Source organism: Cibotium barometz, chromosome 15 (genome assembly GCF_041138505.1).
Source record: "Cibotium barometz isolate CiBa-2024 chromosome 15, ASM4113850v1, whole genome shotgun sequence".
In the NCBI taxonomy this organism is placed as follows: domain Eukaryota; kingdom Viridiplantae; phylum Streptophyta; class Polypodiopsida; order Cyatheales; family Cibotiaceae; genus Cibotium; species Cibotium barometz.
The window spans coordinates 24,727,043-24,871,221 of record NC_141060.1 but is presented as its reverse complement, the minus strand read 5'-3'; positions in this window follow the sequence as shown (position 1 = coordinate 24,871,221).

The window sequence follows — 144,179 nt, the reverse complement described above, 5'->3', positions numbered from 1 at the left end:
ATCATAAGACCTTTCGAACCTTAAAGGTTTTGTAAATCATGAATGTCTGGATACGAGGAGTTGTGATATTAAGGCACTGGATATCTGAATTGTTTCTACCCTAATGGAACCAGAGTGCAAGCTTCGAAATTTCTTAAAACCATGAGAACATGTTATAGATATGCCATATATTGTCTTGTACTTGTGAGTTGTTGAAATTTATAAACAGGTTTTCAGGTGATAAAGAACATTATGAGATGTTGGGAATGGTGACAGTGGATGTATGGAATGAAAAGGGACACATGTATGTTGGAAATACTTAAAGGTTATGTTATGCTTTCATGTGATTAGCTGGAAAGTTTTGGAAAAAGAAGGCAGTGAATCTATGCTTGGAAAGGGATAAACAATTGGAACACGAATTCAAGGATGGATTTGTCCAATGCTTTTTGGGAAATTTTGAATGTGAGTTTTCTTGTTAAGTTTGGCACCAACTCTCACAGCTAGAAGTCTCGTACTTTCCTGGCTATTCCGCACACGTCACGACAACGTGCGTCAAGGAAGATATTGGAACAAGGAGTAAGAGTTGTTTTCTGAAACCGGGCATGGATCTGGTTGATTGACCTTGCTGGTCTTCAATGGATGAGTCCATGGCTCTTTTTATGGATCTGTTGATTGATCTTGCTAATCTTCAACGAGAGTCCATCTTGATTTTTATAAGTGATTTTATTGCCGAGTATTATGCGCTAGGAACTATTGAAAAGGCCCCTGAGTGGACAGGTGGTGAGCGTTCTAGTTGCCAATGATGCCATAGATACTCTGATGAAGGAATGATGGGAAATTAAGAATCAACCGAATAATTTGGAAGATTGTGATCAGTGGTACTATGGTTTCATTTTAAAGTTAGCTGATGCTAAGAAAAAGGCAATTTCATATTGGGTGTGTAAGTGGTGTGGCTAGTTTTATGTTTGCATGAACTTCCCGCTAGGGAGCCTTGGAACTCTTTTCCTTGGTACCCGGGACAAAACCTAACCAAATTCCAAATTGGATCCCATCACTACAGTGGTTGGGCGGTTGGCTAACCCATGGGACTGGATGGGGTTAGGCTGGACTGATGGATCTGTAAATCGAGACTCAATTTCTGTTTACGATAGATAAAGTAAATCCCAGATAGTAATTGTTCTATGGATAGGAATCAACGGCTGTGCCTCTTAATGGGGAAAAAAGCGTTGATCCCAATGATCCAAGTGCAAGTTTCTTCCTTGATCTGATCGAGTATCTTTATAGGTGCACTCGGCGGATCAGCTTGATCAATAATGGTCTTGACTACGTTAGAGTAAAGAGTTATCCTGGTGGAATCGCTCGTGCTTTTCGGGTGAAGGAAGTTTTTTCGAGTTCGGTTTTGGAAAAACTGACGGATTAGTCTCTTGTCCGAATATCCGTGGGCGAGGCCCCGAGTGTGGGACCCCTATCCTGCACGCGAGAAGTGCTACTTCCACTGCTAGTACCCCGAATCCGTTACTCGATGGGAACAAGGATCTCACAGTTGGTATCAGAGCCTTTTTGGTTAATGAGGATCAACCGAGAAGCCAAATATATCAAAAATTTATCAAGAATCAAAAAGGTTATAATTGTGTGATATAATTCATACAAATTGATATTCAATCTCCAAAATACTTCTCAGGAGTCACGCCTATTTTAAGGATTCAGAACAATGAGTTCAGAAGTGAAAATCGGTGTTTTGGATACCAAGGTTTTGGTTTTCATTCGAGTACGACCCAAAAGAAGTTCTTTATCTCTTGGGGAGTATAAGTAGTTATCCCCCAGATATTGTGGACCAAAGAAAGTAGGTGACTTAGCCTACGAACTTCTTTTATCTCTTCATCTCAAAGTTCTTAATGCCTTCTATAGAAAAATGTGCCAAACCCAAATCATGGAAAGACGGTAAAACTTCAGTGGCAAGATACCGTTGGCTTCTAAGTTATGCTAGCCCCTTCCTTTATATAAGTCGTAACTTTTACTTGTCGCTCACAGTAATCTTACTTCCATCAATCTCCCTTCTTCTTAATCTCCTTCATGGCTTGGCAATAAGAATTAGTTTTATCCATGATGATTTTTCACCTTCAAGATGCAAGTGAGTCTGTGAAGAAGGATTTTATAGAACAGTATGAGCGCTCACTTTTTCCTCACTTGGGAACTTCTGTAGCTCAGACCAAATGGTGGACCTATCAAGACATAATTAGGGTAACACCCTGGGGTCAGCAGCACTTTCGTAACAATGTCTGCTTGGCCATGGTTATTGAAGCCTTGGGTTTGGGTCCCCGATACTACTGCATCATGAGATCAAGGCATCTTGGGTTATCTGAGCGGGTCTTCTTACTAGCGTATTTTCTTCCTCATCAGAAGATATGCCTTTACCCCGTTTTTGGCTTGCCTCTCAGAGGTCCTTTTGTTAGATCACCTCATACCACTGAGATAGGTGCGGCAATAACCAACAAAATTATTCCCATAGATAAGTTACCTTATACGTGCGCAGCTTGTGAGTGCTGCTTTTGTGATCATATAATGGACGGGCTTATGGAAGTGTAAAGAGTTCTTCTATCTTTACTGTATATGTTCCAAGAATGAATAAAGTTTAAATCTTGTTCTTGTCTTGACCCTTACTCTCTTTGAGACTTTTTTAATTGGTGGTTAATCTTAATTAAAAAACTTCTCTCAGTCTCATACTTGTGCATCTTGCGAAATTACCCCCAGTTTGCGAGATGAGGGCATCTCGCATTTTTCAAGTGGGAGAGAATGTAAGATTCCCCCAGCCTCTCAAAATGTCCAGCATCTTCCCCTGTAATCAATCCCTCTTCAGATATATAAAAGACTTGTTTCTAACTGTTTTAACTTAGAGAGAGAAAATATTCTAGAGAGAGAATATTCAGATTTTTAATATTTTTGGATAGAAAATTATCTCATCTTATTAAAATAAGTTCCCCTGAAACAGAAATTCAAAAAGAACTTTCCAATGTGCAATTGGAATTAATTGGAAATGGGTATGAAGGACCTTAGCCGAAGGGTCTAGATTTTCAAAAAAATTTGGATTATGGTCCAATTAAGGTTCCTATGGGCATCAATCCATGTGTAGGGAGGAGATAAATCCAATTTGTAAAAGAAGATACCCAAAAATGAGTAAATGCTCACATAAGATGAAGAGTTGAAAATGTACAAGGTTTATTAGTAAAAAACTATGAGCAATATTAAAAATATGAGATATTTTGGGTATCCAAAAATGAGTAAATGCTCACATAAGATGAAGAGTTGAAAATGTACAAGGTTTATTAGTAAAAAACTATGAGCAATATTAAAAATATAAGATATTTTGGGTATAATGATTCCATTTTGACACATATGTAAGGAAGGGGAGTTCTTTAAAGGAGGTGCATATTTCACATAAGATGAAGAATTGAAAGTGTACAAGGTTTATTAGTAAAAAACTATGAGCAATATTAAAAATACGAGTTATTTTGAGTATAATGATTCCATTTTGACACATATGTAAGGAAGGGGAGTTCTTTAAAGGAGGTGCATATTTCACATGCTTGAATGAGTTTTAAACTCATAAAAATTGAGATATTTCATCTCTCCTCTCTCCTCATTCAAGTCTAGTTCCAAAAAGTTAGCTTAACTAACCTAAAAATGGTCAAATATTGACTAAACTGATTTAGAAAATTCTAGAATCAATTTGTTTGGTTAGGAGCTCAATTTTTCCTATACATAGAAGCCTCCCCCTTGTTGAAAAATATATAGTGTTTATGCATCGTTACTCTACTCCACCTAAGCCAAGAACTGTGAATTCATTAATAATTCACTAGTTTTTGGAGCTTCCCTCTTTCTTCAATCCCCATTGGTGGCTCCATCAACATACTTAACCAATTGATTGGTTGGGGGCCTCTATCGTGAACAAAGAATCAAGCAATTTGTAAGATAATTAGTGAATTTTGATCATTATCTATAAATTCTCAATGTTTCTCTCTTCTCAACCCCTCTCAAGCTTGAGAAGCTTAATTGGAATGGTTTTTGAATGCTATTGAAGTTAATTAATGAATGGTAGTGAAGAGTTACATAATTTGATGAATGCTATTGAAGTTAATTGATTAATTATAGTTAAGAATTACATAAATTTTCATTTATGCTTAATTCAAATGGTTTTTATGTAAATTCTCTCTCTCACTCAAGAAATGGTCATACTCATGATCCATTCTCAATCCAAATGAAGCTTTTCATAAAGCTTTTCCTTAATCCAAGATTAATCTATGCTTGAGGCCAAATTAATGGCTTTTTTTTACGCTTTTAGTTTATGTATATTGATGATTCAATCCATTATGGATTAATGATCCAATTAGGGATCATTCTAATTATTTTCTTAATTATAAGCTTTATCCCTTTAAAAATTTGAGATTTATCAGTCATAGTAGCGGAGCTATGGCAAAATTTTTATAAAAATTACGCATAAAATAATTTCATTCAAAGCATAAAAAGAGGACTTCCTAACATATTCTAAGAATTATCATCCTAGATTAATTGAAGATATTCATTGTAATCATAGAGAATTTAATTTTTATATTATGCATAATTGATTTTCATGCATAGAGGTATGCATAAAAGATTATTATTTTAACATAAAAGTGTTACTTTTATCATAATTAGATTTCATGCATAGAGGTATGCATAAAAGATTATTATTTTAATGTAAAAGTGTTACTTTTATCATATTTGAAATTCATGCATAGAGGTATGCATAAAAGATGATTATTCTATTATAAAAGTGTTACTTTTATCATAATTGAATTTCATGCATAGAGGTATACATAAAAGATGATTATTTTATTACAAAAGTGTTACTTTTAGCATAATTGAATTTCATGCATAGAAGTATGCATAAGAGTTCATTATTTTATTATAAAAATGTTACTTTTATCATATTTGGATTTCATGCATAGAGGTATGCATAAAAGTTGATTATTTTATTATAAAAGTATTACTTTTATCACAATTGAATTTCATGCATAGAAGTATACATAAGAGTTGATTATTTTATTATAAAAGTGTTACTTTTATCATATTTGGATTTCATGCATAGAGGTATGCATAAAAGTTGATTATTTTATTATAAAAGTTTTACTTTTATCATATTTGGATTTCATGCAGAGGTATGCATAAAAGTTGATTATTTTATTATAAAAGTGTTACTTTTATCACAATTGAATTTCATGCATAGAAGTATGCATAAGAGTTAATTATTTTATTATAAAAGTGTTACTTTTATTATATTTGGATTTCATGCATAGAGGTATGCATCAAAGTTGATTATTTTATTATAAAAGTGTTACTTTTATCATATTTGGATTTCATGCATAGAGGTATGCATAAAAGTTAATTATTTTATTATAAAAGTGTTACTTTTATCACAATTGAATTTCATGCATAGAAGTATGCATAAGAGTTGATTATTTTAATTTTAAAAGTGTTACTTTTATCATAATTAGATTTCATGCATAGAGGTATGCATAAAAGATTATTATTTTAATATAAAAGTGTTACTTTTATCATAATTAGATTTCATGCATAGAGGTATGCATAAAAGATTATTATTTTAATATAAAAGTGTTACTTTTATCATAATTGAATTTCATGCATAGAGGTATGCATAAAAGTTGATTATTTTATTGTAAAAGTGTTACTTTTATCATATTGGATTTCATGCATAGAGGTATGCATAAAAGATATTCTTTTTATACTAAAAGTGTGATTTTTCATCATAAATGGATTTTATGCATAACTTAGATGCATAAGAGAAATTCTTTTATTCTAAAAATGTAATTCCTACCAAATTGAATTTATGCATAAGAAGATGCATAAAGATTGATTTTTAATTCAAAAGTGTCATTCTCATCTAAATTGAATTTATGCATAGGAAAATGCATAAAAGATTAAAATTTAATTCAAAAGTGTCATTTTCATTTAAAATGAAGTTATGCATAGGAAGATGCATAAAAGATTGATTTTAACTTCGAAAGTATTAATCTCCTTAAATAGAATTTATGTATAAATAATTGTGTAAAGAAATCTTATATCAAATATAAGAATTCTCTTGTATTCTATAAATAGATATGAGATGTGATAGGATGTGATAAGAGATGTATAAGATGTGATAAGAGGTGATAAGATGCTTATGAAATAAGTTAGGAGGTGATAAGATGAATTAAGATGTGATAAGATGTGTATGGGATGAGGTAAGAAGTGTATGTGATAGGATAAGATGTATATGGGTTGTGATAGGGCGAGAATGGATGTGATGTAAAAGATTAGATGTGAAGGCATATGGGGTTATATGAATGGGAATGTGGAAATGGATGTATGTATGTGGATGTGTGGATGTGGAGATGGGAGTGTGGATGTATGAATGTGAAAATGGATGTATGCATGAAGATGTATATGCATAGATGTGAATGTGGATGTAGATGTGGCTGTATAGATGTGAATGTGGAATGTGGATGTGGATGTATGTATGTATGTGGATGTAGATGTGGATGTATAGATGTGAATGGGAATGTGGATGTGAATGTATGTATGTGCATGTAGATGTGGATGTATGTATGTATGTGGATGTGAATGTATGTATGTGGATGTGAATATATGTATGTGGATGTAGATATGGATGTATAGATGTGAATGGGAATGTGGATGTGAATGTATGTGAATGTGGATGTAGATGTGGATGTATAGATGTGAATGTGGAATGTGGATGTGGATGTATGTATGTATGTGTGGATGTAGATGTGGATGTATAGATGTGAATGGGAATGTAGATGTGGATGTATGCATGTAGATGTAGATGTATAGATGTGGATGTGAATGGAGATGTGGATATATGCATGTAGATGTAGATGTATAGATGTGGATGTGAATGTGGAGGTGGATGTATGCATGTAGACGTAGATGTATGGATGTGAGTGTGAATGTGGATGTGGATGTATGCATGGAGATGTGGATGTATGCACGTAGATGTAGATGTATAGACATGGATGTGATTGGAGATGTGGATGTATGCATGTAGATGTAGATGTATAGATGTGGATGTGAATGGAGAAGTGGATGTATGCATGTAGATATAGATGTATAGATGTGGATGTGAATGTGGAGGTGGATGTATGCATGTAGACGTAGATGTATGGATGTGAATGTGAATGTGGAGGTGGATGTATGCATGGAGATGTGGATGTATGCATGTAGAAGTAGATGTATAGATGTGGATGTAAATGGAGATGTGGATGGATGCATGTAGATGTAGATGTATAGATGTGGATGTGAATGGAGATGTGGATGTATGCATGTAGATGTAGATGTATAGATGTTGATGTGAATGTGGAGGTGGATGTATGCATGTAGATGTAGATGTATAGATGTGGATGTGAATGTGGAGGTGGATGTATGTATGTAGATGTAGATGCATGGAGGTGAATGTGAATGTGGATGTGGATGTATGCATAGAGATGTGGATGTATGCATGTAGATGTGAATGTATGCATATAGATGTGGATGTATGGATGTGAATGTGCATGTAGATGTGGATGTATGGATGAGGATGCATGAATGTGCATGTAGATGTGGATGTGAAAATAGATGTATGGATGTAGATGTGGATGTATGGATGTGAATGTGTATGTGGATATATGGATGTGAATGTGCATGTGGATGTGGATATATGTATGGATGTGAATATATGATATGTGATGTGAAGGAATCTGAAGTGATGAGATGGAAAATGATGTGATGGGATGAGTACACATATAAATGGAATGTGGAATAAGTAATGTGGATTGATGAGGAAAAATGTGGAAAAATGAGAGTTAATATAGAAACTGTATTTGTAAACTGTTTGTAAATGATTGTTTTATGTCAAGAATGCTGGGAAAGCATTTTGACCGTCTTGTGATTAAGGTCGTGGAGACCTAACTGATGAAGTTGCAACTGCTGACGAAGAGTCAATGGAGGACGTCTTGCGTAGCAAGGTCGGCCGACGTCTTGACCAGCCTCGGTGCGATTAAAATGGTGAGCTTCCGGTACGGTGGATGAGGGGCCAAGGAAGCGGCCTATGAGTAAAGCGCTAGGTCAAGGATCCTAGAGGGTGCTGACCATACGGTGCTCGGGCTTTGGGTCGCCTAGGATACCCACACGTGCGTCGAGGAAGATATTGGAACAAGGAGTAAGAGTTGTTTTCTGAAACCGGGCATGGATCTGGTTGATTAACCTTGCTGGTCTTCAATGGATGAGTCCATGGCTCTTTTTATGGATCTGTTGGTTGATCTTGCTGATCTTCAACGAGAGTCCATCTTGATTTTTATAAGTGATTATATTGCCGAGTATTATGGGCTAGGAACTATAGAAAAGGCCCCTGAGTAGACAGGTGGTGAGCGTTCTAGTTGCCAATGATGCCATAGATACTCTGATGAAGGAATGATGGTGGGAAATTAAGAATCAACCGGATAATTTGGAAGATTGTGATCAGTGGTACTATGGTTTCATTAAAGGAATGTTTTAAAGTTAGCTGATGCTAAGAAAAAGGCAATTTCATATTGGGTGTGTAAGTGGTGTGGCTAGTTTTATGTTTGCATGAACTTCCGGCTAGGGGGCCTTGGAACTCTTTTCCTTGGTACCCGGGACAAAACCTAACCAAATTCCAAATTGAATCCCATCACTACAGTGGTTGGACGGTTGGCTAACCCATGGAACTGGATGGGGTTAGGCTGGACTGATGGATCCGTAAATCGAGACTCAATTTCTGTTTACGATAGATAAAGGAAATCCCGGATAGTAATTGTTCTATGGATAGGAATCAACGGCTGTGCCTCTTAATGGGGAAAAAAGCGTTGATCCCAATGATCCAAGTGCAAGTTTCTTCCTTGATCTGATCGAGTATCTTTATAGGTGCAGTCGGCGGATCAGCTTGATCAATAATGGTCTTGACTACGTTAGAGTAAAGAGTTATCCTGGTGGAATCGCTCGTGCTTTCCGGGTGAAGGAAGTTTTTCCGGGTTCGGTTTTGAAAAAACCGACAAATTTGTCTCTTGTCCGGATATCCGTGGGCGAGGCCCCGAGTGTGGGACCCCTGTCCCACACGCGAGAAGTGCTACTTCCGCTGCTAGTACCCCGAATCCGTTGCTCGGTGGGAACAGGGATCTCACATTGTGAGAAAATAGTACTAATCCAAAATTGAGGATTGGAGTAAAACAAGTAATTCCATTAAATACCTTTTCCAAGGGAAAGGAAATAGTAGCACAAACACAAGAACCAACTTTGAACAAAGGGATAGAACCATAAGAACATACTACAATGTCTATGGGCATACTTACATAGTTGAGGGACAAAGAACTATAGTGTTCACAAAGAATGAGTTAGAGAACCTCTGAGTACCTCTATCTTCGGACTCTCGGGGAACATGGAGGTATGGTAAGAATAAGATTCCAAAGGAGATAGATGTAGTCAGAGATCTTTAACCTCTAGGGCACATTGAGGTATGGTAAGTTTCAACCACCAAATATAATCATTACCTACGTCGTGAAAAATTTGAAGATTTTCACTCCAAAAAAGGAACACAAAAAACCAATGCTAAAGGCCTCCTTAACCTCTCCAATCTCAACTCTAATCAATCGAAACAATTGGGCATACAGAGAACACTCAATGTCAAGAAGAAAAATGAAAGCTAGGAACTCTTGCTGGTTAGAGTATCCCACTACGCATGCAAAAGTTTTAGTACACCTATAGTAGTTTGGGTTTCCCAAGTAATCTAAGAGGATATGATGGTTCACCCTTGGATTGTATGTTCTAGGAGTCACAAAGAACAGTAGTAGGAAGAAACCATGACATAATACACTTAAGCCACATTCATGCTTCTCTCAATCCCTTGTCCTTGTGGCTGTTATCCAACTACCTTATCATCCTCTCCCACTGACCATAGTTTAGGTATTTCAAGCTCTACAGTACTAAGAAACTATGTGATATACACGAGGGATTCCTGAACAAGCCAGCCCATTGCCATACTTCCCTCTGGGTGAGCTCTTTGGCAAACAAACCCTTTTAGCGTCTCCATGAACCTCTCGACAAACAACATCCAATGTGAATGGACGACCCCTGCCACAACCACCTCATCCCCACAACCACCTCATCCCCACAACATGAACTAGAAAATGCATTTGTATGGTTAAGATGTTGGTTGGGAGAAAATTCTCCACCAGTGTAATTGCTTCTATGGATTTAAACCGGCTACTTCCAAAGTGTCTTTTCTTACCTCCTTTAATGAAATCCAATAGACCACGGTGCCAATCTCGTACATTGTATCCCTTATGTTGTCGATTAGGGAACCTTTTATGGTTGCAACAAAGACGAATTGCAAGAACTTGTGCCAATCATGTTTTAAGCTGCACAGCTCCTTATCCTTTGTAAACGGCCCCTTTAGGCCGTGCATACATCCAGTCAGAGTACAAAACTCCAAAATGCACTTCTTATCTTGAGATTTATCTTCTTTCGTCAATACCCAAGGAGCTTTAGGTAGTAGCAACTTACCATCACCTCTGGTTCATGGCCATAAGTGTCGCATAAGATCACTTATTTGTAAATCCTCCCTTTGGCCCTTTCTCTCTATGAACCCTTTAATAGTCTTCCAAAGCACTACGGCTATATTTTTTAAAATATGCATATGATCAAGCAAATGGTTAGTTACAAGACCTTTCCAATATGGTAGTCGGTAAAATATGGATAGCCGCTTCATTCCAGCGGTTGGAGACCCTTCGTTGTCCTCACATGCTCTCTTCCAATCGCTTGCCTTTAGTGTAGGAGGAGGCCAACCCAAATAGCCATCACGTAGCTCATGGTCCTTTGGTAGATACTTCTTGTGACCCTCATACACCATCTTTCTCAAGCCTCTTGATTGAAAAGAATCTAGTCTAGGTCCACATAAATGGCATGCATTGTATCCAGAGATTGATAATCTTGTATTAAAATAAATAATATTACACAACCATCCACATATATATCAATAGCTGTTACATAATAACAAAATATATTACCATTGCATTCTCCATAACCTATTCTCCGTAACCTGGCCAATCATGTATAGTCCAGATTAGTAAGAACTCCCTTTGGCCAAACCTCTTTGACATGTCATGAACATCAATTCCTTTCCACAAACTTTGTAGCTCCTCTATTAACGAGGCTTAGTACACATCCATGTTGGCTACCTTGTACTTCTCAAGGACTATTAATGAGATAGAAAGATGTCCCTTCTTTATTGGTAAGCACGCTAGAAGATTGTAGTTCACAAGACGAACTGGACATCTGCTCCATGTTGAACTTTTACGACCAAATGGGTTCACACCATCCACAGCTAGCCCGAGGGAAATATTACATGGTTCCTCATTAAAGTTTGGCCATTAATAGTCAATCTCTCTCCATACAAGGCAATCAATGGCCACACGCATAACATCATCTATGGATCTAGTGGTTCGATGCCAAGACATCATAGACACCATGGATTTACACTTGAACATGGTATGAATCCATGAAATGATAGGGAAGTGCCTGAGTACTTCAATAGGAACCCTTTCTCCTTAACATCTTATATCTAGATTCTCCACACTGTGGACATTGTGCAATGCTTGCACGAGAACACAATCATTTGGACAAGCATGGTAAGGATCCATGAAATGATAGGGAAGTGCCTAAGTACTTCAATAGGAACCCTTTCTCCTTGACATCTTATATCTGGATTCTCCACACTGTGGACATTATTATGCAATGCTTGCATGAGAACACAAGCATGGTAAGAGTTGTAGTCCATACCAATGTATTGTAATATGGATTTTACACGCGTATGGTCCACAGGTATGTCGTTGCCTTCTGGCAATATTTGATCTCTCAATGACCTATCATATTGAAAACGATGATTTAAAAAAGGTAAAAGAAAGATATAAAAAATGGAAAGGTTGATAAGTACTTACGTAACAAGTTTTGATACGCTAGTATCAGACCATCCAAATATTGATTGTTGCAAGTTTAGCATTGTGAGGCATGTACACAAAAAAGATATACGTGCATCATGATACACAGGCGTGCAAGCTAGCCTACGCAACTCTTCCTCTTCCCTTCTCCATACTACTACACGATGCTTATGTTTCAACGCTGGTTTTTGATGCTGTCCATATTAGCGTCGGTATGAGCGTCAGAAATTCATCACAAAAAACATAAAAATAAAGCATGCCATCTAATGGTCATTAATCATGCCAAAAGAAGCATTAAAATTGGTGGGTCAATTTATCAATCCGAAGTATATGAATGTGGTCTTGTTCAAGTAAAACTCCAAAGTAAACAAGTGAAATATGTGTGTAACACTCATTAAAAAACCCCTAGATACAAGTGAACCTGATGAGTCCATATAAAACTTGGAAAACATCCAGTAAAATCCACTAAAACAAACCGATCAACTGGCCTATGATAGAATTTATCTTAGGCTTAAGAAATTAAGCATAGACCACACTTTTGTCAAGGGTGTATAGTTGTGTTGCCATCTTTCCCTACATTGATGGTGCAACAATGTGGGGTGTAGAGTTATGTTTCCATCACACTTTGAACGCAAATTATAGCCATCAATCAAAAGAAATCAAGGAACATGTCCAAAAGAATGGCTAAACAATGGTAAAAAATCATGAAAACATCGTTTAGAATTAATCTTAATAAAAATAACTACTAATGCAAGGTATAATCATATTAATAGTATGCGAATAACCCGGATCTATCTAATGTCAGCACAAGAAAACGTACTTCAACATTAAATAACACTCGAAAATATTAAATTCTCGAGAAAAAGAATTATCATGATGTTTTCCTAATTTTTCCTAACTTTAAAGAGCCTCAAAATACGATAATTTTGAATTCCACCAAATCTATCTTATGGCATTCCAAACCTATATTTTTCACAAAATTTTTAACAATTACATTTGCCAAAATACCATTGATATTTTAAAAAATACCAATTTCTAGGATTTTTAAAAATAATTTCTAGAATATTCCTAAGTTCTCTTAAGAATCTCATTGTTCACGAAATTTCCAATTCTGCTTGACAATTCTCAAATCCAATGAAAATTTACAATTTTAATGGATTTTCTAATTTTATGGGTCAAAAAATATATTTTTAAAGGAATTTGAATGGTCACATAGGCCCGAATGGACACACCACATGCCAAACACCAACCCCACATTTTTAGAAATTTAAAATAACCTTTGTCTAATTTTTTACTAATTTTCAGGAATTTTTTGAAATTTTTAATTTACCCCGAACGCATTTAGAATACGAATGGTCAAAAAATTCCAGAATCGCAATGGTCTTCCCGGAATACAGAAAGCCAACAGTTTTGAGAAAATGAAAAGACAAAAAAAATTCAGAATGTGAAAGTTCAAAAGTTTTCGGAGTCTGAAAGGTCAAAAGATTTTATGGAATTTGGAAAGCGAAAAGGTTTCAGGAAAGTGGAAAGCCAAGAGATTCTAGAAAAAAAAAATCAGTGAAGAAAAATTTTAGATAACCTCTCTTTTTTCCTTTTTTTCAAGCTTTTTTGGAAATCTTACAAAAGCTTTTTAATTTAAACAAACACTTTTTTTAATTTAAAAAAAGTTTAATAAAAACTTAATTAAGCTTTGTTAAAAGCTTATAAAAAATTTTTCAGGGGGGGCATTTTTTTGCCCAGTGGCTGCTACGCAGCCCCCCCTCCCTGCTTGCACGCAGAAATGAGAGAGTTAGAGAAATCATCTCTTCTCTCCATCTTCTCCACTCCATTCTCTCTCCACTCTCTCCTTCTCTGTTAGAGGAGGTAGGATGACTAAGATTTAGTTAAACTTTTATTAATCATAACTAAAGTTTAATTATGATTAATATTTAATCAAATCATACCTAGTAAAAGGCGTTCACACACATGAGAGAGAAATAGAAGAAAAAATTTAGATTTTCAGGAAGAGAAGAACTTTACGCGCACGGGAGAGAACCCAATGCATCAATTGAGTGCTCCACATAGCTTCTCAACAAAAAATCGACAGAAAATCGAAAACATAAAGCAAAATGCATTAAATTTCTTTTTCATGTTCCCCAAGAAGACTGCCAAGTCTCCAAGGCCAACCTCCAAAGAACCTTCTCCAAAACCAGATCCCACTGCCAAATCTCCCTCGCCAACACCTGAAGGTCTCAGAGAGGAGCCCAACTTACCACCATTTGAGGAATTCACTCTTAAGTCTTCCTCTCCAACACCTCAAGAGCTGAAAACTCCAGAACTTGAACCTCAATTAGCAAAATTTGATCGAAGCAAACAGAAGAGAGAAAGATTCTCTAAAGATGCAGGGTCATCTCATGCCAAAAGGAAAGTTGATTTTGTTGAGTGATTCCACAAATTGGCTTTTGTTTTGTTCATTTTGTCCATATGAACACACCCTTTTTGGGACAATATTCTGTACTTAAATTCAGTATCAATAATTTGATATTCAACTGTTAAACCTTGTTCTGTGTTGCGAACAATATGTTAACCATTTTTGTGAAGAAGTCAAGACGAAATCTAGTAGAATATATTGATTACATTATTCAACTATACAAACTTGCCCTTGTAAGTGGCTCAAATACAACTTTTTTTGGGAGGAGACATGTGATGCATGAGGTTACACTCTCCATCCTTGTACTGACAACAATATCATCTACTTTGAATCTATATTCAGGTGATATTTCGTCCAGAAACTCAAGCGACTCTCTTACATGTTGTATTCTCCAGTTTGATGTTACTATGAGTTTCTTGGGATCTATGAATGGATGGACTATGATGTTAAATTCAAACTCTGGACAATTCTCTTCAGAGTCCAAAGGGACCCATCTACCAAGCTTGCTTTTCCATCTCCTATAGTCATAGCCCAAAACTAGGGATTGGCGACACAGTTGGTATGAGATAGACAAAGAATTTGGGCTTACTCTACAACTGATATTGTCCCCCATATGAAAAGTTTCCTTGGAACTCCATCCTTCTCCAAGTACAGTGTCCAGATCAGTCAGAGATAGTCTTCTATTAAGCCACATCATTCTTGTCCTCTCCAATTCCATTGTTTTGAAACATGCCACAAAGACATGTATAGGCAAGAACCATTGAATTTTTATCCTTCTTGAAATCCTTCCAGGAGACATAGCTTTAAGAATATCATCTTTGATTTTGGATTTGAAGCTTGTTATGGTATTTGGATCAAGAACTTCCCATTCTAGTGACATTAATGTGGGAATAGGTATGTCATATAATTCTCCATGAACACCTTCTCTTGATGGAACCCTGTATTCTGCAAAATACACAAATAAATCCACTGATTTGTAAAATGAAGGTGGTTTGTCTGCGTACATGACATCTGCAATCCCCTTGTGAAAAAGAATTATCATGATTTTTTCCTAATTTTTCCTAACTTTAAAGAGCCTCAAAATACGATAATTTTGAATTCCACCAAATCTATCTTATGGCGTTCCAAATCTATATTTTTCACAAAATTTTTAACAATTACATTTGCCAAAATACCATTGATATTTTAAAAAATACCAATTTCTAGGAATTTTAAAAATAATTTCTAGAATATTCCTAAGTTCTCTTAAGAACCTCATTGTTCACGAAATTTCCAATTCTGCTTGACAATTCTCAAATCCAATGAAAATTTATAATTTTAATGGATTTTCTAATTTTATGGGTCAAAAAATATATTTTTAAAGGAATTTGAATGGTCACATAGGCCCGAATGGACACACCACATGCCAAACACCAACCCCACATTTTTTAGAAATTTAAAATAACCTTTGTCTAATTTTTTACTAATTTTCAGGAATTTTTTGAAATTTTTAATTTACCCCGAACGCATTTAGAATACGAATGGTCAAAAAATTCCAGAATCCCAATGGTCTTCTCGGAATACAGAAAGCCAACAGTTTTGAGAAAATGAAAAGACAAAAAAAAATCAGAATGTGAAAGGTCAAAAGTTTTCAGAGTCTGAAAGGTCAAAAGATTTTCTGGAATTTGGAAAGCGAAAAGGTTTCGAGAAAGTGGAAAGCCAAGAGATTCTAGAAAAAAAAATTAGTGAAGAAAAATTTTAGATAACCTCTCTTTTTTCCTTTTTTTCAAGCTTTTTTGGAAATCTTACAAAAGCTTTTTAATTTAAAAAAACACTTTTTTAATTTAAAAAAAGTTTAATAAAAACTTAATTAAGCTTTGTTAAAAGCTTATAAAAAAATTTTCAGGGGGGCATTTTTTTGCCCAGTGGGACTGCTACGCAGCCCCCCCTCCCTGCCTGCATGCAGAAATGAGAGAGTTAGAGAAATCATCTCTTCTCTCCATCTTCTCCACTCCATTCTCTCTCCACTCTCTCCTTCTCTGTTAGAGGAGGTAGGATGACTAAGATTTAGTTAAACTTTTATTAATCATAACTAAAGTTTAATTATGATTAATATTTAATCAAATCATACCTATTAAAAGGCGTTCACACACATGAGAGAGAAATAGAAGAAAAAATTTAGTTTTTCAGGAAGAGAAGAACTTTACGTGCACGGGAGAGAACCCAATGCATCAATTGAGTGCTCCACATAGCTTCTCAAGAAAAAATTGGCAGAAAATCGAAAACATAACCGTAGAAAATCCGCAAAATGCATTAAAAATACATTTTAAACCATACAAATGCTCAAAACTTTTCTAAGAAATTAGAAAAAAATTCCTAAAAATTCTATAAATTTAGGGAATCCACTCTACTAAAAATATCCACACTACAATATGTGGTATTTTTGAAAAAAATCTCATTAATGCTTATTTTAAACCACAAAAATAGAGAAAAATAACATTAAACTCACGAAATTCCCCCGCAACGTCAATTTGTCCATTGAATAGTAGTAACATGCATTCCAATCGCCATATCGACAATCCACGTGCAAATCATCAACCCAAATCAACAAAATAACATTTTTTATTTAGTAAATATTGAAAATTTACTTCAAAAAATGCCAAAAAATTACAATAAGAAAGAAGAATCAACAACAATTAAATAGAGATTGCTCTAATACCATTGTTAAAACCCTAAGATCTCTCTAGATAATTGTTATGCATAAACATGCATAAATCAGACATAAACTCATCTACCCAACCACCCCCGAAGCCTAAGGGATGCACACATGAAATATAATGAAATACATCACACCTTTACCTTGATGTCCCATACCATCAAGAGGTATGACTCCAATAAGAGAGAGGGTGAGGGGGTGACTATTTTAAAATCTCATATAGAACATGAATGGAAGGGTACTTTATAAAAATCCCCTTAGTTGTTGATTTTCCAATTTTACATACACTTCTTATATAACTATGTTTTTGATAACTAGCTACACTCATGATGTATCCATGTTTTTAATAACTAGATACACTCCTCATATATCCTTTACAACATCACCTTCCTGATGTTTCTATGTATTTAATAACTACATACGCTCCTCGTGTATCTATTACAACATTACACTCCTCATGTGTCTATGCTTTTTATTCTTATGTTCCAATGAAATCTTGTGCTTTCCTGGTTTTTTTTTGCTGATGCCCCAAGTGTACTCAATCTTCTAGACATGAAGCTTACAAAAAGGATTTGTTAATATTATTTACATGCACATGAAGAAGGTTGACATAAATTTGAAGAAGAAGTTGACTTATTCTTTGTCTTATTAAGAAGAAGACAAAAAATAATACCACTTCTTCTTTGTAATTTTCTTCTTATTGCAAAGTTTTAGGTGAATATGAAGAAAAAGAAACATAACATGAATCTTCTTTTTCTTAATCTCGGGGGGTCCACTATATGTAAACACTCTATAACACGTACGTTCAAGGCCTTATTAAAAAACCCCTTATCTGTAAATTTTTCATGAATAAAACACAACCTTTTTCTATTCAATGTGTAAATATGACCTTTAAATGGTACCCTTCTGTATGTAAAAAATGTGTAAAAAAGGGATTTTATAAACCCCTTCGGTTGAACCCACGTGCTATGCTTACATATTTATGAGTGAACCCCTGTGTTCTTAATGGTATGTACATGCATCTGAAATATACAATATAGGATTCGAGATGGTATTGAATAGGTTAAAACGATGCATCTATAATATACGATCTTTTTTAGCTTTTAAACACAAGTTGGGGAGGTGCAAGGGTTTGGATAAGGACAAAAAGACTCTTTCACCAAGGGATGCATGTCACCACACCTTTGTATCTTGTAGTTCCCAATGTAGCTTGGGTCGCTCTGTTAGATGATGCGTTGAGAATGTGGAGGCTCAAATGCACTAGAAGAGAGGCCAAGTCCCGGGTTGGAGACAAGACAAGAAACTTGGACTATAGTCGTCGAGATTGATCTTAGGGCAAGTTTTTTTGTAATTTGCCCTATACTATGTTCCATTTAATTAATCATAAATATTCACAATATATCTCAATTTTTAAAAAAAATCGCAACACACTTGAAGAGAAAGATGATATCTTCAATAAATATAATCAATTTTCAAGTTTGACAATCCAAAAACACATAATAATCGCCAACACAATTACTCAAAATCAGAGAGATAATCACCAACAGAAAATCTAGCTAATCTAGGGCTTTTCCTCGACGCCCACATGCCTAGCGGGTAGACAATATCGATCGGCCCGAAACTAGAAAACTCTCTCTCTCTCTCTCTCTCTCTCTCTCTCTTCTTGCACAGAATCACCTCGAGGCTTTGAAAGAATAGCATCCCACGAAAGTAAGTTAGATTACCATGTACGAACACAATAAAGATATCAATCTTTTTTTTAACACCGGAAACAAATTCCAAATGGTCCAAACATGGACTATGTTGCTCTTATGATGACCTATCTTTATTTAATTCTTATCTCTAAAAAATAAAGTTATCTACACTCTCATACGAAGCCGTTACCAAAAGTTAAGGGTCGATTTTATGTGTGGCTCCTGTTTTCGACACCTATTGCGGCTATACTTACTATGTCAACCCCTACACAAGTTTCCTTTAATCTAAACTACCCAATGTGACCCTATTATACATTATCTAACATGGGTAGGTATGCTATAGAAATCACCTACAAATGACAACACGAAAACCCCAAAATTGATTGAAATTTGACATCTCTAAAATCACTCAATTTGTGGTCAAAAATAATCTTTAATGTCCTCCAAGTATATCCCACTTTTAATTATTAAATATAGATGCTAAAAATCACCAAGTCAGCTAGACCTAAAAATATGTACATATGAGTATGTTACATTTTTTTGAGTGGAGGTGTGGAGGCTACAAGAGATAGGATGACGAGGTGATCTAATAAAGTGGAAGTGGATAAATGGGAGGAAAGGGATAACATGTCGTTTTTTCCTAGCAATATATTGAGAGAGATAGGAGTAGAGAAACATAGGGAGGAAATTGCACTTATACACATAGTTAGCAAAAATAGATAGTATTGTTTACTCTTGAGCTGAAATGCTACATATGTATATTAAAACCAAATGTAAAAGGAAAATTTTGCCACATACAAAATGTAAGGGATACCATATTTATACTATGTAAACAAGAGAAACTAGGAAAGAGCCAATGATTAAAAGACCACCACCTATTTGTTTGTTCCATTGACATGATCTCACTGGTGCGCCCTAGTGATAGAATATGTAATAACTTTATTGACAAAAGATTCAATAACTAAGTCCACTAAGGCAGACTTATGCTGCTTATGCTGTCCCGGAGTAAGTGAAGCCGGCTTCGCGGGAGCCGGAGACGGAGATCTCTCGATACTTGCTAATAACCGTGCTCCCAATGCTCAGCACTTGTCTGTTGGCCTCCAGTACCTCGAGCGTGGGAGAGAAATCCTTCACGACCACGCTCTCCTGCCCTCCCGGTGAGATGCTGCGCGAGTCATTGACGACGCCATGCGTCTTCGCCTTTACTTCAATGCTCGCGGAGCTGCTGTTGCGGATACTTATCTTCTGAGACATATCTCTGTGTGTGTGTGTGTGTGTTTTCGGGATGATTATGTAAAAGAAAACTCGAGCTTGGCTTCGCAGGATTCCGAAGAGGAAAGCAGATAGCAGAGGTCTTGCAGATCAGTCATACGATTCATCAATCATTATATAGAGAAAGAGAGCGGCAGCTTCATTAAACGATCATAAGGTGCGGGGGAGCTTGAGTGCTTCTCAAGCTTCTAGAGGAAACTACAGCAGAAGCTCGTCTCGTGTCCACTGCGATCGCTTGTGGTCTCGTTGAACCTACAGAGAACCTGCAATAAGGAAGGCTTTCTTGGTCTCGCTGAAGCCACAAGAAACGTCGCCTGTGAAGCGAGTAGCGTAGAGAGCCGGCAATCGCAACGCCGACCTCCACAGGAGGTCCTTCAAGAGGTCGCGTTTTCATGAGTGGAAGCCTGTCAAACCTGATCATGTCACGATGCTGTTCTGTGGAGTTTCATCAAGCTTTCCTACAAGCCTTGACTAACGCCACATATTTGTTTGAGTCTTAAAGTCCTAATGTGGTGTTTCATCAAAGTTTCTCGACAAACGCCATATTTTATTTTTTAGTCGTAAAATTAAACAGAAATACACGCAATCAAAAAAATACAGTGGAGTTACAAACATTTGTCAACAGAAAAATTATACATTTACATTAAATTGTCATACAAGGCAATGGATGGATCATTTTTACGGACCCAGATAAGTGTATGCTTTGACCTTTTTTGAATACGAAAGTTACATATAAGTGTCCTTTTTCATTTAACGCTATTTATATGTATATATACTATGCGCATTGTTGGGAATGCCCTAGTGTGTTCCATTTTCCAAGGTATGGTGGTATATCCAAGCTACCTTCACTCCTTATGGTGGCATTTATTATTATTTTTAAACCAAATATCTTGATGTGGGAACAGTAAGTGTTAAGACGAATAAGCACTACTGTCGGAATTTATGGGAACACAATGTACCACAATGTATATGTGTGTGTATATGTATGTATGTGTGTATGTGTATACATATATATACATAAGTCTATTTTGGGTTAACTAGACACTCTCTACCGATGAGAGTGAGGAATAACTTGTCATGAAAAGGCGCTATAAAAGTTATAGTCTTTATGAAAAAGTTGGCCACACAAAAACTCAAAGAGTTAACTTATGGTATTTGGGGTTAATTTACAAGAAAAGAAAATAAAACTATCCAGGTGTGTGGGACCATTCAGAGTTGTAGAGATTACTTCACAAGGCTCGGTGAGAATTGAGACCCTTAATGGTGTTGAATTGAAAGGATACATCAATGGGAGTAAGTGGAAAAGGTACTATGGACCCCTGACCCAAGATATACTAGTCGACATACATAGGAAATATAAAGATAGTAAAAAGGGACAATCCAAAAATAAGCCAAGATGAAGGTAAATCCTATAATGCCAAGATTAAACTATGGCTTCAAAATATAATGTTTTATATGAACTTGCATGTACTAACTATTATAGAAGACGAGGACTTGGGCATCAAACAATCAGGGTCAAGGTTCAAATCTCCAACTCTAGAAAACCAAGCTTCTAGCATTTCATAACTTGCTTTCATATGAGACATGGAAAACTTTGGATAAAGTACAAGCATAAAGTCATGTTTGGTGCACACTGAAGCGTTTTTAAAAGTTATTATTTCTATAAAAAATTATCCATTGAATAGAAAGATTTTTGTGATGTCTACATGAACGACGATGGAAGAACATGTACTATTAGGATGAATCTAGATTAGTACAACTAATTGCGACATCCAATGGGACGATAATACTATAATCAACTCAAGAGGTATGATCACACAATCACAATGCCAATCTAGAGCCCCATAAAAACCATGGACCAAGTCATCTCAAACATTGCAAGGTAACTATTTCTTCTCAATCCTCCCCCCCCCCACGATGCTCAAGAAATACAAGGGGAACCACTCCCAAGCTTCCTCTGATAAACCAACACACTCTAGATCCAAATCTTGAAACATCTGAAAGTAATGGGTTAGTGTAAGATCCCTGTTCCCACCGAGCAACGGATTCGGGTACTGGCAGCGGAAGTAGCGCTTCTCGCGCGGGACAGGGGTCCCACACTCGGGGCCTCGCCCACGGATATGCGGATAAGAGACTAATCCGTCTCTTGTTCCAAAACCGAACACGGAAAAACTTCCTTTACCGGAAAGCACGGGCGATTCCACCAGGATAACTTTTTACTCTAACGTAGTCAAGATCATTTCTGATCGAGATGATCGAATTACATCTATAAGATACTTGGTCAGTTCAAGGAAGAAACTTGCACTTGGATCATTGGGATCAACGCTTTTTTCCCCATTCAAGAGGCACAGCCGTTGATTCCTATCCATAGAACAGTTACTGTCCGGGATTTATTTTTTTCTATCGTAAAGACAAAAGTTTGAGTCTCGATTTACGGATCCATCAGTCCAGCCTAACCCCATCCAATCCCATGGGTTAGCCAACCGCCCAACCACTGTAGTGATGGGATCCAATTAAGAATTTGGTTAGGTTTTGTCCCGGGTACCAAGGAAAAAAGTTCCAAGGTCCCCTAGCCGGATGTTCATGCAAAATAAAACTAGTCACACCACTCACACACCCAATATGAAATTGCCTTTTCACAGATTCAACCAGTTTAAAACAATCCTTTAATAAAACCATAGTATCACTGATCACCATCTTCCAATTTATCCAGTTGATTCTCAATTTTTCCATCATTCCTTCATCAGAGTATCTATGGCATCATTGGTAACTAGGACACTCACCACCTGTCCACTCAGGGGCCGTTTCCTAATCCCTAGCCCATAATACTCGGCAATATAATCACTTATCAAGATGGACTCTCGTTGAAGATCAGCAAGATCAACCAACAGATCCATATAAAGAGCCATGGACTCATCCATTGAAGACCAGCAAGGTCAATCAACCAGATCCATGCCCGATTTCAGAAAACAACTCCAACTCTGTTCCAATATCTTCCTCGACGCACGCGTGGGTATCCTAGGCGACCCAGAGCCCGAGCACCGTATGGTCAGCACCCTCTAGGATCCTTCGCAGGTAACTTAGCGCTTCACGCATAGGCCGCTTCCTTGGCCCCTCATCCACCGTACCGGAAGCTCACCATTTTAATCGTACCGAGGCTGGTCAAGACCTCGGCCGACCTTGCTACGCGAGACGTCCTTCATTGACTCCCCGTCAGCAGTTGTAACTTTATCATCACGACCTTAATCACAAGATGGTCAAAATGCTCCCCCCAGCATTCTTGACATAAAACAATCATTTACAAACAGCATTTACAAACAGTTTACAATACAATTTCTATTTTAACTTTCATTTTTCCACATTATCCCTCATCAATCTACATTACTTATTCCATATTCCATTTATATGTATACTCATCCCATCACATCATTTTCCATCTCAATACTTCATATTCCTTCACATCACATATCGTATATTCACATCCATACATATATCCACATCCACATCCACATCCACATCCACATTCACATCCACACATCCACATCTACATCTACATCTACATTCACATCCACATCCACATCTACATCCATACATCTAATTTCACATCCACATCTACATGCACATTCATGCATCCACATCCATACATCCACATCTACATGCACATTCACATCCATACATCCACATCTATATGCGTACATTCTCATCTACATGCATACATCCACATCTCTATGCATACATCCACATCCACATCCACATTCACATTCTCCTCATACATCTACATCTACATGCATACATCCACCTCCACATTCACATCCACATCTATACATCTACATCTACATGCATACATCCACCTCCACATCCACATCCACATCTACATCTACATGCATACATCCACATCCACATCTATACATCTACATCTACATGCATACATCCACATCTCTATTTACATCCTCATCTATACATCTACTTCTACATGCATACATCCACATCTCCATGCATACATCCACCTCCACATTCACACTCACATCCATACATCTACATCTACATGCAACATCCACATCTCCATGCATAAAAAAATTCTTTTAATTAATCTAGGATGATAGTTCTTAGAATATGGTAGGAAGTCCTCTTTTTATGCTTTGAATAAATTTATTTTATGCGTAATTTCTATAAAAATTTTGCCATAGCTCTGCTACTATGACTGATAAATCTCAATTTTTTTTCTAAGGGATAAAGCTTATCATTAAGGATATAATTAGAATGGTCTCTAATTGGGTCATCAATCCATAAGGGATTGAATCATCAATGTGCATAAACTAAAAGTATAGGAAAAAGCCATTAATTTGGCCTCAAGCATAGCTTAATCTTGGATTAAGGAAAAGCTTTATAAAAAGCTTCATTTGGATTGAAAAGGGTCATGAGTATGACCATTTCTTAAGTGAGAGAGAGAAAAACTATTAGAATTAAATATAAATAGAATCTTATGTAATTCTTTACTATCATTAATTAATTAACTTCAATAGCATTTCAAAAACCATATCAATTAAGCTTCTCAAGCTTGAGAGGGGTTGAGAAGAGAGAATCATTGAGAAATTATAGAAAAGATCAAAATTCACTATACTTATCTTATAATTTGCTTGATTCTTTGATCACGGTAGAGGCCCCCAACCAATCAATTGGTTTAGTATGTTGATGGAGCCACCAATGGGGATTTAAGAAAGAGAGAAGTGTCAAAAACTAGTGAATTATTAAAGAATTCATAGTTCTTGGCTTAGGTGGAGTAGAGTAACAATGCATAAGACACTATATTTTTTTAAAAAAAATGAAGGCTTCTATTTATAGGAAAAATTGAGCTCCTAACCAAACAAACTGATTCTAGAATTTTCCAAGTCAGTTTGGTTGAATTTGGACTAGATTTGGACCTAGTTTGGTTACTTTTTGATTCGATTTGGTTTCATTTTGATTTGGTTTGGTTCAAGAGAGATGAGAGATAAAAATATCACATTATTTTTGAGTTTAAAACTCATTCAAGCATGTGAAATATGCACCTCCTTTAAAGAACTCCCCTTCCTTACATAGGTGTCAAAATTTTATTGCTCATAGTTTTTTTACTAATAAACCATGTACATTTTCAACTCTTCATCTTATGTGAAATATGCACCTTCTTTAAAGAACTCTCCTTCCTTACATATGTGTCAAAATTTTATTGCTCATAGTTTTTTTTCTAATAAACCTTGTACATTTTCAACTCTTCATCTTATGTGAAATATGCACCTTCTTTAAAGAACTCTCCTTCCTTACATATGTGTCAAAATTTTATTGTTCATAGTTTTTTACTAATAAACCTTGTACATTTTCAACTCTTCATCTTATGTGAGCATTTACTCATTTTTGGGTATCTTCTTTTACAATTTGGATTTATCTCCTCCCTACACATGGATTGATGCTATTGGCCCATAGGAACCTTAATTGGACCATAATCCAAAAATTTCTGAAAATCTAGACCCTTAGACTAAGGTTCTTTATACCTATTTCCAATTAATTCCAATTGCACATTGAAAAATCCTTTTTGAATTTCTGTTTCAGGGGAACTTATCTTAATTATATGAGATATTTTTCTATCCAAAAATATTCAAAATCTGAATATTCTCTCTCTAGAATAATTTTCTCTCTCTAGGTTAAAACAGTTAGAAACAAGGTCTTTATATTTCTGAAGAGGGATTGATTACAGGGGAAGATACTAGACATCAAAAGGGGTTGGGGGAGGAATCTTACATTCTACCCCACTTAAAAAACGCGAGATGTCCTCATCTCGCAACTTGGGATAATTTCGCAAGATGCACGAATATGAGACTTAGAGAAAAATTTTAATCACCATTAACCACCAAGAAAAGTCTTAAAGAGAGCAAGATTCAAAATAAGAACAAGATTTAAACTTTATTCATTCACGGAACTTATACAGTAAAGATAGAAGAACTCTTTACACTTCCATAAGCCCGTCCATCATATGGTCACAAAAGCAGCACTCACAAGCTGCACAAGTATAGGGTAACTCATCTATGGGAATGATTCTGCTGGTTATTGCCGCACCTATCTCAGTGGTATGAGGTGATCTAACAAAAGGACCTCTGAGAGGCAAGCCAAAAACGGGATAAAGGCATATCTTCTCATGAGGAAGAAAACACGCCAGTAAGAAGACCCGCTCAGAAAACCCAAGATGCCTTGATCTCATGATGCAGTAGTATCGGGGACCCAAACCCAAAGCTTCAATAACCATGGCCAAGCGGACATTGTTACGAAAGTGCTGCTGACCCCAGGGTGTTACCCTAGTTATGTTTTGATAGGTCCGCCGTTTGGTCTGCGCTACAGAAGTTCCTAGGTGAGGAAAAAGTGAGCGCTCATACTGTTCTATAAAGTCTTTCTTCACAGACTCTCTTGCGTCTTGAAGGTGAGAAATCATCATGGATAAAACTAGTTCTTGTTGCCAAGCCATGAAGGAGATTAAGAAAGAAAGGAGATTGATGTGGGAGTAAGATTACTGTGAGCGACAAGTAAAAGTTACGACTTATATAAAGGAAGGAGCTAGCGTAACCTAGAAGCCAACGGTAACTTGCCACTGAAGTTTTACCGTCTTTCCATGATTTGCGTTTGACATATTTTTCTATAGAAGGCATTAAGAATTTTGAGATGACGAGATAAAAGAAGCTTGTAGGCTAAGTCACCTACTTTCATTGAATTCAGATATAAGGGTCACAATATCTGGGGGATAACTTCTTATACTCCCCAAGAGATAAAGAACTTCTTTTGGGCCGTACTCGAATGAAAACCAAAACCTTGGTATCCAAAACACCGATTCTCACTTCTGAACTCATTGTTCTAAATCTTTAAAACAGGTGGGACTCCTGAGAAGTATTCTAGGGAAAGGGTCTTCCTTTTTTAAACAAAAACTTTCTTTTATTTTAGAGAGGAAATAATTATAAGATCAGAAAGGAAGATTCTTACTCCTGTATACCTCGAAGGTTGGGGAGGAATTTTACAGTTAGAGAAAATGTTCTTCAATCTAAAGGGGACTAGAATGAGGAAAGAAGATGTGGATACAAAAACAAGAAGTCATCTCAAACTAGAGAAAAAATAGTGTTGAATATAGGAAGCCACAATATCGAGGACCAAACCTACAAAACCAGCCATAAACATTAACCGCACCCCTTAAGAAGAATAACTCAAGGTGTATTAAGTACTGTTGAGTGCCAATAAAAGGGTACTACCATCTCCAGGCTACTATGAGGGCGTTTTTCACATGTACATACCTAAATAGTATACCTAAATAAAAAGAAAATCAGATAAGTAGTTGTTCTTGATTCGCCTATATAAAATGTATAACTAAGGAAGGGGGATCAAAAACCAACCCGAATGAAAAAAAAAAGTGATGGAAAGAAGCCTAAAGAACATAAAAAAATATGAAATACAAAACACAAAAATCTTATTGTATAAATAGCACTAATCTAGAATTGAGGATTGTACTAAAACAAGTAATACCTTTAATTGCTTGCTCTGAGGAAAAAAACAAAAGGTAGCAGAACCATAAGAAACTATTCTCAACAAATGGATGGAACCATAAGAATGTGCTACAATCTCTTTGGACATACTTGAACACTATAGGGTATAAGAACTATATTGTTTATAGAATGAGTGGAAAAATTGTGTATGCTCTCAAAGTTGAAAGGAAGTGTTATCCTACACACCTCAATAACAATATCTAAACACATAACGAGCAAATTTTAAATAAAATAGCACACCTCACAAATAAGTATCCACCCTCTCCATGGTAACCCTCCTCCACAAATAAATACCCACCCCTCTCCATGGTAACCCTCCTTCACAAATAACTACCCACCCCTCTCCATGGTAACCCTCCTCCACAAATAAGTACCCACCCCTCTCCATGGTAACTTAGCACTTTTCTCTATACCATAGCCAAGATGGACATTATGGGCATTGTGGAGCATGTGAGAGTAGATGTTCAAGGCACTCACTTCTTTCTAGATTTTGTGATGATCAAGCTACCATGTATTTGGGTTTCTTACTCCCTTTTGATTGGAAATCTATGGTTGAGGCAAGATGGAGTGTTGTGTATGATTAAAAAGTAATGTGGGGGAGAGGAAGAGCTTGAGTTCCTTGCAAGCGAAGCACACATACACAAATGGGAACAAGACACAAGAGAGATGGATGGCTAAGTTTTCTTTTATCTTCTTCTCTTCTTTACAACCATTAACACAAAAGAGGTAACAATACATACTATAAGGGAAAGTTCTCTCCTACTGCTATTGCATATAATGGCTTGTCCATAGTGTAAACCCGACTACATGAGCTAGGGTTATAGCATATAAAGGTCGGTCCATAGTGTGAACCCAACTATATGAGCCGACACTATAACTATGCCATAACTATATGAGCAGAAAGATATAAGAGAGAGATGGATGGATGAATTGTCTTCTATCTTCTTCTCTTATCTTCTTGCAAGCAAAACACACATACACAGAAGAGATCAAGACATAGAGAGTGATGGATGGCAGAATTTTCTTCTATCTTTTTCTCTTCTCTATAACTATTAACATAAAGGAGATAAGAGTCTAGTACTCCAAAGTGGCTATCACACAACCTGTTATACCACCACTGGCATCATATCAACCATAATCTCACCAAACAACTATGTCAGTGGTATAAGTGTGAATGCTATCATGCAAGTGAGTCATCAATGTCCACAACACTAGTTGGTCTTGATATTGCAACACTCTGGCGAGCTCAAGTCCACATGTGATACTCCAAGTAACCTCCAAAACCTATGGAGGTTCTCTATGCCCAATGCCGTCATGAAGATGTCAACCACTTGATCCTCTATGCTGACATATATCAAATCTATATCACATGCTAGAACTTTCTCTCTCATAAAGTGATAATGCACATAGATGTCCTTCCTTCTAGCATGGTATACCAGGTCATTAGCTAGCTATATTCTACTCATATTGTCACACTAAATGATAACAACGCGATCCATAAGTTCATGCATGTAAGCAAGAATATTCTAAAAATAAGTTACCTTACAAGTTACCATGGCATCACTCTTGTACTCTACCTCTATACTCGATAAGGCAACTGTTGACTCCAACTCTAACAGGGGCACTAAAAAATAAACATAAAGCCACTAGTAGATCTCTTGTTCTCTTGTTTGTGATACTAGCTAAGCCCAATTAGCATGCATGTACCCATGTGGATTTATCTCTATACCAACCTCAGAGAAACATCCATAATCAATTCGGGACTATATGTACTTTAGAATCCTTTAAGCCACATACAAGTGTAGCTACCTAGGGGCTTTTATAAATTTATCACAAGCCCAATAGCATAGCTCAATTCTAGTAATGGTCATGTAGATTAAGCTATCCAGTATGCACCTAGACATGGTGGGATCCTCCAAAATCTCACCTAGATCTATGAAAAGATTTGTGTTATGCTCCAACGGCATTGTAATATGCTTAGAGCCTATCATAACATACTTGGATAACATATCCAAGACATATTTGCTCTCTAATAAAAGGCTATGTGGTGATCACGTTGAGAAGTGATGATTTGTAAGACCACAATATGTACATGTCATAGGTGGTCTTGTGGTTGGTCTCTTATTAGATTGAGAGAAACCATATTCTTCATCATGTAATCTAGTAAAACAATCAGATTCATAATGTCCATTTTTTTTGACAATAATTACAATACATGCTATACCCATATTGTTGATTAGAGCGTCCTCCACGAGAAAAGCGGTTTTCACCACGAGGGAACCGTGAAAAGGGATGCTTTTTGTAGGTAAGAAGAGCAATCTCAGAAGAATCTGAGTGGTGTGTAAGAAGAGCATCTGTAGAGGGCTCTATACTTCATTCGTGATGATGTGAATATTCAATAAGAGATATGGAAGCACTATCAAAATCAATACTATCTTTGTTAGAAAGAATCGTGACAGTATTATCATATTTATAATCTTTGATAGTGTGAAGAAGCTGGGCAATAAGTTGAGGTCGTGCAATAGGAGCACCAGCAAGTTGATTAACAATTTCTCTTAATTCATAGAGGTAGAAACTTTGTAATCCAACCCATCCAACATATTACACAGATGAAGAATTTCAGTGATAGCTTTCTTCTCAAAAGTAGAAATAAGATGTTTCCAAATATCATTGGAAGTAGGAAGATTAAATACATTTGACCTAAGAGAATCGTGAAGGGTAAAAAAATTATATCATCGAGCAACCTTATCTTTCTTTATCTATTTGGATGAAATAAATAATTTCCCATTAGTAATAAGTGAAGCAGCAACATCACTAGGTTGGCTGAGGACATAGAGAATTTCCATATACAACTTTAGAAAGATCATCACCTTGAAGAATCAAAGTAATCTTTACCTTCTAGCCAGGAAAACCATCGCCTTAAAAAATAGGAATATAGTGCTGAACTAGAAGCATAATCATTAATAAGAAAAATATTCGCCATGCACAAAGCATGATGAATATTTTAAAAAAATGTTAAATAATAAAAGGTATGTTTGAGAAAAATTACCTTGATAATAAAAATGAACGTCACCAAGATAGCAGTGTTAGTGCTTTTCGGAATGTAAAGACTATATGAGGCAAAAGGCCTTGATAACAAAAATGCATGTCACCAAAATGAACGCCTTGATTTTTGAGACATAAAGAATATATAAGGCAACATTCTCTCATACCATGTTGACAGATGATATGAGAAAGAGCAAGAGAGGTACACAAGACATCTCTCCCAAAGTAGTATGTATGAGAAAGAGCAAGAGAGGTACACAAGACATCTCTCCCAAAGTAGTATGTATTATTGATAGTGCATAGGTAAATATAGGTGAGATATAGGTCAAGCTAGGTTGAGCTATATATAGTCCAACAGGTCGAAGGAGAGAGAGAGAGATAAGCTACTAAGAGTGGGGTTCATCTATATCTAGTTGAGAAAACAGAATGGATACCACCCACAATCATTGTCCCAAACAAGGAATGGGAAGCTCATAGTCTATATAGACTACCACAAACTGAATGCCTCCACCATATTGACTCCATTCCAGCTACCATTCACAGATTCTCTACTAGATGCAATTGCAAGACATAAGACATACTCATTTCTGTATGGGTTCAGTGGGTACGACCAGGTGCAGATGTCTCTAGAGGATAAGAAGAAAACAACCTTCATGATAGAATGAGGGGCCTTCACTTCCAATGTGATGACTTTTGGACCACGTTCCAAAGGATGGTTCAAGAAATATTCTATGAATATTTAACCACCTTCATGAGGGTCTCTGTGTATGATTTTAGTGTGTTTGGCAAGAAAGAGAACCACATAAAGCACCTTAGGTTGTGTTTGGAGAAGTGCAAAACTGCCAAATTGAGCCCATTAGGCAAATTTTAGACTCAACTTTGGCCTTTTTCCTCTAGAGAGAGAAAGGCTTTCGACCAATAGGAAGTGAGCCATCGTAACAGAACTTTTGATAATTAGAAGTTTTTCATATATTCTTTATATGAATATATTGTTATTAAAGAAATATGAAATGCATTTGACCACACTTTATAATGTCTTTTCTTTAATATATATGAAAATTAGAGTGTTGTCAGCTCATTTAATAAATCTTAGCTCATTTAATGAACGGTTTTCAATCTAAAAATTTCCCTCATTCAGCTCATTTAATAAAAGTGATTTTTCCTCTAAAAATTTGAAATGTTCTCTTTGAAGTTCCTAGCTCATTTAATGAATGGATTTCCCTCTAAAAATTTTGCACGTTTTAGAGGTTATCTCTTCTGCCATCTCATCTTCTTCCATCTTCTTTTATTTTCTATTTTCTTCCATGGAAACCACACATCCTAGGCATCCCTGCTCCTCTACTCTAGAGCTAGTATAGTATACAATAGTTTTGATATGGATAATCAAAGGTAGATTCCTACCATAATCTCTATTGGTAGTTGGATTATGTTGCAAGCAAGGAAGTGAAAAAAAACAAAGAATGAGTTCATCGACACTTACAAAGGGAGAGTTCAAGATTTCAGACTCTCTGACACACAAAGGAGCATTAAGGAAGTCCTTATACAACATGCCTACATGTGCTTAGAATTGCGTTTGCCTAATGGAATCCCACTCCATAGACCAAACTCTAAGTAAATGTTTTTACCTTATGTTTATGTAATGTGTTTCATTTCTATACTTATGCTTCTCTTGTATTCGTATGTATAGATATATATCCTTCAAACTTGGTTGACTGGTAGCCTATAGATAGTATTGTGGGAATCTTCAATGTTTTTCATGCATCTATTGGTGAGCAGCTATACAAAGAAACATCAAGCAGGTCTTTGGCAGAGAGAGGAGATTTCTTTCATAATGAATTTTACACAGCACCTCATAGTGTTACAGGTTATGGTTCTTTGAAAGCATTACCACTGCCTTCATTCAATAGTCCAGAATGGCCAATACCAACAACAAAAACAAGTGAGTGCTTTAGATGAAAGATATACCAAGACATGCAGAGGTGTATAAGACCAAATGTAGCATTACCACTGCCTTCATTCAATAGTCCAGAATGGCCAATACCAACAACAAAAACAAGTGAGTGCTTTAGATGAAAGATATACCAAGACATGCAGAGGTGTATAAGACCAAATGTAGCAAATCATCAGGTGAAAATCGTTGTCTTTATGCCATCGCATGTTTTTGTGGAGTTCTTTTATGACGAGGAGGTCAAGAAAACATCGTCAATGTTTATCTATAAATCATAGAAATGTTTGGATTTCTTAGGTCATGGGGTTACCTACAAAATCCATAGGAAATCTATTTTCTGTAAATATATGATTCGCTCCCAGAATTTTATTTTGGCCTTTCATTATATGAGATGGCATTATGTCAATGGAAAACTTGTAGAAATTGATCAAGACTTGGAGGCAGGACTTGGAGGATGACATTGAAAATCCATTGATGTTATTAGAGGTATGGTTTGAACATGAGCTCTTGACACAGTACTTAATATAAGGTCAAACATCTCACTACGTCAAGTGAGAACAGACTTGGCAAATGAGGATGACCTACAAGTGTCTGATGATTATGTGTTCAAGTGCAATGACCATAAGGTATGTTATTCAATCTAACCTCGAAAAAGTATTCATTTCAAAAGTATGCCATAATCATTTTTATATGGCGAGGAACAAAACAAAGAAATGGAAAGATTTAGATACCCATAGATCCATGATTAACATTTCAAATTCAGAAATGATCATATGCAAAACTATCATGACATTACACATGACATTACACGATAGAGAATATTATTACAAGAGATAGGAATATATTACTACTCCTTAACTTGCTCACTAACATCCTTGGGTGCATGAAGCCTTGCCATTTTTTGAAGATGGTTTTACAACATCCTGTAAACTGGCAAGCTGGAGAAACCCTTGATTTTACGAATTTGAGAAGCTCCCTTTTGCCATAATCACTTAGCATATTGGGATCCTTAATCCCACATGCCAATCCATAAGCAGTATAGGCTAAGTAATATTATTTACTCCTTAGTGTATAGACTCCAGGGCCCTACTCGAGGATTCGCAATGCGCTAATTGCTTCTCCAAAAGCATGATTTTGTCTGCATTCCACATGACGGGATATGCCCCAAGGTATCTGGATAATTTGTTGATTGCAAACAAAGGAAATTTTGCATTGGCTTTTAAAATTTTTGTGGAATATGATGAATTGTGGAAATTTCAATAAGTTTATGTAGTTCTGAGTTTATTCAGAGTCCTCCCATGCTTTGCCTGCTGTGCACCTGAGAAACTCATCCTCAAACAACACAACCAACTGCAAAACAATATTGTCGATGAGCCAACACAACAAATAAAATAAGCTACTCAGCACGATAAGAAGTAATTAACAAAAAAAACACACCTTCTTATTTTCATCATTAACAAGTAAATGATATGTACATATATTGATTGTTGAGTTGGTGTCTTGGACCACCGATGAGGACTCCCTTCCCTTCCCGTGTGAAATATTAAGTCTTTGCTGAATAGCCTGAAATTCCCCTTCAGTGGGAAGGTTGGATTTATAGATTTTTGCATCCTTGTACATCAAGATAATGTGTCGGCAGTAGAATGGAACTCATTGTCCTTGACATTTGAAACCAATAAGAGATACTTATCCAAATGTGGATCGATAAAATCTTCACCTTCCTCAAGATTCTATGCAATGATGGCCAGACGGTAGTCTTGCCTTATGTCAAACACAACTTGAATATCTGTAGAGTTAACAAATATTCTGTCACGAAAATAGGAAATGTGGAGAGTAGTGGGGTTGGAATGTCCCCTACTTCCTCTATCATAGAGGGCTAAGGTGTCTTCACTTCTGAGCACGTCAATATCCAACTGCTCACTTAAGTCCAGGGATTTCATTAACCTAAACGAGAACATGTGAACATGTTAATAACACAAAAAATCTTGTGATCACATGTTATATTCACAAAGCTTTCACAAGGGCCTAAAAAATTTATCTTTGTCGGGCATAAAAAATCTTCTTAAGTGGCCACTGACCTGCTATTATGTGAAGATGGTAATATGAGAACATGTGAATAGCTTATTTCTATGTGTAGCCAAGCTTTTAAGGGGTTCCCAAATGACAAGTGACCTGTTATTTTGTGAACGGTAACATGAGAACATGTGAATAACTTGTTCACATGTGTTATTATCACAAAAAGTCTTGTGATGATCACGTGAATATTAAATCCCTGCTTAAGTCCCTTTCCGTAAGAGCAGCCAAGTTTATCTCCTCCGCAATCTCTTGAACTTCATCTTATTCTCTTGGAGGTTCCTCTGCTTTCTTCTCAATTTCTTCATTTGTAACTTTTTCATCCTCAAGCAGCACATGCAGGTAGCAGATAAATCCATAGTGGTAAGCAACAACGATAGTTACGATTGTGAATAGGGCACTTATTGTGTGTCTTCTTCTTATCATCTAGCACCTTTAAAACATCCTTGTTTAACTTTTGTCTCAGAATTGTAGAAGGCTCAATATCATTCACGTGCACGTACTGGATGCCGTCAAACATGATTGTACCACTCAAAGTGATCGGCTAAAGTTGCCGCTCTTTCTCCTCAAGATACGAACGAGTAGAAACGATCATGTTTTCGATGGAGAAATTGAAATTAAACATGCATGAGATTTTAGGATGGCAATGATGCTGTCAAACTTTATAAAGGAAGTCAAACAACTTTTCATCTGGGGTTTCTTGAAGGCCAGCATCAGACTCAACCTCAATTCAAAAGGTTCCATCTACAAGCCAGGAAATATTATATAAGGACGACGAAAGTTCTGTGTAATATAATAAAGGATTAGGCAAGATCAGTATAATGCGATAAGCGTTGGAGAACTTTCACCGACATCTCTAGTCACGTTATAGTGAGAAAATGGAATTGCAAAGAAAAATGTGCCAAAATCATTGCAATGCGATGTGTGGGAGAATTCCAACAGAGACCTCTCTTCACATTATAGTGATTTGATGAAATATTAGTGAGAAAATGGAATTGCAAAGAAAAATGTTGTAGGAAGTCGAACAACTTTTCATCTCGGGTTTCTTGAAGGCCAGCATCAGACTCAACCTCAATTCGAAAGGTTCCATCTACAAGCCACAAAATATATCAGGACGACAAAAGTTCTGTGTAATATAATAAAGGATTAGGCAAGATCAGTATAACGCGATAAGCGTTGGAGAACTTTCACCGACATCTCTAGTCACATTGTAGTAATTTGATGAAATATTAGTGAGAAAATGGAATTACAAAGAAAAATGTGCCAAAATCACTACAATGCGATTTGTGTGGGAGAATTCCAACAGAGATCTCTCTTCACATTATAGTGATTTGATGCAATATTTCAAATACAATGTTTCAAAGGCAATGAGTATTGTAAGAAAAATCACTACAAGAATAATAGTAGAACAAATCACTATAACACGCGATATGGGTGGGAGAGTTCTCACCGAGTCCCCTCTTCACGCTCTGGTAATTCGATCAAATATTTGTAAGAAACAAATCAATTTCTTAAAAATCTAAATGCCGAAATCTTTGAAAAAGCAAAAAATAGAATGGCAATAGGATAAATCACTATAACACGATATGCTTGAGAGAGTTTGCACCGCTTCCTTTAGCGCCCCCCTGTGCCTCCCCTTCCTTCGCATCCCAAACCCCCACCGCCTTCCTCCTGCCCTCGCTCCCCTGCCCCCTTTTTGTTGCCTGCCTCATGCCCCTCCCCGTTTCCCCTTTTCGCCGCCTCTACCGCCTCATGCCTTGCCCCCCCTTTTTTCACGTTTCCTTCCTCCCCCCCTCTGTTTTCAACCCCCTTCCCCCTCTGTTTTCATCCCCCTTCCCCCTCTATCTTCCACCTTCCCCCTCAGCTCCTCCTGGCTCTGCCTTTTGTGCGGCTTGGTTCTTGAAAGTCACTCCGCTTTCGCTCCGCCTTCGACTAAGCTTCAGACACTGATGGAGGCTCCTCCCGCCCCACCTCAGAGGGACTCTCCCGTAGCCCCCTCGCCCGCCCCTGAGGATACCCCCATCAAGCTTTCTCTTTCGCCAGAAGAGGAAGCCAGCCTCGCCGCCGCAGAGGTTGAACGCCTCCAGGCACATTCCACCATGTGCCGTATAGTCGGCACTCGCCCCAACATACAGAAAATCGGGATCTTCTCCAGGCCTGCCGTCTTATAGATGTGGACAAGATCCTGGCGTCATTCTTCAAGCTGTGGGCAGCATGGCTTCGACCTAGCAGCAGTCGGTCGAGCAGGGCCTTTTTCATGTCACAGTTTGCTTCCCTGGACTCCGACGCTAGTACCTTCCACTCCTTTCTAGGATAGGAGCATTGGTGGGCTCGGTGCTTGAGACTGGCCCCATAGCAGCTTCAGTGGTTGGTGGCTGTCTGCCTTCGATCAGAGTTTTGGTTTCTGACATCTCCTCCCTTTCGAAGGTCATTCAGCTACCTAGGATAGGGGGGATGGATCGATCAGAGAGTGGAGTTTTCGGGGCTCCCGAATCAGTGTTTTATATGCAGGCAGGTAGGCCACATGGCCAAGGCCTGCTGCCCTCGTAGGAGACCCCGACCTTCACCGTAGTAGCAGGCCCGCGATGGCCCGCCCACAGATGCGGCTCAATAGGTAGCCTCCGGGACACCTGCTCAGCCCACAGAGACCTCGGAGTGGCAGCCTAGACAAGGGCGCCGTAGAGGGAGACAGCCCCACAAGAGGCCGATGCAGCAGCAGCCACAGTCTCAGCATCACTGGGTTCCAGTGAGGAACAGCTTTGCTCCCCTCCAGGAGGAGACCCCAACGCAGACTGAGGATCAGGAGATGCCAGCACCCCCTCCTTCGCCCCCGTCCCCTGTCCCCTGTCCCCCGTCCCCCCCTCCCACCTCACTTCCACCTTCGCCTCCTCCTGTTTTCGCTCCTTCTCCACCCCACTCTCCCCCCTCCTCCCCCTCCGCTCACCTCAGCTCCCCGGGAGGCCATGGCAGCACCATGGCGCTCACCTGCAGTAGTCCAACCAGCGGGCACTGACCACCGACCTTGCTCGAGCACTGCAGAGGATTCGGGCTTCACGGATATCTACTATCCACAGTCGGCTGACTAGTCTTGACACTAGAGAGCACTCGGAGGCTTTTGACTACTCCTTCACATGGCTTTTTGGAGCGGAGGGCCCCCATGAGCCAGCACCCATCAGAGTTCATGTGGTGATACCTCCGACCCGAGGGGAGGAGGCACTCTTCCAATCGCTTGCCTTTAGTGTAGGAGGAGGCCAACCCAAATAGCCATCACGTAGCTCATGGTCCTTTGGTAGATACTTCTTGTGACCCTCATACACCATCTTTCTCAAGCCTCTTGATTGAAAAGAATCTAGTCTAGGTCCACATAAATGGCATGCATTGTATCCAGAGATTGATAATCTTGTATTAAAATAAATAATATTACACAACCATCCACATATATATCAATAGCTGTTACATAATAACAAAATATCTTACCATTGCATTCTCCATAACCTATTCTCCGTAACCTCGCCAATCATGTATAGTCCAGATTAGTAAGAACTCCCTTTGGCCAAACCTCTTTGACATGTCATGAACATCAATTCCTTTCCACAAACTTTCTAGCTCCTCTATTAATGGGGCTTAGTACACATCCATGTTGGCTACCTTGTACTTCTCAAGGACTATTAATGAGATAGAAAGATGTCCCTTCTTTATTGGTAACCACGCTAGAAGATTGTAGTTCACAAGACGAACTGGACATCTGCTCCATGTTGAACTTTTACGACCAAATGGGTTCACACCATCCACAGCTAGGCCGAGGGAAATATTACATGGTTCCTCATTAAAGTTTGGCCATTAATAGTCAATCTCTCTCCATACAAGGCAATCAATGGCCACACGCATAACATCATCTATGGATCTAGTGGTTCGATGCCAAGACATCATAGACACCATGGATTTACACTTGAACATGGTATGAATCCATGAAATGATAGGGAAGTGCCTGAGTACTTCAATAGGAACCCTTTCTCCTTGACATCTTATATCTAGATTCTCCACACTGTGGACATTGTGCAATGCTTGCACGAGAACACAATCATTTGGACAAGCATGGTAAGGATCCATGAAATGATAGGGAAGTGCCTAAGTACTTCAATAGGAACCCTTTCTCCTTGACATCTTATATCTGGATTCTCCACACTGTGGACATTATTGTGCAATGCTTGCATGAGAACACAAGCATGGTAAGAGTTATAGTCCATAGCAATGTATTGTAATATGGATTTTGCATGCGTATGGTCCACAGGTATATCATTGCCTTCTGGCAATATTTGATCTCTCAATGACCTATCATATTGAAAACGATGATTTAAAAAAGGTAAAAGAAAGATATAAAAAATGGAAAGGTTGATAAGTACTTACGTAACAAGTTTTGATACGCTAGTATTAGACCATCCAAATATTGATTGTTGCAAGTTTAGCATTGTGAGGCATGTACACAAAAAAGATATACGTGCATCATGATACACAGGCGTGCAAGCTAGCCTATGCAACTCTTCCTCTTCCCTTCTCCATACTACTACACGATGCTTATGTTTCAACGCTGGTTTTTGATGCTGTCGTCAGAAATTCATCACAAAAAACATAAAAATAAAGCATGCCATCTAATGGTCATTAATCATGCCAAAAGAAGCATTAAAATTGGTGGGCCAATTTATCAATCCGAAGTATATGAATGTGGTCTTGTTCAAGTAAAACTCCAAAGTAAACAAGTGAAATATGTGTGTAACACTCATTAAAAAACCCCTAGATACAAGTGAACCTGATGAGTCCATATAAAACTTGGAAAACATCCAATAAAATCCACTAAAACAAATCGATCAACTGGCCTATGATAGAATTTATCTTAGGCTTAAGAAATTAAGCATAGACCACACTTAAATAAGTGCAAAATAAATTATCATGGAAAAGTGTCAAGGGTGAAATCTACTTTGAACGCAAATTATAGCCATCAATCAAAAGAAATTAAGGAACATGTCCAAAAGAATGGCTAAACAATGGTAAAAAATCATGAAAACATCGTTTAGAATTAATCTTAATAAAAATAACTACTAATGCAAGGTATAATCGTATTACTAATATGCGAATAACCCGCATCTATCTAATGTCAGCACAAGAAAACGTACTTCAACATTAAATAACACTCGAAAATATTAAATTCTCGAGAAAAAGAATTATCATGATTTTTTCCTAATATTCCCTAACTTTAAAGAGCTTCAAAATACGATAATTTTGAATTCCACCAAATCTATCTTATGGCATTCCAAACCTATATTTTTCACAAAATTTTTAACAATTAAATTTGCCAAAATACCATTGATATTTTAAAAAATACCAATTTTTAGGATTTTTAAAAATAATTTCTAGAATATTCCTAATTTCTCTTAAGAATCTCATTGTTCACGAAATTTCCAATTATGCTAGACAATTCTCAAATCCAATGAAAATTTATAATTTTAATGGATTTTCTAATTTTATGGGTCAAAAAATATATTTTTAAAGGAATTTGAATGGTCACACAGGCCCGAATGGACACACCACATGCCAAACACCAACCCCACATTTTTTAGAAATTTAAAATAACCTTTGACTAATTTTTTACTAAATTTCAAGAATTTTTTGAAAATTTTAATTTACCCCGAACGCATTTAGAATACGAATGGTCAAAAAATTCCAGAATCCCAATGGTCTTCCCGGAATACAGAAAGCCAACAGTTTTGAGAAAATGAAAAGACAACAAAAAATCAGAATGTGAAAGGTCAAAAGTTTTCGGAGTCTGAAAGGTCAAAAGATTTTCTGGAATTTGGAAAGCGAAAAGGTTTCGGGAAAGTGGAAAGCCAAGAGATTCTAGAAAAAAAAAATCAGTGAAGAAAAATTTTAGATAACCTCTCTTTTTTCCTTTTTTTCAAGCTTTTTTGGAAATCTTACAAAAGCTTTTTAATTTAAAAAAACACTTTTTTTAATTTAAAAAAAGTTTAATAAAAACTTAATTAAGCTTTGTTAAAAGCTTATACAAAAATTTTCAGGGGGGGCATTTTTTTGCCCAGTGGCTGCTACGCAGCCCCCCCTCCCTGCCTGCACGCAGAAATGAGAGAGTTAGAGAAATCATCTCTTCTCTCCATCTTCTCCACTCCATTCTCTCTCCACTCTCTCCTTCTCTGTTAGAGGAGGTAGGATGACTAAGATTTAGTTAAACTTTTATTAATCATAACTAAAGTTTAATTATGATTAATATTTAATCAAATCATACCTAGTAAAAGGCGTTCACACACATGAGAGAAATAGAAGAAAAAATTTAGATTTTCAGGAAGAGAAGAACTTTACGTGCACGGGAGAGAACCCAATGCATCAATTGAGTGCTCCAGGTCTTTGGCAGAGAGAGGAGTTTTCTTTCATAATGAATTTTACACAGCACCTCATAGTGTTACAGGTTATGGTTCTTTGAAAGCATTACCACTGCCTTCATTCAATAGTCCAGAATGGCCAATACCAACAACAAAAACAAGTGAGTGCTTTAGATGAAAGATATACCAAGACATGCAGAGGTGTATAAGACCAAATGTAGCATTACCACTGCCTTCATTCAATAGTCCAGAATGGCCAATACCAACAACAAAAACAAGTGAGTGCTTTAGATGAAAGATATACCAAGACATGCAGAGGTGTATAAGACCAAATGTAGCAAATCATCAGGTGAAAATCGTTGTCTTTATGCCATCGCATGTTTTTGTGGAGTTCTTTTATGACGAGGAGGTCAAGAAAACATCGTCAATGTTTATCTATAAATCATAGAAATGTTTGGATTTCTTAGGTCAAAATTGGAATGTGAAAGAATTAAATGGGGTTACCTACAAAATCCATAGGAAATCTATTTTCTGTAAATATATGATTCGCTCCCAGAATTTTATTTTGGCCTTTCATTATATGAGATGGCATTATGTCAATGGAAAACTTGTAGAAATTGATCAAGACTTGGAGGCAGGACTTGGAGGATGACATTGAAAATCCATTGATGTTATTAGAGGTATGGTTTGAACATGAGCTCTTGACACAGTACTTAATATAAGGTCAAACATCTCACTACGTCAAGTGAGAACAGACTTGGCAAATGAGGATGACCTACAAGTGTCTGATGATTATGTGTTCAAGTGCAATGACCATAAGGTATGTTATTCAATCTAACCTCGAAAAAGTATTCATTTCAAAACTATGCCATAATCATTATTATATGGCGAGGAACAAAACAAAGAAATGGAAAGATTTGGATACCCATAGATCCATGATTAACATTTCAAATTCAGAAATGATCATATGCAAAACTATCATGACATTACACATGACATTACACGATAGAGAATATTATTACAAGAGATAGGAATATATTACTACTCCTTAACTTGCTCACTAACATCCTTGGGTGCATGAAGCCTTGCCATTTTTTGAAGATGGTTTTGCAACATCCTGTAAACTGGCAAGCTGGAGAAACCCTTGATTTTACGAATTTGAGAAGCTCCCTTTTGCCATAATCACTTAGCATATTGGGATCCTTAATCCCACATGCCAATCCATAAGCAGTATAGGCTAAGTAATATTATTTACTCGTTAGTGTATAGACTCCAGGGCCCTACTCGAAGATTCGCAATGCGCTGATTGCTTCTCCAAAAGCATGATTTTGTCTGCATTCCACATGACGGGATATGCCCCAAGGTATCTGGATAATTTGTTGACTGCAAACAAAGGAAATTTTGCATTGGCTTTTAAAAATTTTGTGGAATATGATGAATTGTGGAAATTTCAATAAGTTTATGTAGTTTTGAGTTTATTCAGAGTCCTCCCATGCTTTGCCTGCTGTGCACCTGAGAAACTCATCCTCAAATAACACAACCAACTGCAAAACAATATTGTCAATGAGCCAACACAATAAATAAAATAAGCTACTCAGCACGATAAGAAGTAATTAACAAAAAAAACACACCTTCTTATTTTCATCATTAACAAGTAAATGATATGTACATATATTGATTGTTGAGTTGGTGTCTTGGACCACCGATGAGGACTCCCTTCCCTTCCCGTGTGAAATATTAAGTCTTTGCTGAATAGCCTGAAATTCCCCTTCAGTGGGAAGGTTGGATTTATAGATTTTTGCATCCTTGTACATCAAGATAATGTGTCGGCAGTAGAATGGAACTCATTGTCCTTGACATTTGAAACCAATAAGAGATACTTATCCAAATGTGGATCGATAAAATCTTCACCTTCCTCAAGATTCTATGCAATGATGGCCAGATGGTAGTCTTGCCTTATGTCAAACACAACTTGAATATCTGTAGTGACATGTTAATAACACAAAAAATCTTGTGATCACATGTTATATTCACAAAGCTTTCACAAGGGCCTTAAAAAATTATCTTTGTCGGGCATAAAAAATCTTCTTAAGTGGCCACTGACCTGCTATTATGTGAAGATGGTAATATGAGAACATGTGAATAGCTTATTTCCATGTATAGCCAAGCTTTTAAGGGGTTCCCAAATGACAAGTGACCTATTATTTTGTGAACGGTAACATGAGAACATGTGAATAACTTGTTCACATGTGTTATTATCACAAAAAGTCTTGTGATGATCACGTGAATATTAAATCCCTGCTTAAGTCCCTTTCCGTAGCAGCCAAGTTTATCTCCTCCGCAATCTCTTGAACTTCATCTTATTCTCTTGGAGGTTCCTCTGGTTTCTTCTCAATTTCTTCATTTGTAACTTTTTCATCCTCAAGCAGCACATGCAGGTAGCAGATAAATCCATAGTGGTAAGCAACAACGATAGTTACGACTGTGAATAGGGCACTTATTGTGTGTCTTCTTCTTATCATCTAGCACCTTTAAAACATCCTTGTTTAACTTTTGTCTCAGAATTGTAGAAGGCTCAATATCATTCACGTGCACGTACTGGATGCTGTCAAACATGATTGTACCACTCAAAGTGATCGGCTAAAGTTGCTGCTCTTTCTCCTCAAGATACGAACGAGTAGAAACGATCATGTTTTCGATGGAGAAATTGAAATTAAACATGCATGAGATTTTAGGATGGCAATGATGGTGTCAAACTTTATAAAGGAAGTCGAACAACTTTTCATCTGGGGTTTCTTGAAGGCCAGCATCAGACTCAACCTCAATTCAAAAGGTTCCATCTACAAGCCAGGAAATATTATATGAGGACGATGAAAGTTCTGTGTAATATAATAAAGGATTAGGCAAGATCAGTATAACGCGATAAGCATTGGAGAACTTTCACCGACATCTCTAGTCACGTTATAGTGAGAAAATGGAATTGCAAAGAAAAATGTGCCAAAATCATTGCAATGCGATGTGTGGGAGAATTCCAACAGAGACCTCTCTTCACATTATAGTGATTTGATGAAATATTAGTGAGAAAATGGAATTGCAAAGAAAAATGTTGTAGGAAGTCAAACAACTTTTCATCTTGGGTTTCTTGAAGGCCAGCATCAGACTCAACCTCAATTCGAAAGGTTCCATCTACAAGCCACAAAATATATCAGGACGACAAAAGTTCTGTGTAATATAATAAAGGATTAAGCAAGATCAGTATAACGCGATAAGCGTTGGAGAACTTTCACCGACATCTCTAGTCACGTTGTAGTAATTTGATGAAATATTAGTGAGAAAATGGAATTACAAAGAAAAATGTGCCAAAATCACTACAATGCGATTTGTGTGGGAGAATTCCAACAGAGATCTCTCTTCACATTATAGTGATTTGATGCAATATTTCAAATGCAATGTTTCAAAGGCAATGAGTATTGTAAGAAAAATCACTACAAGAATAACAGTAGAACAAATCACTATAACACGCGATATGGGTGGGAGAGTTCTCACCGAGTCCCCTCTTCACGCTCTGGTAATTCGATCAAATATTTGTAAGAAACAAATCAATTTCTTAAAAATCTAAATGCCGAAATCTTTGAAAAAGCAAAAAATAGAATGGCAATAGGATAAATCACTATAACACGATATGCTTGAGAGAGTTTGCACCGCTTCCTTTAGCGCCCCCCTGTGCCTCCCCTTCCTTCGCATCCCAAACCCCCACCGCCTTCCTCCTGCCCTCGCCCCCCTGCCCCCTTTTTGTTGCCTGCCTCACGCTCCTCCCCCTTTCCCCTTTTCGCCGCCTCTACCGCCTCATGCCTTGCCCCCCCTTTTTTCACGTTTCCTTCCTCCCCCCCTCTGTTTTCAACCCCCTTCCCCCTCTGTTTTCATCCCCCTTCCCCCTCTATCTTCCACCTTCCCCCTCAGCTCCTCCTGGCTCTGCCTTTTGTGCAGCTTGGTTCGTGAAAGTCACTCCGCTTTCGCTCCGCCTTCAACTAAGCTTCAGACACTGATGGAGGCTCCTCCCGCCCCACCTCAGAGGACTCTCCCGTAGCCCCCTCGCCCCCATCAAGCTTTCTCTTTCGCCAGAAGAGGAAGCCAGCCTCGCCGTGGCAGAGGTTGAACGCCTCCAGGCACATTCCACCATGTGCCGTGTAGTCGGCACTTGCCCCAACATAGGGAAAATCGGGATCTTCTCCAGGCCTGCCGTCTTATAGATGTGGACAAGATCCTGGACGTTCAGTTACTGGGCCGCGGACACTACCAAATTGAGTTCGAGACATCCCAGAGCATGGCCCACGTCCTAGCCATGAGTCCCCTTGACATCAGGGGCACTCGGGCATTCTTCAAGCTGTGGTGGCAGCATGGCTTCAACCTAGCAGCAGCGGTCGAGTAGGGCCTTTTTCATGTCACAATTTTCTTCCCTGGACTCCGACGCGAGTACCTTCCACTCCTTTCTAGGATAGGAGCATTGGTGGGCTCGGTGCTTGAGACTGGCCCCATAGCAGCTTCAGTGCTGGCTGTCTGCCTTCGATCAGAGTTTTGGTTTCTGACATCTCCTCCCTTGGAAATCTTACAAAAGCTAAAAAAAAGAAGAACATAAAGAATGCAAAAACAAAAAGGAAGTGGGGCCCTTGTTTTACTTCTTCACATTGATGTAAAGAATCTTGACCTAAATTTAGAAAATAAGAAGAAGGAGAAGGAGAAGGATAAGAATTTGAGCTCTTCTTCTTTTTCTTTACAGTAACGTAAACTTGACGTGATTATGAAGAAGAAGAACAAGAATCTCTTCCCATTCTTCTTCTTTCTCTTATTTGATTCTCTTTAATTGCCACTTTGTTAACATTCATGCTAATTCATAGAGAGAGAGAGGGTGAGGGGGTGACTATTTTAAAATCTCATATAGAACATGAATGGAAGGGTACTTTATAAAAATCCCCTTAGTTGTTGATTTTCCAATTTTACATACACTTCTTATATAACTATGTTTTTGATAACTAGCTTTTTGTAAGAAATCTCTCTCTCTCTCTCTTCTTGCACAGAATCACCTCGAGGCTTTGAAAGAATAGCATCCCACGAAAGTAAGTTAGATTACCATGTACGAACACAATAAAGATATCAATCTTTTTTTTAACACTGGAAACAAATTCCAAATGGTCCAAACATGGACTATGTTGCTCTTATGATGACCTATCTTTATTTAATTCTTCTCTCTAAAAAATAAAGTTATCTACACTCTCATACGAAGCCGTTACCAAAAGTTAAGGGTCGATTTGGTGTGTGGCTCCTGTTTTCGACACCTATTGCGGCTATACTTACTATGTCAACCCCTATACAAGTTTCCTTTAATCTAAACTACCCAATGTGACCCTATTATACATTATCTAACATGGGTAGGTATGCTATAGAAATCACCTACAAATGACAACACGAAAACCCCAAAATTGATCAAAAATTGACATCTCTAAAATCACTCAATTTGTGGCCAAAAATAATCTTTAATGTCCTCCAAGTATATCCCACTTTTAATTATTAAATATAGATGCTAAAAATCACCAAGTCAGCTAGACCTAAAAATATGTACATATGAGTATGTTACATTTTTTTGAGTGGAGGTGTGGAGGCTACAAGAGATAGGATGACGAGGTGATCTAATAAAGTGGAAGTGGATAAATGGGAGGAAAGGGATAACATGTCGTTTTTTCCTAGCAATATATTGAGAGAGATAGGAGTAGAGAAACATAGGGAGGAAATTGCACTTATACACATAGTTAGCAAAAATAGATAGTATTGTTTACTCTTGAGGTGAAATGCTACATATGTATATTAAAACCAAATGTAAAAGGAAAATTTTGCCACATACAAAATGTAAGGGATACCATATTTATACTATGTAAACAAGAGAAACTAGGAAAGAGCCAATGATTAAAAGGCCACCACCTATTTGTTTGTTCCATTGACATGATCTCACTGGTGCGCCCTAGTGATAGAATATGTAATAACTTTATTGACAAAAGATTCAATAACTAAGTCCACTGAGGCAGACTTATGCTGCTTAGCGTCGGAGGGTTGTCCCGGAGTAAGTGAAGCCGGCTTCGCGGGAGCCGGAGACGGAGATCTCTCGATACTTGCTAATAACCGTGCTCCCAATGCTCAGCACTTGTCTGTTGGCCTCCAGTACCTCGAGCGTGGGAGAGAAATCCTTCACGACCACGCTCTCCTGCCCTCCCGGTGAGATGCTGCGCGAGTCATTGACGACGCCATGCGTCTTCGCCTTTACTTCAATGCTCGCGGAGCTGCTGTTGCGGATACTTATCTTCTGAGACATATCCCTGTGTGTGTGTGTGTGTGTGTTTTCGGGATGATTATGTAAAAGAAAACTCGAGCTTGGCTTCGCAGGATTCCGAAGAGGAAAGCAGATAGCAGAGGTCTTGCAGATCAGTCATACGATTCATCAATCATTATATAGAGAAAGAGAGCGGCAGCTTCATTAAACGATCATAAGGTGCGGGGGAGCTTGAGTGCTTCTCAAGCTTCTAGAGGAAACTACAGCAGAAGCTCGTCTCGTGTCCACTGCGATCGCTTGTGGTCTCGTTGAACCTACAGAGAACCTGCAATAAGGAAGGCTTCCTTGGTCTCGCTGAAGCCACAAGAAACGTCGCGTATGAAGCGAGTAGCGTAGAGAGCCGGCAATCGCAACGCCGACCTCCATATATATGAAAATTAGAGTGTTGTCAGCTCATTTAATAAATCTTAGCTCATTTAATGAACGGTTTTCAATCTAAAAATTTCCCTCATTCAGCTCATTTAATAAAAGTGATTTTTCCTCTAAAAATTTGAAATGTTCTCTTTGAAGTTCCTAGCTCATTTAATGAATGGATTTCCCTCTAAAAATTTTGCACGTTTTAGAGGTTATCTCTTCTGCCATCTCATCTTCTTCCATCTTCTTTTATTTTCTATTTTCTTCCATGGAAACCACACATCCTAGGCATCCCTGCTCCTCTACTCTAGAGCTAGTATAGTATACAATAGTTTTGATATGGATAATCAAAGGTAGATTCCTACCATAATCTCTATTGGTAGTTGGATTATGTTGCAAGCAAGGAAGTGAAAAAAAACAAAGAATGAGTTCATTGACACTTACAAAGGCAGAGTTCAAGATTTCAAACTCTCTGACACACAAAGGAGCATTAAGGAAGTCCTTATACAACATGCCTACATGTACTTAGAATTGCGTTTGCCTAATGGAATCCCACTCCATAGACCAAACTCTAAGTAAATGTTTTTACCTTATGTTTATGTAATGTGTTTCATTTCTATACTTATGCTTCTCTTGTATTCATATGTATAGATATATATCCTTCAAACTTGGTTGACTGGTAGCCTATAGATAGTATTGTGGGAATCTTCAATGTTTTTCATGCATCTATTGGTAAGAAACATCAAGCAGGTCTTTGGAAGAGAGAGGAGTTTTCTTTCATAATGAATTTTACACAGCACCTCATAGTGTTACAGGTTATGGCTCTTTGAAAGCATTACCACTGCCTTCATTCAATAGTCCAGAATGGCCAATACCAACAACAAAAACAAGTGAGTGCTTTAGATGAAAGATATACCAAGACATGCAGAGGTGTATAAGACCAAATGTAGCAAATCATCAGGTGAAAATCGTTGTCTTTATGCCATCGCATGTTTTTGTGGAGTTCTTTTATGACGAGGAGGTCAAGAAAACATCGTCAATGTTTATCTATAAATCATAGAAATGTTTGGATTTCTTAGGTCAAAATTGGGATGTGAAAGAATTAAATGGGGTTACCTACAAAATCCATAGGAAATCTATTTTCTGTAAATATATGATTCGCTCCCAATATTTTATTTTGGCCTTTCATTATATGAGATGGCATTATGTCAATGGAAAACTTGTAGAAATTGATCAAGACTTGGAGGCAGGACCTGGAGGATGACATTGAAAATCCATTGATGTTATTAGAGGTATGGTTTGAACATGAGCTCTTGACACAGTACTTAATATAAGGTCAAACATCTCACTGCGTCAAGTGAGAACAGACTTGGCAAATGAGGATGACCTACAAGCGTCTGATGATTATGTGTTCAAGTGCAATGACCATAAGGTATGTTATTCAATCTAACCTCGAAAAAGTATTCATTTCAAAACTATGCCATAATCATTATTATATGGCGAGGAACAAAACAAAGAAATGGAAAGATTTGGATACCCATAGATCCATGATTAACATTTCAAATTCAGAAATGATCATATGCAAAACTATCATGACATTACACGATAGAGAATATTATTACAAGAGATAGGAATATCATATGCAAAACTATCATGACATTACACATGACATTACACGATAGAGAATATTATTACAAGAGATAGGAATATATTACTACTCCGTAACTTGCTGACTAACATCCTTGGGTGCATGAAGCCTTTCCATTTTTTGAAGATGGTTTTGCAACATCCTATAAACTGGCAAGTTGGAGAAACCCTTGATTTTACGAATTTGAGAAGCTCCCTTTTGCCATAATCACTTAGCATATTGGGATCCTTAATCCCACATGCCAATCCATAAGCAGTATAGGCTAAGTAATATTATTTACTCCTTAGTGTATAGACTCCAGGGCCCTACTCAAAGATTCGCAATGCACTAATTGCTTCTCCAAAAGCATGATTTTTCTGCATTCCACATGACGGGATATGCCCCAAGGTATCTGGATAATTTGTTGATTGCAAACAAAGGAAATTTTGCATTGGCTTTTAAAAATTTTGTGGAATATGATGAATTGTGGAAATTTCAATCAGTTTATGTAGTTCTGAGTTTATTCAGAGTTCTCCCAAGCTTTGCCTGCTGTGCACTTGACAAACTCATCCTCAAACAATACAACCAACTGCAAAACAATATTGTCGATGAGCCAACACAACAAATAAAATAAGCTACTCAGCACGATAAGAAGTAATTAACAAAAAAAACACACCTTATTTTCATCATTAACAAGTAAATGATATGTACATATATTGATTGTTGAGTTGGTGTCTTGGACCACCGATGAGGACTCCCTTCCCTTCCCGTGTGAAATATTAAGTCTTTGCTGAATAGCCTGAAATTCCCCTTCAGTGGGAAGGTTGGATTTATAGATTTTTGCATCCTTGTACATCAAGATAATGTGTCAGCAGTAGAATGGAACTCATTGTCCTTGACATTTGAAACCAATAAGAGATAATTATCCAAATCTGGATCAATAAAATCTTCACCTTCCTCAAGATTCTATGCAATGATGGCCAGACGGTAGTCTTGCCTTATGTCAAACACAACTTGAATATCTGTAGAGTTAACAAATATTCTGTCACCAAAATAGGAAATGTGGAGAGTAGTGGGGTTGGAATGTCCCCTACTTCCTCTATCATAGAGGGCTAAGGTGTCTTCTCTTCTGAGCACGTCAATATCCAACTGCTCACTTAAGTCTAGGGATTTCATTAACCTAAACGAGAACATGTGAACATGTTAATAACACAAAAAATCTTGTGATCACATGTTATATTCACAAAGCTTTCACAAGGGCCTAAAAAATTTATCTTTGTCGGGCATAAAAAATCTTCTTAAGTGGCCACTGACCTGCTATTATGTGAAGATGGTAATATGAGAACATGTGAATAGCTTATTTCCATGTGTAGCCAAGCTTTTAAGGGGTTCCCAAATGACAAGTGACCTGTTATTTTGTGAACGGTAACATGAGAACATGTGAATAACTTGTTCACATGTGTTATTATCACAAAAAGTCTTGTGATGATCACGTGAATATTAAATCCCTGCTTAAGTCCCTTTCCTAGCAGCCAAGTTTATCTCCTCTGCAATCTCTTGAAATTCATCTTATTCTCTTGGAGGTTCCTCTGCTTTCTTCTCAATTTCTTCATTTGTAACTTTTTCATCCTCAAGCAGCACATGCACGTAGCAGATAAATCCATAGTGGTAAGCAACAACGATAGTTACGATTGTGAATAGGGCACTTATTGTGTGTCTTCTTCTTATCATCTAGCACCTTTAAAACATCCTTGTTTAACTTTTGTCTCAAAATTGTAGAAGGCTCAATATCATTCACGTGCACGTACTGGATGCCGTCAAACATGATTGTACCACTCAAAGTGATCGGCTAAAGTTGCTGCTCTTTCTCCTCAAGATACGAACGATTAGAAACGATCATGTTTTTGATGGAGACATTGAAATTAAACATGCATGAGATTTTAGGATGGCAATGATGCTGTCAAACTTTATAAAGGAAGTCGAACAACTTTTCATCTGGGGTTTCTTGAAGGCCAGCATCAGACTCAACCTCAATTCAAAAGGTTCCATCTACAAGCCAGGAAATATTATATGAGGACGACGAAAGTTCTGTGTAATATAATAAAGGATTAGGCAAGATCAGTATAACGCGATAAGTGTTGGAGAACTTTCACCGACATCTCTAGTCACGTTATAGTGAGAAAATGGAATTGCAAAGAAAAATGTGCCAAAATCATTGCAATGCGATGTGTGGGAGAATTCCAACAGAGACCTCTCTTCACATTATAGTGATTTGATGAAATATTAGTGAGAAAATGGAATTGCAAAGAAAAATGTTGTAGGAAGTCGAATAACTTTTCATCTCGGGTTTCTTGAAGGCCAGCATCAGACTCAACCTCAATTCGAAAGGTTCCATCTACAAGCCACAAAATATATCAGGACGACAAAAGTTCTGTGTAATATAATAAAGGATTAGGTAAGATCAGTATAACGCGATAAGCGTTGGAGAACTTTCACCGACATCTCTAGTCACGTTGTAGTAATTTGATGAAATATTAGTGAGAAAATGGAATTACAAAGAAAAATGTGCCAAAATCACTACAATGCGATTTGTGTGGGAGAATTCCAACAAAGATCTCTCTTCACATTATAGTGATTTGATGCAATATTTCAAATGCAATGTTTCTAAGGCAATGAGTATTGTAAGAAAAATCACTACAAGAATAATAGCAGAACAAATCACTATAACACGCGATATGGGTGGGAGAGTTCTCACCGAGTCCCCTCTTCACGCTCTGGTAATTCGATCAAATATTTGTAAGAAACAAATCAATTTCTTAAAAATCTAAATGCCAAAATCTTTGAAAAAGCAAAAAATAGAATGGCAATAGGATAAATCACTATAACACGATATGCTTGAGAGAGTTTGCACCGCTTCCTTTAGCGCCCCCCTGTGCCTCCCCTTCCTTCGCATCCCAAACCCCCACCACCTTCCTCCTGCCCTCGCCCCCCTGCCCCCTTTTTGTTGCCTGCCTCACGCCCCTCCCCCTTCCCCCTTTTCGCCGCCTCTACCGCCTCACGCCTTGCCCCCCCTTTTTTCGCGTTTCCTTCCTCCCCCCCTCTGTTTTCAACCCCCTTCCCCCTCTGTTTTCATCCCCCTTCCCCCTCTATCTTCCACCTTCCCCCTAGCTCCTCCTCGCTCTGCCTTTTGTGTAGCTTGGTTCTTGAAAGTCACTCTGCTTTCGCTCCGCCTTCGACTAAGCTTCAGACACTGATGGAGGCTCCTCTCGCCCCACCTCAGAGGGACTCTCCCGTAGCCCCCTCACCCGCCCCTGAGGATACCCCCATCAAGCTTTCTCTTTCGCCAGAAGAGGAAGCTAGCCTCGCCGCCGCAGAGGTTGAACGCCTCCAGGCACATTCCACCATGTGCCGTATAGTCGGCACTCGCCCCAACATAGGGAAAATCGGGATCTTCTCCAGGCCTGCCGTCTTATAGATGTGGACAAGATCCTGGACGTTCAGTTACTGGGCCGCGGACACTACCAAATTGAGTTCGAGACATCCCAGAGCATGGCCCACATCCTAGCCATGAGTCCCCTTGACATCAGCAGGGGCACTCGGGCATTCTTCAAGCTGTGGCAGCATGGCTTCCACCTAGCAGCAGCGGTCGAGCAGGGCCTTTTTCATGTCACAGTTTGCTTCCGTGGACTCCGACGCGAGTACCTTCCACTCCTTTCTAGGATAGGAGCATTGGTGGGCTCGGTGCTTGAGACTGGCCCCATAGCAGCTTCAGTGGTGGCTGTCTGCCTTCGATCAGAGTTTTGGTTTCTGACATCTCCTCCCTTCCGAAGGTCATTCACCTACCTAGGATAGGGGGGATGGATCGATCAGAGAGTGGAGTTTTCGGGGCTCCCGAATCAGTGTTTTATATGCAGGCAGGTAGGCCACATTGCCAAGGCCTGCCCTCGTAGGAGACCCCGACCTTCACCGTAGTAGCAGGCCCCCGATGGCCCGCCCACAGCGGCTCAATAGGTAGCCTCCGGACACCTGCTTAGCGCACAGAGACCTCGGAGTGGCAGCCTAGACAAGGGCACCGTAGAAAGAGACAGCCCCACAACAGCAGGCCAAGAGGCCGATGCAGCAGCAGCCACAGTCTCAACATCACTGGGTTCCAGTGAGGAACAGCTTTGCTCCCCTCCAGGAGGAGACCCCAACGCAGACTGAGGATCAGGAGATGCCAGCACCCCCTCCTTCGCCCCCGTCCCCCGTCCCCCGTCCCCTGTCCCCCCTCCCACCTCACTTCCACCTTCGCCTCCTCCTGTTTTCGCTCCTTCTCCACCCCACTCTCCCCCCTCCTCCCCCTCCGCTCACCTCAGCTCCCCGGGAGGCCATGGCAGCACCCTAGCGCTCACCTGCAGTAGTCGAGTAGTAGCAGGCACTGAGCACCGACCTTGCTCGAGCACTGCAGAGAATTCGGGCTTCACGGATATCTACTATCCACAGTCGACTGAGTAGTCTCGACACTAGAGAGCACTCGGAGGCTTTTGACTACTCCTTCACACGGCTTTTTGGAGCGGAGGGCCCCCATGAGCGAGCACCCATCAGAGTTCATGTGGTGATACCTCCGACCCGAGGGGAGGAGGCACTCTTCCAATCGCTTGCCTTTAGTGTAGGAGGAGGCCAACCCAAATAGCCATCACGTAGCTCATGGTCCTTTGGTAGATACTTCTTGTGACCCTCATACACCATCTTTCTCAAGCCTCTTGATTGAAAAGAATCTAGTCTAGGTCCACATAAATGGCATGCATGGTATCCAGAGATTGATAATCTTGTATTAAAATAAATAATATTACACAACCATCCACATATATATCAATAGCTGTTACATAATAACAAAATATCTTACCATTGCATTCTCCATGACCTATTCTCTGTAACCTGGCCAATCATGTATAGTCCAGATTAGTAAGAACTCCCTTTGGCCAAACCTCTTTGACGTGTCATGAACATCAATTCCTTTCCACAAACTTTCTAGCTCCTCTATTAACGGGGCTTAGTACACATCCATGTTGGCTACCTTGTACTTCTCAAGGAACATTAATGAGATAGAAAGATGTCCCTTCTTTATTGGTAACCACGCTAGAAGATTGTAGTTCACAAGACGAACTGGACATTTGCTCCATGTTGAACTTTTACGACCAAATGGGTTCACACCATCCACAGCTAGGCCGAGGGAAATATTACATGGTTCCTCATTAAAGTTTGGCCATTAATAGTCAATCTCTCTCCATACAAGGCAATGAATGGCCACACGCATAACATCATCTATGGATCTAGTGGTTCCATGCCAAGACATCATAGACACCATGGATTTACACTTGAACATGGTATGAATCCATGAAATGATAGGGAAGTGCCTGAGTACTTCAATAGGAACCCTTTCTCCTTGACATCTTATATCTAGATTCTCCACACTGTGGACATTGTGCAATGCTTGCACGAGAACACAATCATTTGGACAAGCATGGTAAGGATCCATGAAATGATAGGGAAGTGCCTAAGTACTTCAATAGGAACCCTTTCTCCTTGACATCTTATATCTGGATTCTCCACACTGTGGACATTATTGTGCAATGCTTGCATGAGAACACAAGCATGGTAAGAGTTATAGTCCATACCAATGTATTGTAATATGGATTTTGCACGCGTATGGTCCACAGGTATGTCGTTGCCTTCTGGCAATATTTGATCTCTCAATGACCTATCATATTGAATTAAAAAAGATAAAAGAAAGATATAAAAAATGGAAAGGTTGATAAGTACTTACGTAACAAGTTTTGATACGCTAGTATCAGACCATCCAAATATTGATTGTTGCAAGTTTAGCATTGTGAGGCATGTACACAAAAAAGATATACGTGCATCATGATACACAGGCGTGCAAGCTAGCCTACGCAACTCTTCCTCTTCCCTTCTCCATACTACTACACGATGCTTATGTTTCAACGCTGGTTTTTGATACTGTCCATATTAGCGTCGGTATGAGCGTCAGAAATTCATCACAAAAAACATAAAAATAAAGCATGCCATCTAATGGTCATTAATCATGCCAAAAGAAGCATTAAAATTGGTGGGCCAATTTATCAATCCGAAGTATATGAATGTGGTCTTGTTCAAGTAAAACTCCAAAGTAAACAAGTGAAATAGGTGTGTAACACTCATTAAAAAACCCCTAGATACAAGTGAACCTGATGAGTCCATATAAAACTTGGAAAACATCCAATAAAATCCACTAAAACAAATCGATCAACTGGCCTATGATAGAATTTATCTTAGGCTTAAGAAATTAAGCATAGACCACACTTAAATAAGTGTAAAATAAATTATCATGGAAAAGTGTCAAGGGTGAAACACACTTTGAACGCAAATTATAGCCATCAATCAAAATAAATTAAGGAACATGTCCAAAAGAATGGCTAAACAATGGTAAAAAATCATGAAAACATCGTTTAGAATTAATCTTAATAAAAATAACTACTAATGCAAGGTAGAATCGTATTAATAATCTGCGAATAACCCGCATCTATCTAATGTCAGCACAAGAAAACGTACTTCAACATTAAATAACACTCGAAAATATTAAATTCTCGAGAAAAATAAGGAACCCTTTCTCCTTGGAAACCTTTCCTATATCTGGATTCTCCACACTGTGGACATTGTGCAATGCCTACACGCTCATGCCGATCGAGAACACAATCATTTGGACAAGCATGGTAAGAATTGTACAGTCCGCAAGTATCTCGTTGCCTTCTAGCAATATTTGATCTCTCAATGACAAGTCAATGACCTATCATATTGAAAACAATGATTTAAAAAAGGTAAAAGAAAGATATTAAAAATGGAAAGGGTGATAAGTACTTATATAACAAGTTTTGATATGCTAGTATCGGACCATCCAAATATTGATTGCAAGTTTAGCATTGTGAGGCATGTACGCAAAAAAGATATACATGCATCGTGATACATAGGCGTACGATCCAGCCTATGCAACTCTTGCTCTTCTCTTGAGGCCTTCTCCATACATCGATGGACATCGCCCATCTCCTGTGTTATTTCTCGCTCAATATCCCATGAGGCATGTAGGGAATCTATATTGTCATCCATGTCGCTCCAAATTTGTAAGAGTCTCCACCATAGTTTCTTCTTCAACATGAGACTGATTAGTACTTGCTTGTTCGTTATTCGTCTAGTACTCCGCTTGGGTTAAAGGCCTATGACATTGATCTGTTGCTCATTTTTGAGGACACACATTTGCAACACCAAGTAATGCATTTAGATGCTCAGCTAGAAATATATTGTTTTTCATTACCTGGTCATTGTTGCAAATTCTTCATTGTCCGGAGATTTGGTACATGCATCGATTGCAAGGGCAACCAACATTTGTCCTCTATGTTCTGGCATTCAGACATGTTTGTAGTGTTCACACCATCCATGACTATAAATTTATGTTTTTTGGGAGGGGAGGAATGGCCCTTTATATATTATACCATAGTCTAGTCGGTCAAAGTTTAAATGCTAATGGGAAAGGTATCATGGTAGGAAATTTCAAAGGTTGTATACATTTTTACTATATAATATCTTTCGTTGTCAAAAATATTATCGGTATAGTCATCGAAAACAATGTTGCAAAAAGTCTCAAAAACATAGGTTTTGGACACACTATTCGACTATCATAGCCACATTTTTATAGACAGTTATAGTCATCGAAAACAATGTTGCAAAAAGTCTCAGAAACATAAGTTTTGGACACACTATTCGACTATCATAGCCACATTTTTATAGACAATTATACCGATGCTTTTACCGATGTTTTTTCGAACGACTATTTTGACATTGGGAAAAATTACAAAGCTGAAACATGGACTCTGTTTTTCTCATTTTAGATTGTCTCCTTTGTGCGCTGGTAAGTTCATCTCCCACCGCCCCCTTTTGCATGTCCTGTCTCTCTCCTACATCCCTACCCTCTCCTACACTACCTTCTTGGTTCCTTTCATGATTTGTTACAAATTCAATGTTCTAATCTCTTTTTTTGGGGTCTCTCTCTCTCTCTCTCTCTCTCTCTCTCTACAAAGCTGAAACATGGACTCTGTTTTTCTCATTTTAGATTGTCTCCTTTGTGCGCTGGTAAGTTCATCTCCCACCGCCCCCTTTTGCATGTCCTGTCTCTCTCCTACATCCCTACCCTCTCCTACACTACCTTCTTGGTTCCTTTCATGATTTGTTACAAATTCAATGTTCTAATCTCTTTTTTTGGGGTCTCTCTCTCTCTCTCTCTCTCTCTCTCTCTCTCTCTCATCTCTACACTCTCCTACACCACCATCTTTCTTGCTTTCATGTTTTCTTACACATGCATAGTGTTCTAATCTTTTTTTTAAGGTTTTTTTATTTCACCTAATTTAATGATTTAATTGCTTTTTAAAGATTTCATATACCACTAAATATTTGGAATCAAGCTTCTTCCACAAAAGGCTACTTTTCTTGGTTTTCTAGATATTACTTCATTCAAAAAAATGGAAAGTTAAAATCAAGCTTAAAAATGACATTCTTCATTTTCTCTATTGGTTATTTATATTATTTTTCTAAAAAACCTTCTTCGTGAGATATTATTAGGAATCCCTAAGGAGAAATGATTGCAATGATCCCTTTGATTTCCAATAGTGCTTATGTATCAACTAATTCTAACTAGGTTTATGAAGAAGATTCTCCCTCCAAACAACTTGATGCTAGAAACATAGGCTGAACTGACAAAAACAACTTCCATGAATGTTGTGGATTCTAGTTATATATATGTGTAATTTTCTTCTTATTGCAAAGTTTTAGGTGAATATGAAGAAAAAGAAACATAACATGAATCTTCTTCTTCTTAATCTCAGGGGGTTCACTATATGTAAACACTCTATAACACGTACGTTCAAGGCCTTATTAAAAAACCCCTTATCTGTAAATTTTTCATGAATAAAACACACCCTTTTTCTATTCAATGTGTAAATATGACCTTTAAATGGTACCCTTCTGTATGTAAAAAATGTGTAAAAAAGGGATTTTATAAACCCCTTCGGTTGAACCCACGTGCTACACTTACATATTTATGAGTGAACCCCTGTGTTCTTAATGGTATGTACATGTATCTAAAATATACAATATAGGATTCGAGATGGTATTGAATAGGTTAAAACGATGCATCTATAATATATTATCTTTTTTAGCTTTTAAACACAAGTTGGGGAGGTGCAAGGGTTTGGATAAGGACAAAAAGACTCTTTCACCAAGGGATGCATGTCACCACACCTTTGTATCTTGTAGTTTCCAATGTAGCTTGGGTCGCTCTGTTAGATGATGCGTTGAAAATGTGGAGGCTCAAATGCACTAGAAGAGAGGCCAAGTCCCCGGTTGGAGACAAGACAAGAAACTTGGACTATAGTCGAGATTGATCTTAGGGCAAGTTTTTTTGTAATGTGCCCTATATTATGTTCCATTTAATTAATCATAAATATTCTCAATATTTCTCAATTTTTTTAAAAATCACAACACACTTAAAGAGAAAGATGATATCTTCAATAAATATAATCAATTTTCAATTTTGACAATCCAAAAACACATAATAATCGCCAACACAATTACTCAAAATCAGAGAGATAATCACCAATAGAAAATCTAGCCAATCCAGGGCTTTTCCTCGACGCCCACATGCCTGGTGGGTAGACAATATCAAAAATAAGTGTTTTAGAGACATTTTTCATTCCTAATTTGATCTATTTGTTAATTCTATCCACTTTTATGGATTTCCACACTCCCATTAGGCTTAGCAACATATTCACGGGCTCCCATCAATTTAAAAAATATAAAACATTATGTACTAAAAATAAACTAGTTTTTTACATAAATGGATAATAAACTTTAAAATTTGGCATAAATATTAAAATAAAAGCTAAATTTGGAAAACGTTAAATTGTGTAGATAAGATTTATAGGATTTACATGTGTAATAGAGTGATTCGTAATATGATTTTACCTAATTTATTGATTTAGTTTGTTTTTAAAGTTGTAATATACCACCAAATATTTGGAATCAAGCTTCTTCCACAAAAGGCTACTTTTCTTGGTTTTCTAGATATTACTTCATTCAAAAAAAATGGAAAGTTAAAATCAAGCTTAAACATGACATTCTTCATTTTCTCTATTGGTTATTTATATTGTTTTTCTAAAATACCTCCTTTGTGGGATATTATTAGGAATCTCTAAGGAGAAATGATTGCAATGATCCCTTTGATTTCCAATAGTGCTTATGTATCAACTAATTCCATCCAAACAACTTGATGCTAGAAACATAGGCTGAAGTGACAAAAAACAACTTCCATGAATGTTGTGGATTCTAGTTGTATATATGCATATCGTAATAGTTGCGTACTATTTTGGGGTGTCCATATGCGAAGCTTGTAAAATGTTTGGATTTTCAGGATGCTTATTTTTACAAGCTAAAAAAAAGAAGAACATAAAGAATGCAAAAACAAAAAGGAAGTGGGGCCCTTGTTTTACTTCTTCACATTGATGTAAAGAATCTTGACCTAAATTTAGAAAATAAGAAGAAGGAGAAGGAGAAGGATAAGAATTTGAGCTCTTCTTCTTTTTCTTTACAGTAACGTAAACTTGACGTGATTATGAAGAAGAAGAACAAGAATCTCTTTCCATTCTTCTTCTTTCTCTTATTTGATTCTCTTTAATTGCCACTTTGTTAACATTCATGCTAATTCATAGAGAGAGAGAGGGTGAGGGGGTGACTATTTTAAAATCTCATATAGAACATGAATGGAAGGGTACTTTATAAAAATCCCCTTAGTTGTTGATTTTCCAATTTTACATACACTTCTTATATAACTATGTTTTTGATAACTAGCTACACTCATGATGTATCCATGTTTTTAATAACTAGATACACTCCTCATATATCCTTTACAACATCACCTTCCTGATGTTTCTATGTATTTAATAACTACATACGCTCCTCGTGTATCTATTACAACATTACACTCCTCATGTGTCTATGCTTTTTATTCTTATGTTCCAATGAAATCTTGTGCTTTCTTGGTTTTTTTTTGCTGATGCCCCAAGTGTACTCAATCTTCTAGACATGAAGCTTACAAAAAGGATTTGTTAATATTATTTACATGCACATGAAGAAGGTTGACATAAATTTGAAGAAGAAGTTGACTTATTCTTTGTCTTATTAAGAAGAAGACAAAAAATAATACCACTTCTTCTTTGTAATTTTCTTCTTATTGCAAAGTTTTAGGTGAATATGAAGAAAAAGAAACATAACATGAATCTTCTTTTTCTTAATCTCGGGGGGTCCACTATATGTAAACACTCTATAACACGTACGTTCAAGGCCTTATTAAAAAACCCCTTATCTGTAAATTTTTCATGAATAAAACACAACCTTTTTCTATTCAATGTGTAAATATGACCTTTAAATGGTACCCTTCTGTATGTAAAAAATGTGTAAAAAAGGGATTTTATAAACCCCTTCGGTTGAACCCACGTGCTACGCTTACATATTTATGAGTGAACCCCTGTGTTCTTAATGGTATGTACATGCATCTGAAATATACAATATAGGATTCGAGATGGTATTGAATAGGTTAAAACGATGCATCTATAATATACGATCTTTTTTAGCTTTTAAACACAAGTTGGGGAGGTGCAAGGGTTTGGATAAGGACAAAAAGACTCTTTCACCAAGGGATGCATGTCACCACACCTTTGTATCTTGTAGTTCCCAATGTAGCTTGGGTCGCTCTGTTAGATGATGCGTTGGGAATGTGGAGGCTCAAATGCACTAGAAGAGAGGCCAAGTCCCCGGTTGGAGACAAGACAAGAAACTTGGACTATAGTCGTCGAGATTGATCTTAGGGCAAGTTTTTTTGTAATTTTCCCTATATTATGTTCCATTTAATTAATCATAAATATTCACAATATATCTCAATTTTTAAAAAAATCGCAACACACTTGAAGATAAAGATGATATCTTCAATAAATATAATCAATTTTCAAGTTTGACAATCCAAAAACACATAATAATCGCCAACACAATTACTCAAAATCAGAGAGATAATCACCAACAGAAAATCTAGCTAATCTAGGGCTTTTCCTCGACGCCCACATGCCTAGCGGGTAGACAATATCGATCGGCCCGAAACTAGAAAACTCTCTCTCTCTCTCTCTTTCTCTCTCTCTCTCTCTCTCTCTCTCTCTCTTCTTGCACAGAATCACCTCGAGGCTTTGAAAGAATAGCATCCCACGAAAGTAAGTTAGATTACCATGTACGAACACAATAAAGATATCAATCTTTTTTTTAAACACCGGAAACAAATTCCAAATGGTCCAAACATGGACTATGTTGCTCTTATGATGACCTATCTTTATTTAATTCTTCTCTCTAAAAAATAAAGTTATCTACACTCTCATACGAAGCCGTTACCAAAAGTTAAGGGTCGATTTGGTGTGTGGCTCCTGTTTTCGACACCTATTGTGGCTATACTTACTATGTCAACCCCTATACAAGTTTCCTTTAATCTAAACTACCCAATGTGACCCTATTATACATTATCTAACATGGGTAGGTATGCTATAGAAATCACCTACAAATGACAACACGAAAACCCCAAAATTGATCGAAAATTGACATCTTTAAAATCACTCAATTTGTGGTCAAAAATAATCTTTAATGTCCTCCAAGTATATCCCACTTTTAATTATTAAATATAGATGCTAAAAATCACCAAGTCAGCTAGACCTAAAAATATGTACATATGAGTATGTTACATTTTTTTGAGTGGAGGTGTGGAGGCTACAAGAGATAGGATGACGAGGTGATCTAATAAAGTGGAAGTGGATAAATGGGAGGAAAGGGATAACATGTCGTTTTTTCCTAGCAATATATTGAGAGAGATAGGAGTAGAGAAACATAGGGAGGAAATTGCACTTATACACATAGTTAGCAAAAATAGATAGTATTGTTTACTCTTGAGGTGAAATGCTACATATGTATATTAAAACCAAATGTAAAAGGAAAATTTTGCCACATACAAAATGTAAGGGATACCATATTTATACTATGTAAACAAGAGAAACTAGGAAAGAGCCAATGATTAAAAGGCCACCACCTATTTGTTTGTTCCATTGACATGATCTCACTGGTGCGCCCTAGTGATAGAATATGTAATAACTTTATTGACAAAAGATTCAATAACTAAGTCCACTGAGGCAGACTTATGCTGCTTAGCGTCGGAGGGTTGTCCCGGAGTAAGTGAAGCCGGCTTCGCGGGAGCCGGAGACGGAGATCTCTCGATACTTGCTAATAACCGTGCTCCCAATGCTCAGCACTTGTCTGTTGGCCTCCAGTACCTCGAGCGTGGGAGAGAAATCCTTCACGACCACGCTCTCCTGCCCTCCCGGTGAGATGCTGCGCGAGTCATTGACGACGCCATGCGTCTTCGCCTTTACTTCAATGCTCGCGGAGCTGCTGTTGCGGATACTTATCTTCTGAGACATATCCCTGTGTGTGTGTGTGTGTGTGTTTTCGGGATGATTATGTAAAAGAAAACTCGAGCTTGGCTTCGCAGGATTCCGAAGAGGAAAGCAGATAGCAGAGGTCTTGCAGATCAGTCATACGATTCATCAATCATTATATAGAGAAAGAGAGCGGCAGCTTCATTAAACGATCATAAGGTGCGGGGGAGCTTGAGTGCTTCTCAAGCTTCTAGAGGAAACTACAGCAGAAGCTCGTCTCGTGTCCACTGCGATCGCTTGTGGTCTCGTTGAACCTACAGAGAACCTGCAATAAGGAAGGCTTCCTTGGTCTCGCTGAAGCCACAAGAAACGTCGCCTGTGAAGCGAGACGTAGCGTAGAGAGCCGGCAATCGCAACGCCGACCTCCACAAGAGGTCCTTCAAGAGGTCGCGTTTTCATGAGTGGAAGCCTGTCAAACCTGATCATGTCACGATGCTGTTCTGTGGAGTTTCATCAAGCTTTCCTACAAGCCTTGACTAACGCCACATATTTGTTTGAGTCTTAAAGTCCTAATGTCGTGTTTCATCAAAGTTTCTCGACAAACGCCATATTTTATTTTTTAGTCGTAAAATTAAACAGAAATACACGCAATCAAAAAAATACAGTGGAGTTACAAACATTTGTCAACAGAAAAATTATACATTTACATTAAATTGTCATACAAGGCAATGGATGGATCGTTTTTACGGACCCAGATAAGTGTATGCTTTGACCTTTTTTGAATACGAAAGTTACATATAAGTGTCCTTTTTCATTTAACGCTATTTATATGTATATATACTATGCGCATTGTTGGGAATGCCCTAGTGTGTTCCATTTTCCAAGGTATGGTGGTATATCCAAGCTACCTTCACTCCTTATGGTGGCATTTATTATTATTTTTAAACCAAATATCTTGATGTGGGAACAGTAAGTGTTAAAACGAATAAGCACTAGTGTCGAAATTTATGGGAACACAATGTACCACAATGTATATGTGTGTGTATATGTATGTATGTGTGTATGTGTATACATATATATACATAAGTCTATTTTGGGTTAACTAGACACTCTCTACCGATGAGAGTGAGGAATAACTTGTCATGAAAAGGCGCTATAAAAGTTATAGTCTTTATGAAAAAGTTGGCCACACAAAAACTCAAAGAGTTAACTTATGGTATTTGGGGTTAATTTACAAGAAAAGAAAATAAAACTATCCAGGTGTGTGGGACCATTCAGAGTTGTAGAGATTACTTCACAAGGCTCGGTGAGAATTGAGACCCTTAATGGTGTTGAATTGAAAGGATACATCAATGGGAGTAAGTGGGAAAGGTACTATGGACCCCTGACCCAAGATATACTAGTCGACATACATAGGAAATATAAAGATAGTAAAAAGGGACAATCCAAAAATAAGCCAAGATGAAGGTAAATCCTATAATGCCAAGATTAAAAGGTAAATCCTATAATGCCAAGATTAAACTATGGCTTCAAAATATAATGTTTTATATGAACTTGCATGTACTAACTATTATAGAAGACGAGGACTTGGGCATCAAACAATCAGGGTCAAGGTTCAAATCTCCAACTCTAGAAAACCAAGCTTCTAGCATTTCATAACTTGCTTTCATATGAGACATGGAAAACTTTGGATAAAGTACAAGCATAAAGTCATGTTTGGTGCACACTGAAGCGTTTTTAAAAGTTATTATTTCTATAAAAAATTATCCATTGAATAGAAAGATTTTTGTGATGTCTACATGAACGACGATGGAAGAACATGTACTATTAGGATGAATCTAGATTAGTACAACTAATTGCGACATCCAATGGGACGATAATACTATAATCAACTCAAGAGGTATGATCACACAATCACAATGCCAATCTAGAGCCCCATAAAAACCATGGACCAAGTCATCTCAAACATTGCAAGGTAACTATTTCTTCTCAATCCTCCCCCCCCCCCCACGATGCTCAAGAAATACAAGGGGAACCACTCCCAAGCTTCCTCTGATAAACCAACACACTCTAGATCCAAATCTTGAAACATCTGAAAGTAATGGGTTAGAGAAAATGTTCTTCAATCTAAAGGGGACTAGAATGAGGAAAGAAGATGTGGATACAAAAACAAGAAGTCATCTCAAACTAGAGAAAAAATAGTGTTGAATATAGGAAGCCACAATATCGAGGACCAAACCTACAAAACCAGCCATAAACATTAACCGCACCCCTTAAGAAGAATAACTCAAGGTGTATTAAGTACTGTTGAGTGCCAATAAAAGGGTACTACCATCTCAAGGCTACTATGAGGGCGTTTTTCACATGTACATACCTAAATAGTATACCTAAATAAAAAGAAAATCAGATAAGTAGTTGTTCTTGATTCCCCTATATAAAATGTATAACTAAGGAAGGGGGATCAAAAACCAACCCGAATGAAAAAAAAAAGTGATGGAAAGAAGCCTAAAGAACATAAAAAAATATGAAATACAAAACACAAAAAACTTATTGTATAAATAGCACTAATCTAGAATTGAGGATTGTACTAAAACAAGTAATACCTTTAATTGCTTGCTCTGAGGAAAAAAACAAAAGGTAGCAGAACCATAAGAAACTATTCTCAACAAATGGATGGAACCATAAGAATGTGCTACAATCTCTTTGGACATACTTGAACACTCTAGGGTATAAGAACTATATTGTTTATAGAATGAGTGGAAAAATTGTGTATGCTCTCAAAGTTGAAAGGAAGTGTTATCCTACACACCTCAATAACAATATCTAAACACATAACGAGCAAATTTTAAATAAAATAGCACACCTCACAAATAAGTATCCACCCCTCTCCATGGTAACCCTCCTCCACAAATAAATACCCACCCCTCTCCATGGTAACCCTCCTTCACAAATAACTACCCACCCCTCTCCATGGTAACCCTCCTCCACAAATAAGTACCCACCCCTCTCCATGGTAACTCAGCACTTTTCTCTATACCATAGCCAAGATGGACATTATGGGCATTGTGGAGCATGTGAGAGTAGATGTTCAAGGCACTCACTTCTTTCTAGATTTTGTGATGATCAAGCTACCATGTATTTGGGTTTCTTACTCCCTTTTGATTGGAAATCTATGGTTGAGGCAAGATCGAGTGTTGTGTATGATTAAAAAGTAATGTGGGGGAGAGGAAGAGCTTGAGTTCCTTGCAAGCGAAGCACACATACACAAATGGGAACAAGACACAAGAGAGATGGATGGCTAAGTTTTCTTTTATCTTCTTCTCTTCTTTACAACCATTAACACAAAAGAGGTAACAATACATACTATAAGGGAAAGTTCTCTCCTACTGCTATTGCATATAATGGCTTGTCCATAGTGTAAACCCGACTACATGAGCTAGGGTTATAGCATATAAAGGTCAGTCCATAGTGTGAACCCAACTATATGAGCCGACACTATAACTATGCCATAACTATATGAGCAGAAAGATATAAGAGAGAGATGGATGGATGAATTGTCTTCTATCTTCTTCTCTTATCTTCTTGCAAGCAAAACACACATACACAGAAGAGATCAAGACATAGAGAGTGATGGATGGCAGAATTTTCTTCTATCTTTTTCTCTTCTCTATAACTATTAACATAAAGGAGATAAGAGTCTAGTACTCCAAAGTGGCTATCACACAACCTGTTATACCACCACTGGCATCATATCAACCATAATCTCACCAAACAACTATGTCAGTGGTATAAGTGTGAATGCTATCATGCAAGTGAGTCATCAATGTCCACAACACTAGTTGGTCTTGATATTGCAACACTCTGGCGAGCTCAAGTCCACATGTGATACTCCAAGTAACCTCCAAAACCTATGGAGGTTCTCTATGCCCAATGCCGTCATGAAGATGTCAACCATTTGATCCTCTATGCTGACATATATCAAATCTATATCACATGCTAGAACTTTCTCTCTCATAAAGTGATAATGCACATAGATGTCCTTCCTTCTAGCATGGTATACCAGGTCATTAGCTAGCTATATTCTATTGAAATATACAAGTGAATGGGGTGTGTGTGGGAACAAGCTCTTAGATAGAGGCTGTAAAAGAGGAGATGTAATTGTGAAAGAACCTGTGAAAAGGTTAGAAGAATCTACTGGGAGAGAATAATGGGTAGCATGAGGGAATTTAGGAGTGTGGAGTTATTCTGGGAGATAATCAGGGAAAAGAGAAGAGGTGGAGAGAATCAGGCAAGAGGTGGAGATATTCTGGGAGTGAAGAAATCAATGGGATTTGATGCTTGATGTAAACTCTATAAATTGAGGCATAGCCCTAATGAGAATTTGCTGGTTTTTGAGTATCCATGCCTACTTTAATCTATGTGCTAATTATTCACTAATTACGTCTTAATCACTTGCTAATCACTTTGTTAATTATGTTGATTCTAGTGTTTGATCCACCATAGCTCATCATTTTGCTCAAATTTCAACATGGTATCAGAGCCATGCCTAGAATCAACCAGATTTATGAGCCCATTAGTGAATTAATCAGGATTAGTAGGTAATTAGCAAAACATCAATTTTTTAGTGAGTTTTCACTTCTCCCCTTCACCCCCAGCCAGTGGAGGGTCTCTAGCACCTTGCACACATAAAATTAGGGCACAAGATTTATACACAAGCTAGCTAACATCCCTAGCTTCAAGCCCATCTACTCCACGCAGCAAACCGCCGGCGGAAGCAGCCAAATTTACGAATCTTACACGCGCCGTTTTTTTGAAGGAGTTTGAAGATTTCTACTTGCTCAGTTCAAATGTCTTCAATTCCTCTTAGCACAAAGGGTAATCAAGCATGCTCTACAAGCTGGTGAAGACAGAAATCAATTTCATCAAGTCTATAGAGAGATCCAAGCTCTTCATCAAATCTGCAGGTGACTTTGGTAAAACAGAGATTAAGCTTTCATTATTTGGTCAAATCTTATGTTTCTTGGCTTAATCCTCTACTAGACTCATTGCTATTGATGCCTTTCAAAGCATTTGAGATCATTTGAAGTGGAAGACACCAGATCTGGACTCCCCACATACTCTGTTTTCTGCACACAAACCAGAGCATTAATTTGCTAATCAGTGATTAATCAGTGCTAATCACTATATTTTGGTGCAATTGAGGGTTGAAATTAACCATTAGGTATCTGATACAGATCCCTATAACTTCATATTTCAAATCGGAGTTGGTTTGATACTCCAACCATCCCGTACAAATTGATTACCCTCAATTTAATGTAATTTCTGGTGATTTTATGCTGATAAAATTATTGTAATCATCTATTAAACACCAGATTGAGTTGTAAAAGGGTAGACACTGCCCTTGAATCTTGAATTTGGATCAAGAGGTAAGACCCCCTTCACATCACCATGAATTCAGCACAAGGAAATAGCCAAATTTAATGGGGAACAGTTTTATACATGGCAGACAAAAACCATGTATTTGCTGATGAGGAAAAATCTGTGGGGATTAGTTGAAGGGAGAGATGAATGCCCAGAGAGAGGAGAAAATGAGTGGAAGAGTAGGAATGAAAAATCATTGGGACTTATTGCACTCAGTTTAAATGATGAAATCATTCATCATATCACAGGGATACAGTGGGCAAAAGATGCATGGGATGAACTCAATAAATTATTTGGTACACAAGCAAAAAATTCCAAGATAAATCTATTAATGCAATTCTACAAATTGGACATGAAGGAAAGTGAACCTTTAATCACACACTTGAACAAATATAAAAGCATTAAGCAACAGCCAGCTGGCAGCTATTGGCAAAAAGGTAGAAGATGATGAAGCATTAGCTGTACTTTTGAAGAGTGTGGACAAAGGAGATTATGAAAACATTGTAGCAACACTAAAGAATGTACCTGAACTGAAGATACACGAGATAGAAGCAGCTCTACTAGAGCAAGAGAGCAGAGGCAAGGAGAAGAAAGAGCTCGACTCAACAGCAGGAGAGGAAAAAGCATTCTTCACCCGAGGAGGATTCTCTCGAGGACGAGGACGAGGAAGAGGCAGAGTAGGAGGGAGGACCTTCACTTGCCACAAATGTGGAAAGCTAGGACACATGGCGAGAGACTACTACAGCAAACCCAGTGAAGAAGGAACGACATCGGCAAACTTCATGGAGGCTCCAAGGGAAGTGGAGTCGGATCATCTTTTATGAGAGAGAGAGAGAGAGAGAGAACCCACAACCCAATGTAACCTGCCCCAACAAAGTAAAACCACCTCTGAGCCACCAATGATGTAGGCCACGTGGTAGATGTATGTGTGAGCACTTTAGTCAAGGTCGCGGGCACTTATAGTAGCCTTGGACACATAGAGAGAGAGAGTGTCAAGGACTATGGAGTTTAGGGACTTGAGGCAATGGTCGCGGGCTATCAAGTAAGAGGGAAACTTGATACAGGGTCCAAGTGTGCTAGGATTATTCACTTGAGGGGAGGTGTTGAAATATACAAGTGAATAGGGTGTGTGTGGGAACAAGCTCTTGGATAGAGGTTGTAAAAGAGGAGATGTAATTGTGAAAGAACCTGTGAAAAGGTTAGAAGAATCTACTGGGAGAGAATAATGGGTAGCATGAGGAAATTTAAGAGTGTGGAGTTATTCTGGGAGATAATCAGGGAAAAGAGAAGAGGTGGAGAGAATCAGGCAAGAGGTGGAGATATTCTAGGAGTGAATCATGGAGAAATCAATGGGATTTGATGCTTGATGTAAACTCTATATAGTGAGGCATAGCCCTAATGAGAATTTGCTGGTTTTTGAGTATCCATTGCTAATTATTCACTGATTACGTCTTAATCACTTGCTAATCACTTTGTTAATTATGTTGATTCTAGTGTTTGATCCACCATAGCTCATCATTTTTCTCAAATTTCAACATATTCTACTCATATTGTCACACTAAATGATAACAACGCGATCCATAAGTTCATGCATGTAAGCAAGAATATTCTAAAAATAAGTTACCTTACAAGTTACCATGGCATCACTTTTGTACTCTACCTCTATACTCGATAAGGCAACTGTTGACTCCAACTCTAACAGGGGCACTAAAAAATAAACATAAAGCCACTAGTAGATCTCTTGTTCTCTTGTTTGTGATACTAGCTAAGCCCAATTAGCATGCATGTACCCATGTGGATTTATCTCTATACCAACCTCAGAGAAACATCCATAATCAATTCGGGACTATATGTACTTTAGAATCCGTTAAGCCACATACAAGTGTAGCTACCTAGGGGCTTTTATAAATTTATCATAAGCCCAATAGCATAGCTCAATTCTAGTAATGGTCATGTAGATTAAGCTATCCAGTATGCACCTAGACATGGTGGGATCCTCCAAAATCTCACCTAGATCTATGAAAAGATTTGTGTTATGCTCCAACGGCATTGTAATATGCTTAGAGCCTATCATAACATACTTGGATAACATATCCAAGACATATTTGCTCTCTATGTGGTGATCACGTTGAGAAGTGATGATTTGTAAGACCACAATATGTACATGTCATAGGTGGTCTTGTGGTTGGTCTCTTATTAGATTGAGAGAAACCATATTCTTCATCATATAATCTAGCAAAACAATCAGATTCATAATGTCCATTTTTTTGACAATAATTACAATACATGCTATACCCATATTGTTGATTAGAGCGTCCTCCACGAGAAAAGCGATTTTCACCACGAGGGAACCGTGAAAAGGGATGCTTTTTGTAGGTAAGAAGAGCAATCTCAGAAGAATCTGAGTGGTGTGTAAGAAGAGCATCTGTAGAGGGCTCTATACTTCGTTCGTGATGATGTGAATATTCAATAAGAGGTATGGAAGCACTATCAAAATCAATACTATCTTTGTTAGAAAGAATCGTGACAGTATTATCATATTTATAATCTTTGATAGTGTGAAGAAGCTGGGCAATAAGTTGAGGTCGTGCAATAGGAGCACCAGCAAGTTGATAATTTCTCTTAATTCATAGAGGTAGAAACTTTGTAATCCAACCCATCCAACATATTACACAGATGAAGAATTTCGGTGATAGATTTCTTCTCAAAAGTAGAAATAAGATGTTTCCAAATATCATTGGAAGTAGGAAGATTAAATACATCTGACCTAAGAGAATCATGAAGGGTAAAAAAATTATATCATCCAGCAACCTTATCTTTCTTTATCTATTTGGATGAAATAAATAATTTCCCATTAGTAATAAGTGAAGCAGCAACATCACTAGGTTGGCTGAGGACATAGAGAATTTCCATATACAACTTTAGAAAGATCATCACCTTGAAGAATCAAAGTAATCTTTACCTTCTAGCCAGGAAAACCATCGCCTTAAAAAATAGGAATATAGTGCTGAACTAGAAGCATAATCATTAATAAGAAAAATATTCGCCATGCACAAAGCATGATGAATATTTAAAAAAAATGTTAAATAATAAAAGGTATGTTTGAGAAAAATTGCCTTGATAATAAAAATGAACGTCACCAAAATAGCAGTGTTAGTGCTTTTCGGAATGTAAAGACTATATGAGGCAAAAGGCCTTGATAACAAAAATGCATGTCACCAAAATGAACGCCTTGATTTTTGAGACATAAAGAATATATAAGGCAACATTCTCTCATACCATGTTGACAGATGATATGAGAAAGAGCAAGAGAGGTACACAAGACATCTCTCCCAAAGTAGTATGTATGAGAAAGAGCAAGAGAGGTACACAAGACATCTCTCCCAAAGTAGTATGTATTATTGATAGTGCATAGGTAAATATAGGTGAGATATAGGTCAAGCTAGGTTGAGCTATATATAGTCCAACAGGTCGAAGGAGAGAGAGATAAGCTACCAAGAGTGGGGTTCATCTATATCTAGTTGAGAAAACAGAATGGATACCACCCACAATCATTGTCCCAAACAAGGAATGGGAAGCTCATAGTCTATATAGACTACCACAAACTGAATGCCTCCACCATATCGACTCCATTCCAGCTACCATTCACAGATTCTCTACTAGATGCAGTTGCAAGACATAAGACATACTCATTTCTGTATGGGTTCAGTGGGTACGACCAGGTGCAGATGTCTCTAGAGGATAAGAAGAAAACAACCTTCATGATAGAATGAGGGGCCTTCACTTCCAATGTGATGACTTTTGGACCACGTTCCAAAGGATGGTTCAAGAAATATTCTATGAATATTTAACCACCTTCATGAGGGTCTCTGTGTATGATTTTAGTGTGTTTGGCAAGAAAGAGAACCACATAAAGCACCTTAGGTTGTGTTTGGAGAAGTGCAAAACTGCCAAATTGAGCCCATTAGGCAAATTTTAGACTCAACTTTGGCCTTTTTCCTCTAGAGAGAGAAAGGCTTTCGACCAATAGGAAGTGAGCCATCGTAACAGAACTTTTGATAATTAGAAGTTTTTCATATATTTTTTATATGAATATATTGTTATTAAAGAAATATGAAATGCATTTGACCACACTTTATAATGTCTTTTCTTTAATATATATGAAAATTAGAGTGTTGTCAGCTCATTTAATAAATCTTAGCTCATTTAATGAACGGTTTTCAATCTAAAAATTTCCCTCATTCAGCTCATTTAATAAAAGTGATTTTTCCTCTAAAAATTTGAAATGTTCTCTTTGAAGTTCCTAGCTAATTTAATGAATGGATTTCCCTCTAAAAATTTTGCACGTTTTAGAGGTTATCTCTTCTGCCATCTCATCTTCTTCCATCTTCTTTTATTTTCTATTTTCTTCCATGGAAACCACACATCCTAGGCATCCCTGCTCCTCTACTCTAGAGCTAGTATAGTATACAATAGTTTTGATATGGATAATCAAAGGTAGATTCCTACCATAATCTCTATTGGTAGTTGGATTATGTTGCAAGCAAGGAAGTGAAAAAAAACAAAGAATGAGTTCATCGACACTTACAAAGGCAGAGTTCAAGATTTCAAACTCTCTGACACACAAAGGAGCATTAAGGAAGTCCTTATACAACATGCCTACATGTACTTAGAATTGCGTTTGCCTAATGGAATCCCACTCCATAGACCAAACTCTAAGTAAATGTTTTTACCTTATGTTTATGTAATGTGTTTCATTTCTATACTTATGCTTCTCTTGTATTCGTATGTATAGATATATATCCTTCAAACTTGGTTGATTGGTAGCCTATAGATAGTATTGTGGGAATCTTCAATGTTTTTCATGCATCTATTGGTAAGAAACATCAAGCAGGTCTTTGGCAGAGAGAGGAGTTTTCTTTCATAATGAATTTTACACAGCACCTCATAGTGTTACAGGTTATGGCTCTTTGAAAGCATTACCACTGCCTTCATTCAATAGTCCAGAATGGCCAATACCAACAACAAAAACAAGTGAGTGCTTTAGATGAAAGATATACCAAGACATGCAGAGGTGTATAAGACCAAATGTAGCATTACCACTGCCTTCATTCAATAGTCCAGAATGGCCAATACCAACAACAAAAACAAGTGAGTGCTTTAGATGAAAGATATACCAAGACATGCAGAGGTGTATAAGACCAAATGTAGCAAATCATCAGGTGAAAATCGTTGTCTTTATGCCATCGCATGTTTTTGTGGAGTTCTTTTATGACGAGGAGGTCAAGAAAACATCGTCAATGTTTATCTATAAATCATAGAAATGTTTGGATTTCTTAAGTCAAAATTAGGATGTGAAAGAATTAAATGGGGTTACCTACAAAATCCATAGGAAATCTATTTTCTGTAAATATATGATTCGCTCCCAGAATTTTATTTTGGCCTTTCATTATATGAGATGGCATTATGTCAATGGAAAACTTGTAGAAATTGATCAAGACTTGGAGGCAGGACTTGGAGGATGACATTGAAAATCCATTGATGTTATTAGAGGTATGGTTTGAACATGAGCTCTTGACACAGTACTTAATATAAGGTCAAACATCTCACTGCGTCAAGTGAGAACAGACTTGGCAAATGAGGATGACCTACAAGCGTCTGATGATTATGTGTTCAAGTGCAATGACCGTAAGGTATGTTATTCAATCTAACCTCGAAAAAGTATTCATTTCAAAACTATGCCATAATCATTATTATATGGCGAGGAACAAAACAAAGAAATGGAAAGATTTGGATACCCATAGATCCATGATTAACATTTCAAATTCAGAAATGATCATATGCAAAACTATCATGACATTACACATGACATTACACGATAGAGAATATTATTACAAGAGATAGGAATATATTACTACTCCTTAACTTGCTCACTAACATCCTTGGGTGCATGAAGCCTTGCCATTTTTTGAAGATGGTTTTGCAACATCTTGTAAACTAGCAAGCTGGAGAAACCCTTGATTTTACGAATTTCAGAAGCTCCCTTTTGCCATAATCACTTAGCATATTGGGATCCTTAATCTCACATGCCAATCCATAAGCAGTATAGGCTAAGTAATATTATTTACTCCTTAGTGTATAGACTCCACGGCCCTACCCGAAGATTCGCAATGCGCTAATTGCTTCTCCAAAAGCATGATTTTGTCTGCATTCCACATGACGGGATATGCCCCAAGGTATCTGAATAATTTGTTGATTGCAAACAAAGGAAATTTTGCATTGGCTTTTAAAAATTTTGTGGAATATGATGAATTGTGGAAATTTCAATCGGTTTATGTAGTTCTGAGTTTATTCAGAGTCCTCCCACGCTTTGCCTACTGTGCACCTGAGAAACTCATCCTCAAACAACACAACCAACTGCAAAACAATATTGTCGATGAGCCAACACAACAAATAAAATAAGCTACTCAGCACGATAAAAAGTAATTAACAAAAAAAACACACCTTCTTATTTTCATCATTAACAAGTAAATGATATGTACATATATTGATTGTTGAGTTGGTGTCTTGGACCACTGATGAGGACTCCCTTCCCTTCCCATGTGTGAAATATTAAGTCTTTGCTGAATATCCTGAAATTCCCCTTCAGTGGGAAGGTTGGATTTATAGATTTTTGCATCCTTGTACATCAAGATAATGTGTCGGTTGTAGAATGGAACTCATTGTCCTTGACATTTGAAACCAATAAGAGATACTTATCCAAATCTGGATCGATAAAATCTTCACCTTCCTCAAGATTCTATGCAATGATGGCCAGACGGTAGTCTTGCCTTATGTCAAACACAACTTGAATATATGTAGTTAACAAATATTCTGTCACCAAAATAGGAAATGTGGAGAGTAGTGGGGTTGGAATGTCCCCTACTTCCTCTATCATAGAGGGCTAAGGTGTCTTCTCTTCTGAGCACATCAATATATCCAACTGCTCACTTAAGTCCAGGGATTTCATTAACCTAAACGAGAACATGTGAACATGTTAATAACACAAAAAATCTTGTGATCACATGTTTATTCACAAAGCTTTCACAAGGGCCTAAAAAATTTGTCTTTGTCGGGCAAAAAAAATCTTCTTAAGTGGCCACTGACCTGCTATTATGTGAAGATGGTAATATGAGAACATGTGAATAGCTTATTTCCATGTGTAGCCAAGCTTTTAAGGGGTTCCCAAATGGCAAGTGACCTGTTATTTTGTGAACGGTAACATGAGAACATGTGTTATTATCACAAAAAGTCTTGTGTTGATCACGTGAATATTAAATCCTTGCTTAAGTCCCTTTCCGTAGTAGCCAAGTTTATCTCCTCCGCAATCTCTTGAACTTCATCTTATTCTCTTGGAGGTTCCTCTACTTTCTTCTCAATTTCTTCATTTGTAACTTTTTCATCCTCAAGCAGCACATGCAGGTAGCAGATAAATCCATAGTGGTAAGCAACAACGATAGTTACGATTGTGAATAGGGCACTTACTGTGTGTCTTCTTCTTATCATCTAGCACCTTTAAAACATCCTTGTTTAACTTTTGTCTCATAATTGTAGAAGGCTCAATATCATTCACGTGCACGTACTGGATGCCGTCAAACATGATTGTACCACTCAAAGTGATCGGCTAAAGTTGCCGCTCTTTCTCCTCAAGATACAAACGAGTAGAAACGATCATGTTTTCGATGAAGAAATTGAAATTAAACATGCATGAGATTTTAGGATGGCAATGATGCTGTCAAACTTTATAAAGGAAGTCGAACAACTTTTCATCTGGGGTTTCTTGAAGGCCAGCATCAGACTCAACCTCAATTCAAAAGGTTCCATCTACAAGCCAGGAAATATTATATGAGGACGAAGAAAGTTCTGTGTAATATAATAAAGGATTAGGCAAGATCAGTATAACGCGATAAGCGTTGGAGAACTTTCACTGACATCTCTAGTCACGTTATAGTGAGAAAATGGAATTGCAAAGAAAAATGTGCCAAAATCATTGCAATGCGATGTGTGGGAGAATTCCAACAGAGACCTCTCTTCACATTATAGTGATTTGATGAAATATTAGTGAGAAAATGGAATTGCAAAGAAAAATGTTGTAGGAAGTCGAACAACTTTTCATCTCGGGTTTCTTGAAGGCCAGCATCAGACTCAACCTCAATTCGAAAGGTTCCATCTACAAGCCACAAAATATATCAGGACGACAAAAGTTCTGTGTAATATAATAAAGGATTAGACAAGATCAGTATAACGCGATAAGCGTTGGAGAACTTTCACCGACATCTCTAGTCACGTTGTAGTAATTTGATGAAATATTAGTGAGAAAATGGAATTACAAAGAAAAATGTGCCAAAATCACTACAATGCGATTTGTGTGGGAGAATTCCAACAGAGATCTCTCTTCACATTATAGTGATTTGATGCAATATTTCAAAGGCAATGAATATTGTAAGAAAAATCACTACAAGAATAATAGTAGAACAAATCACTATAACACGCGATATGGGTGGGAGAGTTCTCACCGAGTCCCCTCTTCGCGCTCTAGTAATTCGATCAAATATTTGTAAGAAACAAATCAATTTCTTAAAAATCTAAATGCCGAAATCTTTGAAAAAGCAAAAAATAGAATGGCAATAGGATAAATCACTATAACACGATATGCTTGAGAGAGTTTGCACCGCTTCCTTTAGCGCCCCCTGTGCCTCCCCTTCCTTCGCATCCCAAACCCCCACCGCCTTCCTCCTGCCCTCGCCCCCCTGCCCCCTTTTTGTTGCCTGCCTCACGCCCCTCCCCCTTCCCCCTTTTCGCCGCCTCTACCGCCTCACGCCTTGCCCCCCCTTTTTTCGCGTTTCCTTCCTCCCCCCCTCTGTTTTCAACCCCCTTCCCCCTCTGTTTTCATCCCCCTTCCCCCTCTATCTTCCACCTTCCCCCTCAGCTCCTCCTGGCTCTGCCTTTTGTGCAGCTTGGTTCTTGAAAGTCACACCGCTTTCGCTTCGCCTTCGACTAAGCTTTAGACACTGATGGAGGCTCCTCCCGCCCCACCTCAGAGGGACTCTCCCGTAGCCCCCTCGCCCGCCCCTGAGGATACCGCCATCAAGCTTTCTCTTTCGCCAGAAGAGGAAGCCAGCCTCGCCGCCGCAGAGGTTGAACGCCTCCAGGCACATTCCAACATGTGCCGTATAGTCGGCACTCGCCCCAACATAGGGAAAATCGGGATCTTCTCCAGGCCTGCCGTCTTATAGATGTGGACAAGATCCTGGACGTTCAATTACTGGGCCGCGGACACTACCAAATTGAGTTCGAGACATCCCAGAGCATGGCCCACGTCCTAGCCATGAGTCCCCTTGACATCAGGGGCACTCGGGCAAGCTGTGTGGCAGCATGGCTTCGATCTAGCAGAGCAGCGGTCGAGCAGGGCCTTTTTCATGTCACAGTTTGCTTCCCTGGACTCCGACGCGAGTACCTTCCACTCCTTTCTAGGATAGGAGCATTGGTGGGCTCGGTGCTTGAGACTAGCCCCATAGCAGCTTCAGTGGTGGCTGTCTGCCTTTGATCAGAGTTTTGGTTTCTGACATCTCCTCCCTTCCGAAGGTCATTCAGCTACCTAGGATAGGGGGGATGGATCGATCAGAGAGTGGAGTTTTCGGGGCTCCCAAATCAATGTTTTATATGCAGGCAGGTAGGCCACATGGCCAAGGCCTGCCCTTGTAGGAGACCCCGACCTTCACCGTAGTAGCAGGCCCCCGATGGCCCGCCCACAGATGCGACTCAATAGGTAGCCTCCGGGACACCTGCTCAGCCCACAGAGACCTCGAAGTGGCAGCCTAGACAAGGGCACCGTAGAGGGAGACAGCCCCACAAACAGCAGGCCAAGAGGCCGATGCAGCAGCAGCCACAGTCTCAGCATCACTGGGTTCCAGTGATGAGGAACAGCTTTGCTCCCCTCCAGGAGGAGACCCCAACGCAGACTAAGGATCAGGAGATGCCAGCACCCCCTCCTTCGCCCCCATCCCCTGTCCCCCGTCCCCCCCTCCCACCTCACTTCCACCTTCGCCTCCTCCTTTTTCCACTCCTTCTCCACCCCACTCTCCCCCCTCCTCCCCCTCCGCTCACCTCAGCTCCCCGGGAGGCTGTGGCAGCACCTTGGCGCTCACCTGCAGTCCAGCAGCAGCGCGCACTGAGCACCGACCTTGCTCGAGCACTGCAGAGGAGACCTACCATGCCTATTCGGGCTTCACGGATATCTACTATCCACAGTCGGCTAAGTAGTCTCGACACTAGAGAGCACTCGGAGGCTTTTGACTACTCCTTCACATGGCTTTTTGGAGCGGAGGGCCCCCATGAGCCAACACCCATCAGAGTTCATGTGGTGATACCTCCGACCCGAGGGGAGGAGGCACTCTTCCAATCGCTTGCCTTTAGTGTAGGAGGAGGCCAACCCAAATAGCCATCACGTAGCTCATGGTCCTTTGGTAGATACTTCTTGTGACCCTCATACACCATCTTTCTCAAGCCTCTTGATTGAAAAGAATCTAGTATAGGTCCACATAAATGGCATGCATTGTATCCAGAGATTGATAATCTTGTATTAAAATAAATAATATTACACAACCATCCACATATATATCAATAGCTGTTACATAATAACAAAATATCTTACCATTGCATTCTCCATAACCTATTCTCCGTAACACCTGGCCAATCATGTATAGTCCAGATTAGTAAGAACTCCCTTTGGCCAAACCTCTTTGACGTGTCATGAACATCAATTCCTTTCCACAAACTTTGTAGCTCCTCTATTAACGGGGGGCTTAGTACACATCCATGTTGGCTACCTTGTACTTCTCAAGGACTATTAATGAGATAGAAAGATGTCCCTTCTTTATTGGTAACCACGCTAGAAGATTGTAGTTCACAAGACGAACTGGACATCTGCTCCATGTTGAACTTTTACGACCAAATGGGTTCACACCATCCACAACTAGCCCGAGGGAAATATTACATGGTTCCTCATTAAAGTTTGGCCATTAATAGTCAATCTCTCTCCATACAAGGCAATCAACGGCCACACGCATAACATCATCTATGGATCTAGTGGTTCGATACCAAGACATCATAGACACCATGGATTTACACTTGAACATGGTATGAATCCATGAAATGATAGGGAAGTGCCTGAGTACTTCAATAGGAACCCTTTCTCCTTGACATCTTATATCTAGATTCTCCACACTGCGGACATTGTGCAATGCTTGCACGAGAACACAATCATTTGGACAAGCATGGTAAGGATCCATGAAATGATAGGGAAGTGCCTAAGTACTTCAATAGGAACCCTTTCTCCTTGACATCTTATATCTGGATTCTCCACACTGTGGAAATTATTGTGCAATGCTTGCATGAGAACACAAGCATGGTAAGAGTTGTAGTCCATACCAATGTATTGTAATATGGATTTTGCACGCGTATGGTCCACAGGTATGTCGTTGCCTTCTGGCAATATTTGATCTCTCAATGACCTATCATATTGAAAACGATGATTTAAAAAAGGTAAAAGAAAGATATAAAAAATGGAAAGGTTGATAAGTACTTACGTAACAAGTTTTGATACGCTAGTATCAGACCATCCAAATATTGATTGTTGCAAGTTTAGCATTGTGAGGCATGTACACAAAAAAGATATACGTGCATCATGATACACAGGCGTGCAAGCTAGCCTACGCAACTCTTCCTCTTCCCTTCTCCATACTACTACACGATGCTTATGTTTCAACGCTGGTTTTTGATGCTGTCCATATTAGCGTCGGTATGAGCGTCAGAAATTCATCACAAAAAACATAAAAATAAAGCATGCCATCTAATGGTCATTAATCATGCCAAAAGAAGCATTAAAATTGGTGGGCCAATTTATCAATCCGAAGTATATGAATGTGGTCTTGTTCAAGTAAAACTCCAAAGTAAACAAGTGAAATATGTGTGTAACACTCATTAAAAAACCCCTAGATACAAGTGAACCTGATGAGTCCATATAAAACTTGGAAAACATCCAATAAAATCCACTAAAACAAACCGATCAACTGGCCTATGATAGAATTTATCTTAGGCTTAAGAAATTAAGCATAGACCACACTTAAATAAGTACAAAATAAATTATCATGGAAAAGTGTCAAGGGTGAAACACACTTTGAACGCAAATTATAGCCATCAATCAAAAGAAATTAAGGAACATGTCCAAAAGAATGGCTAAACAATGGTAAAAAATCATGAAAACATCGTTTAGAATTAATCTTAATAAAAATAACTACTAATGCAAGGTATAATCGTTATAATAATATGCGAATAACCCGCATCTATCTAATGTCAGCACAAGAAAACGTACTTCAACATTAAATAACACTAGAAAATATTAAATTCTCGAGAAAAAGAATTATCATAGTTTTTTCCTAATTTTTTCTAACTTTAAAGAGCCTCAAAATACGATAATTTTGAACTCCACCAAATCTATCTTATGGCATTCCAAACCTATATTTTTCACAAAATTTTTAACAATTAAATTTGCCAAAATACCATTGATATTTTTAAAAATACCAATTTCTAGGATTTTTAAAAATAATTTCTAGAATATTCCTAATTTCTCTTAAGAATCTCATTGTTCACGAAATTTCCAATTCTGCTCGACAATTCTCAAATCCAATGAAAATTTATAATTTTAATGGATTTTCTAATTTTATGGGTCAAAAAATATATTTTTAAAGGAATTTGAATGGTCACACAGGCCCGAATGGACACATCACATGCCAAACACCAACCCCACATTTTTTAGAAATTTAAAATAACCTTTGTCTAATTTTTTACTAATTTTTAGGATTTTTTTAAAATTTTTAATTTACCCCGAACGCATTTAGAATACGAATGGTCAAAAAATTCTAGAATCCCAATGGTGTTCCCGGAATACAGAAAGCCAACAGTTTTGAGAAAATGAAAAGATAAAAAAAAATCAAAATGTGAAAGGTCAAAAGTTTTCGGAGTCTGAAAGGTCAAAAGATTTTCTGGAATTTGGAAAGCGAAAAGGTTTCGGGAAAGTGGAAAGCCAAGAGATTCTAGAAAAAAAAAATCAGTGAAGAAAAATTTTAGATAACCTCTCTTTTTTCCTTTTTTTCAAGCTTTTTTGGAAATCTTACAAAAGCTTTTTAATTTAAAAAAACACTTTTTTTAATTTAAAAAAAGTTTAATAAAAACTTAATTAAGCTTTGTTAAAAGCTTATAAAAAAATTTTCAGGGGGGGCATTTTTTTGCCTAGTGGCTGCTACGCAGCCCCCCATCCCTGCCTGCACGTAGAAATGAGAGAGTTAGAGAAATCATCTCTTCTCTCCATCTTCTCCACTCCATTCTCTCTCCACTCTCTCCTTCTCTGTTAGAGGAGGTAGGATGACTAAGATTTAGTTAAACTTTTATTAATCATAACTAAAGTTTAATTATGATTAATATTTAATCAAATCATACCTATTAAAAGGCGTTCACACACATGAGTGAGAAATAGAAGAAAAAATTTAGATTTTCAGGAAGAGAAGAACTTTACGCGCACGGGAGAGAACCCAATGCATCAATTGAGTGCTCCACATAGCTTCTCAACAAAAAATTGGCAGAAAATCGAAAACATACCCGTAGAAAATCCGCAAAATGCATTAAAAATACATTTTAAACCATACAAATGCTCAAAACTTTTCTAAGAAATCAGAAAGAATTTCCTAAAAATTCTAGAAATTTAGGAAATCCACTCTACTAAAAATATCCATACTACAATATGTGGTATTTTTGAAAAAAATTTCATTAATGCTTATTTTAAACCACAAAAATAGAATAAAATAACATTAAACTCACGAAATTCCCCCGCAACGTCAATTTGTCCATTGAATAGTAGTAACATGCATTCCAATCGCCATATCGACAATCCACATGCAAATCATCAACCCAAATCAACAAAATAATATTTTTTATTTAGTAAATATTGAAAATTTACTTCAAAAAATACCAAAAAATTACAATAAGAAAGAAGAATCAACAACAATTAAATAGAGATTGCTCTAATACCATTGTTAAAACCCTAAGATCTCTCTAGATAATTGTTATGCATAAACATGCATAAATCAGACATAAACTCATCTACCCAACCACCCCCGAGCCTAAGGGATGCACACATGAAATATAATGAAATACATCACACCTTTACCTTGATGTCCCATACCATCAAGAGGTATGACTCCAATCCAATAGTATGTAGCTATAGTATGAAATGGTAGGTGAGTAGATATGATCCTCTACATAAGAGACCATAGCCTAAGCCTCCAAGCCCCCTTGAGTGTGCCCCATGCCCCTATTATATAGGAGGGCCCTCAAGTGACTCTTGACTCTCCATTTTCCATGTGTGACCCTTGGATGCCCGACCCTAACCTTAACCCTTAAGGTTAGTCCTAACCCATGATCCACTAGAGCTTGTTCCCATGCTCCCATGCTCACAAGCTTAATGTGGGTTAGCCTCCTAGTATATGCACACATAATGTGCATATCACAGCCATAGACATAATAAAAAGGGCCAAGGCGAAGTACCCAAGGGCGTGTGCCATATACATGCAGTCTAGATAGGCAGATGAAAGGAAAGGGTTGGGGCATGCTTGGGTGAGTAACAGGAAAAGATCCTATGATTCCAGGTATGCCTTGAACCACATTGTCAAGTTTGTCTCGGGCAGCATTGTAATAGAAGAAGAACTAGAAGAAGGCGGATGGAACATGTCATAATCGTCTAGACTGCAAGGTCTAGTTGGATGCCAAGAAATTCTAGAGAAACAAAAATCGTGGACTTCACTACTGGCGCAACGTCCAACATGATTGTCAAGTGTTGGCAGCCAACCACCACATTTGGCCGCCACACGGATTGCAACCCAAATTGTCTTATTGTGTAAAAAACTATTATTTTTTGAGCTTCTTGCTTTGTAACAAACTTTTAGCAGTTTCTTAGAAATAGGTAGTACTCGGATTGATTTAAGAGGTAAAGGATAAGGAATTGAGGAGATAGTTGAGTATAGTGTGGATGTGTTGAACTTTTGATCTCCTTTAATGAAATCCAATGGACCACGGTGCCAATCTTGTACATTGTATCCCTTATGTTGTCGGTTAGGCAACCTTTTATATGGCTGTAGCAAAGACAAACTGCAAGAACTTGTGCCAATCATGTGATTTTAAGCTGGACAGCTCGTTATCCTTTGTAAACTACCCCTTTAGGTAGTGCATACATCTAGTCAGAGTACAAAACTCCAAAATGCACTTCTTATCTTGAGCTTTATCTTCTTTCCTGATACCCAAGGAGCTTAAGGTAGTAGCAACTTACCATCACCTCTAGTTCATGGCCATAAGTTTCGCATAAGATCACTTATTTGTAAGTCCTCCCTTTGGCCCTTTCTCTCTATGAACCCGTTAATAGTCTTCCAAAAGCACTACGGCTATATTTTTAAAAATATGAATAGGGTCAAGCAAATGGTTAATTAAAAGACCTTTCCAATATGGTAGTCAATAAAATATGGATAGCCACTTCATTCCAGCAGGTGGAGACCCTTCGCTGTCCTCCCATCCTCTCTTCCAATCGCTTTCCTTTAGTGTAGGAGGAGGCCAACCCAAATAGTCATCACGTAGCTCATGGTCCTCTGGTAGATACTTCTTGTGACTGTCATACACCATCTTTCTCAAGCCTCTTGAATGACAAGAATCTAGTCTAGGTCGACACAAAGGGCATGCATTATATCCAGAGATTGACAATCTTGTATTAAAACAAATAATATTACCCAACCATCCACATATTACCCAACCATCCACATATATATAAATAGATGTTACATAATAACAAAATATCCTACCACTGGATTCTTCGTAGCGTGGCCATTCATGTAAAGTCCACATTAGTATTCCTCATAATAAGAACTCCATTTGTCCGAACCTGTTTGACATGTCATGAACATCAAATCCTTTTCACAAACTTTGTAGCTTATCGATTAACGGGGCTAAGTACACATCCATGTTGGCTACCTTGTACTTCTCAAGGACTATTAATGAGAGAGAAAGATGTCCCTTCTTTATTGCTAACCACGGTGGAAGATTGTAGTTCACAAGACAAACTGGCCATGTGCTCCATGTTGAACTTTTAAGACCAAACAGGTTCACACCATCCACAGCTAGCTCGAGGCAAATATTACAAGGTTCCTCATTAAAGTTTGGCCATTAATAGTCAATCTATCTCTAGGACAATCAATGGGCACACGCATAACATCATATATGGATCTAGTGGTTTGATGCCAAGACATCATAGACACGATGGATTTACACTTGAACATGGTATAAATCCATGAAATGATAGGGAAGTGCCTAAGTACTTCAATGGGAACCCTTTCTCCTTGGAAACCTTTCCTATATCTAGATTCTCCACACTGTGGACATTGTGCAATGCCTACACGCTCATGCCGATGGAGAACACAATCATTTGGACAAGCATGGTAAGAATTGTACGGTCCGCAAGTATCTCGTTTCCTTCTGGCAATATTTGATCTCTCAATGACAGGTCAATGACCTATCATATTGAAAACAATGATTTAAAAAAGGTAAAAGAAAGATATTAAAAATGGAAAGGGTGATAAGTACTCATATAACAAGTTTTGATATGCTAGTATCGGACCATCCAAATATTGATTGCAAGTTTAGCACTGTGAGGCATGTAAGCAAAAAAGATATACATGCATCGTGATACATAGGCGTACGATCCAGCCTATGCAACTCTTGCTCTTCTCTTGAGGCCTTCTCCATACATCGATGGACATCGCCCATCTCCTGTGTTATTTCTCGCTCAATATCCCATGAGGCATGTAGGGAATCTATATTGTCATCCATGTCTTGCTCCAAATTTGTAAGAGTCTCCACCATAGTTTCTTCTTCAACATGAGACTGATTAGTACTTGCTTGTGTCGTTATTCGTCTAGTACTCTGCTTGGGTTAAAGGCCTATGAAATTGATCTGTTGCTCATTTTTGAGGACACACATTTGCAACACCAAGTAATGCATTTAGATGCTCAGCTAGAAATATATTGTTTTTCATTACCTGGTCATTGTTGCAAATTCTTCATTGTCCAGAGATTTGGTACATGCATCGATTGCAACGGCAACCAACATTTGTCCTCTATGTTCTGGCATTCAGACATGTTTGTAGTGTTCACACCATCCATGACTATAAATTTATGTCTTTTGGGAGGGGAGGAATGGCCCTTTATATATTATACCATAGTCTAGTCGGTCAAAGTTTAAATGCTAATGGGAAAGGTATCATGGTAGGAAATTTCAAAGGTTGTATACATTTTTACTATATAATAGTCATCGAAAACAATGTTGCAAAAAGTCTCAGAAACATAAGTTTTGGACACACTATTCGACTATCATAGCCACATTTTTATAGACAGTTATAGTCATCGAAAACAATGTTGCAAAAAGTCTCAGAAACATAAGTTTTGGACACACTATTCGACTATCATAGCCACATTTTTATAGACAGTTATACCGATGCTTTTACCGATGTTTTTTCGAACGACTATTTTGACATTGGGAAAAATTACAAAGCTGAAACATGGACTCTGTTTTTCTCATTTTAGATTGTCTCCTTTGTGCGCTGGTAAGTTCATCTCCCACCGCCCCCTTTTGCATGTCCTGCCTCTCTCCTACATCCCTACCCTCTCCTACACTACCTTCTTGGTTCCTTTCATGATTTGTTACAAATTCAATGTTCTAATCTCTTTTTTTGGGGTCTCTCTCTCTCTCTCTCTCTCTCTCTCTCTCTCTCTCTCATCTCTGCACTCTCCTACACCACCATCTTTCTTGCTTTCATGTTTTCTTACACATGCATAGTGTTCTAATCTTTTTTTTAAGGTTTTTTATTTTACCTAATTTAATGATTTAATTATTTTACCTAAATATTTGGAATCAAGCTTCTTCCACAAAAGGCTACTTTTCTTGGTTTTCTAGATATTACTTCATTCAAAAAAATGGAAAGTTAAAATCAAGCTTAAAAATGACATTCTTCATTTTCTCTATTGGTTATTTATATTGTTTTTCTAAAAAACCTCCTTCGTGAGATATTATTAGGAATCCCTAAGGAGAAATGATTGCAATGATCCCTTTGATTTCCAATAGTGCTTATGTATCAACTGATTCTAACTAGGTTTATGAAGAAGATTCTCCCTCCAAACAACTTGATGCTAGAAACATAGGTTGAACTGACAAAAACAACTTCCATGAATGTTGTGGATTCTAGTTATATATATGTGTAATTTTCTTCTTATTGCAAAGTTTTAGGTGAATATGAAGAAAAAGAAACATAACATGAATCTTCTTCTTCTTAATCTCAGGGGGTTTACTATATGTAAACACTCTATAACACGTACGTTCAAGGCCTTATTAAAAAACCCCTTATCTGTAAATTTTTCATGAATAAAACACACCCTTTTTCTATTCAATGTGTAAATATGACCTTTAAATGGTACCCTTCTGTATGTAAAAAAATGTGTAAAAAAGGGATTTTATAAACCCCTTCGGTTGAACCCACGTGCTACACTTACATATTTATGAGTGAACCCCTGTGTTCTTAATGGTATGTACATGTATCTAAAATATACAATATAGGATTCGAGATGGTATTGAATAGGTTAAAACGATGCATCTATAATATATTATCTTTTTTAGCTTTTAAACACAAGTTGGGGAGGTGCAAGGGTTTGGATAAGGACAAAAAGATTCTTTCACCAAGGGATGCATGTCACCACACCTTTGTATCTTGTAGTTCCCAATGTAGCTTGGGTCGCTCTGTTAGATGATGCGTTGAAAATGTGGAGGCTCAAATGCACTAGAAGAGAGGCCAAGTCCCCGGACAAGACAAGAAACTTGGACTATAGTCGAGATTGATCTTAGGGCAAGTTTTTTTGTAATGTGCCCTATATTATGTTCCATTTAATTAATCATAAATATTCTCAATATTTCTCAAATTTTTTAAAAATCACAACACACTTAAAGAGAAAGATGATATCTTCAATAAATATAATCAATTTTCAATTTTGACAATCCAAAAACACATAATAATCGCCAACACAATTACTCAAAATCAGAGAGATAATCACCAATAGAAAATCTAGCCAATCTAGGGCTTTTCGTCGACGCCCACATGCCTGGCGGGTAGACAATATCGAAAATAAGTGTTTTAGAGACATTTTTCATTCCTAATTGTTAATTCTATCCACTTTTATGGATTTCCACACTCCCATTAGGCTTAGCAAGATATTCACGGGCTCCCATCAATTTAAAAAATATAAAACATTATGTACTAAAAATAAACTAGTTTTTTCCATAAATGGATAATAAACTTTAAAATTTGGCATAAATATAAAAATAAAAGCTAAATTTGGAAAACGTTAAATTGTGTAGATAAGATTTATAGGATGTACATGTGTAATAGAGTGATTTGTAATATGATTTTACCTAATTTATTGATTTAGTTTGTTTTTAAACTTGTAATATACCACCAAATATTTGGAATCAAGCTTCTTCCACAAAAGGCTACTTTTCTTGGTTTTCTAGATATTACTTCATTCAAAAAAATGGAAAGTTAAAATCAAGCTTAAACATGACATTCTTCATTTTCTCTATTGGTTATTTATATTGTTTTTCTAAAATACCTCCTTTGTGGGATATTATTAGGAATCTCTAAGGAGAAATGATTGCAATGATCCCTTTGATTTCCAATAGTGCTTATGTATCAACTAATTCCATCCAAACAACTTGATGCTAGAAACATAGGCTGAAGTGACAAAAAACAACTTCCATGAATGTTGTGGATTCTAGTTATATATATGCATATCGTAATAGTTGCGTACTATTTTGGGGTGTCCATATGCGAAGCTTGTAAAATGTTTGGATTTTCAGGATGCATATTTTTACAAGCTAAAAAAAAGAAGAACATAAAGAATGCAAAAACAAAAAGGAAGTGGGGCCCTTGTTTTACTTCTTCACATTGATGTAAAGAATCTTGACCTAAATTTAGAAAATAAGAAGAAGGAGAAGGAGAAGGATAAGAATTTGAGCTCTTCTTCTTTTTCTTTACAGTAACGTAAACTTGACGTGATTATGAAGAAGAAGAACAAGAATCTCTTTCCATTCTTCTTCTTTCTCTTATTTGATTCTCTTTAATTGCCACTTTGTTAACATTCATGCTAATTCATAGAGAGAGAGACGGTGAGGGGGTGACTATTTTAAAATCTCATATAGAACATGAATGGAAGGGTACTTTATAAAAATCCCCTTAGTTGTTGATTTTCCAATTTTACATACACTTCTTATATAACTATGTTTTTGATAACTAGCTACACTCATGATGTATCCATGTTTTTAATAACTAGATACACTCCTCATATATCCTTTACAACATCACCTTCCTGATGTTTCTATGTATTTAATAACTACATATGCTCCTCGTGTATCTATTACAACATTACACTCCTCATGTGTCTATGCTTTTTATACTTATGTTCCAATGAAATCTTGTGCTTTCTTGGTTTTTTTTTGCTGATGCCCCAAGTGTACTCAATCTTCTAGACATGAAGCTTACAAAAAGGATTTGTTAATATTATTTACATGCACATGAAGAAGGTTGACATAAATATGAAGAAGAAGTTGACTTATTCTTTGTCTTATCAAGAAGAAGACAAAAAATAATACCACTTCTTCTTTGTAATTTTCTTCTTATTGCAAAGTTTTAGGTGAATATGAAGAAAAAGAAACATAACATGAATCTTCTTTTTCTTAATCTCCGGGGGTCCACTATATGTAAACACTCTATAATACGTACGTTCAAGGCCTTATTAAAAAACCCCTTATTTGTAAATTTTTCATGAATAAAACACAACCTTTTTCTATTCAATGTGTAAATACGACCTTTAAATGGTACCCTTCTGTATAAAAAAATGTGTAAAAAAGGGATTTTATAAACCCCTTCGGTTGAACCCACGTGCTACGCTTACATATTTATGAGTGAACCCCTGTGTTCTTAATGGTATGTACATGCATCTGAAATATACAATATAGGATTCGAGATGGTATTGAATAGGTTAAAACGATGCATCTATAATATATTATCTTTTTTAGCTTTTAAACACAAGTTGGGGAGGTGCAAGGGTTTGGATAAGGACAAAAAGACTCTTTCACCAAGGGATGCATGTCACCACACCTTTGTATCTTGTAGTTCCCAATGTAGCTTGGGTCGCTCTGTTAGATGATGCGTTGAGAATGTGGAGGCTCAAATGCACTAGAAGAGAGGCCAAGTCCCCGGTTGGAGACAAGACAAGAAACTTGGACTATAGTCGTCGAGATTGATCTTAGGGCAAGTTTTTTTGTAATTTGCCCTATATTATGTTCCATTTAATTAATCATAAATATTCACAATATATCTCAATTTTTAAAAAAATCGCAACACACTTGAAGAGAAAGATGATATCTTCAATAAATATAATCAATTTTCAAGTTTGACAATCCAAAAACACATAATAATTGCCAACACAATTACTCAAAATCAGAGAGATAATCACCAACAGAAAATCTAGCTAATCTAGGGCTTTTCCTCGATGCCCACATGCCTAGCAGGTAGACAATATCGATCGGCCTGAAACTAGAAAACTCTCTCTCTCTCTCTCTCTCTTCTTGCACAGAATCACCTCGAGGCTTTGAAAGAATAGCATCCCACGAAAGTAAGTTAGGTTACCATGTACGAACACAATAAAGATATCAATCTTTTTTTTTAACACTGGAAACAAATTCCAAATGGTCCAAACATGGACTATGTTGCTCTTATGATGACCTATCTTTATTTAATTCTTCTCTCTAAAAAATAAAGTTATCTACACTCTCATACGAAGCCGTTACCAAAAGTTAAGGGTCGATTTGGTGTGTGGCTCCTGTTTTCGACACCTATTGCGGCTATACTTACTATGTCAACCCCTATACAAGTTTCCTTTAATCTAAACTACCCAATGTGACCCTATTATACATTATCTAACATGGGTAGGTATGCTATAGAAATCACCTACAAATGACAACACGAAAACCCCAAAATTGATCGAAAATTGACATCTCTAAAATCACTCAATTTGTGGTCAAAAATAATCTTTAATGTCCTCCAAGTATATCCCACTTTTAATTATTAAATATAGATGCTAAAAATCACCAAGTCAGCTAGACCTAAAAATATGTACATATGAGTATGTTACATTTTTTTGAGTGGAGGTGTGGAGGCTACAAGAGATAGGATGACGAGGTGATCTAATAAAGTGGAAGTGGATAAATGGGAGGAAAGGGATAACATGTCGTTTTTTCCTAGCAATATATTGAGAGAGATAGGAGTAGAGAAACATAGGGAGGAAATTGCACTTATACACATAGTTAGCAAAAATAGATAGTATTGTTTACTCTTGAGGTGAAATGCTACATACTATTTTTTGTATATTAAAACCAAATGTAAAAGGAAAATTTTGCCACATACAAAATGTAAGGGATACCATATTTATACTATGTAAACAAGAGAAACTAGGAAAGAGCCAATGATTAAAAGGCCACCACCTATTTGTTTGTTCCATTGACATGATCTCACTGGTGCGCCCTAGTGATAGAATATGTAATAACTTTATTGACAAAAGATTCAATAACTAAGTCCACTGAGGCAGACTTATGCTGCTTAGCGTCGGAGGGTTGTCCCGGAGTAAGTGAAGCCGGCTTCGCGGGAGCCGGAGACGGAGATCTCTCGATACTTGCTAATAACCGTGCTCCCAATGCTCAGCACTTGTCTGTTGGCCTCCAGTACCTCGAGCGTGGGAGAGAAATCCTTCACGACCATGCTCTCCTGCCCTCCCGGTGAGATGTTGCGCGAGTCATTGACGACGCCATGCGTCTTTGCCTTTACTTCAATGCTCGTGGAGCTGCTGTTGCGGATACTTATCTTCTGAGACATATCTCTGTGTGTGTGTGTGTGTGTGTTTTCGGGATGATTATGTAAAAGAAAACTCGAGCTTGGCTTCGCAGGATCCCGAAGAGGAAAGCAGATAGCAGAGGTCTTGCAGATCAGTCATACGATTCATCAATCATTATATAGAGAAAGAGAGCGGCAGCTTCATTAAACGATCATAAGGTGCGGGGGAGCTTGAGTGCTTCTCAAGCTTCTAGAGGAAACTACAGCAGAAGCTCGTCTCGTGTCCACTGCGATCGCTTGTGGTCTCGTTGAACCTACAGAGAACCTGCAATAAGGAAGGCTTCCTTGGTCTCGCTGAAGCCACAAGAAACGTCGCCTGTGAAGCGAGACGTAGCGTAGAGAGCCGGCAATCGCAACGCCGACCTCCACAAGAGGTCCTTCAAGAGGTCGCGTTTGTTGAAATGTAGAGAGAAAGAGACGAGACAAGAGACACATCATGTATGCTCCCAAAGACTGATTCATATTGAGGACAAGATACATATATATAGGTGAGACCAAGTTAGGTAGAGTGAGCCATATATAGAGCTCCAACACCCCCACTCAAACAAGGGTCTCTAGCTATGGATGAAAAAACCCTTGGGGAGTACAAGGGAAAAACCCAAGCCCCTATACAAATGTGAAAATATGAACCAGAAGTAATGATGTGAAAGTGCATTGTGCATCTATGTACAAATATACAAAAGGACCAAGAGGTCATAGTGAGCAATTGTGGAATGTGCAAAGTGCATGGTGTCTAGAAGATTACAACGATATATGTACAAAGCTACCATAAGAGTAAAGAGCCTAATCTAGAAAGAGTGAGCCCGAGGCAACTCCAAGCTCTGAGCGCAAGAGAATGAAGCGTGACTCATTGAGACCTTTGGTAAGAATATCTGCAATCATCTGGTCACTTGGACAATGTTCAATCATGATAGTGCCTTTGCGTACTTCGTATCGAACATAATGGTAATGCACAGCAATATGTTTTGACTTGTTATGTTGGACATAGTCTTTTGCAAGACTAATAGCACTCTGATTATCACACCGCAAGGGTGTACTAGAAAGAGGAGAATGGCCGATATCTGTCAACACTTGTCGAAGCCAAATGAGTTCACGAGCTGCAAGTGATGCCGCAACATATTCAGATTCGGTTGTAGAAACTGCAACACAACGTTGTTTCTTGCTGGTCCAAGAAATAAGACAGCCATTAATGAAGAAACAATTGCCACTAGTAGATCGCATAGATAAATGTGAGCTGGCCCAATCTGCATCTGTGTAACCCAAAAGAGAAAGAGATGGAATGGAGTCGGATGTGAATTGTCGTTGATAAACCAAACCATAATCTATAGTGCCTTTCAAGTATTTCAACACGCGCTTTGCTGAAGACCAATGCTTAAGAGAAGGACATGCAAGGTGTTGCCCGAGATAGTTAGCAATAAACAAAATGTCAGGACGAGTGTTCAAACCAACAACTTGAAGACATCCAACCAAATTAGCATATGGTTGATTTGTAACAAGCTGGCCACCGCCATCAGAAGTGTTTTTCATGGAACTCGCAAGACAAGGAGTAGTTGCTGAATGTGCAGATTCCAAACCAAACTTCTTAATAGTATCTTCAATAAACTTTGACTGTCGAAGTAATAAAATACCTTTACTGCGATCCCTTTGAATCTGAATGCCAAGACACGAGTGAAGCTCTCCAAGATCCACCATATCAAATGCCGAAGATAACAACTGCTTACTTTGGTGTAGAAATCCCAAATCATTGGAAACAAGGATTGTATCATCCACATAAAGGGCAAGGATTACAAAACTACCATTTTGGTGTTTGGTAAATAAGTTGGGATCAGAAGAGCAAGAGAGAAAACCATGGGAGGTAAGAAAAAGATCAAACTTGATGTACCAGGCCCGTGAAGCTTGTTTAAGACCATATAAAGCCCTATGAAGACGAGCAACAAGATCTTCCTTCCCTGCAATAACAAATCCTTCTGGCTGCTCCATGTAAATTTCTTCATTCAAATCTCCATTCAAGAAAGCTGTGCGCACGTCCATCTGATGAATTTCTAAGTCAAATTGAACAGCAAATGCCAATAAAACCCGAATACTAGTAATGCGAACAACTGGTGAAAAGGTTTCGTGATAATCAACGCCAGCAACTTGAGAATAACCTTTGGCAACTAAACGTGCCTTGAATTTGTCAAAGGATCCATCTGCTTTAAATTTTGTCTTATATACCCACTTACACTTAATGGCAGTACGGCCAGGAGGTAGCTCAGTGAGTATCCATGTACCTTTAGAGATAAGAGAATCATACTCTGCTTCCATAGCCTCTTGCCATTGATCCTTTTGTGGAGAACATATAGCATCACTGTACGTGGCTGGATCTTCAGAAGTAGAGAAAACATTAGCCTCAAAATCTTCATCATAAACATGACAAGAACCATGCTCAAAATCAATAGGCAGATCAATAAAAATGTCAACATCATCAATGACAGCATTCGGAATCAATGGTTGTGAAGAGGAAAGTTGCTCTTTAGATGGTTGTGAAGAGGAAATTTGCTCTATAGAAGAAGATTCATCATCACACAAGAATGGAAAAGCTTGAAGCAAAGATTTAGTATCATCAGAATCATCCATGGACCATGTACCGCCCATAAGTTGTTCATTGAAAATAGCATCACGATTCACAAGCACTTTCTTGGAGGACGGGTCATAGAATTTGTAGCCTTTGGAAGTGTCAGAATACCCAATAAAAATAACTTTAAGGCCAAGAGCATCAAGCTTTGCTCGTGTTTCTTTAGGAACATGAATGTAAGCAATACATCCAAAGGTTCGAAAATGAGATACAGAAGGAATTTCACCTGTCCATGCTGTGATGGGTATCTTACCAGAAGGAGCAGTAGTAGGAAGATGATTCTGAACAAAGACTACTGTCAAGAGAGCTTCACTCCAAAAGACACGAGATAACCCAGAATGAATCAGCATACATCGTATAGCATTGATAATAGTGCGATTCTTACGTTCAGCAATACCGTTCTGTTGAGGTGAATATGGAATTGTATGTTCATGATGAATACCATGGTCCGTACAATAACTCTCAAACTCACGAGACACATATTCTCCACCATTATCGCTGCGAAGTTTCTTGAGGCGACGTCCAGTTTGAAGTTCGGCAGCCTTGTGAAATTGCTTAAAAACAGATAACGCCTCAGATTTTTGTTGAAGCAAGAAAACAACTGTATACCGTGAGTAATCATCAATAAACGTAATGAAATAACGATGTTGTGTTCTCGATGGAGGCAAAGGTCCACAAATGTCGGTATGAACAAGATCCAACAAATCATGAGAATGAACTGAATTCGAGAGAGGAAAGGGTTTACGATTGTGTTTGCCAAGAGCACAAAACTCACAGATTCCCATATGAGGATGAACTTTAAGATCCATTCCGCGTACAAGACCTTGACGATGAAGATTAAGAAGCTTTGAGAAATCAGCATGAACAAAGCGATGATGCCATATCTTGCAATCATGATCCCCTGGAGCAGTGACAACATTTGCTACAGCATCATTAAGAGAGAGCTCAAACAAATTGCCATTACGAGAAGCAGTTGCAATAATCTGTCCATCTTTCTCAATGCGGCATTTGGTGTGGTCGAATCCAACAAACAAACCAAGATCAACAAGTCTTGCAACTGAAAGAAGATTACGTTGAAGTTCTGGGACATGTAAAACCCCTCGTAAAACTCGAGTTGAAGAAGATAAGGTGCCAAGATATAAATCTCCAATGCCCTTGACTTGGCAAGTTGTATCATCAGCAAGATAAACAACACGCTTAACAGGTAAAGAATGATAGTTATGTAGCCACTTAGATTCATATGTCATATTTCCTGTAGCACCAGAATCAATAATGAAAAGTGAACCATCACGTACATGAAGTATTCTGTCTGGGGGAACTGAACATAAAACACAACTTGTTTCAGGCATAACATTATCATGATGCTCGGCTGCATATGCTCGATTTTGATCTACATCAAATCGACGCTTAAAGCACATGGAAGAGGAATGATCAGATTTTCCACAATAATCACAAGAAGAAGAATCTCTAGATAAACGTGGTTGTTTTGTGGTAATGTTGTGTTCTTCATCATATTGACGTGCCCAACAGTCATCTTCAGTATGACCATTCCTATTGCAGTAAGAACAATTCTTGTTAGGAAATTTGAGACGAGAGAAACTACCACCACGACGACCACCTCTACGGTTGCCTCGTTGAAAAGAACGCCTTCGCACATTAAAGGCCCGTTCCAACTGTTGTGACTCAGGCTCCTCTTGTTGTGAAAACATAACTGCATCATGACCAACACTACGTCGTTGTTGACGTTGAGAATACTCAATCAAAGATATGCAAGTTTGGTCAAAATCAAGATCGTCCTTGTTAGAAAGAATGGTAACAATGTTGTCATAAGACGGATCCTTTATTGTATCAAGAAGAATTGTAATAAGTTGCTTTCGTGGAACAGGATCACCCGCAGCAGCAAGTTGATTAATAATAGATTTGAAAGAATCAATATGTCCCGTCATAGCAGTACCAACTTCATACTGTAACTTTGAAAGCAAACCTCTCAAATAAAGTGTTTCTGTAAACAGACTTTTTCTGAAAATTTGCTATAAGATACTCCCATACGTCATGGGAAGTAGGAAAGTCATACACATCAAGCATGAGAGAATCACTAAGAGCAGAAAGAATACACCGACGAGCTGCTTTATCACGCCTCTGCCAATCCATATAAGCAAGACGCCATGCATCAAAAACAGGGCCTTCCGTGATAAGAATGTTGTCAGAATTCGAAATAATAGGCTGAGACGGACATAGAGAATTGCCAATAACAACATCTGAGAGCTCATCGCCTTCAAGAATTAACAGCATCTTTGCTTTCCAACCGGGAAACCCTTGGCCTTGAAAAGAAGGAATAGAACGTTGGCCAGAAGGAAAACCATTGACGAGAACAGTCATAGCCATATCTATCTGTGAGAAGACGTATAAGATAAAATCACAAAATCTGCACACCATAGACAAGGACGACTGCAAGAGATAAGAGACGTCAATAAGAAAAGAGTCCTCAAAATAGCGAGACGTGGGACGCAAGATTCATTGGTAGACGCTGGATAAAAAAGCTAGATTGGTCGCTTTGCTAAAAATAGCAAAATCCGAGACGTGGGACGCAAGATTCATTGGTAGACGCTTGACGAAAAAGCTAGATTTGGCGGTTTGCTAAAAACGCTTGACGAAGAAGCTAGATTTGGGCAGGTTGCTAAAAACGCTTGACGAAGACGAAACCTGTATACAATCTACGCACCTGCACCTGGTTTTGGTTTTAAGGACGCCATTAAGAAACGACTCTAATTACAACAAGTTAAGCTATAAAATCATGTAGACAACACATAATCAAAGAAAAATCTTGTAAGACATGAAATTATAATCATGAATTTAACAAGAAGACATAGATGCTTCCCTCATAGATGCTCTGATACCATGTTGAAATGTAGAGAGAAAGAGACGAGACAAGAGACACATCATGTATGCTCCCAAAGACTGATTCATATTGAGGACAAGATACATATATATAGGTGAGCCAAGTTAGGTAGAGTGAGCCATATATAGAGCTCCAACAGCATTTTCATGAGTGGAAGCCTGTCAAACCTGATCATGTCACGATGCTGTTCTGTGGAGTTTCATCAAGCTTTCCTACAAGCCTTGACTAACGCCACATATTTGTTTGAGTCTTAAAGTCCTAATGTGGTGTTTCATCAAAGTTTCTCGACAAACGCCATATTTTATTTTTTAGTCGTAAAATTAAACAGAAATACACGCAATCAAAAAAATACAGTGGAGTTACAAACATTTGTCAACAGAAAAATTATACATTTACATTAAATTGTCATACAAGGCAATGGATGGATCATTTTTACGGACCCAGATAAGTGTATGCTTTGACCTTTTTTGAATACGAAAGTTACATATAAGTGTCCTTTTTCATTTAACGCTATTTATATGTATATATACTATGCGCATTGTTGGGAATGCCCTAGTGTGTTCCATTTTCCAAGGTATGGTGGTATATCCAAGCTACCTTCACTCCTTATGGTGGCATTTATTATTATTTTTAAACCAAATATCTTGATGTGGGAACAGTAAGTGTTAAGACGAATAAGCACTAGTGTCGGAATTTATGGGAACACAATGTACCACAATGTATATGTGTGTGTATATGTATGTATGTGTGTATGTGTATACATATATATACATAAGTCTATTTTGGGTTAACTAGACACTCTCTACCGATGAGAGTGAGGAATAACTTGTCATGAAAAGGCGCTATAAAAGTTATAGTCTTTATGAAAAAGTTGGCCACACAAAAACTCAAAGAGTTAACTTATGGTATTTGGGGTTAATTTACAAGAAAAGAAAATAAAACTATCCAGGTGTGTGGGACCATTCAGAGTTGTAGAGATTACTTCACAAGGCTCGGTGAGAATTGAGACCCTTAATGGTGTTGAATTGAAAGGATACATCAATGGGAGTAAGTGGAAAAGGTACTATGGACCCCTGACCCAAGATATACTAGTCGACATACATAGGAAATATAAAGATAGTAAAAAGGGACAATCCAAAAATAAGCCAAGATGAAGGTAAATCCTATAATGCCAAGATTAAAAGGTAAATCCTATAATGCCAAGATTAAACTATGGCTTCAAAATATAATGTTTTATATGAACTTGCATGTACTAACTATTATAGAAGACGAGGACTTGGGCATCAAACAATCAGGGTCAAGGTTCAAATCTCCAACTCTAGAAAACCAAGCTTCTAGCATTTCATAACTTGCTTTCATATGAGACATGGAAAACTTTGGATAAAGTACAAGCATAAAGTCATGTTTGGTGCACACTGAAGCGTTTTTAAAAGTTATTATTTCTATAAAAAATTATCCATTGAATAGAAAGATTTTTGTGATGTCTACATGAACGACGATGGAAGAACATGTACTATTAGGATGAATCTAGATTGCGACATCCAATGGGACGATAATACTATAATCAACTCAAGAGGTATGATCACACAATCACAATGCCAATCTAGAGCCCCATAAAAAACATGGACCAAGTCATCTCAAACATTGCAAGGTAACTATTTCTTCTCAATCCTCCCCCCCCCCCCACGATGCTCAAGAAATACAAGGGGAACCACTCCCAAGCTTCCTCTGATAAACCAACACACTCTAGATCCAAATCTTGAAACATCTGAAAGTAATGGGTTAGAGAAAATGTTCTTCAATCTAAAGGGGACTAGAATGAGGAAAGAAGATGTGGATACAAAAACAAGAAGTCATCTCAAACTAGAGAAAAAATAGTGTTGAATATAGGAAGCCACAATATCGAGGACCAAACCTACAAAACCAGCCATAAACATTAACCGCACCCCTTAAGAAGAATAACTCAAGGTGTATTAAGTACTGTTGAGTGCCAATAAAAGGGTACTACCATCTCAAGGCTACTATGAGGGTGTTTTTCACATGTACATACCTAAATAGTATACCTAAATAAAAAGAAAATCAGATAAGTAGTTGTCCTTGATTCGCCTATATAAAATGTATAACTAAGGAAGGGGGATCAAAAACCAACCCGAATGAAAAAAAAAAGTGATGGAAAGAAGTCTAAAGAACATAAAAAAATATGAAATACAAAACACAAAAATCTTATTGTATAAATAGCACTAATCTAGAATTGAGGATTGTACTAAAACAAGTAATACCTTTAATTGCTTGCTCTGAGGAAAAAAACAAAAGGTAGCAGAACCATAAGAAACTATTCTCAACAAATGGATGGAACCATAAGAATGTGCTACAATCTCTTTGGACATACTTGAACACTATAGGGTATAAGAACTATATTGTTTATAGAATGAGTGGAAAAATTGTGTATGCTCTCAAAGTTGAAAGGAAGTGTTATCCTACACACCTCAATAACACTATCTAAACACATAACGAGCAAATTTTAAATAAAATAGCACACCTCACAAATAAGTATCCACCCCTCTCCATGGTAACCCTCCTCCACAAATAAATACCCACCCCTCTCCATGGTAACCCTCCTTCACAAATAACTACCCACCCCTCTCCATGGTAACCCTCCTCCACAGATAAGTACCCACCCCTCTCCATGGTAACTCAGCACTTTTCTCTATACCATAGCCAAGATGGACATTATGGGCATTGTGGAGCATGTGAGAGTAGATGTTCAAGGCACTCACTTCTTTCTAGATTTTGTGATGATCAAGCTACCATGTATTTGGGTTTCTTACTCCCTTTTGATTGGAAATCTATGGTTGAGGCAAGATGGAGTGTTGTGTATGATTAAAAAGTAATGTGGGGGAGAGGAAGAGCTTGAGTTCCTTGCAAGCGAAGCACACATACACAAATGGGAACAAGACACAAGAGAGATGGATGGCTAAGTTTTCTTTTATCTTCTTCTCTTCTTTACAACCATTAACACAAAAGAGGTAACAATACATACTATAAGGGAAAGTTCTCTCCTACCGCTATTGCATATAATGGCTTGTCCATAGTGTAAACCCGACTACATGAGCTAGGGTTATAGCATATAAAGGTCGGTCCATAGTGTGAACCCAACTATATGAGCCGACACTATAACTATGCCATAACTATATGAGCAGAAAGATATAAGAGAGAGATGGATGGATGAATTGTCTTCTATCTTCTTCTCTTATCTTCTTGCAAGCAAAACACACATACACAGAAGAGATCAAGACATAGAGAGTGATGGATGGCAGAATTTTCTTCTATCTTTTTCTCTTCTCTATAACTATTAACATAAAGGAGATAAGAGTCTAGTACTCCAAAGTGGCTATCACACAACCTGTTATACCACCACTGGCATCATATCAACCATAATCTCACCAAACAACTATGTCAGTGGTATAAGTGTGAATGCTATCATGCAAGTGAGTCATCAATGTCCACAACACTAGTTGGTCTTGATATTGCAACACTCTGGCGAGCTCAAGTCCACATGTGATACTCCAAGTAACCTTCAAAACCTATGGAGGTTCTCTATGCCCAATGCCGTCATGAAGATGTCAACCACTTGATCCTCTATGCTAACATATATCAAATCTATATCACATGCTAGAACTTTCTCTCTCATAAAGTGATAATGCACATAGATGTCCTTCCTTCTAGCATGGTATACCAGGTCATTAGCTAGCTATATTCTACTCATATTGTCACATGAAATGATAACAACGCGATCCATAAGTTCATGCATGTAAGCAAGAATATTTTAAAAATAAGTTACCTTACAAGTTACCATGGCATCACTCTTGTACTCTACCTCTATACTCGATAAGGCAACTGTTGACTCCAGCTCTAACAGGGGCACTAAAAAATAAACATAAAGCCACTAGTAGATCTCTTGTTCTCTTGTTTGTGATACTAGCTAAGCCCAATTAGCATGCATGTACCCATGTGGATTTATCTCTATACCAACCTCAGAGAAACATCCATAATCAATTCGGGACTATATGTACTTTAGAATCCGTTAAGCCACATACAAGTGTAGCTACCTAGGGGCTTTTATAAATTTATCACAAGCCCAATAGCATAGCTCAATTCTAGTAATGGTCATGTAGATTAAGCTATCCAGTATGCACCTAGACATGGTGGGATCCTCCAAAATCTCACCTAGATCTATGAAAAGATTTGTGTTATGCTCCAACAGCATTGTAATATGCTTAGAGCCTATCATAACATACTTGGATAACATATCCAAGACATATTTGCTCTCTAATAAAAGGCTATGTGGTGATCACGTTGAGAAGTGATGATTTGTAAGACCACAATATGTACATGTCATAGGTGGTCTTGTGGTTGGTCTCTTATTAGATTGAGAGAAACCATATTCTTCATCATATAATCTAGCAAAACAATCAGATTCATAATGTCCATTTTTTTGACAATAATTACAATACATGCTATACCCATATTGTTGATTAGAGCGTCCTCCACGAGAAAAGTGGTTTTCACCACGAGGGAACCGTGAAAAGGGATGCTTTTTGTAGGTAAGAAGAGCAATCTCAGAAGAATCTGAGTGGTGTGTAAGAAGAGCATCTGTAGAGGGCTCTATACTTCATTCGTGATGATGTGAATATTCAATAAGAGATATGGAAGCACTATCAAAATCAATACTATCTTTGTTAGAAAGAATCGTGACAGTATTATCATATTTATAATCTTTGATAGTGTGAAGAAGCTGGGCAATAAGTTGAGGTCGTGCAATAGGAGCACCAGCAAGTTGATTAACAATTTCTCTTAATTCATAGAGGTAGAAACTTTGTAATCCAACCCATCCAACATATTACACAGATGAAGAATTTCGGTGATAGCTTTCTTCTCAAAAGTAGAAATAAGAAAAAAAAATGAATATTTAAAAAAATGTTAAATAATAAAAGGTATGTTTGAGAAAAATTGCCTTGATAATAAAAATGAACGTCACCAAAATAGCAGTGTTAGTGCTTTTCGGAATGTAAAGACTATATGAGGCAAAAGGCCTTGATAACAAAAATGCATGTCACCAAAATGAACGCCTTGATTTTTGAGACATAAAGAATATATAAGGCAACATTCTCTCATACCATGTTGACAGATGATATGAGAAAGAGCAAGAGAGGTACACAAGACATCTCTCCCAAAGTAGTATGTATGAGAAAGAGCAAGAGAGGTACACAAGACATCTCTCCCAAAGTAGTATGTATTATTGATGGTGCACAGGTAAATATAGGTGAGATATAGGTCAAGCTAGGTTGAGCTATATATAGTCCAACAGGTCGAAGGAGAGAGAGATAAGCTACTAAGAGTGGGGTTCATCTATATCTAGTTGAGAAAATAGAATGGATACCACCCACAATCATTGTCCCAAACAAGGAATGGGAAGCTCATAGTCTATATAGACTACCACAAACTGAATGCCTCCACCATATCGACTCCATTCCAGCTACCATTCACAGATTCTCTACTAGATGCAGTTGCAAGACATAAGACATACTCATTTCTGTATGGGTTCAGTGGGTACGACCAGGTGCAGATGTCTCTAGAGGATAAGAAGAAAACAACCTTCATGATAGAATGAGGGGCCTTCACTTCCAATGTGATGACTTTTGGACCACGTTCCAAAGGATGGTTCAAGAAATATTCTATGAATATTTAACCACCTTCATGAGGGTCTCTGTGTATGATTTTAGTGTGTTTGGCAAGAAAGAGAACCACATAAAGCACCTTAGGTTGTGTTTGGAGAAGTGCAAAACTGCCAAATTGAGCCCATTAGGCAAATTTTAGACTCAACTTTGGCCTTTTTCCTCTAGAGAGAGAAAGGCTTTCGACCAATAGGAAGTGAGCCATCGTAACAGAACTTTTGATAATTAGAAGTTTTTCATATATTCTTTATATGAATATATTGTTATTAAAGAAATATGAAATGCATTTGACCACACTTTATAATGTCTTTTCTTTAATATATATGAAAATTAGAGTGTTGTCAGCTCATTTAATAAATCTTAGCTCATTTAATGAACGGTTTTCAATCTAAAAATTTCCCTCATTCAGCTCATTTAATAAAAGTGATTTTTCCTCTAAAAATTTGAAATGTTCTCTTTGAAGTTCCCAGCTCATTTAATGAATGGATTTCCCTCTAAAAATTTTGCACGTTTTAGAGGTTATCTCTTCTGCCATCTCATCTTCTTCCATCTTCTTTTATTTTCTATTTTCTTCCATGGAAACCACACATCCTAGTCATCCCTGCTCCTCTACTCTAGAGCTAGTATAGTATACAATAGTTTTGATATGGATAATCAAAGGTAGATTCCTACCATAATCTCTATTGGTAGTTGGATTATGTTGCAAGCAAGGAAGTGAAAAAAAACAAAGAATGAGTTCATCGACACTTACAAAGGCAGAGTTCAAATTTCAAACTCTCTGACACACAAAGGAGCATTAAGGAAGTCCTTATACAACATGCCTACATGTACTTAGAATTGTGTTTGCCTAATGGAATCCCACTCCATAGACCAAACTCTAAGTAAATGTTTTTAGCTTATGTTTATGTAATGTGTTTCATTTCTATACTTATGCTTCTCTTGTATTCGTATGTATAGATATATATCCTTCAAACTTGGTTGACTGGTAGCCTATAGATAGTATTGTGGGAATCTTCAATGTTTTTCATGCATCTATTGGTGAGCAGCTATACAAAGAAACATCAAGCAGGTCTTTGGCAGAGAGAGGAGTTTTCTTTCATAATGAATTTTACACAACACCTCATAGTGTTACAAGTTATGGTTCTTTGAAAGCATTACCACTGCCTTCATTCAATAGTCCAGAATGGCCAATACCAACAACAAAAACAAGTGAGTGCTTTAGATGAAAGATATACCAAGACATGCAGAGGTGTATAAGACCAAATGTAGCATTACCACTGCCTTCATTCAATAGTCCAGAATGGCCAATACCAACAACAAAAACAAGTGAGTGCTTTAGATGAAAGATATACCAAGACATGCAGAGGTGTATAAGACCAAATATAGCAAATCATCAAGTGAAAATCGTTGTCTTTATGCCATCGCATGTTTTTGTGGAGTTCTTTTATGACGAGGAGGTCAAGAAAACATCGTCAATGTTTATCTATAAATCATGGAAATGTTTGGATTTCTTAGGTCAAAATTATGTGAAAGAATTAAATGGGGTTACCTACAAAATCCATAGGAAATCTATTTTCTGTAAATATATGATTCGCTCCCAGAATTTTATTTTGGCCTTTCATTATATGAGATGGCATTATGTCAATGGAAAACTTGTAGAAATTGATCAAGACTTGGAGACAGGGCTTGGAGGATGACATTGAAAATCCATTGATGTTATTAGAGGTATGATTTGAACATGAGCTCTTGACACAGTACTTAATATAAGGTCAAACATCTCACTGCGTCAAGTGAGAACAGACTTGGCAAATGAGGATGACCTACAAGTGTCTGATGATTATGTGTTCAAGTGCAATGACCATAAGGTATGTTATTCAATCTAACCTCGAAAAAGTATTCATTTCAAAACTATGCCATAATCATTATTATATGGCGAGGAACAAAACAAAGAAATGGGAAGATTTGGATACCCATAGATCCATGATTAACATTTCAAATTCAGAAATGATCATATGCAAAACTATCATGACATTACACATGACATTACACGATAGAGAATATTATTACAAGAGATAGGAATATATTACTACTCCTTAACTTGCTCACTAACATCCTTGGGTGCATGAAGCCTTGCCATTTTTTACAGATGGTTTTGCAACATTCTATAAACTGGCAAGCTGGAGAAACCCTTGATTTTACGAATTTGAGAAGCTCCCTTTTGCCATAATCACTTAGCATATTGGGATCCTTAATCCCACATGCCAATCCATAAGCAGTATAGGCTAAGTAATATTATTTACTCCTTAGTGTATAGACTCCAGGGCCCTACCCGAAGATTCGCAATGCGCTAATTGCTATGCCCCAAGGTATCTGGATAATTTGTTGATTGCAAACAAAGGAAATTTTGCATTGGCTTTTAAAAATTTTGTGGAATATGACGAATTGTGGAAATTTCAATCGGTTTATGTAGTTCTGAGTTTATTCAGAGTCCTCCCACGCTTTGCCTGCTGTGCGCCTGAGAAACTCATCCTCAAACAACACAACCAACTGCAAAACAATATTGTCGATGAGCCAACACAACAAATAAAATAAGCTACTCAGCACGATAAGAAGTAATTAACAAAAAAAAACACACCTTCTTATTTTCATCATTAACAAGTAAATGATATGTACATATATTGATTGTTGAGTTGGTGTCTTGGACCACCGATGAGGACTCCCTTCCCTTCCCATGTGTGAAATATTAAGTCTTTGCTGAATAGCCTGAAATTCCCCTTCAGTGGGAAGGTTGGATTTATAGATTTTTGCATCCTTGTACATCAAGATAATGTGTCGGCAGTAGAATGAAACTCATTGTCCTTAACATTTGAAACCAATAAGAGATACTTATCCAAATCTGGATCGATAAAATCTTCACCTTCCTCAAGATTCTATGCAATGATGGCTAAACGGTAGTCTTGCCTTATGTCAAACACAACTTGAATATCTGTAGTTAACAAATATTCTCTCACCAAAATAGGAAATGTAGAGAGTAGTGGGGTTGGAATGTCCCCTACTTCCTCTATCATAGAGGGCTAAGGTGTCTTCTCTTCTAAGCACGTCAATATCCAACTGCTCACTTAAGTCCAGGGATTTCATTAACCTAAACGAGAACATGTGAACATGTTAATAACACAAAAAATCTTGTGATCACATGTTATATTCACAAAGCTTTCACAAGGGCCTAGAAAATTTATCTTTCTCGGGCATAAAAATCTTCTTAAGTGGCCACTGACCTGCTATTATGTGAAGATGGTAATATGAGAACATGTGAATAGCTTATTTCCATGTGTAGCCAAGCTTTTAACGGGTTCCCAAATGGCAAGTGACCTGTTATTTTGTGAACGGTAACATGAGAACATGTGAATAACTTGTTCACATGTGTTATTATCACAAAAAGTCTTGTGATGATCACATGAATATTAAATCCCTGCTTAAGTCCCTTTCCGTAGAGCAGCCAAGTTTATCTCCTCCACAATCTCTTGAACTTCATCTTATTCTCTTGGAGGTTCCTCTGCTTTCTTCTCAATTTCTTCATTTGTAACTTTTTCATCCTCAAGCAGCACATGCAGGTAGCAGATAAATCCATAGTGGTAAGCAACAACGATAGTTACGATTGTGACATTAGGGCCAAAAACGTCTCAAAATGGGCTGTGTAAGGAATTTCGCTAACTTGCTAATTAGTAGAATGTTGACGGTCAAAACGGCTCCAAATTTAGCCGTTTTGGATATTTAAAGCGTATCTATCTGATTGAATATGTATATAAGAACATATTTTAAAATCTAAAAAAATATATCGTTTTCATGCTACTCTTTAATGGCTCGTCTCGAAATTTGTCCTCTTTTAGTGACTGCGCGGCTAAATGACCATTTCCTCCAAATGCGCTCTTATCCATTCTCCAAAAAAATTTCACTCCTTTGCTTCTCTAAAAATTTCACAAGCTACATCTCATTCTCATTCTTCTGTGTCTCTCATGTTCTAATAGCTCTGCTTATATTTTTAGCTCTGTTAGTAATGAGTGATACATCTAATCATAAGTTTCATTTGAATATCAAGCTCAACCAAGAGTATGCAACTACACGGAGTGTCTACCAAAGATCCCTTTCATGTGCAAATGAAGCTCAACATCTTCGCAACGAAGGAAAGAAGCATATTGACGTATGGACAGATGGAAGTCTATATCCACCGGATCCCAAAACAGGAAGGTATCCTTCTTTTCACACACCACATGATTTGATTAGATTTGTTGGTGATGGGATGGATGGCTTACTTGGTTATAGTTCAAGACTATCTTAATCACATATTAATTATGCAGAATATACTACATATCTTTAAAATACTTCATCTTTGAATGCAACAAAAATTATAGAACTTGGAAACAAAATAGTGTCTTTGAAACAAGAAAATGATCAATTGAAAACCTTAAAAGAAACTCCAATAGGGTTAAGAGCACGACTAAAACGAATGCGGGATGTAGTTAACTTAACAGAGAGATCTGGACAAAGAAAAAAAAGGTTAAAACTTGTAAGAGATCATGTTACTAACCTTCTAGGATTTGACATGTCTAATGCTCAGGAAAGGGTAAGATTTTTGAATGAGCTTATGAATAGGTCGGATATCTTGAAACTTTTGGAACTTCCTGAAAATCAAACTAAAAAAAAACTAGTCTTTCAACATCTATTAAAAGATATGGACTTATTAGTCCATCCTTCCCAAATGCAAGAAGTTTGTGACACAGTGGGAGTGAGTAGAAAGGGATACAGAGCCATCTCTAAAACCTGGTTTAGGGTCCTTAAGTATTACAAAATCAAAGCTTTTGGGTTGCCTAGACCTCACAATGTTGGAAAATATAGAACTCTGTTAAATGAGGAAATTTCTAAACATTTTGGAGAGTATTTCCATATTGAGGGAACAATGCCATATGAGAGAAAAAAAAATCATCTTTTGAATACAACGTTTATAATAATATTTGGATGAACATTAGAAAAGTCCAATCTTTTATGGTGAGATATTACAACATAAGAGAAATAGATTGTGAAGGAAAACTTGTATTTGTTTTAAAATTAGATGAAGCTCAAATCCAAAAATGTCAAAAAATGGAAAGAATATCTATATCCCTAATGAATAAAGCATTGGACTATAGTCAAGGTAAGCTTGATTCTCCATACCACAAAACTCAATTAGAAATGGAGCTATGGTGGATTGGATCAGCTCAGGTACCAGTAGAGAGTCATGAAACATTAAAGTGGCTCTTCTCACAAACAGACATTCCTTCAGTTATTCAGAGCCAAAATACAGGTGAACACCTTCATGTAGATGACATAGGTGATTTCATTGTGGAATGGCATTTGAGTGCCGACCTCAAGGCGTTGAAGTGTATGTTTGGTGTATGTGGAGGAGCAAATACCAAATATCCATGTCTTTATTGCATGGCAAGCACACGGACAAGAGAATGGCTTGCAGAAAATGAGATTGGAAAACCACCATCCAGAAATAATGTGAATGTTGTCGATTATCCAACTTCTATTAAAATATGGGATCCAATTCTACCAATACATTTAAAAAATGTGCATATATGTACATTGCATGCAGAGATAAGAATCTTGGACAAATTGCTCAGACTTCATCTAGACTATGCATATTCTATTAAGCCGACTAAACTTGCAGATGAGTGCATAGAAAAATGCGAAGCCTTGCTCTCTCAAATGGGTTTTCATGGTGGGGAAGTGCATCTTAAAAAAGATCCTGTTCTTTCTGGAGGTACAGGTGATGTTCTGCAAGATGTTTCAATGGGAGGAGCAAAAGCGAGAAGATTTTTGAGCAACCATGACACCAAACAAGTCAATGCAATGTGGAACTGTTGGAAACAGCTATGTGTCATTACCACAAATGTCAAAAGTAGACCAGATGTAGCCAACAAACGTATGGAAGTTTGGAAAAAACTCGACAATTTTTTCAAAGTCCTTAAACAACAAGTTGGTTCAAATACTTATGCAGATGATTTCAAAAAAGCAATAAAGCTTTTGATCAAAGCTATCATAGATGCCTGGGGAGAAAAAGACATAACTTATTACTTGGTGAGTGTTCAGACTTATCAAAACAGTTAAAATATAAGTGTAATTTCTTAAATGTACTAACAAAAAATTATCTTTGTAGCATATTCTTTACTTGCATGGACCATATTTTGCTACAGAAGGATCCCTTGCAACATGGAATACACAAGGAATGGAAAAGTCTCATTATCAAGCGAGAACTTCCTTTTTTAGATGTACCAGAAGAGGAGGTGGTCAAAGAAGAAGCAATGCACTTAAAGAATTATACAATTGGTTCTACAGGAGGCAATTACAAAGGATGAGATCAAAGACCCAGCAATCTGAAACTACACCAACACCTCAAGACAGAGACTAATGATTACTAACACATTTGTACCTCTAACAAAATATTTGCTGAAATATAGTCGGTCCTTGCAAAATATTGTGTACATTAGTTTTTGATTCTCTTGGGACTATTTGGCATGTCACCTCTGTATCTCAAAAATTTTCTCCTTCTATAACCTCCAAGAAGATTGATATCTGACATCTCAGCTGCAGCTGCATAGCTAGAGTAGCAAAGAAAGTATCCTGCTCTTGAGGCATTGAAACCTGCAGCATATCCAAAGATTCTAAGAGCAGCAGCTCTCTCCAGAAGCAAAACCTTGTTAGCATTTATTTGAAGGGGAGTGTATCCCATGAACCTTGACAACACCTTCAAGGCAAATATTGGCAACTCAGCATCTTCAGAGAAGTTCATGTGGAATGCACAGAACACAGCCTTATCCAATGTAGGCAAGTAGTGCATGAGAGCAGATGAAGGCCTTCTTGACCTAGTGTCTGTAGATTTCACTCTGCTGCCTCTAGCTCTTCCTAGAAAATCATCTTTATCAAGCAATTCAATCTGCAAGACAAAAAAACCTCAATTTAAAAAAATTACAATCACAATAACATTTTACAAAAGATTAAATGGAAGCTACCTTCTGTAACTCATCCTCAATTACTACTTTGTATTTCATCAAGTTGCATGAGCCAACCCTTTCCACTTTATCAGAATCTGCCTGAAGCTTGAAATCTCTGCCAAAAGACTCAATACCTAACTCAATAAGCCTGTTCTCAAAATCCTCATCTCTCAGGGAAGGTTTCCCCTCATCCACTTTTTTAAGGCACAAGGTAAGTGCATCAAGCAGGGATAAATGAGTGGTCAAATGTTTGCAAATCAAGTGCCAAAAACTCTTCCTTTGACTCTACTTCTGTATCAATAAAGTCTTTGGCCACTTCACAAGCTTCTCAAATTGCTACAATACAGTAGTCTTCTCTGATATTGAAGAGACATTGAAGATAGGACAGAGGAATAAAATCTTTCTCATTGATATAGAAGAAAGGAAGGTTTGGAAGAGTAACAGAGGATTCAGATATGCTTGCTTCCTCTGAGGGCTCTTCAGTAATAGTGAAAGCCCTAAATTCTGCAACATCAAGATTGGCACTTTCTCTCTCCTCAGCTCTTGAACATCAATTTCTTCCTCTTCTAAAATCTCACTTTTCTCTAACTTTGAGACTGTGGTGACATTTAAGTTTTCTTCCTCATTCTCTGCATCAATTTCTGGTTGTTGCTCTTTATCCTGTATTTTTGCTTTCAAAAATAGGAAGAAAAGAAAGGAGACATCCTTGGGGACAAGGTTGCAATGCTTTTTATGAATTGGACAAGAAATGGATGAAGGACATGTGAAAGAGGTTCTATTTGAAAATCTACTGAACCTCTTTGTAACTTTGGCTTTCTCCACTGACAGCTGTGTAAAATCTGTAAGGTGACAAAAATCATGGTCTCCGATACGAAAACAATGAGCTTCAATTGACATTTCAAATTGTTTGTACTCATCTTCAAGAATGTCCTTAAGCTTCAACAAAACATCTGAAAGAGAAAACCTTGGATTGAATATCTCCACTGCATCAACGTATAATATCTTCATATCATGACCATCTTGCAAAATAGCATTCAAGAGTTTTTCACTTGGGCTTTCTTCAACAAGTTCATGTCGACCCGCAACACTTTTACTCATTGAGATATTTGAGAAAAATGCTTGAATAATTCTGATGAGCCCGAACGAAGCAAAAATGAAAGGTCCAAAAAAATTAGAATTCCTCTATCGCTTGGTGCGGGCTTTGACAATTCCAAGGTCCCAAAAAAAATATTGAGTTTTGCAAAATAGGGCTAGGAAGACAGGACGGTGCACAGCTTGATTTGACGCAAATAAGTGGTCCAAAAGCGGGGAAAAAATTTGAAAGAGAGTTTTGAAGAATCTTTGTAGCGTGATAAAAACACCTTAAATAGTGACCGTTTATGCCATGTGGCAAAAATGATTACATGACACGTGTATCCAACGGTCCTTTGTACGACAGATTCGAGGTATAAAAAGTTAATTTTGTTGAAAATATTCATATTTTTCACCGACACTGTATCAAGCGAGATCAGGCCACCTTATTTCCCCAAACCTACTTTTTCATTTCTTTCCCATATCAAGCGATTGCACCTTTCCAGGACTTTCGGAATCCTTCAATCGCTTCGTTCCGTCCTTTTCCTGATTGCCCGAATCAAGCGATTAAGCTTATCCGACATTTCTGGATTTGCCTCATCGCTTCGTTCGGGACCCCTTCATTTGTAATTTCCTGAATCAAGCGATTATCCCTTTCCATTATCTCCGGATTCGCTCTATCACTTCGTTCGGGACACCTTATCTTTTTATCTTATTATACAAATCTCTTCATCGGGTCTCTTTTTTTTAAGCTTCAATGGCAAGGACAAAACAGACTGCAAGGAAAGTCTACCCACCTTTGGAGACTGAAAAAGCTGAGGACAAACCAAGACCTTCCAAACAAGAAAAGCCTCTTCCAAAGCCTCGTGCGAGGGCGACAGCAAGAAAGAGATTAAATTATCAGGTGAAGTCCTTAAGAGAGATAAGAGCAGCACAGAAATCTACTAGTCTTCTCATCCCTCGACTGCCATTTACTCAGGTTGTCAGGGACATATCAGAAAGGTTAGTTGGCAAAATGAGAAACACAAATCTTCAGAAAGTGCAATGGGAGACCGAGGCCCTCATGTGTCTTCAAGAGGCTGCTGAAGATTTTTTAATCGACTTTATGAATGATGGATACATTGCTGCTGCATTTGCTCATAGGATCACTCTTATGAGCAAAGATTTTGTGCTTGTGTCCAGACTTAGATATAAGTTTGACAAAGTTTGGGAGCCCATTCCAAGTCAAGATATGAGAGCTTTTGAAATTCTTAATATCCCTCCAGCAACGCAACCTAAACAATCAGTTGGTATTGAAGATATTTCTCATACTTATGATACAAGAAAAGCTCAGGATATCAAAGAAGAAGTTGAAAAAGAGAGAGAGCAGGAGAAGATTACAGAGGATGCCATTCTTTCTTAGCAAGCTGAAATTCTCCATGCATCCAATTCAGAGCTTTATCAGAATGTGACAGGTCAAATGATAGTAGATGTGTCCATGCATGGAGAGGATGAGGTTTATTGTGACATTGCCCCTGAAGACACAAGTATGCTTGTGAATCACAATATTGAGATATCTGACACAGTCCTCTTCATCTGTCTGAGGTTTGTGTGGATTTTCTTTTGTTTTCTATATGAATTTCTCAAACTCCATATTTTGTTGACATGTTTTGTTTATGTCTCCAGATGTCTTATGAGGGATCTTCATGAATCAATGGCTGTGCAAGTGACCATTCTTGATCCCCTTGTTGCACAGTGCCTTTTCAATAGGCAAGGGGATCTTGCAAGTTTTCTCAAAAACTTTGATATGCTTACCTGCAATTACATTGTATACCCTTATGTTGAAGTGTAAGACTCGTACTCAATTATCTTTTGCCTATAATAGACATTACAATATTCATAACTAATTGCAGTTTTCATCTTATCACAGAGGCCATTGGAGTCTTATTATCTTCAATCTTTTGGATAGAGATGTGATCTTCATGAATTCTTTGGCATCCATTCATGGGAGAAGTAAAATGTAAGAATCAACTTTTCCATGGTTTATGTTCCACAACAATTTTTTGTATGTTTTCAATTATTTGGTTGACCCTCAATATTTTATGCTTGCAGTGCTGCCAAACTTATCTTGAGTTTTCTAGGTTCTACCTATGTAGACTACAAACTTGAAGATTTTAGGTACTACAATCAGGAAGTTCCTTTGCAGAAAGACTCAACATCTTGTTAATGGATGGTCCTTGCAAATGCTTGGAGATATCTTGAGTCAAGATTTAGAATGACAACACTTACTGTAAGTTCATGAATGAAAACCATTGATTGATTTAGTGAATACATTTAGTGACCTATTTTCTTACTTTCTTATTTTCTTTTGTCTTAGTTGCATGAGTATCCAGATTCTTGGGTAAGTTGGGTAAGGGAGAAGGCAGTGTCCATGGTTTTGAGCAGATCCATCAATCCATATGATCCTGATTCCCCCTTTCCACCTAAAAAAGGAGCCAAGGATACAACTTCAAAGAAAAGGAAAAGGGAGAAGAAGGAAAGCAATGTCAAGGATGACTCATCCAAAAAGGAAAAGGCCTCTGCCAAAGAGAAGAAGAAGAGAAAGAAGAGCCCTACTAAGAGCAGATCTTTCAAGGGGAAAAAGAGCCATTCTAAAGAGAAGACCCATTCTAAAGGAAAGATCCCTCAGGCTACAGAGAAGAGCCCTACCCCTCCTGCTAAAGAGAAGAGCCCTACCCCTCCTGTTAAAGAGAAGAGCCCTACCCCTCCTGCTAAAGAGAAGAGCCCTAGCCCTCTTGCTAAAGAGAAGACCCCTAGCCCTCCTGCCAAAGAGATGAGCTCTTCACCAGCTCAAGGGAAGACTCCTATCAAAGAGAAGATCCCTAGTCCTCCTGCCAAAGAGAAGAGCTCTTCTCCAGCTCAAGAGAAGACACCTATCAAAGAGAAGACCCCTGTCAAAGAGAGGAGTGCTACTAAAGGTCTTTCGTTTCACTCACCAGTGAAATTTAAAACTCAGAAGCGTCGTTTATCCAACAAAGATAGTAAGAGGGCAAATGTTGGCTCTCCATTAAATTTCTTTTTCATGTTCCCCAAGAAGACTGCCAAGTCTCCAAGGCCAACCTCCAAAGAACCTTCTCCAAAACCAGATCCCACTGCCAAATCTCCCTCGCCAACACCTGAAGGTCTTAGAGAGGAGCCCAACTTACCACCATTTGAGGAATTCACTCCTAAGTCTTCCTCTCCAACACCTCAAGAGCTGAAAACTCCAGAACTTGAACCTCAATTAGCAAAATTTGATCGAAGCAAACAGAAGAGAGAAAGATTCTCTAAAGATGCAGGGTCATCTCATGCCAAAAGGAAAGTTAATTTTGTTGAGTGATTCCACAAATTGGCTTTTGTTTTGTTCATTTTGTCCATATGAACACACCCTTTTTGGGACAATATTCTGTACTGAAAGTCAGTATCAGTAATTTGATATTCAACTGTTAAACCTTGTTCTATGTTGCAAACAATATGTTAACCATTTTTGTGAAGAAGTCAAGGCATGAGGTTACACTCTCCATCCTTGTACTGACAACAATATCATCTACTTTGAATCTATATTCAGGTGATATTTCGTCCAGAAACTCAAGCGACTCTCTTACATGTTGTATTCGCCAGTTTGATGTTACTATGAGTTTCTTGGGATCTATGAATGGATGGACTATGATGTTAAATTCAAACTCTGGACAATTCTCTTCAGAATCCAAAGGGACCCATCTACCAAGCTTGCTTTTCCATCTCCTATAGTCATAGCCCAAAACTAGGGATTGGCGACACAGTTGGTATGAGATAGACAAAGAATTTGGGCTTACTCTACAACTGATATTGTCCCCCATATGAAAAGTTTCCTTGGTACTCCATCCTTCTCCAAGTACAGTGTCCAGATCAGTCAGAGATAGTCTTCTATTAAGCCACATCGTTCTTGTCCTCTCCAATTCCATTGTTTTGAAACATGCCACAAAGACATGTATAGGCAAGAACCATTGAATTTTTATCCTTCTTGAAATCCTTCCAGGAGACATAGCTTTGTCTGCGTACATGACATCTGCAATCCCCTTGTGAAAAAGAATTATCATGATTTTTTCCTAATTTTCCCTAACTTTAAAGAGCCTCGAAATACGATAATTTTGAATTCCACCAAATCTATCTTATGGCATTCCAAACCTATATTTATCACAAAATTTTTAACAATTAAATTTGCCAAAATACCATTGATATTTTAAAAAATACCAATTTTTAGGATTTTTAAAAATAATTTCTAGAATATTCCTAATTTCTCTTAAGAATCTCATTGTTCACGAAATTTCCAATTCTGCTCGACAATTCTCAAATCCAATGAAAATTTACAAGTTTAATGGATTTTCTAATTTTATGGGTCAAAAAATATATTTTTAAAGGAATTTGAATGGTCACACAGGCCCGAATGGACACACCACATGCCAAACACCAACCCCACATTTTTTAGAAATTTAAAATAACCTTTGTCTAATTTTTTACTAATTTTTAAGAATTTTTTGAAATTTTTAATCTACCCCGAACGCATTTAGAATACGAATGGTCAAAAAATTCCAGAATCCCAATGGTCTTCTCGGAATACAGAAAGCCAACAGTTTTGAGAAAATGAAAAGACAAAAAAAAATCAGAATGTGAAAGGTCAAAAGTTTTCGAAGTCTGAAAGGTCAAAAGATTTTCTGGAATTTGAAAAGCGAAAAGGTTTCGGGAAAGTGGAAAGCCAAGAGATTCTAGAAAAAAAAATTAGTGAAGAAAAATTTTAGATAACCTCTCTTTTTTCCTTTTTTTCAAGCTTTTTTGGAAATCTTACAAAAGCTTTTTAATTTAAAAAAACACTTTTTTTAATTTAAAAAAAGTTTAATAAAAACTTAATTAAGCTTTGTTAAAAGCTTATAAAAAAATTTTCAGGGGGGCATTTTTTTGCCCAGTGGGGCTGCTACGCAGCCCCCCCTCCCTGCCTGCACGCAGAAATGAGAGAGTTAGAGAAATCATCTCTTCTCTCCATCTTCTCCACTCCATTCTCTCTCCACTCTCTCCTTCTCTGTTAGAGGAGGTAGGATGACTAAGATTTAGTTAAACTTTTATTAATCATAACTAAAGTTTAATTATGATTAATATTTAATCAAATCATACCTATTAAAAGGCGTTCACACACATGAGAGAGAAATAGAAGAAAAAATTTAGATTTTCAGGAAGAGAAGAACTTTACGCGCATGGGAGAGAACCCAATGCATCAATTGAGTGCTCCACATAGCTTCTCAACAAAAAATTGGCAGAAAATCAAAAACATACCCGTAGAAAATCCGCAAAATGCAATAAAAATACATTTTAAACCATACAAATGCTCAAAACTTTTCTAAGAAATTAGAGAAAATTTCCTAAAAATTCTAGAAATTTAGGGAATCCACTCTACTAAAAATATCCACACTACAATATGTGGTATTTTTGAAAAAAATTTCATTAATGCTTATTTTAAACCACAAAAATAGAGAAAAATAACATTAAACTCACGAAATTCCCCCGCAACGTCAATTTGTCCATTGAATAGTAGTAACATGCATTCCAATCACCATATCAACAATCCACGTGCAAATCATCAACCCAAATCAACAAAATATTATTTTTTATTTAGTAAATATTAAAAATTTACTTCAAAAAATGCCAAAAAATTATAATAAGAAAGAAGAATCAACAACAATTAAATAGAGATTGCTCTAATACCATTGTTAAAATCCTAAGATCTCTCTAGATAATTGTTATGCATAAACATGCATAAATCAGACATAAACTCATCTACCCAACCACCCTCGAGCCTAAGGGATGCACACATGAAATATAATGAAATACATCACACCTTTACCTTGATGTCCCATACCATCGAGTTATGACTCCAATCCAATAGTATGTAGCTATAGTGTGAAATGGTAGGTGAGTAGATATGATCCTCTATATAAGAGACCATAGCCTAAGCCTCCAAGCCCCCTTGAGTGTGCCCCATGCCCCTATTATATAGGAGGGCCCTCAAGTGACTCTTGACTCTCCATTTTCCATGTGTGACCCTTGGATGCCCGACCCTAACCTTAACCCTTAAGGTTAGTCCTAACCCATGATCCACTAGAGCTTGTTCCCATGCTCCCATGCTCACAAGCCTAATGTGGGTTAGCCTTCTAGTATATGCACACATAATGTGCATATCACATCCATAGACATAATAAAAAGGGCCAAGGCGAAGTACCCAAGGGCGTGTGCCATATACATGCAGTCTAGATAGGCAGATGAAAGGAAAGGGTTGGGGCATGCTTGGGTGAGTAACAGGAAAAGATCCTATGATTCCAGGTATGCCTTGAACCACCTGGTCAAGTTTGTCTCGGGCAGCATTGTAATAGAAGAAGAACTAGAAGAAGGCGGATGGAACATGTCATAATCGTCTAGACTGCATGGTCTAGTTGGATGCCAAGAAATTCTAGAGAAACAAAAATCGTGGACTTCACCTACTGGCGCAACATCCAACATGATTGTCAAGTGTTGGCAGCCAACCACCACATTTGGCCACCACACGGATTGCAACCCAAATTGTCTTATTGTGTAAAAAACTATTATTTTTTGAGCTTCTTGCTTTGTAACAAACTTTTAGCAGTTTCTTAGAAATAGGTAGTACTCGGATTGATTTAAGAGGTAAAGGATAAGGAATTGAGGAGATAGTTGAGTATAGTGTGGATGTGTTGAACTTTTGATCTCCTTTAATGAAATCCAATGGACCACGGTGCCAATCTTGTACATTGTATCCCTTATGTTGTCGGTTAGGCAACCTTTTATATGGCTGTAGCAAAGACAAACTGCAAGAACTTGTGCCAATCATGTGATTTTAAGCTGGACAGCTCGTTATCCTTTGTAAACTACCCCTTTAGGTAGTGCATACATCTAGTCAGAGTACAAAACTCCAAAATGCACTTCTTATCTTGAGCTTTATCTTCTTTCCTGATACCCAAGGAGCTTAAGGTAGTAGCAACTTACCATCACCTCTAGTTCATGGCCATAAGTTTCGCATAAGATCACTTATTTGTAAGTCCTCCCTTTGGCCCTTTCTCTCTATGAACCCGTTAATAGTCTTCCAAAAGCACTACGGCTATATTTTTAAAAATATGAATAGGGTCAAGAAAATGGTTAATTAAAAGACCTTTCCAATATGGTAGTCAATAAAATATGGATAGCCGCTTCATTCCAGCAGGTGGAGACCCTTCGCTGTACCATCCTCTCTTCCAATCGCTTTCCTTTAGTGTAGGAGGAGGCCAACCCAAATAGCCATCACGTAGCTCATGGTCCTTTGGTAGATACTTCTTGTGACTGTCATACACCATCTTTCTCAAGCCTCTTGAATGACAAGAATCTAGTCTAGGTCGACACAAAGGGCATGCATTATATCCAGAGATTGACAATCTTGTATTAAAACAAATAATATTACCCAACCATCCACATATATATAAATAGATGTTACATAATAACAAAATATCTTACCACTGGATTCTTCGTAGCGTGGCCAATCATGTAAAGTCCACATTAGTATTCCTCGTAATAAAAACTCCATTTGTCCGAACCTGTTTGACATGTCATGAACATCAAATCCTTTCCACAAACTTTGTAGCTTATCGATTAACGGGGCTAAGTACACATCCATGTTGGCTACCTTGTACTTCTCAAGGACTATTAATGAGAGAGAAAGATGTCCCTTCTTTATTGCTAACCACGGTGGAAGATTGTAGTTCACAAGACAAACTGGCCATGTGCTCCATGTTGAACTTTTAAGACCAAACAGGTTCACACCATCCACAGCTAGCTCGAGGCAAATATTACAAGGTTCCTCATTAAAGTTTGGCCATTAATAGTCAATCTATCTCTAGGAAAATCAATGGGCACACGCATAACATCATATATGGATCTAGTGGTTTGATGCCAAGACATCATAGACACCATGGATTTACACTTGAACATGGTATAAATCCATGAAATGATAGGGAAGTGCCTAAGTACTTGATCAATGGGAACCCTTTCTCCTTGGAAACCTTTCCTATATCTTGATTCTCCACACTGTGGACATTGTGCAATGCCTACACGCTCATGCCGATGGAGAACACAATCATTTGGACAAGCATGGTAAGAATTGTACGGTCCGCAAGTATCTCGTTGCCTTCTGGAATTATTTGATCTCTCAATGACAAGTCAATGACCTATCATATTGAAAACAATGATTTAAAAAAGGTAAAAGAAAGATATTAAAAATGGAAAGGGTGATAAGTACTTATATAACAAGTTTTGATATGCTAGTATCGGACCATCCAAATATTGATTGCAAGTTTAGCATTGTGAGGCATGTACGCAAAAAAGATATACATGCATCGTGATACATAGGCATACGATCCAGCCTATGCAACTCTTGCTCTTCTCTTGAGGCCTTCTCCATACATCGATGGACATCGCCCATCTCCTGTGTTATTTCTCGCTCAATATCCCATGAGGCATGTAGGGAATCTATATTGTCATCCATGTCTTGCTCCAAATTTGTAAGAGTCTCCACCATAGTTTCTTCTTCAACATGAGACTGATTAGTACTTGCTTGTTCGTTATTCGTCTAGTACTCCGCTTGGGTTAAAGGCCTATGAGTCATGACATTGATCTGTTGCTCATTTTTGAGGACACACATTTGCAACACCAAGTAATGCATTTAGATGCTCAGCTAGAAATATATTGTTTTTCATTACCTGGTCGTTGTTGCAAATTCTTCATTGTCCGGAGATTTGGTACATGCATCGATTGCAAGGGCAACCAACATTTGTCCTCTATGTTCTGGCATTCAGACATGTTTGTAGTGTTCACACCATCCATGACTATAAATTTATGTTTTTTGGGAGGGGAGGAATGGCCCTTTATATATTATACCATAGTCTAGTCGGTCAAAGTTTAAATGCTAATGGGAAAGGTATCATGGTAGGAAATTTCAAAGGTTGTATACATTTTTACTATATAATATCTTTCGTTGTCAAAAATATTATCGGTATAGTCATCGAAAACAATGTTGCAAAAAGTCTCAGAAACATAAGTTTTGGACACACTATTTGACTATCATAGCCACATTTTTATAGACAGTTATAGTCATCGAAAACAATGTTGCAAAAAGTCTCAGAAACATAAGTTTTGGACACACTATTCGACTATCATAGCCACATTTTTATAGACAGTTATATCGATGCTTTTACCGATGTTTTTTCGAACGACTATTTTGACATTGGGAAAAATTACAAAGCTGAAACATGGACTCTGTTTTTCTCATTTTAGATTGTCTCCTTTGTGCGCTGGTAAGTTCATCTCCCACCGCCCCCTTTTGCATGTCCTGCCTCTCTCCTACATCCCTACCCTCTCCTACACTACCTTCTTGGTTCCTTTCATGATTTGTTACAAATTCAATGTTCTAATCTCTTTTTTTGGGGTCTCTCTCTCTCTCTCTCTCTCTCTCTCTCTCTCTCTCTCTCTCTCTCATCTCTGCACTCTCCTACACCACCATCTTTCTTGCTTTCATGTTTTCTTACACATGCATAGTGTTCTAATCTTTTTTTTAAGGTTTTTTGATTTTACCTAATTTAATGATTTAATTGCTTTTTAAAGATTTCATATACCACTAAATATTTGGAATCAAGCTTCTTCCACAAAAGGCTACTTTTCTTGGTTTTCTAGATATTACTTCATTCAAAAAAATGGAAAGTTAAAATCAAGCTTAAAAATGACATTCTTCATTTTCTCTATTGGTTATTTATATTGTTTTTCTAAAAAACCTCCTTCGTGAGATATTATTAGGAATCCCTAAGGAGAAATGATTGCAATGATCCCTTTGATTTCCAATAGTGCTTATGTATCAACTAATTCTAACTAGGTTTATGAAGAAGATTCTCCCTCCAAACAACTTGATGCTAGAAACATAGGCTGAACTGACAAAAACAACTTCCATGAATGTTGTGGATTCTAGTTATATATATGTGTAATTTTCTTCTTATTGCAAAGTTTTAGGTGAATATGAAGAAAAAGAAACATAACATGAATCTTCTTCTTCTTAATCTCAGGGGGTTCACTATATGTAAACACTCTATAACACGTACGTTCAAGGCCTTATTAAAAAACCCCTTATCTGTAAATTTTTCATGAATAAAACACACCCTTTTTCTATTCAATGTGTAAATATGACCTTTAAATGGTACCCTTCTGTATGTAAAAAATGTGTAAAAAAGGGATTTTATAAACCCCTTCGGTTGAACCCACGTGCTACACTTACATATTTATGAGTGAACCCCTGTGTTCTTAATGGTATGTACATGTATCTAAAATATACAATATAGGATTCGAGATGGTATTGAATAGGTTAAAACGATGCATCTATAATATATTATCTTTTTTAGCTTTTAAACACAAGTTGGGGAGGTGCAAGGGTTTGGATAAGGACAAAAAGACTCTTTCACCAAGGGATGCATGTCACCACACCTTTGTATCTTGTAGTTCCCAATGTAGCTTGGGTCGCTCTGTTAGATGATGCGTTGAAAATGTGGAGGCTCAAATGCACTAGAAGAGAGGCCAAGTCCCCGGTTGGAGACAAGACAAGAAACTTGGACTATAGTCGAGATTGATCTTAGGGCAAGTTTTTTTGTAATGTGCCCTATATTATGTTCCATTTAATTAATCATAAATATTCTCAATATTTCTCAAATTTTTTAAAAATCACAACACACTTAAAGAGAAAGATGATATCTTCAATAAATATAATCAATTTTCAATTTTGACAATCCAAAAACACATAATAATCGCCAACACAATTACTCAAAATCAGAGAGATAATCACCAATAGAAAATCTAGCCAATCTAGGGCTTTTCCTCGACGCCCACATGCCTGGCGGGTAGACAATATCAAAAATAAGTGTGTTAGAGACATTTTTCATTCCTAATTTGATCTATTTGTTAATTCTATCCACTTTTATGGATTTCCACACTCCCATTAGGCTTAGCAACATATTCACGGGCTCCCATCAATTTAAAAAATATAAAACATTATGTACTAAAAATAAACTAGTTTTTTCCATAAATGGATAATAAACTTTAAAATTTGGCATAAATATAAAAATAAAAGCTAAATTTGGAAAACGTTAAATTGTGTAGATAAGATTTATAGGATTTACATGTGTAATAGAGTGATTTGTAATATGATTTTACCTAATTTATTGATTTAGTTTGTTTTTAAAGTTGTAATATACCACCAAATATTTGGAATCAAGCTTCTTCCACAAAAGGCTACTTTTCTTGGTTTTCTAGATATTACTTCATTCAAAAAAATGGAAAGTTAAAATCAAGCTTAAACATGACATTCTTCATTTTCTCTATTGGTTATTTATATTGTTTTTCTAAAATACCTCCTTTGTGGGATATTATTAGGAATCTCTAAGGAGAAATGATTGCAATGATCCCTTTGATTTCCAATAGTGCTTATGTATCAACTAATTCCATCCAAACAACTTGATGCTAGAAACATAGGCTGAAGTGACAAAAAACAACTTCCATGAATGTTGTGGATTCTAGTTATATATATGCATATCGTAATAGTTGCGTACTATTTTGGGGTGTCCATATGCGAAGCGTGTTAAATGTTTGGATTTTCAGGATGCTTATTTTTACAAGCTAAAAAAAAGAAGAACATAAAGAATGCAAAAACAAAAAGGAAGTGGGGCCCTTGTTTTACTTCTTCACATTGATGTAAAGAATCTTGACCTAAATTTAGAAAATAAGAAGAAGGAGAAGGAGAAGGATAAGAATTTGAGCTCTTCTTCTTTTTCTTTATAGTAACGTAAACTTGACGTGATTATGAAGAAGAAGAACAAGAATCTCTTTCCATTCTTCTTCTTTCTCTTATTTGATTCTCTTTAATTGCCACTTTGTTAACATTCATGCTAATTCATAGAGAGAGAGAGGGCGAGGGGGTGACTATTTTAAAATCTCATATAGAACATGAATGGAAGGGTACTTTATAAAAATCCCGTTAGTTGTTGATTTTCCAATTTTACATACACTTCTTATATAACTATGTTTTTGATAACTAGCTACACTCATGATGTATCCATGTTTTTAATAACTAGATACACTCCTCATATATCCTTTACAACATCACCTTCCTGATGTTTCTATGTATTTAATAACTACATACGCTCCTCGTGTATCTATTACAACATTACACTCCTCATGTGTCTATGCTTTTTATTCTTATGTTCCAATGAAATCTTGTGCTTTCTTGGTTTTTTTTTGCTGATGCCCCAAGTGTACTCAATCTTCTAGACATGAAGCTTACAAAAAGGATTTGTTAATATTATTTACATGCACATGAAGAAGGTTGACATAAATATGAAGAAGAAGTTGACTTATTCTTTGTCTTATTAAGAAGAAGACAAAAAATAATACCACTTCTTCTTTGTAATTTTCTTCTTATTGCAAAGTTTTAGGTGAATATGAAGAAAAAGAAACATAACATGAATCTTCTTTTTCTTAATCTCGGGGGGTCCACTATATGTAAACACTCTATAACACGTACGTTCAAGGCCTTATTAAAAAACCCCTTATCTGTAAATTTTTCATGAATAAAACACAACCTTTTTCTATTCAATGTGTAAATATGACCTTTAAATGGTACCCTTCTGTATGTAAAAAATGTGTAAAAAAGGGATTTTATAAACCCCTTCGGTTGAACCCACGTGCTACGCTTACATATTTATGAGTGAACCCCTGTGTTCTTAATGGTATGTACATGCATCAGAAATATACAATATAGGATTCGAGATGGTATTGAATAGGTTAAAACGATGCATCTATAATATACGATCTTTTTTAGCTTTTAAACACAAGTTGGGGAGGTGCAAGGGCTTGGATAAGGACAAAAAGACTCTTTCACCAAGGGATGCATGTCACCACACCTTTGTATCTTGTAGTTCCCAATGTAGCTTGGGTCGCTCTGTTAGATGATGCGTTGAGAATGTGGAGGCTCAAATGCACTAGAAGAGAGGCCAAGTCCCCGGTTGGAGACAAGACAAGAAACTTGGACTATAGTCGTCGAGATTGATCTTAGGGCAAGTTTTTTTGTAATTTGCCCTATATTATGTTCCATTTAATTAATCATAAATATTCACAATATATCTCAATTTTTTAAAAAATCGCAACACACTTGAAGAGAAAGATGATATCTTCAATAAATATAATCAATTTTCAAGTTTGACAATCCAAAAACACATAATAATCGCCAACACAATTACTCAAAATCAGAGAGATAATCACCAACAGAAAATCTAGCTAATCTAGGGCTTTTCCTCGACGCCCACATGCCTAGCAGGTAGACAATATCGATCGGCCCGAAACTAGAAAACTCTCTCTCTCTCTCTCTCTCTCTCTCTCTCTCTCTTCTTGCACAGAATCACCTCGAGGCTTTGAAAGAATAGCATCCCACGAAAGTAAGTTAGATTACCATGTACGAACACAATAAAGATATCAATCTTTTTTTTTAACACTGGAAACAAATTCCAAATGGTCCAAACATGGACTATGTTGCTCTTATGATGACCTATCTTTATTTAATTCTTCTCTCTAAAAAATAAAGTTATCTACACTCTCATACGAAGCCGTTACCAAAAGTTAAGGGTCGATTTGGTGTGTGGCTCCTGTTTTCGACACCTATTGCGGCTATACTTACTATGTCAACCCCTATACAAGTTTCCTTTAATCTAAACTACCCAATGTGACCCTATTATACATTATCTAACATGGGTAGGTATGCTATAGAAATCACCTACAAATGACAACACGAAAACCCCAAAATTGATCGAAAATTGACATCTCTAAAATCACTCAATTTGTGGTCAAAAATAATCTTTAATGTCCTCCAAGTATATCCCACTTTTAATTATTAAATATAGATGCTAAAAATCACCAAGTCAGCTAGACCTAAAAATATGTACATATGAGTATGTTACATTTTTTTGAGTGGAGGTGTGGAGGCTACAAGAGATAGGATGACGAGGTGATCTAATAAAGTGGAAGTGGATAAATGGGAGGAAAGGGATAACATGTCGTTTTTTCCTAGCAATATATTGAGAGAGATAGGAGTAGAGAAACATAGGGAGGAAATTGCACTTATACACATAGTTAGCAAAAATAGATAGTATTGTTTACTCTTGAGGTGAAATGCTACATACTATTTTTTGTATATTAAAACCAAATGTAAAAGGAAAATTTTGCCACATACAAAATGTAAGGGATACCATATTTATACTATGTAAACAAGAGAAACTAGGAAAGAGCCAATGATTAAAAGGCCACCACCTATTTGTTTGTTCCATTGACATGATCTCACTGGTGCGCCCTAGTGATAGAATATGTAATAACTTTATTGACAAAAGATTCAATAACTAAGTCCACTGAGGCAGACTTATGCTGCTTAGCGTCGGAGGGTTGTCCCGGAGTAAGTGAAGCCGGATTCGCGGGAGCCGGAGACGGAGATCTCTCGATACTTGCTAATAACCGTGCTCCCAATGCTCAGCACTTGTCTGTTGGCCTCCAGTACCTCGAGCGTGGGAGAGAAATCCTTCACGACCACGCTCTCCTGCCCTCCCGGTGAGATGCTGCGCGAGTCATTGACGACGCCATGCGTCTTCGCCTTTACTTCAATGCTCGCGGAGCTGCTGTTGCGGATACTTATCTTCTGAGACATATCTCTGTGTGTGTGTGTGTGTGTTTTCGGGATGATTATGTAAAAGAAAACTCGAGCTTGGCTTCGCAGGATTCCGAAGAGGAAAGCAGATAGCAGAGGTCTTGCAGATCAGTCATACGATTCATCAATCATTATATAGAGAAAGAGAGCGGCAGCTTCATTAAACGATCATAAGGTGCGGGGGAGCTTGAGTGCTTCTCAAGCTTCTAGAGGAAACTACATCAGAAGCTCGTCTCGTGTCCACTGCGATCGCTTGTGGTCTCGTTGAACCTACAGAGAACCTGCAATAAGGAAGGCTTCCTTGGTCTCGCTGAAGCCACAAGAAACGTCGCCTGTGAAGCGAGTAGCGTAGAGAGCCGGCAATCGCAACGCCGACCTCCACAAGAGGTCCTTCAAGAGGTCGCGTTTTCATGAGTGGAAGCCTGTCAAACCTGATCATGTCACGATGCTGTTCTGTGGAGTTTCATCAAGCTTTCCTACAAGCCTTGACTAACGCCACATATTTGTTTGAGTCTTAAAGTCCTAATGTGGTGTTTCATCAAAGTTTCTCGACAAACGCCATATTTTATTTTTTAGTCGTAAAATTAAACAGAAATACACGCAATCAAAAAAATACAGTGGAGTTACAAACATTTGTCAACAGAAAAATTATACATTTACATTAAATTGTCATACAAGGCAATGGATGGATCGTTTTTACGGACCCAGATAAGTGTATGCTTTGACCTTTTTTGAATACGAAAGTTACATATAAGTGTCCTTTTTCATTTAACGCTATTTATATGTATATATACTATGCGCATTGTTGGGAATGCCCTAGTGTGTTCCATTTTCCAAGGTATGGTGGTATATCCAAGCTACCTTCACTCCTTATGGTGGCATTTATTATTATTTTTAAACCAAATATCTTGATGTGGGAACAGTAAGTGTTAAGACGAATAAGCACTAGTGTCGAAATTTATGGGAACACAATGTACCACAATGTATATGTGTGTGTATATGTATGTATGTGTGTATGTGTATACATATATATACATAAGTCTATTTTGGGTTAACTAGACACTCTCTACCGATGAGAGTGAGGAATAACTTGTCATGAAAAGGCGCTATAAAAGTTATAGTCTTTATGAAAAAGTTGGCCACACAAAAACTCAAAGAGTTAACTTATGGTATTTGGGGTTAATTTACAAGAAAAGAAAATAAAACTATCCAGGTGTGTGGGACCATTCAGAGTTGTAGAGATTACTTCACAAGGCTCGGTGAGAATTGAGACCCTTAATGGTGTTGAATTGAAAGGATACATCAATGGGAGTAAGTGGAAAAGGTACTATGGACCCCTGACCCAAGATATACTAGTCGACATACATAGGAAATATAAAGATAGTAAAAAGGGACAATCCAAAAATAAGCCAAGATGAAGGTAAATCCTATAATGCCAAGATTAAACTATGGCTTCAAAATATAATGTCTTATATGAACTTGCATGTACTAACTATTATAGAAGACGAGGACTTGGGCATCAAACAATCAGGGTCAAGGTTCAAATCTCCAACTCTAGAAAACCAAGCTTCTAGCATTTCATAACTTGCTTTCATATGAGACATGGAAAACTTTGGATAAAGTACAAGCATAAAGTCATGTTTGGTGCACACTGAAGCGTTTTTAAAAGTTATTATTTCTATAAAAAATTATCCATTGAATAGAAAGATTTTTGTGATGTCTACATGAACGACGATGGAAGAACATGTACTATTAGGATGAATCTAGATTGCGACATCCAATGGGACGATAATACTATAATCAACTCAAGAGGTATGATCACACAATCACAATGCCAATCTAGAGCCCCATAAAAACCATGGACCAAGTCATCTCAAACATTGCAAGGTAGCTATTTCTTCTCAATCCTCCACCCCCCCACGATGCTCAAGAAATACAAGGGGAACCACTCCCAAGCTTCCTCTGATAAACCAACACACTCTAGATCCAAATCTTGAAACATCTGAAAGTAATGGGTTAGAGAAAATGTTCTTCAATCTAAAGGGGACTAGAATGAGAAAAGAAGATGTGGATACAAAAACAAGAAGTCATCTCAAACTAGAGAAAAAATAGTATTGAATATAGGAAGCCACAATATCGAGGACCAAACCTACAAAACCAGCCATAAACATTAACCGCACCCCTTAAGAAGAATAACTCAAGGTGTATTAAGTACTGTTGAGTGCCAATAAAAGGGTACTACCATCTCAAGGCTACTATGAGGGTGTTTTTCACATGTACATACCTAAATAGTATACCTAAATAAAAAGAAAATCAGATAAGTAGTTGTCCTTGATTCGCCTATATAAAATGTATAACTAAGGAAGGGGGATAAAAAACCAACCCGAATGAAAAAAAAAAGTGATGGAAAGAAGCCTAAAGAACATAAAAAAATATGAAATACAAAACACAAAAATCTTATTGTATAAATAGCACTAATCTAGAATTGAGGATTATACTAAAACAAGTAATACCTTTAATTGCTTGCTCTGAGGAAAAAAACAAAAGGTAGCAGAACCATAAGAAACTATTCTCAACAAATGGATGGAACCATAAGAATGTGCTACAATCTCTTTGGACATACTTGAACACTATAGGGTATAAGAACTATATTGTTTATAGAATGAGTGGAAAAATTGTGTATGCTCTCAAAGTTGAAAGGAAGTGTTATCCTACACACCTCAATAACAATATCTAAACACATAACGAGCAAATTTTAAATAAAATAGCACACCTCACAAATAAGTATCCACCCCTCTCCATGGTAACCCTCCTCCACAAATAAATACCCACCCCTCTCCATGGTAACCCTCCTTCACAAATAACTACCCACCCCTCTCCATGGTAACCCTCCTCCACAAATAAGTACCCACCTCTCTCCATGGTAACTCAGCACTTTTCTCTATACCATAGCCAAGATGGACATTATGGGCATTTTGGAGCATGTGAGAGTAGATGTTCAAGGCACTCACTTCTTTCTAGATTTTGTGATGATCAAGCTACCATGTATTTGGGTTTCTTACTTCCTTTTGATTGGAAATCTATGGTTGAGGCAAGATGGAGTGTTATGTACGATTAAAAAGTAATGTGGGGGAGAGGAAGAGCTTGAGTTCCTTGCAAGCGAAGCACACATACACAAATGGGAACAAGACACAAGAGAGATGGATGGCTAAGTTTTCTTTTATCTTCTTCTCTTCTTTACAACCATTAACACAAAAGAGGTAACAATACATACTATAAGGGAAAGTTCTCTCCTACTGCTATTGCATATAATGGCTTGTCCATAGTGTAAACCCGACTACATGAGCTAGGGTTATAGCATATAAAGGTCGGTCCATAGTGTGAACCCAACTATATGAGCGGACACTATAACTATGCCATAACTATATGAGCAGAAAGATATAAGAGAGAGATGGATGGATGAATTGTCTTCTATCTTCTTCTCTTATCTTCTTGCAAGCAAAACACACATACACAGAAGAGATCAAGACATAGAGAGTGATGGATGGCAGAATTTTCTTCTATCTTTTTCTCTTCTCTATAACTATTAACATAAAGGAGATAAGAGTCTAGTACTCCAAAGTGGCTATCACACAACCTGTTATACCACCACTGGCATCATATCAACCATAATCTCACCAAACAACTATGTCAGTGGTATAAGTGTGAATGCTATCATGCAAGTGAGTCATCAATGTCCACAACACTAGTTGGTCTTGATATTGCAACACTCTGGCGAGCTCAAGTCCACATGTGATACTCCAAGTAACCTTCAAAACCTATGGAGGTTCTCTATGCCCAATGCCGTCATGAAGATGTCAACCACTTGATCCTCTATGCTAACATATATCAAATCTATATCACATGCTAGAACTTTCTCTCTCATAAAGTGATAATGCACATAGATGTCCTTCCTTCTAGCATGGTATACCAGGTCATTAGCTAGCTATATTCTACTCATATTGTCACACTAAATGATAACAACGCGATCCATAAGTTCATGCATGTAAGCAAGAATATTCTAAAAATAAGTTACCTTACAAGTTACCATGGCATCACTCTTGTACTCTACCTCTATACTCGATAAGGCAACTGTTGACTCCAGCTTTAACAGGGGCACTAAAAAATAAACATAAAGCCACTAGTAGATCTCTTGTTCTCTTGTTTGTGATACTAGCTAAGCCCAATTAGCATGCATGTACCCATGTGGATTTATCTCTGTACCAACCTCAGAGAAACATCCATAATCAATTCGGGACTATATGTACTTTAGAATCCGTTAAGCCACATACAAGTGTAGCTACCTAGGGGCTTTTATAAATTTATCACAAGCCCAATAGCATAGCTCAATTCTAGTAATGGTCATGTAGATTAAGCTATCCCTAGACATGGTGGGATCCTCCAAAATCTCACCTAGATCTATGAAAAGATTTGTGTTATGCTCCAACGGCATTGTAATATGCTTAGAGCCTATCATAACATACTTGGATAACATATCCAAGACATATTTGCTCTCTAATAAAAGGCTATGTGGTGATCACGTTGAGAAGTGATGATTTGTAAGACCACAATATGTACATGTCATAGGTGGTCTTGTGGTTGGTCTCTTATTAGATTGAGAGAAACCATATTCTTCATCATATAATCTAGCAAAACAATCAGATTCATAATGTCCATTTTTTTGACAATAATTACAATACATGCTATACCCATATTGTTGATTAGAGCGTCCTCCACGAGAAAAGCGGTTTTCACCACGAGGGAACCGTGAAAAGGGATGCTTTTTGTAGGTAAGAAGAGCAATCTCAGAAGAATCTGAGTGGTGTGTAAGAAGAGCATCTGTAGAGGGCTCTATACTTCATTCGTGATGATGTGAATATTCAATAAGAGATATGGAAGCACTATCAAAATCAATACTATCTTTGTTAGAAAGAATCGTGACAGTATTATCATATTTATAATCTTTGATAGTGTGAAGAAGCTGGGCAATAAGTTGAGGTCGTGCAATAGGAGCACCAGCAAGTTGATTAACAATTTCTCTTAATTCATAGAGGTAGAAACTTTGTAATCCAACCCATCCAACATATTACACAGATGAAGAGTTTCGGTGATAGCTTTCTTCTCAAAAGTAGAAATAAGATGTTTCCAAATATCATTGGAAGTAGGAAGATTAAATACATCTGACCTAAGAGAATCATGAAGGGTAAAAAAATTATATCATCGAGCAACCTTATCTTTCTTTATCTATTTGGATGAAATAAATAATTTCCCATAAGTAATAAGTGAAGCAGCAACATCACTAGGTTGGCTGAGGACATAGAGAATTTCCATATACAACTTTAGAAAGATCATCACCTTGAAGAATCAAAGTAATCTTTACCTTCTAGCCAGGAAAACCATCGCCTTAAAAAATAGGAATATAGTGCTGAACTAGAAGCATAATCATTAATAAGAAAAATATTCGCCATGCACAAAGCATGATGAATATTTAAAAAAAAATGTTAAATAATAAAAGGTATGTTTGAGAAAAATTGCCATGATAATAAAAATGAACGTCACCAAAATAGCAGTGTTAGTGCTTTTCGGAATGTAAAGACTATATGAGGAAAAAGGCCTTGATAACAAAAATGCATGTCACCAAAATGAACGCCTTGATTTTTGAGACATAAAGAATATATAAGGCAACATTCTCTCATACCATGTTGACAGATGATATGAGAAAGAGCAAGAGAGGTACACAAGACATCTCTCCCAAAGTAGTATGTATTATTGATAGTGCATAGGTAAATATAGGTGAGATATAGGTTAAGCTAGGTTGAGCTATATATAGTCCAACAGGTCGAAGAAGAGAGAGATAAGCTACTAAGAGTGGGGTTCATCTATATCTAGTTGAGAAGACAGAATGGATACCACCCACAATCATTGTCCCAAACAAGGAATGGGAAGCTCATAATCTATATAGACTACCACAAACTGAATGCCTCCACCATATCGACTCCATTCCAGCTACCATTCACAGATTCTCTACTAGATGCAGTTGCAAGACATAAGACATACTCATTTCTGTATGGGTTCAGTGGGTACGACCAGGTGCAGATGTCTCTAGAGGATAAGAAGAAAACAACCTTCATGATAGAATGAGGGGCCTTCACTTCCAATGTGATGACTTTTGGACCACGTTCCAAAGGATGGTTCAAGAAATATTCTATGAATATTTAACCACCTTCATGAGGGTCTCTGTGTATAATTTTAGTATGTTTGGCAAGAAAGAGAACCACATAAAGCACCTTAGGTTGTGTTTGGAGAAGTGCAAAACTGCCAAATTGAGCCCATTAGGCAAATTTTAGACTCAACTTTGGCCTTTTTCCTCTAGAGAGAGAAAGGCTTTCGACCAATAGGAAGTGAGCCATCGTAACGGAACTTTTGATAATTAGAAGTTTTTCATATATTCTTTATATGAATATATTGTTATTAAAGAAATATGAAATGCATTTGATCACACTTTATAATGTCTTTTCTTTAATATATATGAAAATTAGTGTTGTCAGCTCATTTAATAAATCTTAGCTCATTTAATGAACGGTTTTCAATCTAAAAATTTTCCTCATTCAGCTCATTTAATAAAAGTGATTTTTCCTCTAAAAATTTGAAATGTTCTCTTTGAAGTTCCTAGCTCATTTAATGAATGGATTTCCCTCTAAAAATTTTGCACGTTTTAGAGGTTATCTCTTCTTCCATCTTCTTTTATTTTCTATTTTCTTCCATGGAAACCACACATCCTAGGCATCCCTGCTCCTCTACTCTAGAGCTAGTATAGTATACAATAGTTTTGATATGGATAATCAAAGGTAGATTCCTACCATAATCTCTATTGGTAGTTGGATTATGTTGCAAGCAAGGAAGTGAAAAAAAACAAAGAATGGGTTCATCGACACTTACAAAGGCAGAGTTCAAGATTTCAAACTCTCTGACACACAAAGGAGCATTAAGGAAGTCCTTATACAACATGCCTACATGTACTTAGAATTGTGTTTGCCTAATGGAATCCCACTCCATAGACCAAACTCTAAGTAAATGTTTTTACCTTATGTTTATGTAATGTGTTTCATTTCTATACTTATGCTTCTCTTGTATTCGTATGTATACATATATATCCTTCAAACTTGGTTGACTGGTAGCCTATAGATAGTATTGTGGGAATCTTCAATGTTTTTCATGCATCTATTGGTGAGCAGCTATACAAAGAAACATCAAGCAGGTCTTTGGCAGAGAGAGGAGTTTTCTTTCATAATGAATTTTACACAGCACCTCATAGTGTTACAGGTTATGGTTCTTTGAAAGCATTACCACTGCCTTCATTCAATAGTCCAGAATGGCCAATACCAACAACAAAAACAAGTGAGTGCTTTAGATGAAAGATATACCAAGTCATGCAGAGGTGTATAAGACCAAATGTAGCATTACCATTGCCTTCATTCAATAGTCCAGAATGGCCAATACCAACAACAAAAACAAGTGAGTGCTTTAGATGAAAGATATACCAAGACATGCAGAGGTGTATAAGACCAAATGTAGCAAATCATCAGGTGAAAATCGTTGTCTTTATGCCATCGCATGTTTTTGTGGAGTTCTTTTATGACGAGGAGGTCAAGAAAACATCGTCAATGTTTATCTATAAATCATAGAAATGTTTGGATTTCTAGGTCAAAACTGGAATGTGAAAGAATTAAATGGGGTTACCTACAAAATCCATAGGAAATCTATTTTCTGTAAATATATGATTCGCTCCCAGAATTCTATTTTGGCCTTTCATTATATGAGATGGCATTATGTCAATGGAAAACTTGTAGAAATTGATCAAGACTTGGAGGCAGGACTTGGAGGATGACATTGAAAATCCATTGATGTTATTAGAGGTATGGTTTGAACATGAGCTCTTGACACAGTACTTAATATAAGGTCAAACATCTCACTGCGTCAAGTGAGAACAGACTTGGCAAATGAGGATGACCTACAAGTGTCTGATGATTATGTGTTCAAGTGCAATGACCATAAGGTATGTTATTCAATCTAACCTCGAAAAAGTATTCATTTCAAAACTATGCCATAATCATTATTATATGGCGAGGAACAAAACAAAGAAATGGGAAGATTTGGATACCCATAGATCCATGATTAACATTTCAAATTCAGAAATGATCATATGCAAAACTATCATGACATTACACGATAGAGAATATTATTACAAGAGATAGGAATATATTACTACTCCTTAACTTGCTCACTAACATCCTTGGGTGCATGAAGCCTTGCCATTTTTTGAAGATGGTTTTGCAACATCCTGTAAACTGGCAAGCTGGAGAAACCCTTGATTTCATGAATTTGAGAAGCTCCCTTTTGCCATAATCACTTAGCATATTGGGATCCTTAATCCCACATGCCAATCCATAAGCAGTATAGGCTAAGTAATATTATTTACTCCTTAGTGTATAGACTCCAGGGCCCTACCCGAAGATTCGCAATGCGCTAATTGCTTCTCCAAAAGCATGATTTTGTCTGCATTCCACATGACGGGATATGCCCCAAGGTATCTGGATAATTTGTTGATTGCAAACAAAGAAAATTTTGCATTGGCTTTTAAAAATTTTGTGGAATATGATGAATTGTGGAAATTTCAATCGGTTTATGTAGTTCTGAGTTTATTCAGAGTCCTCCCACGCTTTGCCTGTTGTGCGCCTGAGAAACTCATCCTCAAACAACACAACCAACTGCAAAACAATATTGTCGATGAGCCAACACAACAAATAAAATAAGCTACTCAGCACGATAAGAAGTAATTAACAAAACAACACACCTTCTTATTTTCATCATTAACAAGTAAATGATATGTACATATATTGATTGTTGAGTTGGTGTCTTGGACCACCGATGAGGACTCCCTTCCCTTCCCATGTGTGAAATATTAAGTCTTTGCTGAATAGCCTGAAATTCCCCTTCAGTGGGAAGGTTGGATTTATAGATTTTTGCATCCTTGTACATCAAGATAATGTGTCGGCAGTAGAATGGAACTCATTGTCCTTGACATTTGAAACCAATAAGAGATACTTATCCAAATCTGGATCGATAAAATCTTCACCTTCCTCAAGATTCTATGCAATGATGGCCAGACGGTAGTCTTGCCTTATGTCAAACACAACTTGAATATCTGTAGTTAACAAATATTCTATCACCAAAATAGAAAATGTGGAGAGTAGTGGGGTTGGAATGTCCCCTACTTCCTCTATCATAGAGGGCTAAGGTGTCTTCTCTTCTGAGCACGTCAATATCCAACTGCTCACTTAAGTCCAGGGATTTCATTAACCTAAACGAGAACATGTGAACATGTTAATAACACAAAACATCTTGTGATCACATGTTATATTCACAAAGCTTTCACAAGGGCCTAAAAAATTTATCTTTGTTGGGCATAAAAAATCTTCGTAAGTGGCCACTGACCTGCTATTATGTGAAGATGGTAATATGAGAACATGTGAATAGCTTATTTCCATGTGTAGCCAAGCTTTTAAGGGGTTCCCAAATGGCAAGTGACCTGTTATTTTGTGAACGGTAACATGAGAACATGTGAATAACTTGTTCACATGTGTTATTATCACAAAAAGTCTTGTGATGACGTGAATATTAAATCCCTGCTTAAGTCCCTTTCCATAGAAGCAGCCAAGTTTATCTCCTCCGCAATCTCTTGAACTTCATCTTATTCTCTTGGAGGTTCCTCTGCTTTCTTCTCAATTTCTTCATTTGTAACTTTTTCATCCTCAAGCAGCACATGCAGGTAGCAGATAAATCCATAGTGGTAAGCAACAACGATAGTTACGATTGTGAATAGGGCACTTACTGTGTGTCTTCTTCTTATCATCTAGCACCTTTAAAACATCCTTGTTTAACTTTTGTCTCAGAATTGTAGAAGGCTCAATATCATTCACGTGCACGTACTGGATGCCGTCAAACATGATTGTACCACTCAAAGTGATCGGCTAAAGTTGCTGCTCTTTCTCCTCAAGATACGAACGAGTAGAAACGATCATGTTTTCGATGGAGAAATTGAAATTAAACATGCATGAGATTTTAGGATGGCAATGATGGTGTCAAACTTTATAAAGGAAGTCGAACAACTTTTCATCTGGGGTTTCTTGAAGGCCAGCATCAGACTCAACCTCAATTCAAAAGGTTCCATCTACAAGCCAGGAAATATTATATGAGGACGACGAAAGTTCTGTGTAATATAATAAAGAATTAGGCAAGATCAGTATAACGCGATAAGCGTTGGAGAACTTTCACCGACATCTCTAGTCACGTTATAGTGAGAAAATGGAATTGCAAAGAAAAATGTGCCAAAATCATTGCAATGCGATGTGTGGGAGAATTCCAACAAAGACCTCTCTTCACATTATAGTGATTTGATGAAATATTAGTGAGAAAATGGAATTGCAAAGAAAAATGTTGTAGGAAGTCGAACAACTTTTCATCTCGGGTTTCTTGAAGGCCAGCATCAGACTCAACCTCAATTCGAAAGGTTCCATCTACAAGCCACAAAATATATCAGGACGATAAAAGTTCTGTGTAATATAATAAAGGATTAGGCAAGATCAGTATAACGCGATAAGCGTTGGAGAACTTTCACCGACATCTCTAGTCACGTTGTAGTAATTTGATGAAATATTAGTGAGAAAATGGAATTACAAAGAAAAATGTGCCAAAATCACTACAATGCGATTTGTGTGGGAGAATTCCAACAGAGATCTCTCTTCACATTATAGTGATTTGATGAAATATTTGAAAGGCAATGAGTATTGTAAGAAAAATCACTACAAGAATAATAGTAGAACAAATCACTATAACACGCGATATGGGTGGGAGAGTTCTCACCGAGTCCCCTCTTCGCGCTCTGGTAATTCGATCAAATATTTGTAAGAAACAAATCAATTTCTTAAAAATCTAAATGCCGAAATCTTTGAAAAAGCAAAAAATAGAATGGCAATAGGATAAATCACTATAACACGATATGCTTGAGAGAGTTTGCACCGCTTCGTTTAGCGCCCCCCTGTGCCTCCCCTTCCTTCGCATCCCAAACCCCCACCGCCTTCCTCCTCCCCTCGCCCCCCTGCCCCCTTTTTGTTGCCTGCCTCACGCCCCTCCCCCTTCCCCCTTTTCGTCGCCTCTACCGCCTCACGCCTTGCCCCCCCTTTTTTCGCGTTTCCTTCCTCCCTCCCTCTGTTTTCAACCCCCTTCCCCCTCTGTTTTCATCCCCCTTCCCCCTCTATCTTCCACCTTCCCCCTCAGCTCCTCCTCGCTCTGCCTTTTGTGCAGCTTGGTTCTTGAAAGTCACTCCGCTTTCGCTCCGCCTTCGACTAAGCTTCAGACACTGATGGAGGCTCCTCCCGCCCCACCTCAGAGGGACTCTCCCGTAGCCCCCTCGCCCGCCCTTGAGGATACTCCCATCAAGCTTTCTCTTTCGCCAGAAGAGGAAGCCAGCCTCGCCGCCGCCGCAGAGGTTGAACGCCTCCAGGCACATTCCACCATGTGCCGTATAGTCGGCACTCTCCCCAACATAGGGAAAATTGGGATCTTCTCCAGGCCTGCCGTCTTATAGATGTGGACAAGATCCTGGACGTTCAGTTACTGGGCCGCGGATACTACCAAATTGAGTTCGAGACATCCCAGAGCATGGCCCACGTCCTAGCCATGAGTCCCCTTGACATCAGGGGCACTCGGGCATTCTTCAAGCTGTGGTGGCAGCATGGCTTCGACCTAGCAGCAGCGGTCGAGCAGGGCCTTTTTCATGTCACAGTTTGCTTCCCGACGCGAGTACCTTCCACTCCTTTCTAGGATAGGAGCATTGGTGGGCTCGGTGCTTGAGACTGGCCCCATAGCAGTTTCAGTGGTGGTTGTCTGCCTTCGATCAGAGTTTTGGTTTCTGACATCTCCTCCCTTCCGAAGGTCATTCAGCTACCTAGGATAGGGGGGATGGATCGATGAGAGAGTGGAGTTTTTGGGGCTTCCGAATCAGTGTTTTATATGCAGGCAGGTAGGCCACATGGCCAAGGCCTGCCCTCGTAGGAGACCCCGACCTTCACCGTAGTAGCAGGCCCCCGATGGCCCGCCCACAGATGCGGCTCAATAGGTAGCCTCCGGGACACCTGCTCAGCCCAGAGAGACCTCGGAGTGGCAGCCTAGACAAGGGCACCGTAGAGGGAGACAGCCCCACAACAGCAGGCCAAGAGGCCGATGCAGCAGCAGCCACAGTCTCAGCATCACTGGGTTCTAGTGAGGAACAGCTTTGCTCCCCTCCAGGAGGAGACCCCAACGCAGACTGAGGATCAGGAGATGCCAGCACCCCCTCCTTCGCCCCTGTCCCCCGTCCCCCGTCCCCCCCTCCCACCTCACTTCCACCTTCGCCTCCTCCTGTTTCCGCTCCTTCTCCACCCCACTCTCCCCCTCCTCCCCCTCCGCTCACCTCAACTCCCCGGGAGGCCGTGGCAGCACCCTGGCGCTCACCTGTAGTCCACAGCAAGCAGGCAGCACTGAGCACCGACCTTGCTCGAGCACTGCAGAGGAGACCTACCATGCCGATTCGGGCTTCACGGATATCTACTATCCACAGTCGGCTGAGTAGTCTCGACACTAGAGAGCACTCGGAGGCTTTTGACTACTCCTTCACACGGCTTTTTGGAGCGGAGGGCCCCCATGACCCAGCACCCATCAGAGTTCATGTGGTGATACCTCCGACCCGAGGGGAGGAGGCACTTGATTCAGTGGTGGCCTTCTCCTTCCCTCTTTGTGGCCCTAGCGACCAAGAGTGGACTCTGGATCTCGCTCTTAGAAGACTCAGGCAGTTGAGTTTTCTCACCATGTGAGCGATCTGGAGGTGACAGACGTGATAGGCCGACTCTAGGACCTGGCTCACTTCTTTGATTCCAAGAGTGCGGATGCCTCCAGGGTTTGCCACTTGGTGGTCTGCATAGTGGCAGACCTAGCATGCGACCCTGGATATGTATGTATACACGAGGTTGCTCTCTCTGAGTGGGAGGCAGTCGCCGTGGGACACAGCCACCAACAACTGGCGTGCCTGATCCGAGACTCTTGCAGCACACTGGGTGGGCAGATTCGTAGCCGCTCAGATAGGGACTATTCTTCGTCCAAGCCGCTTGCGAAGGCCCGCCGTATGGCTGAGACAACCTCCACCTCAGCAGGTCATCCATGAGGATCATCTCATGGAATGTACAGGGCCTTGGCGGCGCACACTGTGTACGCTATCATGGATGCTTGAGGCAAGAGCTTCAGAGATGCCTAGCATTTTGACCGTCTTGTGATTAAGGTCGTGGAGACCTAACTGATAAAGTTGCAACTGCTGACGAGTCAATGGAGGACGTCTCGCGTAGCAAGGTCGGCCGAGGTCTTGACCAGCCTCGGTGCGATTAAAATGGTGAGCTTCCGGTACGATGGATGAGGGGCCAAGGAAGCGGCCTATGAGTGAAGCGCTAGGTCACCTGCGAAGGATCCTAGAGGGTGCTGACCATACGGTGCTAGGGCTCTGGGTCACCTAGGATACCCACACGTGCGTCGAGGAAGATATTGGAACAAGGAGTAAGAGTTGTTTTCTGAAACCGGGCATGGATCTGGTTGATTGACCTTGCTGGTCTTCAATGGATGAGTCCATGGCTCTTTTTATGGATCTGTTGGTTGATCTTGCTGATCTTCAACGAGAGTCCATCTTGATTTTTATAAGTGATTATATTGCCGAGTATTATGGGCTAGGAACTATTGAAAAGGCCCCTGAGTGGACAGGTGGTGAGCGTTCTAGTTGCCAATGATGCCATAGATACTCTGATGAAGGAATGATGGGAAATTAAGAATCAACCGGATAATTTGGAAGATTGTGATCAGTGGTACTATGGTTTCATTAAAGGAATGTTTTAAAGTTAGCTGATGCTAAGAAAAAGGCAATTTCATATTGGGTGTGTAAGTGGTGTGGCTAGTTTTATGTTTGCATGAACTTCCGGCTAGGGGGCCTTGGAACTCTTTTCCTTGGTACGCGGGACAAAACCTAACCAAATTCCAAATTGGATCCCATCACTACACTGGTTGGGCGGTTGGCTAACCCATGGGACTGGATGGGGTTAGGCTGGACTGATGGATCCGTAAATCGAGACTCAATTTCTGTTTACGATAGATAAAGTAAATCCCGGATAGTAATTGTTCTATGGATAGGAATCAACGGCTGTGCCTCTTAATGGGGAAAAAAGCGTTGATCCCAATGATCCAAGTGCAAGTTTCTTCCTTGATCTAACCGAGTATCTTTATAGGTGCAGTCGGCGGATCAGCTTGATTAATAATGGTCTTGACTATGTTAGAGTAAAGAGTTATCCTGGTGGAATCGCTCGTGCTTTTCGGGTGAAGGAAGTTTTTCCGGGTTTGGTTTTGAAAAAACCGACAGATTAGTCTCTTGTCCGGATATCCGTGGGCGAGGCCCCGAGTGTGGGACCCCTGTCCCACACGCGAGAAGTGCTACTTCTGCTGCTAGTACCCCGAATCCGTTGCTCGGTGGGAACAGGGATCTCACATTGTGAGAAAATAGTACTAATCCAAAATTGAGGATTGGAGTAAAACAAGTAATTCCATTAAATACCTTTTCCAAGGGAAAGGAAATAGTAGCACAAACACAAGAACCAACTTTGAACAAAGGGATAGAACCATAAGAACATACTACAATGTCTATGGGCATACTTACATAGTTGAGGGACAAAGAACTATAGTGTTCACAAAGAATGAGTTAGAGAACCTCTGAGTACCTCTATCTTCGGACTCTCGGGGAACATGGAGGTATGGTAAGAATAAGATTCCAAAGGAGATAGATGTAGTCAGAGATCTTTAACCTCTAGGGCACATTGAGGTATAGTAAGTTTCAACCACCAAATATAATCATTACCTACGTCGTGAAAAATTTGAAGATTTTCACTCCAAAAAAGGAACACAAAAAACCAATGCTAAAGGCCTCCTTAACCTCTCCAATCTCAACTCTAATCAATCAAAACAAAGAACACTCAATGTCACGAAGAAAAATGAAAGCTAGGAACTCTTGCTGGTTAGAGTATCCCACTATGCATGTAAAAGTTTTAGTACACCTATAGTAGTTTGGGTTTCCCAAGTAATCTAAGAGGATATGATGGTTCACCCTTGGATTGTATGTTCTAGGAGTCACAAAGAACAGTAGTAGGAAGAAACAATGACATAATACACTTAAGCCACATTCATGCTTCTCTCAATCCCTTGTCCTTGTGGCTGTTATCCAACTACCTTATCATCCTCTCCCACTGACCATAGTTTAGGTATTTCAAGCTCTACAGTACTAAGAAACCATGTGATATACACGAGGGATTCCTGAACAAGCCAGCCCATTGCCATACTTCCCTCTGGGTGAGCTCTTTAGCGAACAAACCCTTTTAGCGTCTCCATGAACCTCTCGACAAACAACATCCAATGTGAATGGACGACCCCTGCCACAACCACCTCATCCACAACATGAACTAGAAAATGCATTTGTATGGTTAAGATGTTTGTTGGGAGAAAATTCTCCACCAGTGTAATTGCTTCTATGGATTTAAACCGGCTACTTCCAAAGTGTCTTTTCTTACCTCCTTTAATGAAATCCAATAGACCACGGTGCCAATCTTGTACATTGTATCCCTTATGTTGTCGATTAGGGAACCTTTTATGGTTGCAACAAAGACAAATTGCAAGAACTTGTGCCAATCATGTTTTAAGCTGCACAGCTCCTTATCCTTTGTAAAAGGCCCCTTTAGGCCGTGCATACATCCAGTCAGAGTACAAAACTCCAAAATGCACTTCTTATCTTGAGATTTATCTTCTTTCGTCAATACCCAAGGAGCTTTAGGTAGTAGCAACTTACCATCACCTCTGGTTTATGGCCATAAGTGTCGCATAAGATCACTTATTTGTAAATCCTCCCTTTGGCCCTTTCTCTCTATGAACCCTTTAATAGTCTTCCAAAGCACTACGGCTATATTTTTTAAAATATGCATATGATCAAGCAAATGGTTAATTACAAGACCTTTCCAATATGGTAGTCGGTAAAATATGGATAGCCGCTTCATTCCAGCGGTTGGAGACCCTTCGTTGTCCTCACATGCTCTCTTCCAATCGCTTGCCTTTAGTGTAGGAGGAGGCCAACCCAAATAGCCATCACGTAGCTCATGGTCCTTTGGTAGATACTTCTTGTGACCCTCATACACCATCTTTCTCAAGCCTCTTGATTGAAAAGAATCTAGTCTAGGTCCACATAAATGGCATGCATTGTATCCAGAGATTGATAATCTTGTATTAAAATAAATAATATTACACAACCATCCACATATATATCAATAGCTGTTACATAATAACAAAATATCTTACCATTGCATTCTCCATAACCTATTCTCCGTAACCTGGCCAATCATGTATAGTCCAGATTAGTAAGAACTCCCTTTGGCCAAACCTCTTTGACATGTCATGAACATCAATTCCTTTCCACAAACTTTGTAGCTCCTCTATTAACGGGGCTTAGTACACATCCATGTTGGCTACCTTGTACTTCTCAAGGACTATTAATGAGATAGAAAGATGTCCCTTCTTTATTGGTAACCACGCTAGAAGATTGTAGTTCACAAGACGAACTGGACATCTGCTCCATGTTGAACTTTTACGACCAAATGGGTTCACACCATCCACAGCTAGCCCGAGGGAAATATTACATGGTTCCTCATTAAAGTTTGGCCATTAATAGTCAATCTCTCTCCATACAAGGCAATCAATGGCCACACGCATAACATCATCTATGGATCTAGTGGTTCGATGCCAAGACATCATAGACACCATGGATTTACACTTGAACATGGTATGAATCCATGAAATGATAGGGAAGTACCTGAGTACTTCAATAGGAACCCTTTCTCCTTGACATCTTATATCTAGATTCTCCACACTGTGGACATTGTGCAATGCTTGCACGAGAACACAATCATTTGGACAAGCATGGTAAGGATCCATGAAATGATAGGGAAGTGCCTAAGTACTTCAATAGGAACCCTTTCTCCTTGACATCTTATATCTGGATTCTCCACACTGTGGACATTATTGTGCAATGCTTGCATGAGAACACAAGCATGGTAAGAGTTGTAGTCCATACCAATGTATTGTAATATAGATTTTGCATGCGTATGGTCCACAGGTATGTCGTTGCCTTCTGGCAATATTTGATCTCTCAATGGCCTATCATATTGAAAACGATGATTTAAAAAAGGTAAAAGAAAGATATAAAAAATGGAAAGGTTGATAAGTACTTACGTAACAAGTTTTGATACGCTAGTATCAGACCATCCAAATATTGATTGTTGCAAGTTTAGCATTGTGAGGCATGTACACAAAAAAGATATACGTGCATCATGATACACAGGCGTGCAAGCTAGCCTACGCAACTCTTCCTCTTCCCTTCTCCATACTACTACACGATGCTTATGTTTCAACGCTGGTTTTTTATGCTGTCCATATTAGCGTCGGTATGAGCGTCAGAAATTCATCACAAAAAACATAAAAATAAAGCATGCCATCTAATGGTCATTAATCATGCCAAAAGAAGCATTAAAATTGGTGGGCCAATTTATCAATCCGAAGTATATGAATGTGGTCTTGTTCAAGTAAAACTCCAAAGTAAACAAATGAAATATGTGTGTAACACTCATTAAAAAATGCCTAGATACAAGTGAACCTGATGAGTCCATATAAAACTTGGAAAACATCCAATAAAATCCACTAAAACAAACCGATCAACTGGCCTATGATAGAATTTATCTTAGGCTTAAGAAATTAAGCATAGACCACACTTAAATAAGTGTAAAATAAATTATCATGGAAAAGTGTCAAGGGTGAAACACACTTTGAACGCAAATTATAGCCATCAATCAAAAGAAATTAAGGAACATGTCCAAAAGAATGGCTAAACAATGGTAAAAAATCATGAAAACATCGTTTAGAATTAATCTTAATAAAAATAACTACTAATGCAAGGTATAATCGTATTAATAATATGCGAATAACCCGCATCTATCTAATGTCAGCACAAGAAAACGTACTTCAACATTAAATAACACTCGAAAATATTAAATTCTCGAGAAAAAGAATTATCATGATTTTTTCCTGATTTTCCCTAACTTTAAAGAGCCTCAAAATATGGTAATTTTGAATTCCACCAAATCTATCTTATGGCATTCCAAACGTATATTTTTCACAAAATTTTTAATAATTAAATTTGCCAAAATACCATTGATATTTTAAAAAATATCAATTTTTAGGATTTTTAAAAATAATTTC